Below are 140898 nucleotides of genomic sequence, written 5' to 3' on the forward strand. Positions count from 1 at the left end.
TCCTCTCTCATGCCACTGTAATTTCCTTTACTCCACTGAAATACCGACACATCTGATTTCGGCTTCTCTTTCTCAAATTTCACAGTGAACTCAATCATGTTGTGATCACTGCCCCCTAGGGGTTCCTTCAATTCCATCTCTCTAATCACCTCCGGTTCAATACGCAATACCCAATCCAGTACAGCTGATCCCCTAGTGGGCTCAACAACAAGCTAAAAAGCCATCTCATAGACATTCTAAAAATTCTCTCTCTTGAGATCCAGTGCCGGCCTGATTTTCCCAATCCACTCACATGTTAAAATCCCCTACAATTATCATAACACTGCCCTTCTGGCAAGCCTTTTCAATTTCCTGTTGTAATTTGTAGTCCACATCACTGCAGCTGTTTGGAGGCCTGTAGATAACTGCCATCAGGGTCCTTTTACCCCTGCAATCCCTTAGCTCATCCCATAAAGATTCTGTAGCTTCTGATCCTATGTCAATTCTTTCTAATGATTTAATATCATTTCTTACTATTAAAGCCACACCTACCTGCCTATCCTTCCAACACACCGTGTATCCTTGGACGTTCAGCTCCCAGAGACATGCATCCTTTAGCCATGTCTCAGTGATGGACACAATATAGACAATAGACAATAGACAATAGGTGCAGAAGTAGACCATTCGGCCCCTCGAGTCTGCACCGCCATTCTGAGATCATGGCTGATCATTCACTATCAATACCCAGTCCCTGCCTTGTCCCCATATCCCTTGATTCCCCTATCCATCAGATATCTATCTAGCTCCTTCTTGAAAGCATCCAGAGAATTGCCTCCACCGTCTTCCGAGGCAGTGCATTCCACACCTCCACAACTCTCTGGGAGAAGAAGCTCTTCCTCAACTCTGTTTTAAATAACTGACCTCTTATTCTCAATCTATGCCCTCTGGTACTGGACTCTCCCAACATCTGGAACATATTTCCTGCCTCAATCCTATCAAATCCTTTAATTATCTTAAACGTTTCAATCAGATCCCCTCTCAATCTCCTCAATTCCAGCGTGTACAAGCCCAATCTCTCCAATCTCTCTGCGTAAGACAGCCCTGCCATCCCAGGAATCAACCTAGTGAATCTACGCTGCACTTCCTCAATTGCCAGAATGTCCTTCCTTAAACCTGGAGACCAAAATTGTACACCATATTCCAGGTGTGGTCTCACCAGGGCCCTGTACAAATGCAAAAGGACATCCTTGCTCTTGTACTCAATTCCCCTTGTAACAAAGGCCAACATTCCATTTGCCCTCTTCACTGCCTGTTGCACTTGCTCATTCACCTTCATTGACTGGTGAACTAGGACTCCTAGGTCTCTTTGCATTTCTCTCTTACCTAACTCTACACCATTCAGACAATACTCTGCCCTCTTGTTCCTGCTTCCAAAGTGGATAACTTCACATTTATTCACATTGAATGACATCTGCCAAGTAGCTGCCCACTCACCCAGCCTATCTAAGTCTCCCTGTATTCTCCTAACGTCCTCTTCGCATGTCACACTGCCACCCAGTTTAGTATCGTCAGCAAACTTGCTGATATAGTTTTCAATGCCCTCATCTAAATCGTTGACATAAATCGTAAAGAGCTGTGGTCCCAATACAGAGCCCTGTGGTACCCCACTAGTCACCTCCAGCCAGTCCGAGAAACACCCATTCACTGCTACCCTTTGCTTTCTATCTGCCAACCAGTTTTCTATCCATGTTGAAACCCTGCCCCCGATGCCATGAGCTCTGATTTTACTCACCAATCTCCTATGTGGCACCTTATCAAATGCCTTCTGAAAATCTAGGTACATAACATCCACTGGCTTAGCCTCGTCTAACATCCTTGTTACACCCTCAAAAAACTCCAACAGATTAGTCAAGCATGATTTGCCCTTGGTAAATCTATGCTGGCTCTGCCTAATCCTATTTCTGCCATCAAGATGTGCCACTATTTCGTCCTTAATAATGGACTCAAGCATCTTCCCCACGACTGACGTTAGGCTAACAGGGCGATAGTTCTCCGTTTTCTCCTTCCCTCCCTTCTTGAAAAGTGGGATAACATTAGCCATTCTCCAATCTTCAGGAACTGATCCTGAATCTAAGGAACATTGGAAAATGATGACCACTGCATCCGTAATTTCCTGAGCCACCTCTTTTAGAACCCTCGGATGCAGACCATCTGGACCCGGGGATTTATTAGCCTTCAGTCCTACCAGTCTACTCATCACAGTTTCTTTCCCACTGTGGCCCCTTCCCCCTCTTTGAATCATTACTTCTCATTGGAATGAACTGCTTTTGCAACTTTTGTATTATCCCCAAGAATATCTGCCACTGCTGATCCACTGTCTTTCCTGCCAGGGCATCCGCCCATTTAACTTTGGCCAGCTCTTCCCTCATGTCTCCGTAGTCTCCTTTATTTAATTGCAACACTGACACCTCTGATCTGCCCTTATCCCTCTCAAATTGTCTACTGTACCTAACCCAGCTCCTTGAACTTCCATCGGGCTAATTGCACCCTGAATTTTGATGACCTTCTCAAGATCACCCAAACCTTCTACACATTTAACCCCATGCTCCTTCTGACCAACACTCTGGATCTGGATCCCTGCCCCCTGCACATCTAGTTTAAACCCCCCCGAGCAGCACTGGCAAACACTCCTGCAAGAATGTTAGTACCCCTCCGGTTCAGATGTAGACCGTCCCTTCGAAACAGATCCCAATGTCCCTGGAACAAAGACCAATTATCCAAAAACCTGAACCCTTCCTTCCTGCACCATGCTCTCAGCCTCGTATTAATGTGCATAATCATTCTATTCTTCGCCTCACTCGCACGTGGCACAGGTAGCAATCCCGAGATTGTCACCCTGGAGGTCCTGCCTTTCAGCTTCACTCCTAACTCCCTGAACTTTCTAAGCAGGACCCCCTCACTCACCTTACCTACATCGTTGGTCCCTACATGGACCACTACATCTGGGTTCATGCCCTCGTTCTCAAGAATAGCCTGCACCCGATCTGAGATGTCCCGGACCCTGGCACCAGGGAGGCAACATACCATCCGAGACTCCCGATCTGCCCCACAAAATCTCCTATCTGCCCTCCTAACTATAGAATCCCCTAAAACTATCGCTCTCTTCTCTTCCCTCCTCCCCTTTCTAGTTGAGGGTTCAACCTCTGTGCCAGAGGCAGGACCACTACAACTCATTCCTGGTAGGTCATCCCCATCAACAGTATCCAGTACGGCATACTTAATGTTAATGGGAATGGCCGCAGGGGTGCTCTGCTCTCTCTGCCTGCTCCCCCTGCCTCTCTGGACCGTCACCAATCTGCCTACTTCTTGGTTTTTTGGTGTGACTACCTCCTGATAACTCCTATCTATCTCTGCCTCTGCCTCCCGAATGATCCGTAGTTCATCCAGCTCCTGCTCCAACTCCCTAACTCGGGCTGATAGGAGCTGCAGCTGGACGCACCTCTTGCAGGTGTGGTCATCAGGGACAACTGTGTTGACCCTGACTTCCCACATACTGCATACGGAGCACACCACTGCTCTGACTGTCTCCCCCATACCTGAACTGGATTGATAGAATAAGTTTAAAAATCACCTAGTGACCTTACCTTCTTCCCCTCAGCAAGCAATCACACAGGCTTACCGGTCCCCTTACACCGAAGCCCACTTAGCCAAAGCCCAGGACTCTGCTTCCACGGACTCCGCTGCCCGCTCTGAAAAGAAGTCCTGCCTTTTAAAGTGCGCGCTCGACGCTGACGTCACTCGCGCCTGCGCAGTTCCCCCTCCTCCATAGGTATTGACCAGGTAGGCTTAAATCCTACCTACACGGTCGAATTCTCTGAGCTCCCAGCTGAATCACAAGCTGTAACTTGCTCCCGATTCAATATCATACCTGCTAATCTGTAACCATACAACAAGATCATCCACCTTATTCCTTATGCTGCGTGCATTTAAGTATAACTCCTCAAGTACAGTATTTGGCACTTTTTGCATTGATTGCACTGCAACTCATCCCAATGGCTGCAAATTTGCTCCATCTCCTGCCTGTCCTTCCTGACATCCTTACTGCTCACTACCTTAGATCTATTTCTGTTTTCCTTCTCCTCCGCTCTATCTTCCGGTTCCCATCCCCCTGCCAAATGCGTTTAACCCCCCCCCCCCCCAACAACTCTATTAAACCTTCCCGCCAGGATATTGGTCCCCCTAGGATTCAAGTGTAACCTGTCCTTTATGTACAGGTCACACCTGCCCCAAAAGAGGTCCCAATGATCCAGAAACTTGAATCCCTGTCACCTGCTCCAATCCCCCAGCCATGAATTTATCCTCCACCTCATTCCATTCCTACTCTCACTGTCGCTTGGCACAGGCATTAATCCCAAGATTACTGCCTTTGCAGTCCTTCTTCTCAACTGCCTTCCTAACTCCCTATATTCTCATTTCAGGACCTCTTCCCTTTTCCTACCTATGTCATTGGTACCTATATGTACCACAATCTGGCTCCTCACCCTCCCACTTCAGGATATCTTGGATGTGATCAGAAACATCCCGGACCCTGGCACCAGGGAGGCAAACTACCATCCAGGTCTCCTGATTGAGTCCACAGAATCGCCTATCTGACCCCCTAACTATCGAGTCCCTTATTACTACTGCCTTCCTCTTCCTTTCCCTACCCTTCTGAGCTACAGGGCTGGACTCTGTGCCGGAGGCACGGCCACTGTTGCTTCCCCCAGGTAGGCTGTCCCCCACCCCAACAGTACTTAAATAGGAGTACTTATTGTCAAGGGGTACAGCCACTGGGGTACTCTCTAGTACCTGACTCTTCCCCATCCCCCTCCTAACTGTGACCCACCTGTCTGCCTCCCGTGGTCCGGGTGTGACCACCTGCCTGTAACTCCTCTCTATCAACTCCTCACTCTCCCTGACCAGACAAATGTCATCGAGCTGCAGCTCCAGTTCCCTGACATGGTCCCTTAGGAGCTGCAGCTCAGCTCACCTCGCGCAGATGTGGATGTCTGGGAGGCTAGGATACTCCAGGGCCTCCCACATCCAACACCGAGAACATCAAGCTGCCCTCACACTCATACTTCCCCTTTCCTCAAATAACAGGAAAAACTGAAACCTGAACCTCCCTTGCCTCACCTGCCTCTGCTTAAGCCCGTTGAGCCAAAACCCTTAAGCCTTCACCCTGCTCCCTGCTCACTCCACTGCCTGCAAATGACGCTGCCCACTGTTTAAAGCTGTGTCCTTTTTAAATCTTCCCCACTTCACTTCCCAATGTCACACGCCTGCTCAATACCGCCTCTCTTAACTCTGATGAGAATACGAAAAAATCAAAATGCCTGCTGTCGCTCTCCCATTCTGATCCTCAGACTTCCTTCTCCAAAGGAACTTTGGAAAGTTTAGCAAAGGGGAAATAATATCATGTTTACAATTGATATGTAACTTAGTCAAATTAAATCAGCTAAAAGTTTTCCAGGAAATTAACAGCAATGAAACAGACCGAGCAGGAAACTGTCTAAGTTCTCAGACTACACCTTAGCTTTTGACAATGTAATCTAATGGTCACATCTGGACACGACGGAGTTCCAGTGGTTGCCGGTCACATGCATAAACTCTCACAATTCAGCTGTAGAGGGCAAATATTCAGAGACATTTGCAGTAACTAACACTGAAATTATAATGCAAGAACAAAAAATTATGAATAAAAATATAAAGAAACACAGGAGTAAAAATATAGTTATAAACAAGTAAATTTTGCCCCCCTATCCTCAGGCTTAGAATCCCCATGAAGCCGGCGGAGTCTCTAATCATGAACTGTCTGATCTGGGAAATCACCTAACAGGCAGTCACTGTGTGTAAGACCATACAATGCCTCCTCTCATTCAGTAAGCTCTGGGCTTCTGCAGGTGTCAGTGTATATTCACAGGTCCAAGATAGTCGGTGTCTGGAGGCCGACAGTTTCAGCATCAGCTACTACCCACCAGACTGATATCAATAAAATAATTGCTGTGATATGTCTAAAATCATGAAACAGCCAAAAACAATTGTGGAAGCATTCTTGTGTGTCAATTTGTTGTTTGCTAGTGCTGTTGGGGAGGATTTAAACTAATATGGCAGGAGGATGGGAACCAACACAGAAGAGGGAAGTGATACAGAGACCAAAGCTAGAGTTAGTGAAGAAAAAAGTAAGAGCAGACTGCATAAAAGTAAAAAGCAAAAACCGCATGGGCCACTAGATTCTCAAAGGACAATGAGTATAAGGGCACTTTATCTAAGTGCCCATAGTATTAGAAACAAGGCTAGCGCACTTGTGGCACAGATCAGTACCAAGGCAGATGATTTAGTGGCCATTACAGAAACCTAGTTGAAAGGTGGAGATGACTGGGAATTAAATATCTAAGGATATCTGGTAATACGGAAAGGTAGGCAGGAAGGCAAGGGAGGTGGGGTGGCGCTCTTAATTAAGGATGAGATCAGGGCGATTGTGAGAGACAATATAAGATCTACGGAGCAGAATGTTGAGTCCATCTGGGTAGAGATTAAGAATAGTAAAGGGAAAAAAACACTGGTGAGAGTTGTCTATAGGCCACCTAATAAACATATTGCAGTGGCAGAAGCAATTAACCAAGAAATAACTGAGGCTAGGAGGAACGGAACGGCAGTTGTCATGGGGGATTTTAACTTCCACATAGATTGGGTGAATCAGGTTGGTCAAGGAAGTCTTGAGGAGGACTTCATAGAATCATCCGTGATGGCTTTGCTGAGCATCATGTAAGTGAACCTACAAGGGAAAATGCTATATTAGACCTAGTCCTGTGCAATGAGACGGGTAAGATTAACAATCTTGTAGTCAGAGATCCTCTTGGAAAGAGTGATCATAGTACGATTGAATTTTGCATACAGATGTAAGGAAAAATATTCAGATCTAAAACTAGTGTATTATGCTTGAACAAGGGAGATTACACAGGATGAGGGAGGAGTTGGCTAATGTGGTTTGGGAGCACAGGCTATTTGGTAGGACAGTTGAGGAACAGTGGAATAATTTCAGAGAGATTTTTCACAGAGCTCTACAAAACTATATTCCAGTCAAAAGTAAGGACAGTAAGTGTGGGGAGAGCCAGCTTTGGATAACTAAGGAAATGTAAGACAGTATCAAATTACAAGCTCATGTGTACAAAGTCGCAAAGAGTAGTGGGAGACTGCAAGATAGGGAAAACTTTAAAGAGCAACAAACAACAACTAAACAGGAAATAAGGAAAGGGAAGATGGAGTATGAAAGTAAATTAGCATAAAATATAAAAACAGATAGCAAAATTTTTATAAATATATAAAGTGAAAGAGGGTGGCTAAAGTCAACGTAGTTCCCTTGAAAGACAAGAAAGGGAAATTGATATTGGGTGATAAGGAAGTGGCTGAGGTATTGAACGACTATTTTGTGTCGCTCTTCACAGTGGTGAACACGTCTAATATGCCAAAGAATGATGTTGTGGACAAAATAGGAAGTGAGGACCTCAATAAAATCACTGTCAATAAGGAGGTAGTGATGAGCAAGCTAGAGGAGCTGAAGTTAAATAAGTACCCTGGTCCTGATGGGATGCATCCCAGAGTGCTGAGGGAATTGGCGGACGTTATAGTAGAAGTGTTGATAATCAGTTACCAAAATTCTCTGGATTCTGGGCAGGTCCCAGCAGATTGGAAGACAGCAAATGTCACGCTACTTTTTAAAAAAGGTTTTAGACAAAAGACGGGCAACTATAGGCCAATTAGCTTAACAACCATAGTCAGGAAAATGCTTGAAGCTGTCACTAAGGAAGAAATAGCAAAACATTTAAAGAGGCGTGGTTCCATTAGACAGCTGCGGCATGGATTTAGAAAGGGCAGGTCCTGTTGGACAAACTTACTGGGGTTCTTTGTGGGCATAATGAGTGCAGTGGATAGAGGGGAGCAGGTGGATGTCATATATTTGGATTTCCAGAAGGCGTTTGAAAAGGTACCGCACAAAAGATTTATAAATAAGATATGGATGCATGTAGTTGGAGGAAGTGTACTGGCATGGATAATGAATCAGTTAACCGATAGAAGGCAGAGAGTTGGAATAAATGGGTGTTTCTCCGGATGGCAGTCAGTGGCGTGTGGGGTGCTGGGCCCACAGCTGTTTACCATTTACATTGATGACTTGGAAGATGGGACTGAGTGTAGTGTAGCAATATTTGCTGATGACACTAAACTGAGTGGAAAAGCAAATTGTACCGAGGATGTGGAGAGTCTGCAAAGGGATATTGATAGGTTAAGTGAGTTGGCCAAGGTCCGGCAGATGGAATACAACATTGGTAAATGCGAGATCATCCACTTTGAAAGGAATGATAGAAGAGCTGATAATTATGTAAATGGTGAAAGATTGCAGCATGCTGCTGAGCAAAGCGACTTGGGTATGCTTGTGGATGAATCACAAAAAGTTGGCTTGCAGGTACCACAGTTTATTAAGAAGGCAAACAGAATGTTGGCCTTCATTGCTAGAGGGACTGAATTCAAGAGCAGGGAGGTCATGCTGCAACTACACAGGGTACTGGTGCAGCCGCACCTGGAGTGCTGTGTGCAGTTCTGGTCTCCATACTTGAGGAAGGATATACTGGCTTTGGAGGCAGCGCAGAAGAGGTTCACCAGGTTGATTCCAGAGATGAAGGAGATAACCTATGAGGAAAGATTGAGTTGCCTGGGACAATACTCTCTGAAATTCAGAAAAATGAAAGTGGATCTTATAGAAACATACAAAATTTTGGAAGGGATAGATAAGATAGAAGTAGGAAAGTTGTTTCCATTGGTAGGTGAGACTAGAACTAGGGGACATTGCCTCAAGATTTAGGGGAGGAGATGTAGGATGGAGAAGCGGAGAAACTCTTTTTCCCAGAGTGTGGTGAATCTGTGGAATTCTCTGCCCAGGCAAGCAGTTGAGGCCTCCTCACTAAATATCTTTAAAATACAGTTAGATAGATTTTTACATAGTAGGGGAATTAAGGGTTATGGGGAAAAGGTACATAGATGGAGCTGTGTTTACGGACAGATCAGTTATGATCTTATTGAATGGCGGGGCATGCTCGATGGGCCAGATGGCCTACTCCTGCTCCTATTTCTTATGTTCTTATGTATATGAAGATTAACACTGTTGACCCAGCAAATAAGGCCATTATAATCAATTATTGACACTGGAAGAAATTGAACTGAACTTGCTGAAAGAGTAGAAATGAATATTGTATTCAAGTACTCAGATGCTACTGTGGTAGAGGACTCGGTCACAAACGGCTACAACAAAACTGCTGGGAAATGTGAGACATGTTTGTGGTAGCACAGAGGAGCCATTGAACCAGAGATGCAGCTTTATTCCTGACCGCTGGTGCTGTCTCCATGGAGTTTGCACATCCTCCCTCTCACTCTGTGGCTTCATCCAAGTGATCCAGTTTCACCCACATTCTCAAAATAGTAAGAAGGTTAATTAGCAACCGCAGATTGTCCCAAATATGGAGGTGAATCATAGATTCTGAGGAGGGGGTATGTGAATGAGGGAAAATTAATCAAAACTAATCATGGGATTGATGTAGGATTGTGTAATTGAGTGGTTAATGGTGGGCCAAAGGGCCCATTTCTGCCCTTTGTCAATGAGCTCTGTGACCCATGACCTAGATGGAAGAATGAAAGGAAATCCTACTGTACTTAAGAGTTGAGAGGGACTGAGAATTATGAAAACTACGGTAATTTCTGAGGATGGAGACACAGGCAAGTGATCTGATTCATTTACAGCCTCAAAATAATACCAGGCTAAAGGTATTATTCACCATTCCAAGCCCTGCATTTACCCCACTCAAAAATGGAGTGTCATTGGTAGAAAGGCCGGGAAGGGCCTACTCCTTGCTGTATTGCTGAATGTTCATATTCGGTATACACCATGAAAGACCAAACAGAAAATTCAGAGCATGAATGGAAGTTAAGACAAAGTAAATGGCACAAAGGATGCTAATATGAAGTAAATGGCATTGATGATATGATACACAGAGAAAACAAAGGAGATAGGAAATTGGAATACCGATATCATTATCGAAATTCTTAAAATTTTTCAACATTTCCAATTATTGTACGGTGCCAGGTTAAAGGATGAAATGAAATTTCTTTTGCTTAAATTGAACTTCACTGAAATAACTTACAAAAAAGGATCGAGTGCTTTCCTGAATTATATAACAAGTAAACTCTTCTCCGGCTTCCAGCCAGGTACAGGTATCGATTGTAACCAACGTTTTAATGACAAACTCTGCCACCTTCATCAGAGATGATGTCTCGGCACATCTAGTCAGGATGTATATATACATGTCCCCGTCATCCATCTCCCATGCATTTGCAATGGCTATAGGATTGACTTCGACAACACAAAACTACCGTGGCATGCCAATGGGTTTTGGTACTACCTGGTGAAGGAAGCCATTGAAATAAGGCTGAAGAATAAGAATTTTAACAAGGACGAAGGTCTTGATCTCAGTAAGAATGGAACTTGATTGTAAACAAAGTGGGACAGCTGGAACATGACTGGTTGAGGACTAACCAATCAGGAGGAACTGAAAATATATATAAAGAAGAACTGCTTTTATTTTAGGAAGTTAATGCAAATCTTCAGGAAATGAAAACAATATTGAGAGGGAAAGAGAAAAGTTTGCTCCTGAATGTAATGTCTAGAAGTAATGTCCATTTCCGGATTGGATTCCAAACTGGGGTATCATCAGACAACCAAGCTATACAGTGATTGGGGGTTCTGAAAGGCCTGGCACATTCTTTGAGATGAGTTTGCTTCCACACATGATTGTCATGTGTGCTTCACAATGAACGCTCCCTTCCAACAAAAAGCCAGGTAAAACTGATGCTAGCACTCTGAAGTATTTAATTCACTGAGAATATTCTATTTATTTGAGATGAAAGGTGCATTTTACTCTTTGCTTTTAATTAACTGTTAGATGCAACTTAAATTAAAATTTCAGGCACAGAAGTAGTTTAGGTAAACTACAGAAGAAAGCTGACCAATAATAACATTGACCAGAATAATATTATGTAATGACTATTACCTGTGAATTTGTTCATATGTATCTGTATGATTTAGCTAAAAGGAGCATAATGATGTTTAAAGAATTTGTATCATGACGTAAATTGATATCTACTCCAGTTAAACACTTACGGATTAACGATTGGTTCTTAATCCAATTCACACTGAGCTGTACATAACACAAAAAAACTGTATACAATGGTAAGATCCATGGCATTATTTAAAACAAAGTAATTATGATTACTTCATATAACTTAAATGCCAAGCCCAGGATTCTTTATAAAATATCTCCCTTTCAAAATAGACACGGCCTTGGGAAAAAAAACACTTCCAAAATGTATCATCTAATACTCTTTATTCTGCTTCACTTGCCATTCTCCAGCTAAATAAACATCCCATTTCTTTTGCTAACTTATTGATCCAGTCTGTCTTGGTGCTAAGCAACAGCAAGGCTTACTCCTTTTTCATAACAAAGCTGCATTTAACAAGGCTTGTGTTTTGAATTTTAACAGACCAGGCACTGGACTGAAGCAGGAAACTTGATTTCTCCCACCTAACGGGACTGTTGTGACTGAGAATGAAAAAAAATTCCACTTGAGGAGATTGAACTATTGAGGTAATGGTGGTTTTATTATCCTACTCATTTCCTGGCTTCTACAATAGCTAAGCCAAATGTACTCACAGTTGCCAGGCGGGGAGGGATGATGCTGCTTGAGGATAGTAAGATGCCAGAGCCAATATATTTTAGTCGCCAGAAGAACATAAAAATCAAGTGCAAGAATAGACCATCTGGCCCTTTATGAAGACCATTCTACCTCAGTACCATTTTCCCCCAATATTCCACATCCCAATCACTTTATTATCCTGAAATCAATTGCTCTCAGCTATAAATGATTCTGTGAATGAGCAGCCACAGTCACTGGTAGACAACTCCAAAATTCACCATCTGTGTGGACTCTTCTCAACCCTAAGTAGCCTATAATTTAACTGAGATTGTGACCCCTTGTTATAGATTCCATAGCAGAGAAAAGTTTCTCTTTGCATCCCCCACCCACACCGATTCAAACCCTGGTATCAGTGAGATCACCCCTCATTTCCCTAAACTCAGGTAAATAAGACCTAGAATTCTCAGTTTTTTTTATCATTTACAGCAAACCCACCAAATCTGGAACAAGTCCACTGAATCTTTGTTGCACTCCCTCCATGACAAGTATGTCAATTTTTAAATGAGGAGTCAAAATATTTTGGTACATGCTGATCAAGACACTACATATCCACAATAACTCATCTTTATACTTGTACGTACTCAAACCTATAAAAAATGGGTTAACATTTGTCTTCCTAAATGCATGCTGCACCAGCATCTTAACTTTCAGTGACCTTTTGACATCAGAATCTGCTTTTCAATTCCACATTATATTCTACCCGCCACATTATTGTCCTCCCACTCAGCTTGCCAACTTCCATTTGAATCATTTTGAAATTGTCCTCCCTGCAATTTTATTATCATCAACTAACTTCAAAATTTGACAATATAGTCATTCTTCCCTAAAACCCCCTTAAGGTTAACATTATGTTTATCATGTTTGCTGTTGTGTGCTGGGGCAGCAGGCTGAGGGTAGCAGACACCAACAGAATCAACAAACTCATTTGTAAGGCCAGTGATGTTGTGGGGATGGAACTGGACTCTTCGAAGGTGGTGTTTGAAAAGAGGATGCTGTCCAAGTCAATATAATCATTTACAATATGATAATCATCAATTTAAAATTTACTACAAAGTGTTTATTTTGTATTATAGAATAATTAAAATAGAGCTCCTAATGCAGTTCACAATGAAGACTACAGTTGTATAGTGCACAGAATTCAACTTATTTTCTCGGATGCAATTCATAAGTCCAGACAGTGCATTCAGTCTGTTGCTTTGGAAGTCTTTTGATGAGGTATCCAGTTATTCCCATTGTTAGAACTCCCTCACTCAACCCAAACACCTCAACACACTGAGAAGTTTTTCAAAACTCTCTGTTCTTTCCATCCCTACACTCTCCAAACTCAGCCACTCTTTGCCCCTCACCAAGCAACTTACCCCTTTTATATTCCATTACCTATTAAATCTTCCTTTACATCTTCTGGGAGTACATTTAAGATTCAGATATGTTGTTTAGTATAAATTTGTTTCAGGTAACATTGTATTATAACTGACTTTGTTATGATGCAAACTGTAACTGCAGAAAACAATAGGAAAGTTTTGCCAAAAGAGCCATGTTCTATTCTAGTTTGAAGTCCTGACCTGTTAGAATTCCTGTTGAACAACATAAGGATATCCGCAGGATATATCTCTATGCAATTACAAGAGTAGACAGAGTAAACAAATGGAAACCATGGATATGCAAAAAGTAAAACTGTGAATTCTGAGTCACTCTATTACAGAGGAATGTGGGGATCTACATGCTGAGCCATCAGGTCATGGGTGAGAAAAGGTGATCTTAAGCTGATCATTTTCAGTCATAATGATCCATAATCTACTGGACACAGTATATTACCTCCAATGGGATCCCACCAACAAGCACATCTTTCCCTCCCCCCCTTTCTGCTTTCTGCAGGGATCACTCTCTACATGAGTCCCTTGTCCATTCGTCTCCCCACCTGTTCCTACCAATCTCCCTCCAGGCACTTGTCCTTGTAAGTGGAACAAGTTCTACACCTGCCCTTACACTTCCTCCCTCACCACCATTCAGGGCCCCAGACAGTCCTTCCAGGTGAGGCGACACTTCACCTGTGAGTCGGCTGGTGTGGTATACAGTCTCCGGTGCTCCTGGTGTGGCATTCTATAAATTGGTGAGACCGGAAGCAGACTGGGAGACTGTTTCACTGAACACCTATGGTCTGTCTGTCAGAGAAAGCAGGATCTCCCAGTGACCACACATTTTAATTCCACGTCCCATTCCCATTCTGATATGTCTATCCATGGCCTCCTCTACTGTCAAGATGAAGCCACACTCAGGTTGGAGGAACAACACCTTATATTCTTTCTGCGTAGCCTCCAACCTGATGGCATGAGCATTGATTTCTCTAACTTCCATTAATGCCCCTCATCCCCTTCTTACCCCATCCTTTATCTATTTATTTATTTATTTACTGTTTTTTCCCTTTTTTCTCTCACTCTCTGTCCCTCTCACAATCACTCCTTGCCTGCTCAGCATCTCCCTCTGGTGCTCCCCTCCCCCTTTCCTTCTCCCTAGGCCTTCCGTCCCATGATCCTCTCCCTTCTCTGGCCTTGTATCCCTTTTGCCAACCTTTCCAGCTCTTAGCTTCATCCCTCCCCCTCCTGTCTTCTCCTATCATTTTGGATCTCCCCCTCCCACTTTCAAATCTCTTACTCTCTCTTCTTTCAGATAGTCCTGACGAAGGGTCTCGGCCCAAAACGTTGACTGTACTTCTTCGGTAGATGCTGCCTGGGCTGCTGCATTGCACCAGCATTTTGTGTGTGTTACTTGCTTATTGAGGTCAAAATCACCATTCAGATGAACAAAAGCGTAATTAGATGTGCTAAGCCAGGCTAGTACGGCTGGCTACAGACACATAGATAAAGGAGGGTGAGAGGGGTTTGGGCCAAACATAGACAAAATGGACCAGTTGTAGATGGGATTTTTGGTTAGCAGGGACTAGTTAGATTTGAGGACCAGTTTCCATGACTTTATAACTATAAAATGTTACTTAAGCAAAGAGGTAACAGCAATGTTGACTGAAGCGATCCTCCCAGTCTAAGAGATGAAATTACACACACAATTGGAATGCTTGATTAGTAGGAATTACGCTTTTGTTCATTTGAATGGTTTTTTTTTACTTCAATAAGCAAGTAACACACACAAAAGCATTCTGTCTGAGTCAATAGATAGAGAGCCAAATGTAGTTTGCATCAACCCCCCAGATTAAGATAACTGTGCTCTGCCTCTGAACTCAGTGATGAATCCAGTGTTGGAATGGAGCTGAAGTTTGGCAACAGCTGATATTCAACCTCCTCACTACAATGCACAGATGCAGAAATCAGGGACAGGGTGATCTAGGATGAAGGATTCACTGAAAACTCCCAGCAGAACTGCCAGAGTCAGAAGGTCTGATATTGGAGGGCATGCATTAAAGTAGAACCTTTCAAATGAAGTTAAATAACAGTGATTTCTCAATATATTCCAAGCATGCCCACTAGAGGGTGCTGTTGTATATTTTTCACAGCAGTGCGGGTGGGGGGGGGGGGGTGGTTCTGGTCATTTGTTGGGTTGGATTCCACTTAGTTCATAAAAACTTGTAGATCCCTCATGCTCCATGCTTCATTACTGGGGCTGTGAATTGGAACTATGTGGTACCAATGTGGTAAATAGTCCTCAAGCTGCAGATCTTGAAGAGCTACAGTATCTCCAAACCACAAAGGTGGCCTTTTCTCAGCTCATTACTGATTTTAAAAGTCTCTAGTGATAATAAAAACTCAAAATCATTAAAAAAGATGTAAATAAATGAACAAGTAATAAACATACTTTAAAATACCTTTAATCGTTAGAAAGAATTTAAAATAATAACATTAAATATTAAAGCCAGGGACTTGCTTATTGACGCAAACACGAGGAAATCTGCAGATGCTGGAAATTCAAGCAATATACACAAAATGCTAGTGGAACACAGCAGGCCAGGCAGCATCTATGGGAAGAAGTACAGTACATCTATAGGAAGAAGACGTTTTGGGCTGAGACCCTTCATCAGGTCTAACCGAAAGAAGAGATAGTAAGTGATTTGAAAGTGGGAGAGGGAGGGGGAGATCCGAAATGATAGGAGAAACAGGAGGGGGTGGGATGAAGCCAAGAGCTGGAAAGGCGATTGGCAAAAGGGATACAAGGCTGGAGAAGGGAGAGTATCATGGGACGGGAGGCCTAGGGAGAAAGAAAGGGGGAGGGGAGGAACAGAGGAAGACGGTGAGCAGGCAAGGAGTGATTGTGAGAGGGACAGAGAGAGAAAAAAAGAGAGGAAAATAAGGGCAAAAAATAATAAAGAAAGAAATAAATACATACATACATAAATAGATGAATAGATAGATAGATAGATAAATAAATAAATAAATCAGGGGTATGGTAAGAAGGGGAGGAGGGGCATTAATGGAAGTTAGAGAAATCAGTGTTCAGGACATCAGGTTGGAGGCTACCCAGCCGGTATATAAGATGTTGTTCCTCCAACCTGAGTGTGGCTTCATCTTGACAGTTGAGGAGGCCATGGATTGACATATCTGAATGGGAATGGGACATGGAATTAAAATGTGTGGCCACTGGAAGATCCCAATTTCTCTTGCGGACAGAGCATAGGAGTTCAGTGAAACGTCTCCCAGTCTGTGTTGGGTCTCACCAATATATAGAAGGCCGCACCCGGAGCACCGGACGGAGTATATCAACTCCAATGGGATCCCACCACCAGGCACATCTTTTCCTACCCCCCTTTCTGCTTTCTGCAGGGATCGCTCCCTACGCGACTCCCTTGTCCATTCGTCTCCCCATCCCTGCCCACTGATCTCCTTCCTGGCACTTGTCCTTGTAAGCAGAAGAAGTGCTACACCTGCCCTTACACTTCCTCCAAATAAGAAGGTGGGGGGTGGGAGGGGAAAGTTCAATCTGAAGGTGATGGCTGAGACTAAGTGAGGGGGAAGGTGGGCGGGTTGGAGGAGGAGGGGAATGAACTGCAGACAGAATGTCAGTAGATGAAGCTATTGACAGACATGTTTGTACGGGAATGGGAAGATCAACTGAAATGTACTGCAGAAAAAGTCTACATCAGTAACATTGCCCAACTCTTTATCTGTTGCATTAATGACTACATTGATGCTGCTTTCTACACTCATGCATCATCTTTGCCTCCAATTGCCACCCTGACCTCAAATTTACTTGGTTTCTCTCTGGTATCTTTCTCTCCTTTCTCAATCCCTCTGTCTTCATCTCCGGAGGGAGACTATCTACTGACATCCTTTACAACCTGCTGCCTGTCACAGCTATCTTGACACTGCCTCAGCCAAACCTGTCACTTGTAAAAATGCAGTTCCCTTCACTCAGTTCCTCTATGTCTACTGCATCTATTCTCAGGATGCGGTTTCCATTCTAGAACATCTGAGATGTCTTCTTTTTGAAAAACACAGGGTTCGCCTTCCACCATTATCAATGCTGCCATCACCTGCATTTCCTCCATTTCTTGCACAGCAGACTTCAACCCATCCTCTTTCCATCATAACGGAGATAGGGGTTATCTTCTTACCTACCACCCCACTAGCCTCCATATCCAGGGCATGATTTGCCATGACTTCTGTCCATCTCCAATGGGACTCTACCACTACGTACATCTTTTCCTCCAAGCTTGTTTTCTCCAGTCCCCCACTGAGAATGTGAAGAGGGGAAGGGGTACGTGTAGAAGGGGTGGGTGAAGGGCAAGTGTAGCAAAATATGTAGACAGGACCAGGGAGAGGATACGTCATTGGGTAAGTGTAGGAGGACAGTGAAGAGGTAGCTAAAATAAGATGCCAGACAGCATGTGGCAACCACAAAGATGAGGAACCTTGCGACCACAAGACAACGTGTTCAGAAAAGTATTTTGAGCTATATACATATTTTGAGTGTTTTGCTTGTGTCCATACCCATTGCAAGTATTACGCTTGGTCCATGCTTATTCCGAGCATTTTGCCCTATTGCCTGCCAGCTTGTGCTTCTTCCCCTCCCCCACCTTCTTACTTTGGTTTCTTTCCAGTCATGATTATGGACCTTGGCCTGAAACATCAACTCCATCAATTTTACAGAATACTCTGGAATAGAAAAAGTTACGACTAGTTGTGTAAACCATATTTGGATCTACATTACTGCTAAAAATGTTAATTTAGTCAAAGACTGAGTCATTCTCAAAATATCCCTGGTGTTTCTTTGATATTTTGCCACAAGACTGGATGTAAAGGAAGGCTCGGCTGAAGAAAATTAAGGCAAGTAAGAAGAACCTGGAAGTTCCTAGAATACAATTTTGTATAATAGATTGGACCCATCTATAAATTAGTGTGACTTTATTCAGAAATAATGTTGGAAATAAACTCCACTGCTGGTCTCCACTAGCTCTCGGCCAACTGGTTAGTTTAGTGATCTGTGCTGGCCCATATCCCTGGATAGTGGGCATTGTGAATATTGGTTCCTCAGGTATCTGTGGGTCACCCCTCGGTCCTGATCCCACAGGGAGCCGAGGAGGAGGTGTTTGCTGTCAAGAGACAAATTGGGTGGATAAATCCCCAGGGCCTGAAAGAGATTTCCTTTAGACCCTGGAGGAGTCAAGTGCAGAAGCTGTAGAGGAGATATTTAAATCATCATTAGCAACCATAAGACCATAAGATGTAGGAGCTGAATGAGGTCATTTGTCACATTGAGTGTCCTCCACCATTTCATTGTTGCTGATCCAATTTTCCTCTCAGCCCCAATTTCCTGCCTTCCCCACATAGTCCTTCATCTCCTAACCAATCCAAAATCTATCAACCTCTGCCTTATATTTCCATAAAGACTTGACCTCTACAGCTGCCTGTGGCAAAGAATTCCACAGATTCTCCACTGACTGGCTAAGGAATTTCCTCCTCAGCTCTGTTCTAAAAGAACACCCCTTTATTCTGAGGCTGTGTCCTCTGGTCTTAGACTCTTCCACCATCCTCTCCACATCCACTCCATCAAGATCTTTCACCATTTGATAGGTTTCAATGTCAGCCCTCGTTCTTCTAAATTCTGGCGAATAGAGGCCTAGAGCCAACAAATGCTCTTCCTCTGACAATCCATTCAATCCTGAATCTCCTTCAGGCCTCTCCAGTTTCAGCACATCCTTTATAAGATAAGGGGCTCAAACCTGATGACAATACTCCAAATGAGGCCTCACCAGTGCTTAAAAAATTTTCAACATTATGTCCTTGATTTTATATTCTAGGCCTATTGAAATTAATGCTAACATTCCATTTGCCCTCCTCACAGATTCAACCTACAAATGAACATTTAGGGCATCCTGCACAAGGACTCTCAAGCCCCTTGGCATCTCAGTTTTTGTATTTCTCTGCATTTAGAAACTAGGAAACCCTTTAATTTCTCTACCAATGTGTGGATGACCATGTAGTTTTAGACACTGTATTCCATTTGCCATTTCTTTGCTCATTCTCCTAATCTGTCTAAGTCCTTCTGTAGCCTCTAGTTCCTCAAAGATACCTGCCCCTCCAGCATTTCAGACTGACTGAAACTTTGCAACAAAGTCATCAATTCCATCATCCAAATCATTGACATATAATGTAAAATGAATTGGTGCAAACACAGACCCCTGTGGAACACTGCTAGTCACCGGCAGCCAGTCAGAAAAGGCTCCCTATATTCCCACTCTGTGCCTCCTGTCAATCAGCCACCACATTATCCATGCTAGAATCTTTCTTGTAATACCCGGGGCTCGTGACCTGTTATATAGTCTCATGTGTGGTATCCTGTCAAAGGCCTTCTGCAAATCCAAGTGCACTACATCAACTGATTCTCCTTTGTCTATCCTACTTTTCACATCTTCTTCATCGAATTCCAGCAGATTTGACAGGCAAGATTTCCCTTGTGGAAACCTTCCTGACTATGGCCTACTTTATCATGTGCCTCCAAGTATCTTTGAGAACTCTTCATTAATAATCGACTCCAACATCTTCTCAACCATTGAGATCAGGCTAACTGGCCTATAGTTTTATTTCTTCTGCCTGTCTCCCTTCTTGAAGAGTGGAATGATGTTTGTAATTTTCCGGTCTTCTGAAACCATTCCAGTGTCTATTGATTGTTGAAAGATCATTACTAAAGTCTCCACGATCTCTGCAGTGACCTGTTTCAGAACTTGGGGGTGTACACCATCTGGTGCAGGTGACTTATCTACCTTCAGACCTTCCAGTTTCCCAAGAACCTTCTCTCTAGTTATGGTAACTTCATACACTTCATGCTCCCCAACACTTGGAACTAGTGTCTAGCGACATATTACTAGTGTCTTCCACAGTGAAGATTGATACAAAATAATTATTCAGTTCATCTGCTATTGTGTTGTCCCCCATTTCTATCTCTCCAGCATTGTTTTCCTGCAGTCTAATATCCATTCTCACCTCTCTTTTACATTTTATGTATCTGAAGTAACTTTTGGTATTATCTTTAATATTACTAGCTAACTTACTTTTGTATTCCATCTTTACCTTCTTAATGATTTTTTTTTGTTGCTGTCTGTTGATTTTTAAAAACTTCCCAGTCCTCTAACTTTCCACTAATCTTTGGTCTATTATGTGCCCTTTCTTTGGTTTTTATGTTGGCTTTGACTTTTCTTATTAGCCATGATTATGTCATCTTTCCTTTAGAATACTTCTTTCTCTTTTAGATGCATATACCTTGTGACTTCCAAATTGTCTCCAGAAATTCTAGCCATTGCTGCTCTGCCATCACCCCTGCCAGTGTTCTTTTCCAATCAACTCTGGACAACTCATCTTTCATGAGCTCCATAATTCCCTTTAGTCTGCTGTAATACTGATACATGTGACAGTAACTGGAAAGATACCGGAGGATTGGAGGACAACTAATATACTTCTATTGTTTAAGAAAGGCTTTAATATATAAACCGTGAAATTATAGACCAATAATCCTGACATCAGTAGTGGGAGAGTTGTTGGAAGATATTCTAAGGGACTGGATGTATGAGTATTTGGATAGATATGGACTGACTAGAGAGAGTTAGCATGGCCTTCTGCATGGTAGATGGTGTTTAACCAACAACTCAGCAGCAGTGCTATTCCTGGCTCATCCCTTGTGCTCACATTTGGACCTCCAGTAACCCAACATCAGAAGGAGTATGCAGGACAATCAGTTGAATCAAATTGAGGGATGCTTCACTCCTGGGCAGGCACTCCTGGTGAGAGTCTACAGAGATGATCAAAAATGGGTACTTGGATAAATTAAGGACAGTACTGGACCATTCTGCTACACAGTGGAGATTGTCTCTGATGTCATCTGGAGATGGCACGTCAATCAATGGAGGAGAATAGAGTTAATTGTTTGAGAAAAAAGGGATCCTTTCTGTCAGAACCACTTCCTGCAGTCCCAGAGCCAACTCCTACAACCACCATGGAGGAGGTCCCAGAATCTTAGATTATTTTACAGCCACAAGTGAAATAATTTTTCACAGCCAAGCAGAGTGACAGCATTGTCAGGAAAGAAATTATTCAACAAGAGTAAGAAGTACTCCACAGCAATTAAATATTTAGCTCTAAATAAGATAATTGATAACTTACTATGCTGTAGATATTGATATTGCAGCTGTATTATATAGTATACTCATATTTATATAAGTTGAGATGTATTCTATATAGTGTTGGAGTTTTTAGCTAAGCAGGGAGGAGTGTTGTGTATTTAATATTTAAGTAATATTTGAGTATTATTATAAGTGTATTGTTTAATTAGGCATTCTTTGTTGTAGGATTGCTGCCTTGCAGTTGCAATGACTCAGATTCACTTCTGACCCTTGTTGCTGTTTGTGTGGAGTCTGCAGGTTCTCCCTGTGATTGTATGGTTTCCCTTTGGATGCTCCAGTTTCTTTCTATATCCCAAAGGCATGCAGGTTGGTAGGTTACATTCCCACTGTAAATTTTCCTCAGTGTGGGTAGGTAGTAGGAAAATCGGGAGAGGGCTAAAGATGTTCATGTGAAAGAGAATATGTTAGAATGAAATGTAAGAGGGAATAAGACTGTTGGCTTTGTTTTGATAGGAGCTGGCATAGTTTAGGTGAATGATATAATCTGGGAGAATTCACTAGTTGGTTTGTTCGAATGAGTTGCCAGTGGACAACTGGAAGAAAAGAGCATAACGGACGAAGGAATTCATGTAGTCAAGAATTATTAATTCAGATAGGCATGTTGGTAATAGCCTGTTTCTATGCTGTTCAAGTCTATCATTAAATGGTTGAAAAAATGAGTGGCAAATTAGCTTAAAATATGGGCAAATATTAGAGCAAAATTTAAGAAAATATTTAAAAGCACAGTATTTACAACAACTTGGATGAATTGATAACTAAATTAGAACAAAGAAGCTATGATCTAGTCATTATTGTGACTGGGCGGCGGTGTTAGCTGTGAGGAGGATGCTAAGAGGATGCAGGGTGACTTGGATAGGTTCGGTAAGTGGGCAAATTCATGGCAGATGCAATTTAATGTGGATAAATGTGAGGTTATCCACTTTGGTTGCAAGAACAGGAAAACAGATTATTATCTGAATGGTGGCCGATTAGGAAAAGGGGAGATGCAACCAGACCTGGGTGTCATTGTACACCAGTCATTGAAGGTGGGCATGCAGGTACAGCAGGCAGTGAAAAAGACAAATGGTATGTTGGCATTCATAGCAAAAGGATTTGAGTACAGGAGCAGGGAGGTTCTACTGCAGTTGTACAAGGCCTTGGTGAGACCACACCTAGAATATTGTGCACAGTTTTGGTCCCTAATCTGAGGAAAGACATTCTTGCCATAGAGCAAGTACAGAGAAGGTTCACCAGATTGATTCCTGGGATGGCAGGACTTTCATGTGAAGAAAGACTGGATCTACTAGGCTTATACTCACTGGAATTTAGAAGATTGAGGGGGGATCTTACTAAAACGTATAAAATTCTAAAGGGACTGAACAGGCTAGATGCAGGAAGATTGTTTCCGACGTTGGGGAAGTCCAGAACGAGGGATCACAGTTTAAGGATAAAGGGGAAGATTTTTTGGACCGAGATGAGGAAAAAGTTCTTCACACAGAGAGTGGTGAATCTGTGGAATTCTCTGCCACAGGAAACAGTTGAGGCCGGTTCATTGGCTATATTTAAGAGGAAGTTAGATATGGCCCTTGTGGCTAAAGGGATCAGGGTGGATGGAAATAAATCAGGTACAGGGTTCTGAGTTGGATGATCAGCCATGATCATACTGAATGGAAGTGCAGGCTTGAAGGGCCGAATGGCCTACTCCTGCACCTATTTTCTATGTTTCTATGAAAGGTGGTGACATAGTAACCAAAACTGGGAGCTGAATGTTCCAGAGCTTTTGGTACTTTGGATGGTTGGCAAAAATGATGAATTGCAATTAATTGTTGGAACCAGCAGAGTAGTGAGATGTGGCTGATCATCATTACAGAATTACATCAGCCTATGTGAATGAATCTAATAACAGCAAAGAGAAGAAAACATTGAAGTGAGTTATTTATGGGCACCAAACAATAGTTGCAATATTAGAGCCCACAAAATCAGGAAATCAGGAAGTATGAACTAGGGATAATGCAGTGTTTATTTTCAATTTAGTGCTGTGGGGAGAGTTGATGTCCTTTCTATCATCAATATCCATGGTTGTTCTGTATTTAATGGCTATCTGGAGAAGATAAATATCAGAGTTGTATTGTACATGTGTACTTTGACAATAAAATGAACCTTTGAACCTTTGAATTTATTCAACGTAAAGACAGGACAGTTTAAATTTTGGTAACATAGTGGGATGTTTGGGAATGGTTTTCCAGATTAATATGTTGAGAAACAACTAGGAAAATGCATTTTAGATCTAGTGTTGCATAATGAGAATTGATTAATAACAGACAGACAGACATACTTTATTGATCCCGAGGGAAATTGGGTTTTGTTACAGCCGTGCCAACCAAGAATAGTGTAGAAATATAGCAACATAACACCATAAATAATTAAATAATAATAAGTTAATCATGCCAAGTGGAAATAAGTCCAGGACCAGCCTATTGGTTCAGGGTGTCCGACACTCTGAGGGAGGAGCTGTAAAGTTTGATGGCCACAGGCAGGAATGACTTCCTATGACGCTCAGTGTTACATCTCAGTGGAATGAGTCTCTGGCTGAATGTACTCCTGAGCCTAACCAATATGTTATGGAGTGGATGGGAGTTATTGTCCAAGATGACATGCAACTTCAAACTAGAATAGAACATGGCTCTTTTGGCAAAACTTTCCCATTGTTCTCTGCAGTTACAGTTTGCATCATAACAAAGTCAGTTATAATACAATGTTACCTGAAACAAATTTATATTAAACAACATATCTGAATCTTAAAAGTACTCCCAGGAGATGTAAAGGAAGATTTAATAGGTAATGGAATATAAAAGGGGTAAGTTGCTTGGCGAGGGGCAAAGAGTGGCTGAGTTTGGAGAGTGTAGGGATGGAAAGAAAAGAGAGTTTTGAAAAGCACCTCAGTGTGTTGAGGTGTTTGGGTTGAGTGAGGGAGTTCTAACAATGAGAATAACTGGATACCTCATCAAAAGACATCCAAAGCAACAGACTGAATGCACTGTCGGGACTTATGAATGCATCCGAGAAAATAAGTTGAATTATGTGCACTATGTAGTTGTAGTCTTCATTGTGAAATGCATTAGGAGCTCCATTTTTATTATTTTATAATACAAAAAAACACTTTGCAGTAAATTGTTAAATTGATGATTATCATATCGTAAAAGAATCAAAGTCACATTCAGGATTTCATAGGATGTATTTTTCTGAAGCAATGATTTAACATAGAACAGTACAGCATAGGAACAGGCTTTTCAGCCCACAATGTAGTGCTGAACCAATTAAATGAGTAATCAAATAACTAACTAAATGAATCTCTTCTGACTACACAATGTCCATATCCTTCAATTTTCCTCACATTCACGTGCCAATCTACATCTCTCTTAAAAGTCTCTAATGCATCAGCCTCTACCACCACCCAGACAGCATATTCCAGACACCCATGGTGAAAAAAACTTGCCCCTCACAGCTCTTTTAAAATGACCCCCTCTCACCTTAAATACATGCCCTCTGAAATTCAACATTTCAGATGTTGGGAAAAGACATTGTCTGTCTAGTGTGTGTGTGTGTGTGTGTGTGTGTGTGTGTGTGTGTGTGTGTGTGTGTGTGTGTGTGTGTGTGTGTGTGTGTGTGTGTGTGTGTGTGTGTGTGTGTGTGTGTGTGTGTGTGTTGTGTGTGTGTGTGTGTGTGTGTGTGTGTGTGTGTGTGTGTGTGGACGCCCTTCGCCCTTAACTCCTGGTGGAGTCGTCGGGGTGCCGTCAGGACAAGCTTTTTTGCACCGATCTTTTTCGTGATTGCTCATTGTACAGCGTGTCTTGGGCATCTGAAACCTGGTGGAGCCCATCCCTCTCTAGGTTGTTTTTATGAGGTCGAGTTGCTAGCTCGACACTCAACCCAGGCACAGATAGAGAGCGTGCAAGGGAGCCAGCCGGATTCAAACTCTTGAACCCTCACCCCAAAGTCCAGTGCTGATGCCACTATGCCACTGCCTGTGCCTCTCATAATCTTATAAACCTTTATCAGGTCTCCCCCCCAGTCTCTGGCACTCTGGAGAAAACAGCCCTCGTTATAGCACATGCCCTTTAATCCAAGCAAGATCATGATATACCTCTTCTGCATTCTCTCCAAATCCTTGACATCTTTCCTATAATGGTGCGACTAGAACTATATGCAATTCTCCAGATGCTGCCTAACTAATATTTTATAACACCTCAGGGAAACTTCCTGCCTTTTGAACTCAGTGCTGTGACTAATAAAGGCAAGCATGCCATATGACTTCTTAACCTCCCTATCAAGCTGTGCAGCCATTTCCAGGGAGCTATGAACTTGAACCCAAAGATCCCTCTGTTCATCAACACTGCTAAGGGTCTTGTTCTTAACAGTGTACTGCCTGGTTATATTTCACCTACCAAGGAGCAACACTTCACATTTGGCTGGGCTAAACTCCATCTGCCATTTCTCTGCCCATATTTGCAACTGATCCATATCCCTCTGTATTCCTTTCCAAACTTCTGTCGACACCACCAGAAATCTTTGAATCATCTGCAGAATTACTATGTTAGATGTTTATAATTACAAATACAATTAAAGCTAAATCTTAAATTTATTATTTAAGTTTGATTCATAATTTTCCATTATAACACTATTATAGAGTAGCATTTTGCCTGAGCATATCCATGCATACAACTTAGATTATTAGGTAAGTTTAATATCATGTTTGTATTAATTGTTGAACCTCTAATTTCTATGAAAAATTCAATATATTGGCTAATCACAGAATAGTGACCATAATGACAATGTGAAAGATGAACTATGGGTCAGTGGAATGGAACTATATCATGCTACAGAGAGAACATATGTGCTGACCATACATATAACATGATTGGATTAGTTAAAGAGTGTCCAGATAGATTTTGACATTGATAAAGCAAATAAAAATACCTTAAGTGTACTTCTGGAATATGAAGTATAACAAAACGTGTGAAATACATTAAAGTATCAAAGATAAAGCCTTGAACTGCCTGCTTCTTTGCATCGGCATTTTGTACAGTGGTATAAGTAGTAGCCAAAAATGCTTGAAGTCAAAGGAGCGGATCTTCAATCAACAGCAATGCACATCAATAGGAAACCAAAGAGGGTTTGTCATCTGAGACTAGTAACAGCTCAGTTTTAAACTAACTGATGATTGTAACAGAAAATTAGTTTGAAATTACCTTGTGGTTTTGATTATTTAAAAGCAACATTCTTTTCGAAATTTGTTACAAACCCTTTGTAGAGTCCCTTATCAATTTATAAATCAAATTGCCACTATAAGAAACAGTGTACCACTCTTTTCACATAGGAAAGTGCAACGTCAAAGTAGTATTTGCATATTGCCCAATCTTTTATATTTCTGAAATAACAGCAGTTTCTCAGAACGCAAACCTTTCATAAAAGATGAAAGGTTATGGCAGATTAGAAAATTCATAATGTAGAGATGCAGGTTAAAATTACCTCAGATTATAAATTGATTAATATAAGGGGTCTCCAAATTATAATGTCTCAACATTGCTATATTTTAATGTGTAGAATTATGATTTTTTAAATTATTTTTAGATAGTTGTTTACAAAAATGCTTAAATGAAGTTATTACTTTCCTTGCAATTCATACCTGCGATTTTAATGAAAAATAAGCCAGAAATTAAAGAGAACAATACTGCAAAAGGAGCTGCCATAAAAGACCAGCCATAATTTACACCAAAATTCAAGTTGGTTATAATGGAAGTGCAATTAGCAATGTCTCCCGCAATCATCTGAGATACCGCTGAAATCCAAATGGAGTACATGATAATTGACACGGTGAAAGACACACCTAAGTACAAAGGTGATAAAATGAACTCAGTTAAAACATTTTTAGTAAAACTTATATAAAATAAAATGTACATTAACTTGATTTAATAAAATAAACTTATACAAAATAAAACAGGCTGCATCACTGTCTGCTATGAGAGGACTATTGCACAGGATTGGAAGAGGCTGCAGCAGATTGTAAGTTTAGTCGGCTCCATCTTAGGTACTAGTCTACAAAGTACCCCAGACATCTTCAAGGAGTGGTGACTCAGAAAGGCAGTGTCCATTATTAAGGAACTCCAGCACCCACGACATGCCCTTCTATCACCGTTACCATCAGGTAGGAGATACAGAAGCCTGAAGGCACACACTCAGCGATTCAGGAACAGCTTCTTCCCCTCTGCCATCCAATTCCTAAATGGACATTGAACCCTTGAACACTACCTCAATTTTTTAATATGTATTATTTCTGTTTGTTGCACCATTGTATTCTATTCAATATACATATTCTATCATTGATTTACTTATCATCTTTTTTATTTTATATTATGTGTGGCATTGAACTGCTGCTGCTAAGTTAACAAATTTCATGACACAAGCCAATGATAATAAACCTGATTCTGATTCTGATGTTTCACTGTTTTTTCAAAGACTGAAATTTTTTCTGATAAATTTTAAGCAGCTAACTTTAATCTAGTTGATGTCTCTAGTAAATATCACTCTCATTATTGAAATGTAAAATATATATTTAATATCTAGTATTTGCCACATTATACATTAAACATTGGGAAGTTATTAATCACTTATAGTTATATAGTTTTCCAGCAGTATGTAAATACACACAGTGAGGCAAAAATTAAGAATTTAGGATAAAGAATAATGAACCTGTTCAGGCAAACTGAGGTAGAAACATGTGCATGTTCTGTAATTTTTCAGGATCTAATTAAGCAGACCAAACTACACTCTGAACCATGAGTTTTTGAATCAGCCCAAGTACCATATCAATACTTACGAAAAAATCAAAACAACTGCCTAAGTTGGAATTCTAATATAAAACATGCTAGGTGAAATGTCAATTGTTTTTCTTGCCACAGATATGATCTGACCTGACCTGTTCAGTATTTCCAATATTTTCGACAGTTATCATCAATGTCTAAAAATAAATGGAAGCACCATAGAAGAAGGAGTTTGGCTTTTAGCCTGGTCTGCATGTACTATCTTTCACTGCAGTCATCCCTAATTAATGAATTAACACAACATCCATTGTGCTTTTCTCAATACCTTTTCTCGCTACTGCCATCGAGGGTGAGGTACAGGAGCCTGAAGACACACACTCATGGTTTCTAGTAACAGCTTCTTCCCATCCGCTATCAGATTTCTGAATGGACAATGAACCCATGAACACTACCTCATTATTTCCTCTTCTCTTTTTGTACTACTTCTGTAATTTTATTTTTTATATATACATATTTCTGTAATTTATATATTTTTATTATGTATAGCAATGTACTGTTGCTGTAAAACAACGTATTTCATGACAGTGATATGCTGGTTCAGATTCTGATACTTTGTAAGACCTTACAGAGTTTCCTGTTTACCAATCTCAAAGTTAAGTTAAGCAATGTCATGAGATCAACTTCCAGTTTACAGGTCACTCACTGTTGCTTCTAAAGTTACCCAACAGATAAAAGTAGGAGCAGTGGGTATTTGGAAGACATTTATTGAGCTGGTTGATTCCTCTTCCTTTTCTTAAAATGGAAGTGGGAATAATGGAGGCAGGAATACAATTTGCCAGCCCATCCTGCTAAAATCTATTAAGTTATGTGGTGGAAATTCTTTTGCTGTTCCTGTCAGAAGTCCGGGCACAAATGTAGACAGTCATTCGAAGGCAAGGAATCTGATTGAACAAACCACTCACTTCTCAAACCAATAGCTCTGCTGCCTGGATCCATGGGGAGGAGCCACGGAGTCACCAAGCCCTTAGGAATCATTCGGTACAGAGTAACACCGGATACACACTCGTCCAAGTTTCTACACAGTCCCAAAAGGTGAAAGAGCAAAGTGGCTGAGGGAAGGAGAAACAGGCTCATAATGGAAGTCAGATAGCAGAGCAACAAATTAGCTGGAAGAGAATGTCCTAAACCATTCTCCCTTTGACCTGACTTCTCACCTCCAGCCTATTTTAAAAGGCAGGACTTCTTTTCAGCGCGGGCAGCGTCGAGCGGGCAGCAGAGTCCGTGGAAGCAGAGTCCTGGGCTTTGGCTAAGTGGGCTTCGGCGTAAGGGGACTTCGGTAAGCCTGTGTGATTGCTCGCTGTGGGGAAGAAGGTAAGGTCGCTAGGTGCTTTTTAGACTTATTCTATTAATTCAGTTCAGGTATGGGGGAGACAGTCAGAGCAGTGGTGTGCTCCGTATGCAGTATGTGGGAGGTCAGGGTCAACACAGTTGTCCCTGATGACCACACTTGCAAAAGGTGCGTCCAGCTGCAGCTCCTATCACCGAGTTAGGGAGTTGGAACAGGAGCTGGATGAACTACGGATCATTCGGGAGGCAGAGGCAGAGATAGATAGGAGTTATCAGGAGTTAGTCACACCAAAAAACCAAGAAGTAGGCAGATGGGTGACGGTCCAGAGAGGCAGGGGGAGCAGGAAGAGAGAGCAGAGCACCCCTGCGGCCATTCCCATTAACAATAAGTATACCGTACTGGATACTGTTGATGGGGATGACCTACCAGGAATGAGTTGTAGTGGTCCTGCCTCTGGCACAGAGGTTGAACCTCAACTAGAAAGGGGAGGAGGGAAGAGAAGAGAGCGATAGTTTTAGGGGATTCTATAGTTAGGGGGGCAGATAGGAGATTTTGTGGGGCAGATCGGGAGTCTCGGATGGTATGTTGCCTCCCTGGTGCCAGGGTCCAGGCCATCTCAGATCGGGTGCAGGCTATTCTTGAGAACGAGGGCATGAACTCAGATGTAGTGGTCCATGTAGGGACCAACGATGTAGGTAAGGTGAGTGAGGGGGTCCTGCTTAGAGAGTTCAGGGAGTTAGGAGTGAAGCTGAAAGGCAGGACCTCCAGGGTGACAATCTCGAGATTACTACCTGTGCTACGTGCGAGTGAGGCGAAGAATAGAATGATTATGCACATTAATACGAGGCTGAGAGCATGGTGCAGGAAGGAAGGGTTCAGGTTTTTGGATAATTGGTCTTTGTTCCAGGGACATTGGGATCTGTTTCGAATGGACGGTCTGCATCTGAACCGGAGGGGTACTAACATTCTTGCAGGAGTGTTTGCCAGTGCTGCTCGGGGGGGTTTAAACTAGATGTGCAGGGGGCAGGGATCCAGATCCAGAGGATTGGTTAGAAGGAGCATGGGGTTAAATGTGTAGAAGGTTTGGGTGATCGTAAGAAGGTCATCAAAATTCAAGGTGCAATTAGCCCGATGGAAGTTCAAGGAGCTGGGTTAGGTACAGTAGACAGTGTTTTAAGCAAAGAGAGGAGGAATGGGCTAAGAATTCTATACTTGAATGCGCGTAGTGTCAGAAATAAGACAGATGAGCTTGAAGCTCAGATGAAAATGGGGAACTACGATATTGTTGGGATAACGGAGACATGGCTGCAAGGGGATCAGGCCTGGGAATTGAGTGTACCAGGGTATACGTGCTATCGTAGAGACATAAATATGGGAAGAGGGGGTGGGGTGGCCCTGTTGGTGAGGAATGAGATTCAGTCCTTAGCAAGAGGTGACTTGGGAACAGGGGAAGTAGAGTCTGTGTGGATTGAGCTGAGGAACAGTAAGGGTAAAAAGACCCTAATGGGTGTTGTGTACAGGCCCCCAAACAGTAGAGTGGATATTGGGTACAAGTTGATTAGGGAGTTAACATTGGCATGTGCTAAAGGTAATGCAGTTGTTATGGGAGATTTCAACATGCAGGTGAACTGGGAGAATCAGGTAGGTGCTGGACCCCAGGATAGGGAGTTTGTGGAATGTCTAAGGGATGTATTTTTGGAACAGCTTGTGCTTGAGCCAACCAGGAACTAGGCTATTTTGGACTTGGTGATGTGTAATGAACAGGAATTGATAAGCGATCTTGAAGTAAAGGAGCCATTAGGAAGTAGTGATCATAACATGATAAGTTTTTATCTACAATTTGAGAGGGATAAGGGCAGATCAGAGGTGTCAGTGTTGCAATTAAATAAAGGAGACTACGGAGCCATGAGGGAAGAGCTGGCCAAAGTTAAATGGGCGGATGCCCTGGCAGGAAAGACAGTGGATCAGCAGTGGCAGATATTCTTGGGCATAATACAAAAGATGCAAAAGCAGTTCATTCCAATGAGAAGGAAGGATTCAAAGAGGGGAAAGGGGCCACAGTGGTTGACAAAGGAAGTCAGAGATTGTATAGCATTAAAAAAAAAGAAGTATGACAGGGCTAAGATGAGTGGGAATACAGATGATTGGGAAAGTTTTAAGGAACAGCAGATCTTAACTAAAAAAGCAATACGGAGAGAAAAAAATAGGTATGAGCTCAGTCTAGCCAGGAATATAAAAGGGGATAGCAAAAGCTTTTTAAGCTATGTGAAGAGAAAGAAGATAGTTAAGAACAATGTTGGCCCCTTGAAGAATGAATTGGGAGAAATTGTTATGGGAAACAGGGAAATGGCAACAGAATTTAATGCGTACTTTAGATCTGTCTTCACCAGGGAGGACACAAGCAATCTCCTAGATGTATGGATGGGCCAGGGTCATAAGATATCAGAGGAATTGAGACAGATTGACATTAGGAAAGAAACTGTGATGAGTAGACTGGTAGGACTGAAGGCTAATAAATCCCCGGGTCCAGATGGTCTGCATCCGAGGGTTCTAAAAGAGGTGGCTCAGGAAATTGCGGATGCATTGGTAATCATTTTCCAATGTTCATTAGATTCAGGATCAGTTCCTGAAGATTGGAGAGTGGCTAATGTTGTCCCACTTTTCAAGAAGGGAGGGAAGGAGAAAACGGAGAACTATCGCCCTGTTAGCCTAACGTCAGTCGTGGGGAAGATGCTTGAGTCCATTATTAAGGACGAAATAGTGGCACATCTTGATGGCAGAAATAGGATTAGGCTGAGCCAGCATGGATTTACCAAGGGCAAATCATGCTTGACTAATCTGTTGGAGTTTTTTGAGGGTGTAACAAGGATGTTAAACGAGGCTAAGCCAGTGGATGTTGTGTACGTAGATTTTCAAAAGGCATTCGATAAGGTGCCACATAGGAGATTGGTGAGTAAAATCAGAGCTCATGGCATTGGGGGCAGGGTTTCAACATAGATAGAAAACTGGTTGGCAGATAGAAAGCAAAGGGTAGCAGTGAATGGGTGTTTCTCGGACTGGCTGGAGGTGACTAGTGGGGTACCACAGGGCTCTGTATTGGGACCACAGCTCTTTACGATTTATGTCAACGATTTAGATGAGGGCATTGAAAACTATATCAGCAAGTTTGCTGACGATACTAAACTGGGTGGCAGTGTGACATGCGAAGAGGACGTTAGGAGAATACAGGGAGACTTGGATAGGCTGGGTGAGTGGGCAGATACTTGGCAGATGTCATTCAATGTGAATAAATGTGAAGTTATCCACTTTGGATGCAGGAACAAGAGGGCAGAGTATTGTCTGAATGGTGTAGAGTTAGGTAAGGGAGAAATGCAAAGAGACCTAGGAGTCCTAGTTCACCAGTCAATGAAGGTGAATGAGCAAGTGCAACAGGCAGTGAAGAGGGCAAATGGAATGTTGGCCTTTGTTACAAGGGAAATTGAGTACAAGAGCAAGGATGTCCTTTTGCATTTGTACAGGGCCCTGGTGAGACCACACCTGGAATATTGTGTACAGTTTTGGTCTCCAGGTTTAAGGAAGGACATTCTGGCAATTGAGGAAGTGCAGCGTAGATTCACTAGGTTGATTCCTGGGATGGCAGGGCTGACTTATGCAGAGAGATTGGAGAGATTGGGCTTGTACATGCTGGAATTGAGGAGATTGAGAGGGGATCTGATTGAAACGTTTAAGATAATTAAAGGAATTGATAGGATTGAGGCAGGAAATATGCTCCAGATGTTGGGAGAGTCCAGTACCAGAGGGCATGGATTGAGAATAAGAGGTCAGTTATTTACAACAGAGTTGAGAAAGAGCTTCTTCTCCCAGAGAGTTGTGGAGGTGTGGAATGCACTGCCTCGGAAGACGGTGGAGGCCAATTCTCTGGATGCTTTCAAGGACCTAGATAGATAACTGATGGATAGGGGAATCAAGGGATATGGGGACAAGGCAGGGACTGGGTATTGATAGTGAATGATCAGCCATGATCTCAGAATGGCGGTGCAGACTCAAGGGGCCGAATGGTCTACTTCTGCACCTATTGTCTATTGGCTACTTCAAACAGCACAGCCGTTTGACTGCTCCCATGACAGCATTTAAAATACTGCTGACTAGCTGCAGATGTGCACTGCAGCAAATGAGGGAATATACTCATGCATTGTTTCCATCAACATACGTATAAAAGCTGGATCTTAAGTATAATGCCTAAGTGAAGAGTAACGTGTAAGTGAAGAGGGTGGCAGGATCACTGGTCGACCCATGAAGGGTTTCGGGAAAGGTTTCAATGCTGGAGGTACTTTGCCTCGGAATGGGAACTGACTCCAAATGTTAACAGAAGAAAAGATGCATTAAAGTGCAATATGTAATAAAAACACTATTAACTCCAATAAGAAAATATGAAAAATTGAATGAAATAAGTAATGCAAGAAGAAAGCAAAAAAACATAGTGAGGTTGTGTATACAGGTCACTGTCCATTCAGAAATCTGATGGCAGAGGGAAAGAATCTATTGCTGAAATGTTGAGTGTGTGTCTTTACATTCCTATACCTCCTCCTTGATGGTAGCAATGAGAAGAGGGCACCCTGTGTGATGGAGGTCCTTAATGCTGGATGCCACCTTTTTGAGGCATTGCCTATTGAAGATGCCTTCCATGCTGGGGAGGCTGGTGCCCATTATAGAGCTGGCCGAGTCTGCAACTTTCTGCAGCTTTTTCTATCCTGTGCTGTGGTCCTGCCATAACAAATGGTGATGCAACCAGTTAGAAAGCTTTCCACGATACATCTGTAGAAATTTGCAAGAGTCTTTGGTGACATACGTAGCAAATCTCCCCGAACTCCTAATGAAATATAGCCACTGTCGTGACTTCTTTGCAATTGAATCAAGGTGTTGGGACCAAGGTAGATTCTCAGAGACGTTGACTCCCACTGCTCACCCTTTCTACTTCTGATCCCACTATGAGGACTGTTGTGTGTTCCCTCAACTTCCCCTTCCTGAGGTCCATAATCAATTCCTTGGCCTTACTGACGCTGAGTGCAAGGTTTTTGTTGTGATCACCACTCAACCAGCTAGTCTATCTTGCTCCTGGATGCCTCCTCATCACCATTTTAAATTTTGACAATTGTGGTGTCATCAGCAAATTTATAGCTGGCATTTAAGCTGTACCTAGCCACACAATCATGGTTGTAGAGAGAGTAGAGCAGTAGGCTAAACATGTATCTTTGAGGTGTGTCGGTGTTGATTGTCAGCAAGGAGGAGATGTTATTTCTGATATGCACTGACTGTTGTGTCCTGATGAGGAAGTCAATGATCCAGTTGCAGAGGGCCCATGTCTTTGATCTTGTTAAATCAAGAACATGAAGTCATACTACATCAACCTGTAGATGATAAACATCCACAATTGACTTCACAAGACTAGTACCAGAGAAATCAGAATCAAATTTATTCATAAAATTGGACCTCGCCCATGCCTAATTACAAATGAATGCTGAGTAAGATAGTCAGCAGTAAATGGCCATCAATTGGCAAAATTTATTCAATGGAATCAATTTTCCAGTCAAGATTTTTCAAATCACTATCGACTGATCCCTGCAACAATGCTTGTGAACCAAGGTTGACAAGGTTGTTGTTGATTGCTACAAGCACAAAGAAATCTTTCTGATTTGAAGGATATGTTTTATGAAATTACATGAAATTATTATGACACCAAAGTGAGGGAAAAGCACATTTTTGTATCAGGAAACAAGGTGCCCTGGTTCCAAGTTGATGCCAGTGGCCCATACCAGAGAAGGAAAATACAGCACATGTCACCACTGGGTCAAAGCCTGTATTGAAGTCATTCATTAGGTCTGAGTAACATGTCCTTTCAGACCTTCTTATGGAACAAGAAGCAACAAAGAAAGTGCATAACACAAGAAGAATGGGGTAATTCCTCATTCCTTATGATTCAACGCAGGAGTTGACTTAGACTTGTCATTAAGTCATAGAGTCTTGGAGTAATAAACATGGTAACAAGCCCCTCAAACCAATTAGTCTATGTTGACTGAAATTCCTATCTAAGCCAGTCCCATATGCCATGCTTGGCCTGAATTCCCCTAATCCCTTCCTATTCCTGTGTCTGTTCAATATAATCTGTATAATAATGTTATTAAACTTAACCTCAACCTCTTTTGCTGGCAGCTGGTTCCATATATGTATCACTCTCTTAGTGACAGGTCCCTTTTAAATCTCACCCTTCTCACTTTAAACCTAAACACTCTCGTTTTCAATTCCCTATTCCTGTGAAAAATATTGTCTGCATTCACCTTATCTATGCCCCTCATGATTTTAGACACCTGTACAAGGTCACCCCTTAGTTTTCTCCGTTTCAAGGAATATTGCTGCAGCCTGCTTAACCCATTTCTATAAATCAGACCCTCGAGCTCTGGCAACATTCTCATAAATCTTTCAGCACTCTTACCCCATGCATTGAGTTATGATGAATGATGGGTTTAATAAAATGTAATTGTTACATTTTCAGTGAGTATGGGTTGATGCATTGTACACTATATATGTGAACTTGCATGTAGTCTCCAACATTGCAATGTGGAAATGCATAGAGAGTACTATATGCATAGACAAGCATAGTACTACAATATTCTATAACTATGTATGCAGACATACTGTAACGTTGTTGGTCAAGAAAGTCATGTAGTTTGCCTGCTATAGATGCTAATAGAATGGCATCGCCTGTAGCAGGAACTTTAGATCAAATGCACATAAAATTTAAATATTGTATCTTGCAAATAAACAGAAACCCTTTGAAGGATATACAGTAGGCTCTGGTTAATTGGGAGACATTGGGACCAATACAGTTTGGCCCCATTAAGTGCCTGCCCCGATTAGCCAAAGATTCATGGAAGTACTTAAAAGGAAAGTTATTATTTAACTGATTAACAAATTATGTATTTAAATGAAATACAGAACAAATCCGAACTCTACCGATGTTACTACAGTACAAGAAAAATCTGTTCCTACTTCTGAATGACGAAGGAATTCACCCAGTGTACCAGACATCCAGGAAGGGGTAGCACCTGTGATGAAGGGGCTTATTGTGTAATTCTGGAGGAGTTCACTAACCGTTGATCCCCACTCGACACTTAGCTCTCACATGTGGCTCCAAGTAGCTGTTTGCATGTGACAGCAACTTCAACAGGCAGCCTAACTCAGATGACGGTAGCTGGGGGACCTCATACCTCATTGAAATCGGGACATGCCAGTCCTAACGTGTGCAGTCGGCTCTAGCGGACTGGATGGATGAGGTAAACAGTGCGATCCAATGGCCAGGAAGGCAGTTCTGCAGTGCTTTGCACATGAAACATTTCGTAGTCTGACTTTCTGGGGAACTAATAGCACTACATTGAACTTCGGCATTGAATTTAAAATATTAGTAGACTGGAAAAAGCTGGGAAAGATTGTAGATCCATGAGAAACAGTTCTGGAATACCTAAGCTGGTGGAATGAGTAGCCCATGCCAGAATTTCAATACAGTAGATCCCAGTTACTTTGGCCATCGGCTAACCAGGGCAACCATTTATTTCAGACAACTCTTAAAGAACAAAAACAAATCGAGAAAATGGCTGGGATTGTCTTCATTTATTTGCCACTACGTCACTTAATTGGGATGGAGGCTGACACCGAACAGTTTCTAACTAACGTCAGTCATGAGTACTTGTGTAGCTGCTAGACACTGCACCGTGCTTAGAGTGAACAGTTTCTAAATAGTACTAGTTGCATGTGCTTGTGTTCAAAGTACAGTGATTTTTGACACTGATTGTTAGTGAGAAATGAGCAGCAAGACAGTTCAGAACTATTTTGCACATTGCGTTTCAAACATTCAGGCTTAGAGATGCCAGAAACGAACAAGAGTGAAAATGAAACAAGTTAAGCATTGCAAAGAATTTGAAGGTATCAACAATCATCTTGAATGTTACAATGGAAGTGAAGATTTGTTAGATGTAGTCATTGAAAGTCTTGTATGAAGGCAGTCTATCATCTGCACTAGGTGTCTGCACTGATTTTATTCATTTACAGTCAATTAGAAGGACATGATAGCATACACTGGAAGAATTCCTCCATTGATAACTACTAGGAACTTATACACAGTTATATGCTACTGTAGTCATATAGGTAGTATTCTAACTGTACTATATTTCACTTACATATGTAATTTGTTACACAGTTAAATGGTAGCTTGTCTTTTTAAACCTTTTTAAAATATTGGCTAATTAGAGTGTGATGGAATCTTAAGTTTTATTCATTATGGACTGCGCCCTTAAGAATCATGCCTGTAAGAGAGAAAGAGACATACAGCACAAGCAGCTTGCTGCAGAGAGAGGGGTAGGGGAGGAGCTACATGATGGACAACTGGTGTTCAGCACATCTGTATTTAAACAAGCGCAACTGTCTCTTTCGCGGTTCATGCTGACACATGAAGGCTAGTGGCGGAATTGCCGCTGAACTTTTTGTGCCCACAAGGGTGGGGCTGAGGATCAATTAAGAGGAAGTGATCCGTGACTATCGGTGCATGTAAGGGCGACCCTGTGGAGTCTACTGGTGTGTCCAACCCATGCTTGGGTTGGTAGATTATCACTTGAAGATGTTACTCTTAAGTTGGTCACGTTTGTCTAACTTGGAAGATTTGGAGGACATCGAGGAGGATCGATGACACCTGTTTACGAGGATTACAGATCTCCCTCTCACTGCAATCCCGTGGACTGAACTGAATTTCCTTACCACACCATCGTAAGACTGTATCACTTCCCACCTAAGCTTGAAGAAGTTTGGGGATTTATATATTTACACCTATATACGTATAACACCGTTAACTCTTGATTTACCTGGTTTAAGTTACTATATGACTTAGTTACTAATAAAATAGTGTTTTGTTAAGAGCAGAACCAGACTCCAGGTGTGTTCCTTTGCTGCTGATAATTTTACAGAGTTGCATGTACATAACATAAACTGGGTTGCTCGTCCCAGATACGAACAAATTGTTTGGAGCCATTTTAAAATTGTTGGGGGTTTGATTGATTAATGGTTGATCTGATTGGGGAAAATCCCTTTTGATTTGCTTGAGTGGGAAATCAGCAGCAATGGAGGTTGAGCCTGGTAGGTTTCTGGCAGAAGCAACCCCTGAAGCATTGGATTGTGCTATGAGTTGCTCAAAAGTTAAAGCTTAAGGTGAACACTAAAATGAGGAAGGCTCAGAAGCAGATATTAATAGCACAGCATTTTATAACCGAGGGACAGTTTAATGAGGATGTGTTGGAAATGTTTGCTGAAAGTAAACCTACTGAGGCTGAGCTTCAGCTTCAGGTAGAAAAATTGAAGATGGAGGCTGAGGATAGGCAAAGACAACATGAGTTGCAACTAAAACAGCTCGAGGTTGACGAAGCAGAAAGGAAGAGGCAGCACAATGCTAGAGAGGCAAAGGGGCAGAAGAAGCAGAAGGCTGAGGAGGCAGAAAAGCAGAGAGTTCGAGAGGGAGAGAATGCAGCAAAGAGGTCAAGTGCCAGACCCTGGTGATAGGTTTACTGTCAGTCGAGAAATCATGCTGGTACCTCCATTTGACCTAGCAGAAGTTGATAATACTTCCTGCATTTTGAAAAAGTGGCCCAGAATTAGCAGTGGCCAAGGGACCAGTGTGCTGTTTTGTTACAAAGTGCAATTAAAGGGGAGGCCCAATAAGTGTATTCTGCCCTGACACGAAGAGGCAACTGATTATAACACAGTGAAAGATGCAGTGCTGAAGATTTACGAGTTGATTCTGGAGGCGTACAGACAAAAGTTTAGAGATTTGAGGAAGCCTGGGAGCCAAACATATGTGGAGTTTGCCTGTGAGAATCTGGTGTACTTCAGTCGTTGGTGTACCTCAAAAGGGGCGAATGAGAATATTAACTTGAGAGAGTTGATTTTGATTGAAGAATTTAAAAACTGCATCCCCGCTGAAATAAGGATGTACTTAGATGAAAATGAGGCTGCGACCCTGTCAGAGTCTGCGAAGATAGCAGACCAGTTTGCCTTAACCCATAAGGTTAAGTTTTTCCCCAATAAGGTCTACATAAAGAGTAGCAAGGATAACCCACAGGCTAAACCAGAAAGTAAGCTGGGGACTAATGACAAAAGTAGGGATGTAGGGAAGCAGTTGAAGGGAAAATTTCCCAGTCCTACTTGTTACTTTTTTAAGAAGCTCAGTCATGTGGCGTCTAATTGTTTTGCTCTGAAAAAGGGGAAAGAAAAAGAAAAGGAGGCAACCCCAAATGCTTGTGTTCAGACAGTTGAGACACCACCAAGGAAGTGTGGTTTGAACGAATCAGGAGGGAGTCGTTCGGTTTGTCTCAGATGGGTTTGTGTCCATAAAGGAGGGGTCAACCCCAGTCCCAAGGAGGATCTGGCGAGATACTGGGGCTTTTCAGTCACTGATATTGGACAGTGTTTTGAAATTTGGTGCCAAGACAAAAACTGACCAAGTAAATATTGTTAAAGGTATTGGAAAGGGGACTGTGTCTGTACCTTTACATAAGGCGATTTTGAATTGTGGATTGTTATCAGGACCTGTTAAGATAGGGGTACAATCTGAATTACCGATGAAGAATGTGGACGTGCTGTTGGTAATGACCTTGCAGGTGGTGATGTTTATCCGGCAGTGCAGCTAACAAGCAAGCCTGCTGCTGACGATCCACACCTGGATACTGATATTTAACTGCATGCGCAGTAACCCGAAACATGACTAAAAGTCTGATAACGCAGGTAGTTCTGGGCAGGGGGATTTTGATGCCCATGATAGCCAAAATAGGGGTTCAGATCATGATGATTTATCAGAGACTTTTCTACTGACCATGTTTCAACAGGATTTGAGTCACAAGGCTCATGAGAAATGTTTATGTTTGTCCAGGAGATAATTTATAGCAGAACAAAACTGAGATCCTGAGATTGCAGCTTTAAAAGAAACAGCTCTCTCCGATGATGAGGTTCAGGGGGAGTCAGTAGGCTATTATCTTAAGGACAGGGTTGCATGTACATGACAAGGGATGCGCTTATTTCGGCCAGAATGTACTAGTCTCGATGTGTCCCAAGTCCACTGTACTCAAATATGAAGCAGTCATATTTTTCACAAAAGATTTAGAGCAAACAATATGAACCAATGTGAAAATATTTGAGAAAGTTTGAAGTGTAAATAAATGAGATATATAAGACTTTCAGTTACCAGCAATCAAGAATATTACTCCAGTTGTTTTATACATGTTGTAGTTCTCACAGCATGCAGAGTAGATGATGCAGAGGAATCCAATTGTTACAAATGTTACTCCCAAGAACATCAGTGCACTCCACAATTTACGGTACGCTAGAAAAACAAGCACATGGTGTTAATAGTCTAATAAAATTTAGTGCAGCAACTAGCAAATGAACAAACTGACTCATTGTAAGAAGTAAAATGTAGTGGTGAGCAAGATGTTACCTCATGATAGTACAGACTAATTATTTCCTTCAGGTACAGTCAAATACCATCAGCAAGAATACAAGACACATGGTGAATCAAAAATTGACTGCACTTCTTATCCTGAAGTATTGTGGAGATTCAGCATCAGTACTCAACAATTTAAACAAACATCAAACCAAAAAAATAAATTCTTCAGGGTTTCTTTATGAAGCATCCCTCTATGTGACAATGCCACCAAGTCAATGAGTTATCAGTAAGGTGGCATTGACATCAAAGTGTACACAACAGAAGAAATATCCAACAGTACATAAAGAATAAGCTGGTAACTTGTAATAAGCTGTTAACAGAATATTTTGATTTTTGCAGAAAGGGGAGGAAGAGGGATGGGGGTGGAAGGGATGAGGAAGGGAGAGGGAGGGAGAGATGAAGAATTTGATATTTAACTGTAGCAGTGGGGGAAAGGTCTAGGAATGGAAGGAAGGAAAGAAAACGGAGAGAGAAGGGGAGACAGGAGGGGAAGGTGGCGGGGAAGGGGAGGGGGAGTGGGAGATGGAGAGAGAGAGGAAAGAGAGAGGGGGCAGAGGCAGTAAGACATGTATTAGCCAATGTTTTATTTGTATTACTTAATTTGTAGCTTTTTTCAGGTTTTAGCAAATGCTTTTTACAAAACCTGTTTTTTATGCTGTTCTGCGAGGTTAAACCTGTTTTTTGCCATCCAGAGATGTCTGCCCAAACTCAGAGAACAATGGTACAAGAATCTGCTGGGCAAATGACTAAACCCTTAGCCTTCAGAGTGCGGTAAATAGTGAATGTGTATAGTCATCTTAATTTACATGTAAAGCTGTTTGATTTATGAATGTAGACACCTGAAATATTGCTCCATCTGATAACGCTGAGCTAGCCACAAATACCAGCTGTTATGTAAGAAAAATACTCCTTATTGCGTGTTATATAATAGTTTGCTTAATGAAAAGTACTTACAGATTGAGGATTCAAATTCTTTCGTGGTTCTCCCTTCAACGTTTGGAAATGGGGAATGAAAGGCGTGCACGCAGCATTTTAAAGGTGGTTGGTAAACTAAGTGGAGAAAGCAAGACATCAATTTCGGAATCACTTAAACAATAAGTCCACAATATCAATGGCATACCACATTAAAAGCGGGATTGGAAGTTGGCATAGCAGCTCATGGTTTCCGTACTATTTAATGGCTTCACGATTGGAAATGGACTGCTTAATTGGAAATAAACCTTTTCCTGGGAATTCTGTCCAAGTTCTGTCGCTGGTATGTGTTTACTGCCAGAATGTGTGGCAACACTTGCAGGTTGCCCCAGCATACCCTCGGGATGTTGGTTGTTAACACAAACAACACGTTTCATTGTGTACTTTGATGTACACATGACAAATAAACTTAGATCTGGAAATCTTGGGTCAATTATCACGTCAAACTCTTAAAAGCTCAATTAACAGTGTTGCTTGCACAGTCTGATGCCAATTCCATTGAAAGCACATATATTTAAATAACTACAACCAGATATTAAAAGCTATTAAAGAAGGCATGACACGGTAACATAGGAGTCAGTACATAGCATTACAGTGCCAGTGATTAGGGTTCAATTCTCATTGTTGTCTATAAAGAGTTTGTACTCTCTCCCTCTGCATTTCTTCTGGATGCTCTGGTTTTCTCCCACATTGCAAAGTTATACAGCTAATCGGTCACAGGGGTTCTAATAGGATGGTGCAGGTGCATTCGGCCGGAAAGGACTGTTACTGTGCTGTATCTCTAAATTAAATTGGGTTAAATTAAAGCCACCGCAAGTTTAACAGTGACATGATCTAAATTTGAAAATGGTGAAGTAACTGTTTATTTCTTTACTTCAATATTTCTTTGCGTTTTTTTTCATCTGGGTGCAAACTGGCAGTGTGAAATTGTCACATTGTTCAAGAAGAAGTTTTGATGCCAACACCTTTCCTACTTTTCCCCTGGTTCCTCACAGGTAATCTGTTGCACACTAGTTGTGGACTAAGATGGATTTTGAAGGAGAACTCCACTAATATGTACTTGAAATGAATAGATGGATAAAAGCTGACTGTTTAATTCATAAGCAGTGAAGATGTATCGAATAACTCTCTGTTCATGTGATATCACATGATGTCTGTTCATGAGACAGCCTCTTGCAGATGGGAATATATTCAACTCTTCTGATTTCTGGATTATTACTCAAATATATGTTTACTACAGAATCTGACTGATCAGGAGATTTAACGTGTGGGCTAGAAGATGGATACAGAAAAGAGACATTCCTTTGTATTCGACAGCAACACTTTTTAGGGACATTGTAGCACTGATAAGATTACCTACACCTGCACAAGAAATTTTAAAATAAAAGTATGAAGGCTTTTGTTCAGTTACATAGGATGCTCACTAGACCATATTTGAAGTGCTATGTATGCTAGAAGTGGATTCACTTGGTCTAGGACAAGGTCCTGTAAATTGCTGAGTGGAGGGAAGGGGAGACATTAGAAAGAGCCTGACCATAAACATACAAATATCTTTAGGACCAACCTTTTTTATGCCATGGACCAATACCATTAAGCAAGTGGCCCGTGAACCCAGGTTGGGAACCCCTGCATTAGATTCTGGGATGATGCCCAAGGACTGCATATCTCTTCAAGAACTCAGGTGCCATTGAGATTGAAGGCCATGGAATAAAACCCGTTGTGTCACCATCAATAGAAAATTAGTTACAAGGAAACAGAGCAGTAATGCAATTTTCTTCTCAGGATTGAAAGAAGTGTATAGTGCAGTTCCCCAGGGCCAACATTACTCTTAATATATATGTTTTATGATTTGTACATGGCTACACAGGATATAGTTTCCAAATCTGCAGATTACATAATCCTAGGAGTCCTATCATCACGGGCACAGACCTTCCCATCACTGAAAGCAACTGCATGAGGAGCTGCCTCAGCAAGGCTGCATCTATTAGCAATGATCCCCTCCATCTGAGCCAGGTCCTCACTTGCAGCTGCCACCAGGAATTACAGCAACCTGTAGCCAAGTGGCTAAGGCATCGGTCTAGTGATCTGAAGGTTGCTAGTTCAAGCCTCTGCTGAAGCAGTGTGTTGTGTCCTTGAGAAAGGCACTTAACCACACATTGCTCTGTGACGACACCGGTGACAAGCTGTATTGGCCTAGTGCCCTTCCCTTGGACAACATCGGTGGCGTGGAGAAGGGGAGACTTGCAGCGTGGGCAACTGCCTGTCTTCCATACAATCTTGCCCAGGCCTCAGTCAACATCGAAATTGATGGACAGCCGAAGAAGAAGAAAGACAGGATTAGGATCCGAGAACAGATTTGGAGGCAGATTCTTTTGAAAGAGAGCTAGCTGAAAGTACAGTAGGAAAAGATTTGCAGGGCTTGTTGAGAAAGTGTAGCTGAATTGCTCTTCTATAGTTGAATATCCACCCTGCTTAGTCATTTCTACAATAGTGTATTGTCTGAATAATAAAAGTCTAATGGTGACAGTCATGTGTGAATCCTGTTCCAGGAGTCATTACAGAGGCAGTATTACCAGTTGACTGGTGTTGAAAGTAACAACTGATGAGACTGCAATGGAAGAGTTCAGATGAGTCCAACAGGGAATTGATGCCAAGATCAGGGTAGAATACTATGGGTAGACCAGCTTTGGACTATTTTCCTGGATTTCCCAGTACGTCACTCACCATATACTGGAAGTTGAAATGAAGAAACAAAATGCTGCAGTTAGCACCTAATCCTGGAAGGTTAGAGCAGCATCATACTATCAGATCCCAATCAACTTAAAGAGATTCTACAAAACATAAATGTTCATCATCAGCACTATTACCATGGGCCAAAACCCTGTTGCTGTGCTGTACTGCCCAATGTTCAATATTTATATTCACTTACTGTAAATGAATTTTTTAAGTTGATACTTTTCCTCTTTGTCGCTAAATGAACATCTCCAGAAGAAACCCTCATGATGGTAATTTAACCTGTAATCCTTCTGTAACAGCACACAAAGTAAAGATAGCCATTTATTAGCAGAAAGATTTACAAATTTACTGAAGATTTTTACTTCAGTATTTTATTTCTGAGTGTCGTTAAACAAGTAGTTTTGCAGTTTGCTGATTTCCAGTTAAGGAAATATTAATCTGTGTATACAACACTGTCATCTATAAAGTGTACAACTGATGGCCAAATATGCAGCTGGATAGTATGATTGAGATACTTAGAGGGAGAACAGAGTAAAAACAATATAAACTCCAGATGCTAGAAATCAGAAATTAAAATAAACGTCGGGAAATACCTTGTAGATCTGACATGATCTGTGGAGAGCGAAACAAGCTAAATGTCTGAAGCAAATCCTGTGAGGTCAGTTTCTCTGTCCACTGATGCTAGCTGACCCACAGAGTGCTTCTAATAAGCTTTTCATATGTTGTTGCAGCAAGCGTTTATTGATTCAATGTTAATATGTATTCGAGGTAGCTACGGTGAAAGCACGTCACCACAGTTAGACATGTAGAAACACAGTAGCAGTTACAAAATGGAGACTAGTCACTCATTAAACTACAAAATGGAGAAATGACTAGGTATCCTGTGATGCAACCATAATTCTATTTCTATGGTCTCACAGACATAACTGGCCAGCTAAGCATACCTTATCAGTACTGAGGCAATCTGAGCTGGATACACTAGATCATAGAATGCTACAGCAATTTCTGACTCAAAGAGAGTGAACATGGCATCTGGTTCAAATAATGGGACAACCCAGAGCCTATCAACTGCCCATCAGGTAGTTGAATCACGGTGCTGCTTGACCTGCTGATTTCCTCCAGTACTTTGTGTGTGTTGCCTTGGATTGCCAGCACCTGCAGATCTGCCTCTGACACCTCAGGCTGGCTCCTATCATTCACATGTGGCAGCACCTTCAAACCAGTCGCTCCAGGCAGAAGGAGCTCACCAGCTGTGGTTGGCAGCTCATGTAGGAGAAGAAAAACTCTGATCTCAGAGTTCTGCTGTCAGTCATGAGGAAGGCTTCAGGAATAAACACAGAGGTAACATTTAGACCTGAAGTCCCGAAGGCATTACTATGCTGAATTCAACGCTGACTGGCAACTGCTGCGACACTGCTGGTGCCAGACTGTACTGGTCTCCGCTGTTCCTGTGGATTCATCAGCTGCATCGAGAAGGAAGCCTGCTACATGGGCAATAGCTTGCTCTCCATATTGTACTGCCCTGGCTTGTGTATCATGTAGGCAGCTGGGATGCAGCATCCATGACCGACCCTGACCAATGGAGGGCCTCTCCTCACTTGCGATAAAAATAATGAATCTTTGGCACTTGAAACAAAGCTAAGTAACCATGATTTTTCAACCATTCAATTTCCCTAACAGTAATTTATGAAACAGATGCACTCCTGGCAAATGCATTGTTAATTGAGATTATGTAAATCAAACAGACTGGCTGAGAGAGTTAGGAAAACCAAGGTTCTGAGAGTTCACATAACAGACAATCTTAGCTGGTCCCTCAACACCACCATATTGGTGAGGAAAACAAAGCAGTGCCTCCGTTTCCTGAGGAGATTGAGATGAGTGAAGCTTCCCCAGCACTGCCCTCCCCCCCATTACAACTAACTTTTACAAGAGCACCATCAAGAGTGTCCTATATCTGGTACAGAAAATGTAAGGAATCTGACCAGCAGTCCCTACAAAAGATTGCAAGGACTGCTGATGGGATCATCTGGGTCGGTCTTTCATCCATCAGAGATATTTATCAGGAGCACTGTGTACACAGGCCACTTAGCAGTGCGAATGTCTTTTCCATCTATGCAACAATCTCTTTGACCACCACACCCCTCCTCCCACCACAATTAGGTAGGACGTACCCGAGCATTAGGACAAGAACTGTTGGATGTGAAACAGTTTTTAATAATACTACTGAACTCCCTACCATTGCCAAGATCTCATCAGGCATGAAGAACCAATAACTTAATAATATTTACTTTTTAATCTTGTGTTGTAGATGCATCTTATTGTTGTTAATTTACTTGTGGCAAAATTACTTTATATGTTGTGTGTGTGAATTACATGTACTGTGTTGTGCACCTTGGTCTGGAGGAATATTGTTTTACTTTGCAGTAAACAGGTATACGGTGGAATGACAATAAACTGAACTTCATCTTGGAATACATTATGGGCATCTTGGTGCAGTGTATTCCTGTGAATGCACTGTACACTTTAGCCAGAGGGTGGTGAATCTGCAGTATTCATTGTCTGAGGAGGCCAAATCTTCCTATATAGTTAAAGTGGAGGTTGATAGGTTCTTGATTGCTAGGGGTGTGAAAAGTTATGGGGAAAAGGCAGGAGAATGGGTTTGAGAAGGATAATAAAACGGCGATGATCAAATAGAAGAGCAGACTCGATGGGCCAAATGGCCTAATTCTGATCCTCTGTCTTAAGGTCTTATGGAATGGAGAATAACATGTCATAGCTGCAGTATAACTTCAAACTCCACACCGTAGTCCTCCAGATGCAAGTCCAACAAGCTCTTCATCTCTTTATCAATCTTTTTATCGATTCAAAAAGAGCATATATACAACCAAGAGAAGAATTATCTCAAATACATATATCAACAACAATACATACAGAAGGTGAAATAAACATTAGCAAAATCATATATAGTATTAATCTGATATAGAATGTATAATCAGGAAAAAGATAATTAATTCTCCTCTTATCAATTCATAAAAAGAAAAAAAAGACTTTTTGAATTTTTTATATGAAAAAACCCGACTATTCTCCACAAACAAAAAGTCCATCCTGAGAGTAAAACCAAGAAAAGAAAGACTTTCTGATCAAATCAAAAACTTCAAAAAAAAAATAACTGGAAGAGAGGCAGTACAAAATCAATAAATCAAATCATATGAAAATATTGAATATAACTTAAACAGGACATGATGGAGGAAAGCCAATATAAACAGTAGGTGAATTAGGATCCTTCCATTTAAGTAAAATGGCTCTCCTAGCCAATAAAGTTGAAAAGGCTATCATCCGCTGAGTGGAAACAGGAATATATCCTGTTTCCGATGGAATAATCCCAAAAATTGCTGTAAGTAAATTTGGTTGTAGGTCCAGATCCAAGACTTTTGATAAAGTTTTAAAGACATCTTTCCAAAAATTGTCCACCTTTATGCAAGACCAAAACATGTGAGTTAAAGTGGCCACCTCAATATTACATCTATCGCAAACAGGATTGATACTGGGAAAAATATGGGCTAATTTATCCTCTTCATCAATTTGATCATTTAATGTTAATGATATGTTAATAATATTAGAATGTGCACATCCAAACCTCTATTGATCATCAGTGCTTCCAGTTTTTGTTAATATTCTGAAGCCTGGGTCACACTCTTAACTGCAAATGTGCTGCTTCCAAGGCCAAGTTTCTAGATCGTTAAACCTGACTTAGGAAAGCCAGAACAGAATTTGCATTCCTTTCCAATTATTGCACAATCAGTAAAATTAAATACCAATCTTTGATTATATTTGTTCATGGGTGTACATTTAATAATATAAATTCACAAGGATACTTTTTGGACCTCCACATTTAATAGTATTTCACCAGTTAAGTAATATAACTGTAATCCAAGATATTACTTCAGAGTACGATAGGATGGCTCACTGAAGTAATAACACCTTGCAGTTTCACACTAGATGTTCTCAACTTTATGATGTTCACAATGTAGTCAGATAGGAAACATGATTCTGTGGTTCCTCATCCCATCACCAAAAAGTCAACCATTGCATGCACACATACAAAATATGTTGATATTTTCTCTCTTCTTTGTGGAGTGAGGTTGCTTTCCTGCAGAAGAATTGGAGACAGTCTCTCCAGGTATGTTTACTCAGTCAGAGGAGCATGGTACAGATCATGGGCTCAGACGTCACAGAACCAGTGAATGGAATTCAATGGAATTCACAAGGATCCCAGGGTGCACTCATATACAATCTCACATCCATCTTCCACTTCTACCATAAACTGACCAAAAGGTAGAAAGAGGCACCTCTCACCTGCCCTTCTTCTAACCTGAACATGCTCTTTGGATCATTCCCAAGTCAGGAGCATAACATACACCTTTTGAGTGTGTTCCATCTCCTATCATATGAGTGATTAAATATGAGGATATAAATTGCTATCTTTTGCCCAGGGAAAAGAAATCAACAAACAAGAGTGAATAGTTTAAAGATGAGAGGGAAAGCACTTAAAAGGGATTTGAAGGGCAACTTCACACAGAAGGTGGTGTGTTTATGGAGTGAGCTCCGAGAGGAAGTAGATGACACAGATACAATAACATGTTCTTTCTTTCTCAATCTTTTTATTATTAATAATAATAAGGACAAAATACAAATGATATATTAATAAAAAAGAAATTACAAACAATACAAATTCCATTGCGATGAAAAAAGACATAAACAATAGTTACAATATAAATGGGTTTACCAAGACATAAACCATACAGTATATATATGAACATGGTAAGTCTAGATATTTCATAATATATGATATTAAAAAAACAGAAAAAAGAAAAAAAATATATATAATGCAAAATTAACTAATCTACTAATCTAATGACTAATAAAGAAGAAAAAAGATGCAAAAAAAAGAAAAAAAAGAAAAAAAAAGAAACATTGGGAGAAGAAAAAAAAGGGCTGTTTATAATATCTCACAAGAATAAATAATCATCAATGCCGTCACTTCCGGTCCTCTCAACATACATAAGCTAAAAGCTGGAAAGTCAAATGAACTTGGAACAGGGTCATATTACATCATATGAAAATATTGAATAAATGGTCTCCATAACTTTTCAAATTTAATAGAAGTATCAAAAACACCACTTCTAATTTTTTCTAAATTTAAACATAACATAGTTTGAGAGAACCAATTAAATACAGTGGGAGGGTTAATTTCCTTCCAATTCAACAATATAGATCTTCTAGCCATCAGAGTTAGAAATGCAATCATTCGACAGGCGGAAGAAGATAAATGCAGTGAGTCCATCATTGGTAAACCAAAAATTGCGGTAATAAGATGAGGTTGTAAATCAATATTCAAAACCGCAGAAATAATATCAAAAATATCTTTCCAATATTTTTTCAAAAACAAACATGACCAAAACAAATGAGCTAAAGACGCGATTTCAGATTGACATCTATCACAAATAGGATTTATATAAGAGTAAAAATGAGCTAATTTATCCTTGGACATATGGGCCCTATGTACGACCTTAAATTGTATTAATGAATGTTTGGCACATATCGATGATGTATTAACTAATTGAAGAATTCTATCCCAATTCTCACTAGGAATAATAAGGTCAAGCTCTCTTTCCCAATCCTTTTTGGTCTTATAAAGGGGCTCTGAACGTATCTGCATAATTATATTATAGTTTTGAAATAAGCCCTTTTTGAAAAGGGTCTAATTCAAACAAACTCTCCAAAATATCTGGAGGCACAAAATTTAGAAACGTAGGGAGTACAGTACTTAAAAAATGTCTAATCTGTAAATATCTAAAAAAATGAAATCTAGGCAAGTTATATTTGTTGGATAATTGCTCAAAAGACATAAAACAATTGTCCAAAAGTAAATCAGAAGATCTTAGCAATCCCTTAGTTTTCCAAGCCAAATAAGCTTGATCTATAATGGAAGGGTGGAAAAAGCAATTAAATACAATAGGACTATTTAGAACGAATTGAGTCAACCCGAACAATTTCCGAAATTGAAACCATATACGTAAAGTATGTTTAACTATCGGGTTGTCAATTCGTTTCGGCAATTTAGAGAGAGCAAAAGGGAAAGAAGTCCCTAAAATAGAACCCAGAGCATAACCTGATACAGATTTAATTTCTAAACTCACCCAATGAGGGCCAAAAGATCCACCCCAATCTTTCAACCAACATGACAAATATCTAATATTAACTGCCCAATAATAAAATCTGAAATTAGGTAATGCTAACCCGCCTTCCTTCTTTGTCTTCTGTAAATATATTTTACCTAACCTGGGATTTTTATTCTGCTATATATATGAGGACATTTTTGAATCAACGTTAGTAAAAAAAGATTTCAGAATAAAAATTGGTACTGCTTGAAAAATATATAAAAACTTAGGTAAAATAACCATCCTAATAGCATTAATCCTACTTATTAGAGATAAAGATAATGGTGACCACTTAGTAAACAAGGCTTTAATCTGATCAATTAAGGGTAAAAAATTAAACCTAAATAAATCTTTATGGTTTTTTGTGATTTTGATCCCTAAATAAATAAAAGAATCATTAACTAATTTAAAAGGTAAATTTCCATATATTGGGACCTGATAATTCAAAGGAAACAATTCACTTTTATTAAGATTTAACTTATACCCAGAAAACTCACTAAATTGAGCCAACAATGATAAAACTGCTGGAATAGATTTCTCAGGGTTAGAAATGAATAACAATAAATTATCTGCATACAATGATAACTTATGAATGTCTGACCCATGATTAATACCCAAAATATCCTGTGATTCTCTGATGGCAATTGCCAAAGGTTCTAAGGCAATGTTAAATAGTAATGGACTAAGAGGACATCCTTGTCTAGTGCCCCAAAATAGGCAAAAAAAGGGAGATCTTTGATTATTGGAAAACACTGAGGCTACTGGAGTGTGATAAATCAATTTAATCCAAGATATGAATGTCGGACTAAAATTAAACTTCTCCAACACATTAAATAAGTAAGGCCATTCAACTCTATCAAATGCTTTCTCCGCATCTAATAAAATCACGCATTCTGAAATGTCATGTGAGGGAGTATAAACAATATTCAGTAATCTCCTAATGTTGAAAAAAGAATAGCGATTTTTAATAAAACCGGTTTGACCTTCTGAAATAATTTTGGGTAATAACCTTCTCCAATCTAGATGCCAGTAACTTGGAAAAAATCTTGGAGTCTACATTCAATAAAGATATTGGTCTATAGGATGCACAGTCAGTAGGGTTATCTTTCTTCAATATTAGAGAAATGGAAGCTTTATAAAAAGATTGTGGCAAATACCCCAATCTAATTGCTTCCTCAAAAACCTTACATAACCAAGGGGAAAGAGTAGCGGAAAAACATTTTAAAAATTCTACTGTATAACCATCTGGACCCGGTGCTTTCCCAGAATTCATTGAAGAAATAGCCCCTTTAATTTCTACATCCTTAATAGGAGTATCCAATATTGAAAGATCATCAGATGATAATCTTGGGAAATTTAATTTCCCAAGAAAATCACACATTGTATTACGATCCTGAGGGAATTCAGATTGATACAGGGAGGTATAGAAGTCTTGAAATGCCTTATTTATGTCATCATGATTAATTGTCAAATTCCCATTCTGCTGACGAATCTTAGTGATTTGACATTTAACCAAAGCATTCTTCAATTGACTAGCTAACAGTTTACCAGATTTATCACTATGTATATAAAAATCAGATCTGGTTTTCATTAATTGATTTTCAATCGAGGATGTAAGTAATAAACTATGTTCCGTTTGAAGTTCAACCCTTTGTTTGTCAAGCTCCTTACTAGGAGTAATCGAATATTTCTTATCAATCTCTTTAATTTTATCGACCAATAAAACAGTTTCCTTCTTAATACATTTTCTCAAACCAACGGAGTAAGCGATAATCTGTCCACGTATATACGCTTTAAAAGTGTCTCAAAGTGTTCCGCAGGAGATATCATCTGTGGAATTAGTTGAAAAGAAGAAATTGATCTGCTCCTTCATAAATTTTATAAAGTCCGAGTCCTGCAATAAGGTAGAGTCAAATCGCCATTGTCTGGCATTAGAAACTGTATCCGTAAATTTCATAGAAAGTATTAATGGAGCATGGTCAGAGATAGCTATAATATCATAGTTACAACCGATTAGCGATGGAATAAAACAAGAGTCTACAAAAAAATAATCAATTCTCGAATAAGAGTGATAGACATGTGAGAAAAAAGAAAACTCTTTGTCGTTAGGATGCCGAAATCTCTAAACATCAAAAACCATTATCAGTCAAAAAAGAGTTAATACAAGTGGCCGACTTATTAGGTAAAGTCTGAATAGATAAAGATTTATCCATCAAAGGATTTAAACAACAATTAAAGTCACCACCCATTATTAACTTATATTCATTTAGACTGGGTAAAGAAGTAAATAAGGACTTAAAAAAGTCAGGACAGTCCATATTTGGAGCATAAACATTAACCAAAGCAACCTTTTTATTACAAAGTAAACCCATAATTAACAAAAATCTACCATTCGGATCCAAAAAGGTATCATGTTGAATAAATGGAATAGAGGAGTCAATAAAAATTGAAACTCCTTTTACTTTAGCGTTTGACTTTGCATAATACTGTTGTCCCCGCCAAAACCTAAAAAAACGAAATTTGTCCTCCTTCCTCACGAGTTTCTTGTACAAAAATGATATGAGCATTAAGTCTTTGGAATACTTTGAAAATCTTCTTTCATTTAATTGGATGATTTAAACCATTAGTATTCCAAGACACAAAATTAATGGTCTGAGCCATAATTCTAAAATCAACCCTTTGGTATATAAAGGGTTAACCAACTTGTAAACTCATGCACCCGGAAGAGGAACAAAAGTAAAGAGAAGACCCAGAAGTGACGACAACACAGACATATTTGAAGTTCAAAAACAGCCCAAATGAAAAAACTAACACAAACTGATGGAAAAAAAATAAAATTAGAAAACAGACCATCCCCCAGCCCCCCAAGAAAAAGAGAAAAAGCCAAAATATGGCTTGAAAAAGGAAAAAATTAGACTAATTCTACCCCTATGTCAGCGGAAGACCACTCCGTATATAAAGGATATACAAAAAAAACCACCCCAACTTTAAAAATTAAAATCGCTATACTAAAAACAATATTTCTAAATATAGTTAGTTGTAAAAAATAAGAATATAGTCACTAAAAACTTATAAATCGGGCTCTAGCCCAGACAAAACAAAAAATATTTAAGCTATGATAAGCGATGCATTGTAGGAAGAAGACGAAAGAAAAAAAAATAACGCCATCTTAAACAAAACCAAAAATCTTTTTCAAAAAACCACCATCTTAATCAAAAAGAATTCACCTTCAAAGGGTTAAAAATATACCTTTGAAGGAACAAAGTTAATAGACAAGAATATAGTATAATGGTTAAAGTGTATAAGACAAAGCAATTGATATGACGAAAACACACTTTAACTTAAGTATAAAGTATAGGATAAACCTACACCAATAACCAGAGGTTAATTCTGGTTTAAGAAATCGAGAACCATCTTACACGATCAGGATCGTTCATTTATTAGAAACTGGTGTCTGTAGCAGTAGGGAAGTTCTTCTCCAGATAACTTCTCGCTTCTGATGTTGAAAAGAAAACTTGACGAGGGACATTCAGAGGAGAGATTCGAAGCTTCGCAGGGTATAGGAGCGCAGGTTTCAGATTTTTCTCATAACATTCAGCCATCAACGGTTTGAAAAGAAGCCTTTTTTTCATAAAGATCAGGACTAAAGTCTTCAACCAAACGGAAGTAGTATTCTTGAAATTTAACCATTCCTGCCCGACGAGCTGCACGAATAAGTTGTTCTTTGTCGTGTACATAGTGAAACCAGACAATTACAACCGAAGGTTTATCTGTAGCACTCGGTGATCGACGCCGAATTCTATGTGCTCGATCCAATAAAGGAGGGTTATTTGGGAAAATGCTTCTTTTAATAGTGGAGCAAAATATTTTGAAGGGTCATCTTTTTCTATGCCATCTGGAAGACCAAGTATACGTAGGTTCTGTCTTCTGGACCAATTCTCAAAATCGTCACTCTTGGCTTTAAGTGCTTCCATCAGTTTAATGGTCGAAATTAAATCCTGTTGCAGTTTTTCAATAGTCAAATCTCGTTTCCAAGCATCTTCTTGCAGAGATGCGATAAGAGCTTGCTGCTGGTTAATTACTGAATCCGTCTTAACCATGTAATCTTGAAAAGCCTTTATATCTTGTTTAAAAAATTGTTGTAGTTCATCAAATTTTTTGTCCAAAACCTCCATAAACAATTCATAAGTTAATTGAGTGTGTTCTGGCGGAGCCTGCTTCTTTCCGTTAACCGTTCGGATTGCATCCAGGCTCTCGTCCTTTAGACCTGAGAGACATTTCTGTTTGCATATCTTCAAAAATTTACGACAAACTCTTAACAGTAAGTTCAAAAAAAATAACAAAGGAACTTTCGGTATAGGTAAAAATAAGCTGAATAAGGGTGATCAAAGGTTAAAAAAAAAGTAAAGGTTGTGGAGCGAATCCAAAACAGTACTCGCTCCATGAGCGTTTCCCGCTGACTCCCAATACAATAACATGTAAACGACATTTTAAAATATGGATCAAACAGACAAACTGGACTAACTCAGATGGACATCTTGGTTGGTATGAATGAGTTGGACAGAAGTGTCTGTTTTTGTGCTGTATTACTCTATAACCCCATGACAACAGAGCACCAGTTCATCTGAAAGTCAATCCATAAAGTGTTTCTGGATGGTGGATTTAAAATGGGATCTGTACTTAGTGAATTCTCAGCAACAAATGGTGCTGGGCTAGGGGAAAGAGTAACCTGTGTGCCATCTCATTGATTGGGACGAATGTTGTGAGCAATAGAATTGTCCTCATAAAGGGGAAAACTTAGATTGGGGGTGGGAGTGAGGAACTGAGGATATAGAAATAATCATTTTGAACCTATGTATCCTCTGGATAAAAGAATAATTGGAACTGAATCAGAATTTTTGAATTGAAGTAAACTCTGTCTTCAGCATCCAGCTAAGACAGACTGATTACCTGTTCTCCCCAGCTAGCAGAGAGACATTGAAAGTTTGCTAACATTGTACATTGCACCCTCGAGTAGAGAGGAGGGCTCATCGATAAGGACAGGAAGGAACATCCACTGTAATTAAGTCAAGGCCAAGCAAAGGGAATAACTGATAAGGATTAGACAGCACATCCATCTGTAATTAAGCCTTGATCTAGCAGACTCTCTTGTCTGTAACTAAGTTTTGCACCAACAGACTCGGTGGGCTTACCAGTTCAAATAACATCCTGCAACAGTAATGTATGGGGCTCACTATGTATAAACATACGGCCGTAACCTGAGGGAACAGGCCCACTTGTCGGATGGTGGCAGCACTTCCCTTTGACAACTGGGTCTCAAACTCCTGCAGGAGGGTGCACAATAAACTGTTGTAATTATAAAAAGCTAGTCTCCTAAGTTTTATTCAGATTCGACTTTAACGGGGAGGAACAAGTTATCAGGAACTGAAAGTACGGGACAAGTACAGAAACAAGTACAGAAGAAATGAAAACTAAGGTTTTGCTGAGAGTGCTTCTTGCAATACATTTCTTAATAATATAAATCACATCTCTGCAAATAATTTCTGGATTGTTGCTTGAATCATAAAGAAATCCTAATCTACAAAAAGATTAGCAACTTAAAGAGAATGTTTTGGGAGCAGTGATTTCTGTTTCTAGGGCAAACCAAACCAAACTGTAGAGTACACCGTTCAATTTTGGCAAACAGAAACTTGAATCCATATTTCATTTTGTACATTTTGCACAGAATCTAAGACACTAGACAAATTTTCTCAATTGACTCAATGTTATTGCAAACTGGTGTTAGGTAAAGCAGTGCTATTCCTCTAACTTCTTTCTGAATCTTTCTCCGAGGCACGGTAACATTTCTCCAACATACTTCGGTCAGTGTGGAGCTATTCTACAGGGCAAATGGCACTGCTCAACCAACATTGCTTCTATTCCAGAGCTAAACACATCTCATCCAATATAGAAATGCTGCTGTGTTTGTGCATTTTTGTAGGCCAAGCTCTAAGTCATCAATTTGTTTGCTCAGATGGCAAAATAGGTGTAATATTTAAATCAATGGAAAAAAGTCTCTCCTATTCTGTCAGACCCACCCAGGCAGACACCACCCTGCTGACAGGAGTCACCTGTCACTTGTTTACAACTCATCACTGCAGGCTTTTTAATCCCAGTTCATATCCACCGTCACTTGTTCACCTAGCAAACCAGCCAGCCTCAACCGGTTGCTCCTGGCTTTTAGTTACCCTGTCGGGTTAAATAACTGTTCCCTCTTATTTTGTGCCCCCCCCCCCCTTATGGCTTGTAAGATTATACTGTTAAATCATCTCCACTGCTCTACTTTTGGGTCAAGCCTCCCCTGCATTTCCTGACAGGATGGATTGACCCAGCAGAGTACATTCATCTAAAGGAAGTCATCCATCAACTGCAGTACATGATCTCAAAAAAGCACAAAACCATTAACCATCTGTTCCCCACTTTCAACGAACTCTCTGTCTCAATTCAGCAACACCTCACCAGTCAAGCTCTTCCTGTGGGACCCCGGATTATGGTGCCCGGATGCTTCAATGATCCCCAACCCAATGCCCTAACTTGCTGTCCCAATCCATGTTACAATTTGAGTTTCAGCCATCTCTGTATTCTCCGGACTGAGCCAAGATTGCCTTCATCATCTGTCTCCTGACTGGGCAAGCTCTGACTGACTGGGGCAATAAAACTACCATTTGCAATAAATATGAGGAACTCTCCACTCAGATGCGTCAGGTCTTCAACTATACCAGATGTGGAAGAGGGGCAGTAGATCGAACACTTCATCTTCATCAGGCCTCATGCTGATGGAATTCAGGATCCTCGCAGTGGAGAATGGCCAGAATGCAAAAGTAAATTGAACACTTCATCTTCATCAGGCCTCATGCTGATGGAATTCAGGATCCTCGCAGTGGAGAATAGCCACAATGCAAAAGCGCTACTAGCTCACTGCTGTTACGGCCTCTCAAAGTGCTTGAAAGACAAGCTGTTCAGCCAGGAAATACCCACCATCTTCAAAAGCATCAATACTCTGCCCCTCTGAATTGACAAGCATCTCACAGAACAACCCTGTCGATCATCAGCCAGAACCCCATTCCTAGAACCCTATCAGGCGGCAGGACCCTCATCATCAACACAACCACAGCCAGAGAGAGTTCCTTCAACACCACCCCTCTCCCCAAGAGCATGAGCTCTTCTAATGTGGCCATGGTGACCATGACAGTGATGGAACAGTTCTCCCAGGTGGCCCGCTTCATTACCCTTCCCAAATTGTATCAGCCACTGAGACAAGGATCTGGTTCTCCTGCATGAAGTTCACTTCCATGGTTTCCCTCAGGACATTATGTCGGACCCTGGCTCACAATTCATCGCCCATTTCTGGCAAGCCTTCTGCTCCCTGCTCTGCAGCTCAGTGAGTTTGTCCTCTGGCCATCATCCACAGACCAATGGTCAATCAGATAGAGCCAATCAACAAGTGGTGAAGTTTGGATGGTATTTCTCCAGCTCTAACCCTTCCACGTGAAAGAAAAATCTGCCCTAGGCCGAACTGTCCCCCAATCTACACACCTCCTCTGCCACAGGTGTGTCACCCTTTGAAGTGCTTCATGGCTACCAACTCCTGTTGAACTCCATAGAGGAGCCAAAAGTGCAGGTTCCATCCATCAGGGCCCTGGTTCACCGATGCCAGAATGCTTGAAAGAGGATAAGGGGCATCATCCAAGCCGCCAATGGTGCCTACTGCCACTAGGCCAGCTGCCAGTGGCATCCCACCAGACTACTCTGGCCTGAGGACCTTGTCTGCTATCCATCCAAGATCTGCCCCAGCACATCAACTGCTGCAAGCTCTCGCCCCGGTTCACCGGTCCCTTTAAAATTACCCATTTCATCAATTGAGTCACTTGCTGTCTCCACTAGCACCATCCCTTAGGATCAAACCTACCTTCCGTATGTCCTGCCTCAGTCCCATTTTCCACAGATCATTCAATCCAGCTGAGTCTGCACCTCCAGAGCCAATGATGCTGAAAGGTGGTCCCATGCACATGATCCACGTCACCAAGGATGGGGTGTGCAGTACCTGGTGAACTGAGAAGGATATGGCCTGAAAGAGAGATCTTGAATGCTGTCCAGTTTAATCTTGCATCCATCGCTCATTGAGGTGTTCCACCAGACCATTTGGATCATCCTGGCCATCAGATGTGGCCTTAGGGGCAGGATGGTCCTGTCAGACCTACACAGGCATGCACCTCCCAGTCTCCACCCAGATGGTAAAAGTTACCTGCCACTTATTTTTATGAGGCATTTATTTCATTGATTCCTAAAAAAGGAAAAGACCCACTGGAATGTGTATCCTGTAGACCTATTTCTTTATTGAATGTAGATTTTTAAATTCTCTCTAATATTCTAGAGGATATTTTGCCTAATATTATTTCAAATGATCAAACAGGATTAATTAAAATTAGGTATTCACGTTTTAATATTTGAAGGTTGTTAAATATCATTTATTCCCCCTCAGTCAAAGAATCTGAATGTATTGTATCAATAGACAATAGACAATAGGTGCAGAAGTAGACCATTCGGCCCCTCGAGTCTGCACCGCCATTCTGAGATCATGGCTGATCATTCACTATCAATACCCAGTCCCTGCCTTGTCCCCATATCCCTTGATTCCCCTATCCATCAGATATCTATCTAGCTCCTTTTTGAAAGCATCCAGAGAATTCGCCTCCACCGTCTTCCGAGGCAGTGCATTCCACACCTCCACAACTCTCTGGGAGAAGAAGCTCTTCCTCAACTCTGTTTTAAATAACTGACCTCTTATTCTCAATCCATGCCCACTGGTACTGGACTCTCCCAACATCTGGAACATATTTGCTGCCTCAATCCTATCAAATCCTTTAATTACCTTAAACGTTTCAATCAGATCCCCTCTCAATCTCCTCAATTCCAGCGTGTACAAGCCCAATCTCTCCAATCTCTCTGCGTAAGACAGCCCTGCCATCCCAGGAATCAACCTAGTGAATCTACGCTGCACTTCCTCAATTGCCAGAATGTCCTTCCTTAAACCTGGAGACCAAAACTGTACACAATATTCCAGGTGTGGTCTCACCAGGGCCCTGTACAAATGCAAAAGGACATCCTTGCTCTTGTACTCAATTCCCCTTGTAACAAAGGCCAACATTCCATTTGCCCTCTTCACTGCCTGTTGCACTTGCTCATTCACCTTCATTTATTGGTGAACTAGAACTCAGAGGTCTCTGCATTTCTCCCTTACCTAACTCTACACCATTCAGACAATACTCTGCCCTCTTGTTCCTGCATCCAAAGTGGATAACTTCACATTTATTCACATTGAATGACATCTGCCAAGTATCTGCCCACTCACCCAGCCTATCCAAGTCTCCCTGTATTCTCCTAACGTCCTCTTCGCATGTCACACTGCCACCCAGTTTAGTATCGTCAGCAAACTTGCTGATATAGTTTTCAATGCCCTCATCTAAATCGTTGACATAAATCGTAAAGAGCTGTGGTCCCAATACAGAGCCCTGTGGTACCCCACTAGTCACCTCCAGCCAGTCCGAGAAACACCCATTCACTGCTACCCTTTGCTTTCTATCTGCCAACCAGTTTTCTAACTATGTTGAAACCCTGCCCCCAATGCCATGAGCTCTGATTTTACTCACCAATCTCCTATGTGGTACCTTATCGAATGCCTGAAAATCTAGGTACACAACATCCACTGGCTTACCCTCGTCTAACATCCTTGTTACACCCTCAAAAAACTCCAACAGATTAGTCAAGCATGATTTGCCCTTGGTAAATCCATGCTGGCTCGGCCTAATCCTATTACTGCCATCAAGATGTGCCACTATTTCGTCCTTAATAATGGACTCAAGCATCTTCCCCACGACTGACGGTAGGCTAACAGGGCGATAGTTCTCCATTTTCTCCTTCCCTCCCTTCTTGAAAAGTGGAATATCATTAGCCACTCTCTAATCTTCAAGAACTGATCCTGAATCTAAGGAACATTGGAAAATGACTACCAATGCATCCGCAATTTCCTGAGTCACCTCTTTTAGAACCCTCGGATGCAGACCATCTGGACCCGGGGATTTATCAGCCTTCAGTCCTACCAGTCTACTCATCACAGATTCTTTCCTAATGTCAATCTGTCTCAATTCCTCTGATATCTTATGATCCTGGCCCATCCATACATCTAGGAGATTGCTTGTGTCCTCCCTGGTGAAGACAGATCTTTCTTTCTTTTTCAATCTTTTTATTGAGTTTCATATAAATATAAAAAAACATAACATAATAATGAATAGGTTATGAATACAATAGACTTGAAATTACATTAATAATAAGATAATAATATCGTATTAAACATCAACAAAAAAAGTACATTAATCAATCAAGTCTATATAATTATATATGAAAAAAACCCAAAAAATAATCATCAAAAGAAAAAGAAAAAAAAAATTGAAAATATATAAAAGAGAATATATATGGAAAAAAAACACTAAACTAAACTAACATGGGCAATAATAACAGTTTGTAAGTATATGATAGTGTCAAAGAACTCCGGAACTCCATACCTGAACAAGAATAAGCAGAGAGAGGGTCTGGAAAAGGCCAAATTAATTCATATGAAAATGTCGAATGAACGGTCCCCAAGTTTCTTCAAATTTAATTGATGAGTCAAAAATAGTGCTTCTAATTTTTTCCAAACTCAGATAAGAAATAGTTTGAAAAAGCCACTGAGACGTGGTAGGAGGATTTACTTCTTTCCAATTTTGTAATATAGACCTTCTGGCCATTAATGTTACAAAAGCAATCATTCGTCTAATTGAAGGAGAAAACTGATTACCATCCTCATTTGGTATACCAAAAATTGCAGTAATAAAATGAGGTTGTAACTCGATGTTCCAAATTGAGGAAATGGTAACAAATATGTCCTTCCAATTGTTATGTAAAGTGGGACACGACCAAAACATGTGGGTCAATGAAGCCACTTCTGAATGACATCTGTCACATTGAGGGTTAATATGAGAATAAAATCGAGCAAGTTTATCTTTAGACATATAAGCTCTATGTACAATTTTAAATTGTATTAAAGCATGTTTAGCACATATAGAAGAAGAATTAACCATTTGTAAAAATTTTTCCCATTTATCTGTTGATATATTGTATTGAAGTTCTTTTTCCCATTGTTGTTTAATTCTATCAGATATCTCTGGTTGTATCTTCATAATCATATTATAAATAAAAGCTACTAATCCCTTCTGACAAGGATTTAAGGTAAAAATCAAATCTGAGAAATCCGTTGAAGTTGAATTGGGAAAAGATGGTAAAACTTTATTTAAAAAATTTCTGATTTGTAAATATCTGAAAAAATTAGATTTAGGTAATTTAAATTTATTGGAAAGTTGGTCAAAAGACATCAAAGTACCTTCAAAAAAAAGATCACGAAAACATTTTATACCTTTCCTTTTCCATATGCTAATAGCTTGATCTGTCAAGGAAGGTTTGAAAAAAAAATTAAATAATATAGGGCTATCAAGAACAAAGTTTTTCAGAATAAAAAATTTACGAAATTGAAACCAAATTTGTAATGTATGTTTGACAACAGGATTAGATATCTGTTTATTGAATTTAACTAAATCAGCAGGAAGAAAAGAACCAAGAACAGAGAATAGAGAATATCCCTTTACCTCATTACATTCCAAATTTACCCACTGTGGACACAATGATGAGTCCAAATCTAATTTCCAATACGTTAGGTTACGAATATTATTCGCCCAATAGTAAAATCTAAAATTAGGTAAAGCTAAACCACCATCTTTTTTAGATTTTTGTAATTGCTTTTTACTTAACCTGGGGTTTTTATTTTGCCACACAAATGAGGAAATTTTTGAGTCAATGTTGTCAAAAAAAGATTTAGGAATAAAAATTGGTAAGGCTTGAAATAAATATAAAAATTTCGGTAAAATCATCATTTTAATAGCATTAATCCGACCAACTAATGATAGGAATAAGGGAGACCATCTTGTAGTAAGGTATTGAATTTGATGAAGCATAGGTGAAAAATTCAGTCTAAATAAATCTTTATATTTCTTGGTAATTTTTATACCTAAATAGATAAAATTATCAGTAACAACTTTAAATGGAATCCTGTCATTCAATAAAGTTTGCGCGTTTAAGGGGAATAATTCACTCTTATGCAAGTTTAATTTATAACCAGAAAAACTACCAAATTGAGCCAACAAGGATAAAATAGCGGGAATAGACCTATCAGGATCAGAAATATATAACAGCAAGTCATCAGCATAAAGTGATAATTTGTATAACTTCTCATTACTGGTAATACCAAAAATATTAGGAGATTCACGAATAGCAATGGCTAAAGGTTCTAATGCAATATTAAATAATAAAGGACTTAAAGGACAACCTTGTCTTGTACCACGAGATAATTGAAAAAAAGAGGATTTATAATTATTTGTAAGAACAGAAGCAACAGGTTTATAATATATTAATTTAATCCATGATATAAAATTAGGACTAAAATTAAAATTTCTCAATGCATTAAATAAGTATGTCCATTCAACTCTATCAAAGGCATTTTCAGCATCTAATGAGATAACACATTCTGGGACTGTGGGTGATGAAGTATAAATTATATTAATCAATTTTCTAACATTAAAAAAAGAATACCGATTCTTAATGAAACCAGTTTGATCTTCTGAAATAATCTGTGATAGTATCTTTTCTAATCTAATGGCTAAAATTTTTGTAAGAATCTTAGAATCTACATTTAATAATGATATAGGGCGATAAGATGTACATAAAGTAGGATCTTTATCTTTTTTAAGAATTAGAGAGATACTAGCTTCATAAAAAGATTGAGGTAATCTCTTCTTAGCAAATGCATCATTAAAGATTTCACATAACCAAGGGGAAAGCAAAGAAGAAAAAGTTTTAAAAAATTCTACAATATAACCGTCAGGGCCAGGAGCTTTCCCTGAAATCATTGATGAGATAGCCTCACCTATTTCGGCCATAGAGATAGGAGCATCAAACAAGCTACGATCTTCACCTATCAGTTTAGGAATATTCAAATTGTTAAAAAAAAATTATCCATCATGGACAGGTCACCATCAAATTCTGATTGATATAAAGATTTATAAAAATCTTGAAAAGTGTTATTGATTTCTTTATGATCAGTAGTTAAATTACCGTCTTGTTTACGAATTTTAATAATTTGTCGCTTAGTCGAAATAGCTTTTAATTGATTAGCTAACAGTTTACCAGTTTGATCACTGTGAATATAGAATTGAGCCCTAGTCCTAATTAATTGATTTTCAATTGAAGAAGATAATAATAAGCTATGTTCCATTTGAAGCTCAACTCTCTTCTTATAAAGTTCTATGGTAGGAGTCACGGAATAAATCTTATCAATTTCCTTAATTTTACCCACTAATAAAGCAATATCTAAATATCTTTGTTTCCTTTTACCAGCGGAATACGAGATAATTTGTCCACGGATAAAAGCCTTGAAAGAGTCCCAAAGTACTCCTCTGTCAATTTCTTCAGTATAGTTTGTTGAGAAAAACAAGTCAATTTGCTGTTTTATGTAGATGACAAATTCTGGGTCTTGAAGCAAAGTAGCGTTAAGTCTCCAAGATCTAGTATTATTGGAAAAGTCTGAAATCTTGATAGATAACTTCAAAGGTGCATGATCCGAAATAGTAATAGAATCATATTTACAATCAATAACATCCGTTAATAACCGATGATCAATAAGGAAATAATCAATTCTAGAATAACTATGATATACATGTGAAAAAAATGAAAATTCTTTATCTTTAGGGTTCAAAAACCGCCATATTTCTGTAATTCCCGAATCAACCATAAAAGAATTAATAAGTAAGGCTGATCTATTCGGAAGAGTTCGGATAGGTTTAGATCTATCCATCGAAGGATTCAAACAACAATTAAAATCTCCACCCATTATCAACATATATTCATTTAGATTAGGAAGGGAAGTAAATAAACGTTTAAAAAATTCAGGGCAGTCAAAGTTTGGAGCATAAATATTAACTAGAACCACGTTTCAATTAAAAAGTGAACCAGTTATCAACAAAAATCTGTCCTGTGGATCAGAAATAATTTCATGATGTGTAAACAAAATTGAGGGGTCTATAAAAATAGACACACCCCTAATTTTGGCGGTACAATTCGAATGAAATTGTTGACCCTTCCAGAACCTAAAAAAACATTGATTATCCTCCCTCCTAATATGGGTCTCCTGTGCAAAAATAATATTAGCATTCAATCTATGGAATACTTTAAATATTTTTTTATGTTTAATCGGATGATTTAAACCATTAGTATTCCAAGAGATAAAGTTAATAGATTTATCCATCGTACCAATATTAGTTGTGTATATCATAATAGGTTAAAAAGATTCATAACCCATAATTCAGGAAGAAGGAAAAATGATTCAGGAGCAACCGGAGAACATGACACCTCAACAATATTAATAATTTAAATTCGGCCCATAAACTAAAAGCAAAAATATAAAAAGCAAAAGCGTGAAAAAAGATCCCTACCCCCCTCCCCCAACCCCTCCAAAAAAAGCCAAGCGGCAGGCGCACGAACTAATACTAATATTACCCCCATTTTCAAGATGGCAACTTCATGAAAAGAAAGAAATGAGAAACTATATAACACCCAGATATAAATACAGGTTTGTAAAAAGAAAGAATATATATCAATCAAAATGAAAAAATAATATAAAAAAGCAAAAAATCATTAATACAAAAAGTATAAACATTAAAATTTAAAAGTGTAATATACCTTTAAAAAATTCCATATTCAAATACAAGAAAGATGACGTTTCAGAAGCAAAGACTTATGGGAAGAAGAAACGACATTTTGAAAAAGCCATCTTACAAAATATAACTGTAAATTCAGCCATCTGTTAAAAAAGTTTAATAAAAAAAAGTTATCAAAATATGATTTTAAAAAAAGATTTAATAGACACTACAATATATAAAAAAAGACTAAAAAATTCAAAACATTCGTCCCATTTCTAAGTACAGGCAAACAAATAAATGCTTATAGAAAGCAAAGTCTTATGGGAAGAAGAAACGACATCTTGAAAAAATTAAATCATTATTATAAAATATAAATGTGTATATCTAAAACAGAAAAAAGAATTTAAAAAATATTATAAAAATTAAAAGAGCATCTATAGAACAATGATGATAGTAAAAAAAAAAGAACCAGACCCGTAGATCAGGATAAGAAGTTATAACCCAGCTTCGTAGGTTAATTAAAATGAGATGGCATCCTCTCTCCGAAAAATCTTCAACATGACACATAGTTCAAGTTGCACTAGAAGATCTATATTCTTCAACAAATTTCTTCGCTTCTTCCGGAGTGTTGAAAAATTGCTGACTGTTGTCGTTCAGCGTAATTCTAAGCTTCGCTGGACACATTAAAGCTTGTTTAAGTCCAATCAAGTGAATCTCTGCCATCACTGGTTTAAAAGCGATTCTCGATCTCATTACATCGTATGAATAATCTTCAACAATTCGAAATGTGTTAGTGTTGTAAGAAATCATACCATTTTTACGAGCTAATCGAATCAAAAGCTCTTTCTCCCGAGGATAATGAAGGCGAACAATCACCGCTCGTGGTTTACCAGACAGAGCCGAAAATCTCGCAACTCTGTGAGCGCAGTCGATAACAGGTTTAGATTGCAAACCTTCAGCACTGAAAGTTTCCCATAATAATTTAGAAAAAAATTCAGTTAAATCACCGGACTCAACTTTTTCGGGAAACCCGATGATACACAAATTCTGTCTGCGAGATCGATTTTCAAGATCAGTGATTTTAAAATTATACTGATCCATAGTTTTAGCATTCGACTCTACCTTCTTCTCCAGCGCTTCAATTGTACGTACTTTTTCACAAATTGATTGTTCAAGAGTCGCGATCTTATCTTCATGCCGCTGAATGTCTGATGCCTGCGATTGAAGCTTAGTTTCAAGCGATCTATCAACTTCTTCAAGTTCAGATATTTTCCTGGTAAGCTTATTTTCCAAACTTGTCAGTCTACTTCCCATTTTACCATCTAATCTGCCTTCCAGACCCGCAAGTTTAGCATCCAGTTTAACGTCCAAAAGACTAGAAATTGCATCGATGGATAAAGGATCCTTAGACAATTTCTTGCTTGTAGCCATTTTAAGTTTGACAAGATTAGATCAAGTATTGTTTTAGGAAGAAAAAAAAGTTAATCTAAAGTATCAACCCATGTGATTAAATTCGAAAAGATTTGATTAAAGGGTGATTATAGTTGAAAAAATGAAGAGCGCCTAAAAGGCAGATGTTTACGTCGCCATCTTCGAAGACAGATCTAAAGTACGCCTTAAATTCTGTTGCCATTTCCCTGTTTCCCATAACAATTTCTCCCAATTCATTCTTCAAGGGGCCAACATTGTTCTTAACTATCTTCTTTCTCTTCACATAGCTAATAAAGCTTTTGCTATCCCCTTTTATATTCCTGGCTAGACTGAGCTCATACCTGATTTTTTCTCTGCGTATTGCTTTTTTAGTTAAGATCTGCTGTTCCTTAAAACTTTCCCAATCATCTGTATTCCCACTCATCTTAGCCCTGTCATACTTCTTTTTCTTTAATGCTATATAATCTCTGACTTCCTTTGTCAACCACTGTAGCCACTTCCCCCTCTTTGAATCCTTCCTTCTCATTGGAATGAACTGCTTTTGCAACTTTTGTATTATCTGCCACTGCTGATCCACTGTCTTTCCTGCCAGGGCATCCGCCCATTTAACTTTGGCCAGCTCTTCCCTCATGGCTCCGTAGTCTCCTTTATTTAATTGCAACACTGACACCTCTGATCTGCCCTTATCCCTCTCAAATTGTAGATAAAAACTTATCATGTTATGATCACTACTTCCTAATGGCTCCTTTACTTCAAGATCACTTATCAATTCCTGTTCATTACACATCACCAAGTCCAAAATAGCCTAGTTCCTGGTTGGCTCAAGCACAAGCTGTTCCAAAAATACATCCCTTAGACACTCCACAAACTCCCTATCCTGGGGTCCAGCACCTACCTGATTCTTCCAGTTCACCTGCATGTTGAAATCTCCCATAACAACTGCATTACCTTTAGCACATGCCAATGTTAACTCCCTAATCAACTTGTACCCAATATCCACGCTACTGTTTGGGGGCCTGTACACAACATCCATTAGGGTCTTTTTATCCTTACTGTTCCTCAGCTCAATCCACACAGACTCTACTTCCCCTGTTCCCAAGTCACCTCTTGCTAAGGACTGAATCTCATTCCTCACCAACAGGGCCACCTCACCCCCTCTTCCCATATTTCGGTCTCTACGATAGCACGTATACCCTGGTCCACTCAATTCCCAGGCCTGATCCCCTTGCAGCCATGTCTCCGTTATCCCAACAATATCGTAGTTCCCCATTTTCATCTGAGCTTCAAGCTCATCTGTCTTATTTCTGACACTACGCACATTCAAGTATAGAATTCTTAGCCCATTCCTCCTCTCTTTGCTTAAACACTGTCTACTGTACCTAACCCAGCTCGTTGAACTTCCATCGGGCTAATTGCACCCTGAATTTTGATGACCTTCTCAAGATCACCCAAACCTTCTACACATTTAACCCCATGCTCCTTCTGACCAACCCTCTGGATCTGGATCCTTGCCCCCGCACATCTAGTTTAAACCCCCCCGAGCAGCACTGGCAAACACTCCTACAAGAATGTTAGTACCCCTCCGGTTCAGATGTAGACCGTCCCTTCAAAACAGATCCCAATGTCCCTGGGACAAAGACCAATTATCCAAAAACCTGAACCCTTCCTTCCTGCACCATGCTCTCAGCCTCGTATTAATGTGCTTAATCATTCTATTCTTCGCCTCACTCGCACGTGGCACAGGTAGCAATCCCGAGATTGTCACCCTGGAGGTCCTGCCTTTCAGCTTCACTCCTAACTCCCTGAACTCTCTAAGCAGGACCCCCTCACTCAGCTTACCTACATCGTTGGTCCCTACATGGACCACTACATCTGGGTTCATGCCCTCATTCTCAAGAATAGCCTGCACCCGATCTGAGATGTCCCGGACCCTGGCACCAGGGAGGCAACATACCATCCGAGACTCCCGATCTGTCCCACAAAATCTCCTATCTGCCCCCCTAACTATAGAATCCCCTAAAACTATCGCTCTCTTCTCTTCCCTCCTCCCCTTTCTAGTTGAGGGTTCAACCTCTGTGCCAGAGGCAGGACCACTACATCTCATCCCTGGTAGGTCATCCCCATCAACAGTATCCAGTACGGTATACTTATTGTTAATGGGAATGGCCGCAGGGGTGCTCTGCTCTCTCTGCCTGCTCCCCCTGCCTCTCTGGACCGTCACCCATCTGCCTACTTCTTGGTTTTTTGGTGTGACTACCTCCTGATAACTCCTATCTATCTCTGCCTGCACCTCCCGAATGATCCGTAGTTCATCCAGCTCCTGCTCCAACTCCCTAACTCGGTCTGATAGGAGCTGCAGCTGGACGCACCTCTTGCAGGTGTGGTCATCAGGGACAACTGTGTTGACCCTGACTTCCCACATACTGCATACGGAGCACACCACTGTTCTGACTGTCTCCCACATACCTGAACTGAATTAATAGAATAACTCTAAAAAGCAGCGAGCGACCTTACCTTCTTCCCCTCAGCGAGCAATCACACAGGCTTACCGAAGTCCCCTTACGCCGAAGCCCACTTAGCCAAAGCCCAGGACTCTGCTTCCACAGACTCCGCTGCACGCTCTGAAAAGAAGTCCTGCCTTTTAAAGTGCGCGCTCGACGCTGACGTCACTCGCGCCTGCGCAGTTCCCCCTCCTCCACAGGTATTGACCAGGTAGGCTTAAATCCTATCTACACGGTCGAATTCTCTGAGCTCCCAGCTGAATCACAAGCTGTTACTTGCTCCCGATTCAAAATTGCTGGATGCAGAGAAAGCCTTTGATAGGTTGGAGTGGCCTTATTTATTTTCGGTTTTGAAGAGGTTTAATTTTGGCCCGGGATTTATTTCCCCAAATTCCAACAGTATGTGGACTTTGCAATGAGGGGGGAGAACGCATATGACCTGGTTTACACAAACATCCCCGATGCGTACCAGGCAGAGCCCCACCCCCACCTCGGATACTCAGACCCCATCTCTGTTATGCTAATCCCAGTATACAGACCGCTCGTCAGGCGCTCCAGACCAGTTCAGAAGCAGGTGAAAACCTGGCCAAGACTGCCTTGAGCACACTGACTGGCTCATGATCAGGGAGTTCTGCAACCGATAGCAACTCTACCAACTTAGAGGAGTACACAGCATCAGTGACCAGCTGCATCAGAAAGTGCATTGATGATGAAACTCTGTCACTATACTTGTCAACCAGAAGCCATGGATGACCGCAGAGGTGCGTGCGCTGCTGAGGTCCCGTAACTCCACCTTCAGAGCAGACAACAAGGCAGCTTGAACAACATCAAGGGCCAAACTGTCCTGAGCCATCAGAGGGGCAAAGCGTACACACGCCCAGCGAATCCCACAGCTACCTCCAGGACAGCAGCGACACACAGCGCATGTGGAAGGGCATCCAGGACATCACCAATTGCAAGACAACATCCCCTGACTGTGCAGGTGATGCCTCCCTCCCAAATGCACTGAATAACTTCTACGCCCGGTTTGAGGTGGAAAATTGACAGATGGAATAAATGCTATAAAGATGGTTATTTTACTGAAATTTTTATACTGAAATGTTCCAAAAACATTTTTTGATAAGATAGATTCTATGATTCTGTCTTACGTTTGGAATAACAAAAGCTCTAGAGTGAATAAATTTTCATTGCAAAATTCAAAAAAAGATGGAGGACTGGTCTTACCAAACTTTAGATTTTATTATTGGGCAATTAATATTCATTATATTACTTTTTGGATTTATAATATAGATAACCAGGATCACCCTCCATGGTTACATTTGGAGGAAAATTTGGTAACGGGGTTTTCTTTAGCTTCTTTATTTAGAGCTCCCTTTCCTATTTTGTTCTCCAGAATAGGTAGACAAGCTCTCAACCCTATTGTTAAACATACTTCAAAAATCTGGTTTCAGTTTCGTAGATTTTTTGAATTGAATAATTTTCTACTCTAGTAATATTTATTCTAATTATTTTTAAACCATCAACTCTGGATAAGGCTTTTTTAACATGGAAAACTAAGGGAATAAAAACTTTTTTAGATTTGTTCTTGCAGGATTGTTTAATGTCTTTTTCCCAGTTAATGGATAAATATGACATCTCTAATACACATTTTTTTAGATACTTACAGGTTACTTGGGAAATAGAACTTCAAAATTCACTTTCAGATGATCAATGGAGTAAAATTTATTATCTAGTTAATAATTCATCTATTATTGCAGCGATTCCTTAATTCAGTTTAAGAGAGTACACAGGGCCCATATGTCCAAAGATAAATTGGTGCATATTTTTCCTAATATAAGCCCTATTTGTGACAGATGTAACACAGAAGTAGCTACTCTAACTCATATGTTTTGGTCATGTGTAAGCTTAAATAATTTTTGGAGGGATGTGTTTAGAATACTATCTAAAGTTTTAGATGTGGATGTTCAACCCAATTCACTGACTGCAATTTTTGGGATTATTCCAGAGGAAGTAGGTAGAGTATCAGCTTCCGTTCAACATGTGACAGCCTTTTCAACTTTACTGGCTAGGACTGCTATCTTGTTCTACTGGAAAGATTCTAATCTGCCTACTGTTTTTTATTGGCTCTCCTCCATTATGTCATGACTAAGCTTGGAGAAAATTAGAAGCCAGATGTTTGATACATCTTTTAATTTTGAGCTCGTCTGGTGACCCTTTGTTCAATATTTTCATATAATTTAACTTATTTTAATTATTTATTTTTCTTTATTCTCTTTAGGGAAAATCCTTATCCGTGAAGGTTCGGAGGTGACGGGAAAGATGATTTTTCTCTTTCTTTTTCTTCTATTTTTATCCTCAAGTGGACTGCCCAATCTTTCTTTTCTTTTTTTCTTTTATTTATTCCAATTTACAAATGTTGTAGTTTAGTGGGTTTTTTCCTTTTATTAAATAAAATTTTCTATTTTTTTTTACAATTTGTTAAGAGGAGTTGTGTTTTCTTGATTATATTGTATATATAACAGCCTAACATTATACCTATCTGATTTTGATTATATATATACTTTGCTCTACTGCTGTTTATACGTCTTTTGTATTATCTGTTTGCTAAACTTCTCCTCTGATTTGTATTTTTTATTGGAAAATCAATAAAAAGATTGAAAAATGAAATGAAATGAAACCATATAGTATTTACAACAAAATAATGAAATTCAACATTGCCTTAAGTACAACATCACAGCCTGTGGCTCTCTGAGGAAAAATATGTTTGAATATCAGGTCATTAAATCAGACACAAAACCAAGACATAGACGGGACAGCAGTGCTCTCCCATGTACTGCCTACTATTGCCTACACAGCCCAAAGAAATTATGACGTATCTGCAATGTTCACTCCGCAAGAACCTCCAGAACCTCCGCTTGTTCACTGACAAGATAAGCAAAGCAATCTTGGTGTCTTAATCGAACAGTTAATTCCACTAAATGATCCTAAAGACAGGCAACACAAACAAAATGCTGGAGGAACACAGCAGGCCAGGAAGCATCTGTGGAAAAGAGTACAGTCAACATCTTAGCCTGAAACATCCACTGTCACTATGTCTAAGGAGATGAATATGTAAATTTGTAAACCACATTTCATTTATTTGGCTATTTTACTCACCAACGCAAGAGGAGTGAGACCACCAAAGCAATTCCAAAAGAAACCCTTACGTCTCTTACATTTCCGACGTGGTGTAGGTACATTTCTAGGCAACACTGCTTCCTTTCCACTTGATTTGGGGCTGCCATTGAAAGTTTCCTGAAACAGAGCTAAGTTTAATTAAGCATTGCAACACCATCAGTCACTTTCACATTCCTTAAGTGCCCTCCCAATTCCACTTTGAAAGCCCAAACTGATGTTGTAACCAAAACTTTAAAAATTATGGTTATTTTGGTTAAAATGTTACATTCCAAGAAGTATCCCAATCTTGGATATGGAGCACATCCAGTATCAAAATAAGTTTTATTGTCTTTGAATCTACAAAATTACTCATGCTGTTAGTTTATTCGAAAACATTTCCATCCCAACTTTATTAGTAATTTAATTTTGTTAGGTCCACTAGTAAAATAGCTTATGATTCTATGATTTACTTCTTTGACAACTACAAAGTGTATATAGGATACAGACTTCTATGAAGGTTGGATGGTGAATACATGTTTAACTGTTTAGTAAAGGAAAGTTTTAAAAAGCAGGATTTTGGTCAGCAAATGAAACTAAATCATGGAGAATTACTTGCAGTAGTTTTGTTAACAGTGTTGTTCACTGAAGGGAGCAGTGTCAATTCATTTGTAACTTGTCTACGAACACAAAAAGAGGCAAGACATAAATGTTCAGAAAAAACTAAAAATGCAAACCCTACCGTGGAAACGGTTGACACTGTGCCAGATCTCAGGTCAGTTGTGTTGTCAACAGATTCGGTCGGAGGCTTAGGTGAACCTCGCAACATACCAAATTCCTGAATTTCATAACAGGAATGTGTACAAGACAAGATCACACTCATTAAATGCACAGAGACAAAGCGACATAATGAAACATTAAATAGTGAGACCATGGATTTAGGGTGAAGTTTGGATTTCAAACTATGAACTGCCTTATGTAACCACCTCAACCAAAGGTGTAGTCATTGACATTCAAGTGGGCCTGTCTACGCCCGCCTTTTTCATTCGCCACATGAAATAGCCCATGTTTCAAATATAACAGAACACTACCATCCAATTATTTTCCGTGACATTGTAGACAGCTTTTGAGCTGTATCCTGCATGAGTTGTGGGAGCTCACTGAATTTTATCAACCACCACCCCATCCTCAAGTTCACTTGACGCATGTCTGATATCTTTCTCCGCTTTCTGGATCTCTCTGTCACTCAAGAGATGGACTATTTACTACAAACCCACTGACTCCCACAGCTACCTTGATTCCACCTGCTTTCTAACTGCTCCCATTCACTCCCAGATAATCTGGTTTACCGCTAGTCCTCTTGGATACCCCACTTTTACCCTATTAGATACACACCCTCTTGCCAACCTTCTTTGCATCTAAACAAGCTTCTTTTTTCTCCTCCCCAGTTCTGACAAAGGGTCTTTCACCTTTGTCAACTCTTCGTGCCCTGTCCAATCTTGAATCTAGAAACATCTGCCTTGCATATACGCAATGACTTGGCCTTCACAGCTGCCTGTGGCAATGCATTGCACTGATACACCGTCCTCTGGCTAAAGAAATCCCTCCTCATCTCCATTCTAAATGGATGTCCCTCTATTCTGAGGCTCTGTCCTCTAGTCCTAGACTGCCCCACACCATAGATAAATTGCTTTCCACAATAGAGCTCTTTCAAAATTTGAAAGGTTTCAGTGAGATTCTACATCATTCTTCAGCTTGTTTTGCCAGCTCTGACCCTTCCACATGAAAGAAAATCTACCCTGGGCCGAACTGTCCCCCAATCTACACACCTCCTCTGCCACAGGTGTGTCACCCTTTGAAGTGCTTCATGGCTACCAACTCCTGTTGAACTCCATAGAGGAGCCAAAATTGCAGGTTCCATCCATCAGGGCCCTGGTTCACCGATGCCAGAATGCTTGAAAGAGGACATGGGGCACCATCCTAGCTGCCAATGGCGCCTACTACCAAAAGACCAACTACCAGTGGCATCCCACCAGACTACTCTGGCCTGAGGACCTTGTCTGCTATCCATCCAAAATCTGCCCCTGCACACCAACTGCCACAAGCTCTTACCCTGGTTCACCAGTCATTTTAAAATTACTCATTTCATCAACTGAGTCACTTGCTGTCTCCACTAGCACCATCGCTTAGGATCACACCTATCTCCCATGTGTCCTGCCTTAGGCCCATTTTCCACTGATCTCAATCCAGCTAACCCTGCACCTCCAAAGCCAATGATGCTGAAAGGTGGTCCCATGTACATGATTCACATCACCAAGGATGGGGTGTGCAGTACCTGGTGAACTAAGAAGGATATGGCCTGAAAGAGAGATCTTGAATGCTGTCCAGTTTAATCTTGCATCCATCGCTCATTGAGGTGTTCCACCAGACCATTTGGCTCATCCTGGCCATCAGATGTGGCCTTAGGGGCAGGATGGTCCTGTCAGACCTACACAGGCATGCACCTCCCAGTCTCCACCCAGCTAGTAGAAGTCACATTTTCAATATGACCTGCAGTCTATTTAAACCCAGCTCTCCCAGTACTGGGAGCTCACTAAATTTTATCAACCACCACCCCATCTTCAAATTCACCTTGCCCCACATCTGATATCTTTATCCACTTTCTGGATCTCTCTGTCACTCAAACGATGGACTATCTGCTGGCATTTACTACAAACCCACTGACTCACACAGCTACCTTGACTCCACCTGCTCTATAACTGCTCCCATTCACTCCCAGATAATCTAGTTTACCGCTAATCCTCTTGGTTGCCCCTCTTTTACCCTATTAGATACACACCCTCTTGCCAACCTTCCTTGTATCTAAACAAGCTTCATTTGTCTCCTTCCCAGTTTGGACAAAATGTCTGAAACACTAATTCTGTATCCCTTCCTATATACATGGCCTGGCCTACTGAATATTTTCAGTGTTTTCTGTTTTTTTATCTCCTCCTTTCCTACTCTATGCAGATGCTGAACATAAGACCATAAGATATAGGAGCAAAATTAGGCCATTTGGTCCATCGAGTCTGCTCTGTCATTTCATCACAGCTGATCCATTTCCTCAGCCTCAGTCTCCTCCTCTCTCCCTGTAACTCTTCATGCCCTGTCCAATCAAGAATCTATAAACATCCGCCTTAAATATAGGCAATGACTTGGCCTTCACAGCTGCCTGTGGCAATGCCTTCCACAGATACACCATCCTCTGGCTAAAGAAATTCCTCCTCATCTCCATTCTAAATTCTGAGGCTCTGTCCTCTAGTCCTAGACTCTCCCACACCATAAATAAATTCCTTTCCACATCCACACAATAGAGCTCTTTCAAAATTTGAAAGGTTTCAGTGAGATCCCACATCATTCTTCTGAATTCTAGGGAGTACAGGCCCAGAGCCATCAAACACTCCTCATGAGATAAGCCTTTCAATCCTGGAATTATTTTCATGAACATCCTTTGAAACCTCTCCAATGTTAGCATATCCTTTCTTAGATAAGGCACCCAAAAATGCTCACAATAATCCAAGTGAGACTTCACCAGTGGCATATAAATCCTCAACATGACATCCTTTTTTAATATTCTAGTCCTCTCAAAATGAATGCTAACATTGCATTTTTCTTCCTCACTACCAACTCAACCTGCAAATCAACCTTCAAGGAATCCTGCATGAGAACTCCCAAGTCCCTTTGCACCTCAGATTTTTTAATTTTCTCTCCATTTAGAAAATAATCTATCACAAATAGGACTTATATGAGAGTAAAAATGAGCTAATTTATCCTTGGACATATGGGCCCTATGTACAACCTTAAATTGTATTAGTGAATGTTTGGCACATAACGATGATGTATTAACTAATTGAAGAATTCTATCCCAATTCTCACTAGAAATACTAAAACTAAGCTCTCTTTCCCAATCCTGTTTAGTCTTATAAAGGGGCTCTGAACGTATCTTCATAATTATATTATAAAGTTTTGAAATAAGCCCTTTTTGAAAAGGGTCTAATTCAAATAAACTCTCCAAAGTATCTGAAGGCACAAAATTTGGAAACGTAGAGAGTACAGAACTTAAAAAATGTCTAATCTGTAAATATCTAAAAAAATGAAATCTCGGCAAGTTATATCTGTTGGATAATTGTTCAAAAGACATGAAACAATTATCTAAAAATAAATCAGAAAATCTTAGTAATCCCTTAGTTTTCCAAGCTGAATAAGCTTGATCTATAATGGAAGGGTGAAAAAAACAATTAGATACAATAGGACTATTTAAAACGAATTGAGTCAACCCAAAAAATCTCCGAAATTGAAACCATATACGCAATGTATGTTTAACTATCGGGTTGTCAATTCGTTTCGGCAATTTAGAAAGAGCAAAAGGGAGAGAAGTCCCTAAAATAGAACCCAAAGCATAAGCTGATACCAATTTAGTTTCTAACTCACCCAACAAGGGCCAAAAGATCCACCCCCATCTTTCAACCAGCATAACAAATATCTAATATTAGCTGCCCAATAGTAAAATCTGAAATTAGGTAATGCTAACCCGCCTTCCTTTTTTGTCTTCTGTAAATATGTTTTACCTAACCTGGGATTTTTATACTGCCATATATATGAAGAAATTTTAGAGTCAACATTAGTAAAAAAAAGATTTCGGGATAAAAATTGGTATCGCTTGAAAAATATATAAAAACTTAGGTAAAATAACCATCTTAATAGCATTAATCCTGCCTATTAGAGATAGAGACAAAGGTGACCACCTAGTAAACAAACCTTTAATCTGATCAATTAAGGGTAAAAAATTAAATCCAAACAAATCTTTATGGTTCTTTGTGATTTTGATCCCTAAATAAGTAAAAGAGTCATTAACTAATTTAAAGGGTAAATTTCCATAAATTGGGACCCGTTTATTTAATGGAAACAATTCACTTTTATTAAGATTTAACTTATACCCAGAAAACTCACTAAATTGAGCCAATAATGATAAAACTGCTGGAATGGATTTCTCCGGGTTAGAAATGAATAGTAATAAATCATCTGCATACAAAGATAACTTATGAATATCTGTCCCACGATTAATACCCAAAATATCCTGTGATTGTCTGATGGCAATTGCCAAAGGTTCTAAGGCAATGTTAAATAGAAATGGACTAAGAGGACATCCCTGTCTAGTGTCCCGAAATAGGCGAAAAAAGGGAGATCTTTGATTATTGGTAACCACTGAGGCTACTGGAGTATGATAAATCAATTTAATCCATGATATAAATATCAGACTAAAATTAAACTTCTCCAACACATTAAATAAGTAAGGCCATTCAACTCTGTCAAATGCTTTCTCCGCATCTAATGAAATCACGCATTCTGAAGTATCATGTGAGGGAGTATAAACAATATTCAACAATCTCCTAATGTTAAAAAAAGAATAACGATTTTTAATAAAGCCAGTTTGATCATCTGAAATAATTTTGGGTAATACCTTCTCCAATCTAGATGCCAGTAACTTAGAAAAAATCTTGGAGTCTACATTCAATAAAGATATAGGTCTATAAGAAGCACAATTAGTAGGGTCTATTTGTGATAGATGTCATTCTGAAATTGCGTCTTTAACTCACATGTTTTGGTCGTGTTCATTTTTGGAGAAATATTGGAAAGATATTTTTGATATTATATCTGCGGTTTTGAATATTGATTTACAACCTCATCCTATTACCGTAATTTTTGGTTTACCAATGTTAGATTCACAGCATTTATCTTCTTCAGCCCGTCGAATGATTGCATTTCTAACTTTGATGGCTAGAAGATCTATATTGTTGAATTGGAAAGAAATTGATCCTCCCACTGTATTTAATTGGTTCTCTCAAACTATGTTATGTTTAAATTTAGAAAAAATTAGAAGTGGTACTTTTGAGACTTCTATTAAATTTGAAAAGTTATGGAGACCATTTATTCAACATTTTCATATGATGTAATATGACCCTTTGCCAAGTACATTTGATTTCCCAGCTTTTAGCTTATGTATTTTGAGAGGACCGGAAGTGACGGCATTGATGAATACTTATTTTTGTGAGATATTATAAACAGCCCACTTTTTTTTTCCTTCTCTTTTGTTTGTTTTTTTTTCTTTTATATTACTTATTAGCTATAGTTATTAGATTAGATTAGTTAGTTCTGCATTATATAAATTTTTTTTTGTTTTTTTTCTTTTTTCTGTTTTTTTTATATTATACATTATGAAATATTTAGATTTACTATGTCCATACATATATCTTATGGCTTATGTCTTGGTAAACTCATTTATATTGTAACTATTATGTATGTTTTTTTTTCATATGTAATGGAATGTGTATGTTGGTAATTTCTTTATCAATATATCATCTGTATTCTGTCCATATTATTAATATTAATAAAAAGATTTAGAAAGAAAAAGAAAATAATCTATGCTTTATTTCTTCTACCAAAGTTCATGACTACTTCCATACGCTGTATTCCATCTGCCATTTCTTTGTCCATTATCCTAATCTAAGTCCTTCTGCAACCTCTCCATTTCCTCAACATTACCTGCCCCTCCATCCATCTTTGAATCATTCACAAACGTAGTCATAAAGCCATCAATTAGATCATCCCAAATCGTTGACATATGAAGTGAAAAAAATGCAGTCTCAACACAGACCCCCTTGGAACAGCACTAGTCAACAGCAGCCAACCTGAAAAGATTCCCTTCATTCCCACTCTTTGCCTCCTGCCAATCAGCCATTGCTCCATCCATGCTAGAATCGTGCCTGTAATACCAAGGGCTCTTAACTTGTTAAGCAGACTCCTATGTTGCACCTTGTCAAAGGCCCTCTGAAAGTACAACTACACAACATCCATTGATCCTCTGTCTATCTTGCTTGTTAGTTCTTCAAAGAATTCCAACAGGTTTGTCAGGCAAGATTTTCCCTTAAGGAAATCATGCTGACTATGGCTTATTTTATTATGTGCCTTGAAGTACCCAGAAACTATGTCTCTCACAACTGACTCCAACATCTTCCCAACCATTGACGTCAGACTAATTGACCTATAATTTCCTTTCTGCTATCTCTCTCCTTTCTAGAAGAATGAAGTGACATTTTCAATTTTCCAGTCCTCTTGAACCATGCCAGGATCTATTGATTCTTCATATATCATTACTAATGCCTCCACAATCTCTTCAGCCACTTCTTTCAGAACCCTGGGATGCACACCATCTGGTCTAGGTGATTTATCTTATTTCAGAACTTTCGGTGTCCCAAGCACCTTTCCCTAGTAATGGCAACTTCACTCACTTGTGCCCCCGACACTCACAAACTTCTGGAATACTACAAATGTCTTCCTCGATGAAGACAGGTGCAAAATACTTATTCAGTTCATCCGCCATTTCCTTGTTCCCTCATTACTACCTCTCCAGCATTGTTTTCTAGAAATCTAATATCTATTCTCACCTCTCTTTTACTCTTTATATGTTATTAGCTGGCTTACATTTGTATTCCATATTTCCCTCCTTATGACTTCTTTAGTTGCCTTCTGTTGGTTTCCAAAGAATTTCCAGTCCACTAACTTCCCACCAATTTTTGCTCTATTACATGCCCTCTCATTGGCTTTTATGTTGGTTTTTACTTCCCTTGTAAGCCACGGTGGCCTCATCCTGCCTTTAGAACACGTCTTCTTCCTTGGGATGTATCTATCCTGTGCCTTCGAAATTGCTCCCAGAAATTCCAGCAATTTCTGTTCTACCATTTTCCCTGCTCATATCCCCTGACAGCCAACTTCGGCTAGCTCCTCTTTCATGCCTCTGTAATTTCCTTTACTCCACCGTAATACTGATACATAAAACTATAAGACTATAATGTACAGGAGCAGAATTAAGCCATTAAATCTGCTCCACCATTTCATCACGGTTGGTTCATTTTCCTCTCAGTCCCAATCTCCTGCCTTCTCCTCATAACCCTCATGCACTGACCAATCAAGAGCCTATCAACCTCTGCCTTAAACATACCAGCACCAACTTGATTTTCCCAGTTTATCTGAATATTGAAATCCCCCATGACTCTCATAACAGTGCCCTTTTGACATGCATTTTCGAGCTCCCATTGTAATTTACACCTCACATTTATGCTGTTCAGATGTCTACATATAATTCCCATCAGGGTCTTTTTACCCTTGCAGTTTCTTAGCACTTACCTACAATGATTCTACAACTTCCAATCCAATGTCACCTCTCTCTAAAGATTTGATTTCATTTTTAACCAACAGAGCCACCCCACTCCCTCTGCCTACCTGCCTTTCCTTTGTGTATCCTTGAATGTTAAGCTCCCAACCACAATTCAGTGATGCCGACAACATCATTTATGCCAATCTCTATCTATGCTACAAGTTCATCTACCTTATTCCATATAATGCATGCATTGAAATATAACTTGCAGTCCTGTATACATCACCCTTTTTAATTTGTACCCCTTTTACATTACAACTCATCCAGTCTTTGCCCTGTCACTAGCCTGTCCTCGCTAGCAGTCTCACTAGACACTGCCTCACTCTGTAAACCATAAGACCATAAGACATAGGAGCAGAATTTGGCCCCCTTGCCCATCATGGCTGAACCATTTTTTAATATCTCCTCCTCAACCCAGGTTCCCGACCTTCTTGCCATAATTTTTCAAGCTGTGTCCAATCAAGAACCTATCAATTTCTAACCTAAATACATCCAACGATCTGGCCTCCAGAGCTGCATATAGGAACAAATTCCACAAATTTCCCACCTTTTGGCTAAAGAAATTTTTCTGCATCTCTGCTTTGAAAGAGTGCCCCCTCTCTCCTAAGGCTGAGCCCTCTTGTCCTAGACTCTTCCACCATGGGAACAGCTTTTTCACATCTACTCTGCCTAGGCCTTTCAACATTCAAAAGGTTTCAATGAGATCACCCCTCATCCTTCTGAATTCTGAACGTCTCTTACTTCACACTCTACAACATCAGGCATACTGCTAGTGTCTTCCACAGTGAAGGATGGTGCAAAATACTCAGTTCATCAGCCATCTGCTTGCCCCCATTATTATCTCTCCCACCTCATTTTCTAGCTGTCCTATGTCCACTCCCATCTCTTTTATTTTAACATACTTGTAAAAACTTTTACTATTCCCTTTGATATTATTTGCTAGCTTGCTTTCTTATTTCATCTCCTCCATTCTAATGATTTATTTAGTTGCTCTCTGAAGGTTTTTGAAAACTTTCCAATCCTCCCACTAATCCTTACTTTGTTGTATTCCTTTTCTTTTTCGTTTACAAATGCTTTGACTTCCCTTGTCAGCCACAGTTGTACCACTCCACCATTTGAGTATTTCTTCAACTTTGGAATACACATATCCTGCACCTTCCTTACTTCTCCCAGAAACACACGTGATTGCTACTCTGCGTCAGCCATACTAGCAGCTCCTTCCAATTTACTTTGGTCAACTCCTCTCTCATACCATTGTAACTTCCCTTAATCCACTGAAATACTGCTACAGCAGAGTTCACATTTTCCATTTCACATTTCAGGTTGAACACAATCATATCGTGATCATTGGCTCCTAAGGGTTATTTTACCTTAAGCTCTTTTACCTTTACCTAATCACCTGTGGTTCATTACATAACACCCAATCCAGTATAGCTGATCCCTTAGTAGGCTCAACAACAAACCACTCTAAGAAGGTATCTCTTAGGCATTCAACAAACTCACTCCCTTTAGATCCATTACCCTGTAAAACTGCCATCAACATCCTTTTACCCTTGCAGTTTCTTAACGCAACCCACAAGGATTCAACATCTTCCGACCCTATGTCTCATCTTTCTACTGATTTTATGCCATTTTTTACTAGTAGAACCACACCATCCCCTCTACCTACCTTCCTATCCCTCTGGTATAATGTGTAACCTTGGACATTCAGCTCCCAAATACAGCCCTCCTTCAGCCACACTTCAGTGATGGCCACAACGTCATACCTGGCAATCTGTAATATTGCAACATGATCATCCGCCTTTTTTCTTATACTTTGCTCATTTAGATACAGCACCTGGAATACTATATTTGCTATCCTTCCTGATTTTGAATCCCTAATGATTTGATACTCAGCCTTTTGGCTGCAACTGAGTCCCACCACTAGCCTTTCCTTCCTGACAATCTGACTGCATGCTATCTTTACTTTTTTACCATCCATACTATCCTGAATCCCTTCACTCCCGTTTAAACCTTCCCCAACAGCTTGAAAAAACTTGCCCATGAGAATATTGGCCCCCCTTGGGTTCAGGTGCAACTAACTGCCCCATCCTCAGCACTATCACTCTGGTTCCCACCCCCATGCCAAATTAGTTTAAACCCTCCTGATCTGCTCTAGCAAACTTGCCCACAAGGATAATGGTCTCCCCGATGTTCATTGTAACCCATCCCTTTTGTATAGTTTCTACCTTCCCCAGAAGAAATCCCAGTGCTCCAGAATCTGAATACCTACCCCCTGCACTAGTTCCTCAGCCACACATTTGTCTGCCAATTGCTCCTATTCTTACCCTTGCTGGCACATAGCGCAGGCAGAAATCCAGAGATTACTAACCTGCTAGCTTTCTACCTAGCTCCCTAAAATCTCTCTTCAGGACCTGCTCACTTTTCCTATCTATATATTTGGTGCCGATATGTATCAAGACATCTGGCTGCTCACTCTCCCCCTTTAGAATGCCTTGGCCATGACCCTAGACAACCCCGACACAGACACCTGGGAGGCAACATACCATCTGGGTGTCTCTATCGTGTCCACAGAATTTCAGCTCTATGCCTCCAAACATGGAACCTCCTATAACTACTGCAGTCCTCTTCACCTCTCTTCATTCTGAGCCACAGCATCACACTCAATGCTGGAAACACAGTCTTTGCGATTCCCACCCCACCCCCCAGGAATTTCATACCCCTCATTAGTATTCAAAATGGTATACTTATTATCGATGGAAATGCTCACAAGTGAACTCTGTACTGGCTGCCCATTTCCCTTTCTCCTCCTGAGAGTCACCTCATAGATACACCAAATAGATGAGGAATGAAGAATAAAGAAGAAACTAATAGATGAGGAATGAAGAATGAAGAAGAAACTTACCAGATAGTTACCTCGCCCATGCCAGATCTCAGCCAAGCCTGATCAGTCAAAGCCAATGCTTCCCCTCTCTAACAATGACCCACTCACACAATGGCCACTCTGCTTTCCCCTGCCTTATTTTCATTCACCCTTGATGAAGAATCCTATTCACTGATTAGGTGCAATTCAAACTCTGAAAACTGCCATGAAGCACTGCTTTTTTAATCTTTAATTGCGGACATCTGTGAAGTCACCTCTTTGCTGATTGGGCGCAATTCAAACTCCAAAAACTACTGCAAAGCCCTGCTCATTTAATCTTTAATCATGACCTCTATGAAGTTGCCTCTTCTTGCACTCTCATTCACTGACTGGGCACAGTTCAAACTCTAGCACAGTTATCAACTGATCATCTCCAGTCCAAAGCCACTGATCCCACATTCTCCCACTGCTCACGAGCCCTTAACAACACATCCACTTCTGCAGCCAAAGGCTTCCCTAGTGCAAGTATGCACGGTTTTTTCTAAAGTGCATGATTATCTAGCACTTATGCTGTATTGTGCCAACATCTGAACATTCACTGGACCATTTACAGTAAGTACTAGTTGAAGAACTAGCAATATCTCTCTATACCAGAATAGAGCAAATGTTGGGTGGATGATATTTCTATGCTCTGATTCTACATGGCTATGGAGGGCATGAGTTTGGACTTTACTATGATAAATATTGAAATTGTAGTGCCATCAAATCCTCATTTCACCCTCAGATTGACATCGAATAACTGACATTATTTTAAGTTTATTAATATGATATCATGTAGAATCTACAGCAGTCTCCACCGCCACCAGAGCTTTGATTTTTAGTTTAAACAGAGATCATACTTATACAGCAAGACAAACAACTTCACATATCTTTGTTTAGTATCCCACAGTCAGTACATGATCAATCATTCAAGGTAAGTCAATTATCTCTCATTGCAACTCTAACAGTTCTTTCTGTTCCGTTATCAAGGCTCATAATATATCTCTGAGCACAAGTCTAGCAGTCCTCTCTGTTCCCAGATTCCAACATTTTCAGTTTCTCTTGGTGCAATTGTCACTTCTCGACTTTCAGCTCCCCCTAGCAACTGTAGGGAACAGAATTGCATTTAAACAACAATTTTTAACAATCTCTAATGCTCTCAAAGTACATTCCATTGAAAGCAGCAGATGCACAGAAAAAGTACGCCTACTCTTTTTTATATATGCAATGACTTCACCCCCCCCCGCCCCCCACGGGCATCTGTGGCAATGATTCCACGGATTCAACATCCTCTGGGTAAAGAAATACTTAATCTCTGTTCAGCCCAAAATGTCAACTGTACTATTTTCCATAGATGCTACCTAGCCTGCTGAGTTCTTCCAGCATTTTGTGTGTGTTGTTCCTTCCTCTCTGCCCACCATTCTCCTTTAGCATCTTCTCCCTTCCTTCCTAGTCCTGATCATGGTAGAACTGGTTAAAACTGGTGTATGACTGGATACTTGACCACTCTGGAGCAGCTGGACTTAAGACTTAAGAGTCAGGAATAACCTTGTATGATAAGTGCAGTGACAAGAATTCAAATGAACAAGATACTAAGCCCCTGGAACCAGGAGGGAGGATGCATCCGGGAAGACTGCTAGACTCGTGCTCAGAGATAAATCATGAGCCCTGATAAAGAAGAACACTGTTAGATTTGTGTTGAGAGATAATTGACATGTCTTTTAAACAATTGATCATGTGCAGATATGGGATGCTAAACAAAGTTACGTGAAGTTGTTTGTTTTGCTCTATAAATACAAACTCTATATAACCAAATAATCAGAGTTCTGGTGGCAGTGGAGACTGCTGCAGACTCTCCATGATGTCATGTTAATAAACTCTTAAAATGAAACTCAAAGTCGCTCTGGTGTTCTTAGCATCTCCATGACACTGATGAAGCATCTTAGTGCAAAATATCAACAGCTTATTATCTCCATATATGCTGCTGGGCCTGCTGAGTTCCTTCAACATTTTGTGTGTGTTGCTCTGGATTCCAGCATCTGGAGAATCTGTGTTTATAAATCCTGATCCATAGAATCATCTCCAAAATCTTCCCTATGCTGATCTAAGACTCACAGCAGAAGTTTCCAGATTTATCCTTACCGCCCCTTTTGTTCATGGACACAACATCAGCTATCCTCAATTTGCCTGGAACCACAACCCGGCTAACAAAGACATAAAAACTTTGTCAGAGCCACAGCAATCTCCACCCACACCCCCCATTTCCCTTTACCTTTTATCATCTTGGGCTAAATCCCATCAGGCTCTGGGGATTATCCACCATTATGCGCTCTAATAATTCTCGCATTTCATCCTTCCTGATAAATAGCATCTCCAGAATATTACTGCACCCAACCTCCTAACTCGTCAATCTCAGCATCTTTCTTCTTGGTGAACACTGATGAGAAGAATTCATTGACTACCTCCATACACAGGATACTTATTTGCTCCTCAAGAGAACTTATTACTTCCTGAGCTTCCTGAATTAAGAAAATTCTCCTTAATCATACCTGACACAATCATTCCATGCCTCTGCCCACCCAATTTATTAATTAGGTTCTTCTTTATATCCCCTTTAATCTTCAAGTGACAGGTTCAAAACCAAAGTTGACATAGGCTCGCCTTTCTCTTATGCCTCACTATCTTCAATATCCTTCGTTCACCGGGGTTCTCAATACCTCTTACTATTACCGGGACAAGGAGACTCCGAGTTCTTTCTCTGTGCCTTTCAAATGCCTCTTACTGATCAGATGTTGTTTTCTCTCTGCCGATTGTAACGCCGCAGCCCCACCTCCCCATTAAGTGAACTCACTCAAGGTGAAACGTTTATGTTTGTCCTTGCAACTTGACGGAATAGAGTTTAGAGAAGGTGGTTAAGGGGAACTCAGAAATCAAACCCCAATCCAACTTTTAAACCCCCTGTGAGATTCATCCAGCGGCCAATTTTGAGGGGCCAGGAGGAGTTGTGTAGAGACGCGCTACACCCACATACACACACACACTTCTGGCTCAGAGATTTAAACCTTTTAAAACTTTTAAAGCAGCAAGATTAAATAACCTGTTGAAAGATTCAGCACAAACCACACCATACCCGATGGACCGCAGGGATACTCGCCCAGTGATAAAGTGGCAGACCGTCTCCTTGCCCCAAACCGCCCCACGTCCCCTGATTTTACCGCACGAACCGGTGGGCTTTCATCTTCCAGCGTGTCGTTCACGGTCCGACAGGTTATAGCGTGAAGCCAGTAGTTGGTGCACGAAGTTACGAAGTAGAAGATCAACGCGGCTGCAGCGAAGAATCGAGCACAATACAAAAGCCGTCTGTACTGTTCCATGCTGCTGGGTCCCGAGCTCTGTGTGTGTGTGTAGAGAGAGAGAAACCGAATTCCCCAAAGCCCTCCTCTTCACATCCTCAAGTCTGATGCCTTAGAAATTCTCGGAAACCGATTTCCGTGAAGGCTGTTTTGTGAATAGCGACACTGAAGCGTCAGACGCAGCAGAATGTGAATACAATTTCTATCTTAAAGAGCAGATTGGATATGATATGTTTACACTCCGCTTTCTCTAGAGCTTTCGAACCTCTCCTGCAGCTGCAATTTGCTTACGTCCAACCCACACGTTATTGGCCATGGAAAAGCAGACACCACGCACAAAATACTGCATGAACTCACTCAAAGTGAAACTTTTATGCTTGTCCTTGAAACTTGACGGAATAGAGTTTAGAGAAGGTGGTTAAGCAAAGCTCAGAAATCAAACCCCAATACAAAGCAGCAAGATTAAATAACCTGTTGAAAGATTCAGCACAAACTTCACAGTTCGTTCTTACTTACTTAGTTCAAACTTCAAACTTAGTTCCTGAGAAGACCTTGAGAGGCAGGATTTATGAACATTTGGAGAGGTATAGTATGATTAGGAGTGGTCAGCATGGCTTCGTCAAGGGCAGGTCGTGCCTGAGGAGCCTGACTGAATTTTTTGAGGATGTGACTAAACACATTGATGAAGAAAGAGCAGTAGATGCAATGTATATGGATTGCAGCAAGGCATTTGATAAGGTACCCCATGCAAGGCTTATTGAGAAAGTAAGAAAGCATGGGATCCAAGGAGACATTGCTTTGTCGATTCAGAACTGGCTTTCCTCCAACTTGCGTGTTGTCTCATTGCAGCAGTAGAGGAAGCCATGGACTGACATGTCAGAATGGGAATGGGAAGTTGAAGTAAAATAGATGGCCACTGGGAGATCCCAATTTTTCTGGCAGTATTTGGTGAAGTGATCTCCCAGACTATGTCAGGTCCCACTGATATACAGGAGTCCACACCAGGAGCACTGAATACATTAGATGAACCCCAACAGACACACAAGTGAAGTGTTACCTCACCTGGAATGAGTATTTGGGGCCCTGAATGGTATCGAGGGAGGAGGTGTAGGGGCAGACGTAGCACCTTTCCACTTGCAACCGCACCAACTATAGGATTCCTCCCGTTCTCACCCACCACCCCACCAACCTCCGCAACCAGCACATAATTCCCTGTAATTTCCACCACCATCTCCAATGGGATCCCACCTCCCAACCACAACTTTCCCTCCTTCCCCCCCAACTTTCTGCTTTCTGCAAGGATCACACCCTATGTGACTCCCTTGTCCATTTATTCCCACCCCCTACTGATCTCCCTCCTGGGATTTGTCCTTGCAAGTGGAACAAGTGCTACACCTGCCACTACATCTCCCCCCTCACTACCATTCAGCACCACAAGCAGTCCTTCCTGGTGAGGCGACACTTCGCCTGTGAGTCTGTTGGGATCCAGTGCCCTCCTGTATAGAGGTGAGACCTGACACAGATTGCGAGACCGCTTCACTGGGCATGCTGAGGTCACACTCATGTTGGAGGAACACCTTGTATTCCATTTGGGTAGCCTCCAAACTGATGGCATAAACATCAATTTCTCAAACATCTCGTAATACTCACCCCCTTCACCATTTCCTTTCTCACCTTATCTCCTTACCTGCCCAAAACTTCCTTCTGGTACTCTTACCCTTCCCATTTTCCATGGCCATCTGCTCTTCTCCTATCATTTATCTTTCATCAATCAACTTCAACACTTCCCCTCTGGTTTCACCTATCACCTACAACCTTGTATTTTTTCCTCCCCTCCTTCCACCTTCTTACTCCAACTTCTCATCTTTTCTCTCCAGTCCTGAAGAAGAGTTTCAGCCCAAAGCATCAACTTTTTCCTCTTTTCCATAGATGCTGCTTGTCCTGCTGATTTTTTCCAGCATCTTGTGTGTGTGTTGCTTCGAATTCTAGCATCTGCAGAATTTTTTCTTGTCAGCGCTGACAGCAGACACTGTCAGCTCTTGCTGCTGACAACAGGGAGGGGGTTCACTCTCCTCTCTGAGCGGCTACGTTGAAAATATGTACAGCGCACAATGGTTTTATTGAGGGGCTGGTGAGTGGTTGCAATGGGATTGGTCAGGAAGACAGTGGTGAAAAGGGAAGGGGTGGGAAAGGGAAGGTGAAGAATGGAAGGGGAGAGACAGTTTGGAGATGGAACAGGAGACCAGGTGATAGGATATAATGGAGGAAGGATGATTTCTGAAGCATGTTGGCAGAGGTGTGGAAAGGATATAGCAAGAGCGGAGATGTGAGACTCCATGGTGGAGAGGATGTAAACTGAGAATTGAAGTACGGTTTGGCAGGAGGGGAAAAGTTAATAGGAGGCAGTAGGTAAGAGAATGAGGGTTTGAGACCAAACCCTCAGGAAGAGAGAATGATACTAGAACAGTACAGCATAGAGTGTGCCTATACCAAATTAATTAAACCAATGGCTTCTAATTTATCTAACTCCTCTTTCACACAACCTTACCATATACTTCCATCTTTCCATATTTGTATTCTCATCAAACATTTTCTTGAACACTCCTATGCTATCTGCTTCTACCACAAACCCAGGCAGCAATCCGGGGCCCCCACCAAACTCTGTGTAAAAAAGAACACCTTGACTCACACTTCTCCATTGTACTCCTTCCTCCACCTTAAAGCCTGCAATCACTAGCCTTTTAAATGCTGGAAAAATGTACTGTATAGTTTTATCTCATAGTTTTATCCATCTCAGATCTGGCCACTCTAGAAAAAACAGCCTCAGCTCTTCATAGCACCTGAATTCCAAACTTCGCTCCTAATAGACCTCCTCCATACCCTTTCAAAAGCCTCATCATCCATTCTCTAATGAGAACTGAATGCAATACTTTAAACGTGGCTGAACCAGAGCTTTCTAAAGCTATCAGAATCAGACTTTAATTGTCAAGTACCTGTACACATACAAGGAATTTACTTCCGGCAGATGTTGTCTCTCTGCTCATAACAATAATAATGATAAATATAAATGAAAATATAGATTATACATACAAGTAGTGCAATCCAAGTAATAGTTAGCCGACAGTTAACCGGCAGTTAACTGTTCAGCAAAGTGACCGCAGTAGGGAAAAAACTTCTCCAGTGCAAGGCAAGCATGTCATGCACAATCTTTACCACTCTATCAATCTGTGCAGCCATTTTTATATATACAAACGTATAATGAACAACAGAGGCTCCAGTACAGATCACCACTGTTCATCTAAAATAAAACTGGTCTACCATTTTCCTTATAGGCAAGCCAGTTTTCAAATGCTATAGGGCCATTCATTCAAATCAATAATTATATTCACAATTCACAAAAGGTGTACGTAAACCACATGCTTGTCAGAATCAGAATCAGGTTTATTATCACCGGCATGTGATGTGAAATTGTTAACTTAGCAGTGGCAGTTCAATGCAATACATAACCTAGCACAGAGAGAGAGAGAGAAAAAAAAAAAATAAAATAAAACATAATAATAAATAAACAAGTAAATCAATTACATATATTGAATAGATTTTTTAAAATGTGCAAAAACAGAAATACTGCATATTAAGGTTTTCAAAGCTTGCAGAGAGATTTAGGCCAGTTAGAAGAGTGGGCTGAAAGATGGCAGATGGAGTTTAAAGCTGATGAGTGTGAGGTGCTACATTTTGGTAGGACTAATCAAAATAGGACATACATGGTAGATGTTAGGGCATTGAGGAATGCAGTAGAATGGAGTGATCTGGGAATAATGGTGCATAGTTCCCTGAAGGTGGAATCTCATGTAGATAGGGTGGTGAAGAAAGCTTTTGGTCTGCTCGCCTTTATAAATCAGAGCATTGAGTATAGGAGTTGAGATGTAATGTTAAAATTGTACAACTTTGGAGCATTGTGTACAGTTCTGGTCACCAAATTACAGGAAAGATGTCAACAAAATAGAGAGAGTACAGAGGAGATTTACTAGAATGTTACCTGGGTTCAGCACCTAAGTTACAGAGAAAAGTTGAACAAGTTAGGTCTTTATTCTTTGGAGCATAGAAGGTTGATGGGGGACTTGATAGAGGTATTTAAAATTATGAGGGGGATAGATAGAGTTGACGTGGATAGGCTTATTCCATTGAGAGTAAGGGAGATTCAAACAAGAGGACATGAATTGGCAGTTAAGGGGCAAAAGTTTAGGGGTAACACGAGGGGGAATTTCTTTACTCAGAGAGTGGTAGCTGTGTGGAACGAGCTTCCAGTAGAAGTGGTAGAGGCAGGTTCAATTTTGTAATTTAAAAAAATTGGATAGGTATATGGATAGGAAAGGAATGGAGGGTTATGGGCTGAGTGCAGGTAGGTGGGACTAGGTGAGAGTAAGCGTTTGGCACAGACTAGAAAGGCCGAGATGGCCTGTTTCCATGGTGTAATTGTTATATAGTTATAAAAAGTGAGGTAGTATCCAAAGCTTCAATGCCCATTTAGGAATCAGGTGGCAGAGGGGAAGAAGCTGTTCTGAACATATAATGTAAATGATAACTTATTGTTGTTATCTCTTCAGGCATCTTGTGAGTTCTTCTAATAACTAAATACTCAATTTGTACCTGAGAACAAAATCATTAACATTCTTGTGCCCTAACAATAAAAAGAAAACTACTACCATTATCTGTCATAAATTAACATCTTTTGGCTTTCAGGATGTTGTGCAGGACCTGCAGAGTTGTTGCCAAGCTGAACTGACTGGGGTCTGCCAGATATGAAATCGAGGATGAAATTGCACAAAGAGTTATTGAAGTCATGGCATTTTTGGATTTGGCTTGTCCATATAAGACAAAGTGTAGTGATTATTAGGAGTTATTCCAGCTGGAAGCCTGTGACTAGTGGTATTCTGTGGGATCTATACTGAACTTGTGTTGTTTATGGTGTGCGTATTACACAGGCACGCACACATATATCTATGATCTGGATGAAAACATAGAGGGTGGATTGGAAAATACTGTATTGTACTTGTCAACATGGAGCGGATAGTGATCTTGTTAATCTGGTGATAAATATCATTCACGTAAGTCACAAAATTTGTCTTCTTTTCACGGACAGCAGTGTAGTGCAATACATCAAATTACTGCAGTACTGTGCAAAAGTCTGAGGCACACTAATTACATATATGTGCTTAAAACTTTTGTACAGTACTGTTCAAAAAGATCAAAGTTCAAAGCAAATTTATCATCAAAGTCCATCTACAGGGATAAAAGAAATACAACAGAATTTTATGAAAGTCTAAAAGTACACCAAGACTGGCAAACACCTATGTGTAAAAGAAGATAAACAATTGAAAGAAAAATAATACGGAGATCAGGAGATGTAAAGAGTCTTTGAAAGTGAGTCTGTAGGTTGTAGATCATAGAATCAGTTCAGAGTAGTGGTGAATGTAGTTATCTACACATTCAGGAGCATGAAGGTAGCAGGGTAATAACTGATTCTGGACCTGGTCATGCAGCACCAAGGCTTCTATATCTCCTGTTCAATAGTTGTAATCACAGTGAGACCAGGGTGGGGATCGCTGATGAATAATACTTTCTTGTAGCAGCACTCTATGTAAACATAATCAGTGGTGGAGAGCCTTTTACCTGTAATGGACTGGGCTACTTCCACCACGTTCTGTAGTAGTTTCTATTCCTAAGTATTGGTGTTTCCATACCAAGCCATAATGAAACCAGCTATTCTTCACTGCATGTTAGTTGAAGTTTATCATTGTTTTTAGTGGCATACATACCAAATGCACAAACTTCTAAGATATTAGAGGCACTGTTGTGTCTTCTTCATGACATCACTTATTGAATGTGCTGGTCCGATGACAGATCCGTGGATAAATTTGTGCCGAGAAATTTAAAGCTACTCACTCTCACCAATCCCATTCCTCTTATGAGGATCATCTCATGGACCTCTATCTTCTTCCAATAGTCAGCTCTTTGTTTTGCTGATATTGAATATGAATCCATGTAGGGCACCTGGGCAACACAGATCCAGGTCATTTCACTTTGGCCAGATGCTTCCTGTGGATCTAACCTGCTGAAGGATGCTCGCACATTGGCCTCAGACACTGAGGTAACTGGCACACAGTAGTGCAACCCAGAATGACAGAATGCAGAATAATGTGTCATGGTTACAGAGTAAGTGGGGTGTAGGAGGGCAAACAAAATGCGTGGACCATGATTTGGTAGAGTAATGGATCAAGAGTTCATCTTTAGCTAATGAGAGGTCAATTCAGGAGCCTAGTAACAGTGGGATAGAAGTTGTCCTTGAGTCTGGTGGGAAATGTTCTCTCACTTTTGTGTCTTCTACCTGATGGGAGTGGAGAGAAGAGAAAATGACCAGGGTAGGAGGGATCCATAAGTTCATTCTTTATTTATTCCACCAGATACACTTTTGCATGTGGAGTGAGATCTTGAATGAATCCCAGATGTTTTTAATCATCTTATCTATAAGGTTCTCATTTTTATCAACTAACTCCTCTCTCATTTACCCTTCAGGCCTCCACTGGAGTTTCCTTACTCATGGTATGAGATTGCTTGTCAGGGTTTATTTGAGCAGCCAATTGCTTACCCAGCTCCCTCCTGAGCCCTAACATGCATTTTATGATTGATACCAGTTAAACAATCACAAGAATTCATGACAGCCAGAACATTCTGTTCTGATGTTAACCTCCACCTCTCTTAACCCCTTGAACTAGACCAGTTAGATTCTTGATCCGTGATGAGCCTTGCAGTCCTGAGTAGGTCTAATTTAGCATGAATGCACAGGTTCTCATAGAAACAAGCATGTGAATATCCAGTGGGATGGATTTGCTATCTACTCACTCTTGCATGCATCTTTTGCTCTTTGGGATGTTGGTTTACAACAATTTCTGAAGAGTTGAGTTAAACACCCTGGTTTAATTACATGTTATCCTTGGTTGGCCTCTGTTTTATTTAAATGTATTGCCAAGGGGCCACATTTCCAACTTGCAAACCGTTCATTTTATGAGCAGTTCTCAGGAACGGAACCCCATTATAAACTTGGGAGGGCATGTACACGATACACAAATAGCAACTTGTCCTTATTTCCCCCAGTGACCAATGAAGCCATGGAATCCTGTTGTCTAGACCAAACTGTTAAACTGAGTAGACAGTGAACATATTGGAGAGAACATTTAGCAGTTCAGTCTCAAAGTTAAGGCAATTTATTTACATATTATTATGTAGGGAAACAATTCAGAGAAATTTCCACCGTTACAACTACAGTAATTGTGTTTTTGACAGCTACTGACCCCTGTTCTTACCAGAAAAAGCTCCTCAATTGCAGCTTTGATTTTGACATGAGTCTCCTTGACTCCATTCCATGGCAAAATACGGAATCCATCCTCACCATCACCCTGATTGGGAATGCCAGAAGAACCATATAACAATGACATACAAAAAGTTCTTAGGTCAGACTGTATCTCTGCCAAAGATGGTGGAGGGAAAGTTACCACTTACAGAGTTATCAGTCTGGACTTATCACTGTTTAATAGGCGTTAAAGAAACATCTTTGGAAGCTGAGTTTATCTGCACAATCGCTTTCATCACACTCAAATTCCAAAATTGTCTCAATACGTGTTGTTATGTTTTGGCTTTGTGTTTTTCCCCAAATGAAGAACGCGATTGTTACAGTGTTAAGTTTTGTCAAATTATATTTAACTTCCCAACTCAAGACTTTCATTCTGATATACAGCAAGCCTCCAGAATGCACCTTCTCTTTTTAAAGTTGTGATCAAGCCTTGACAGTTTCTTTAGATTTCAGGTAAGTTTCTCATTGTATATTTTAGAACATAGAACAGTACAGAACAAAGATTTGACCCATGTTCAACACACCTCAACACAGTTCAGCACACCTCAGAAACCAGTGTCCCATCTATGGACTCTGTGTACACATCTCACTGTCTTGATAAAGCAGCCAACATAATCAACAATCCCACCCACCCCAAACATTCTCTCTTCCCCCACTTCCCATAGGGCAAATACAAAAGCAATAAAGCACATTCCAGCAGCCTCAAGTACAGCTTCTATCTTGCTGATTAAAACTATTGAATGGTTCCGAATCTTGACCTCACAATCTAACTTGTTATGATCTTGCACCTTATTATTCACCAACATTGCACTTACTCTGATAATATTGTATTATGTATTCTGTTATCATTTGACCATGTAATACATTAATACATTGTTTGTAATGAATTGATCTGTATGAGCCATATGCAAGCCAAGTTTTTCCACTGTACTTTAGCTTATGTGACAATAATAAATGGATTTAACAAATTTGCTTTAAGGACCTACCTAAACAAATCCCTTTTGTCTATACAATGTCCATATCCCTCCATTCTCTGCACTTTCCTGTGTCTACTTAAAAGCTATTTAAATATCTCTATTGCACTTGTCTCCACTACCAGCCCCAGCAGCACATTTCAGGCACCAACCAATGTTGATCTGCACATGGCCTTTGAACTTACCACCTCTCATTTTAAATACATGCTCTCCAGTAATAAACATTTTGAACCTGGGAAAGAAATTCAAACTATTTATGCCTCTCATAATTTTATAAACTTCCATAAGATCTCCCCTAAATCTCTGCCTCACCAGAGTGAATGAACAAAGTTTGACCAACCTCTGCTTACAGCACATGTCCTCTAATGCAGGCAGCATCCTGATAAGCCTGCACTCTCTCGAAAGCCTCCATGTCTCTCCTGCAAGCAGAATTGAATGTCACACTCCAGATGTGGCCTACGCAGTGTTTTATAAAGCTGCAATATAATTTCTTGACCCAAGAATTTAGAGCTTCAGCTAATAAAGGCAAATATGTCATATGCCTTTTTTACTACACTATCAACTTGTGCAGCCACCTATGGAGATCTGTGGACTTTGACCCTAAAATCCTTCTGCATATCAGCATCATTAAAGGTACTGCCAGTAACTGTGCACTGTCTCTTTGCATTTGATCTTCCAAGTTGGAGCACTTCATACTTTGCCAGTTTAAACTAAATTTGCCATTTGCATCTGACATGTACTGCAGCTTTGGCAATCTTCTATGCAATCCACAATACAGCCAGTATTTGTGCTGTCGGCAAGTATACTCTCCCACCTAACCACATCTTTATCCAAGTTAGTTATACATTTCACACCACCACCAATCTTCATATAATTTGCAAACTTACTAACCCACCCATCTACATTTTCATCCAGGTCATTTATACACATCTCAAACAGCACAGGTCCCAGTATAGATCCCAGTGGAACACACTAATCACAAACTGCCAGTCAGAATAAGTTGTATGGACAACTACCCTCTGTCTTCTAAAGGCAAGCCAGTCCTGAATCCAAACAGCCAAGGCATCTGTTCGATGAGACTACCTTAAGGGACCATGGTGTCCAGTGTTAAATCGGAACCTCAGAAGGAAAAGTGCAGACAAAAGTCCAGACAACAACAGCTCCCCCCTTATCAGGAGGTTTTATAGTGAGGTTGAGATTGGTGCGGAGGGAGCAGAGCAGAGCGTTCGGAAGGAGTTAGGTTGGAATTGCAACAGGGTGTTGTGAAGTCGAGACGGTTGATGTCCCGTCGGCAAGGTCCCTTTGTTCCACCGAACTGCTCAGTGCTCTACCATTCACTGTATAAGACCTATCCTGGCTGATCCTATGGAAATGCAACACCTCACACTTGTCTACATTAAATTCCATCTGCCGTTTTTCAGTCCTTTTTTTTCAGGTGGTCCAGATCCCATTCACTGCAAGCCATGATATTCTTTCTCTTTGTCCACTACACCTTCAATCTTAGTGTCATCTTCAAATTTGCTGATCCAGTTAACCACATTATTATCCCGATCATTGATATAAATGACAAACAACAATGGACCTAGCACCAATCCCTGTGATATTCCAATAGTCACAGGCCCCCAGACAACCATCTACTGCCACTCTCTGACTTCTCTCACAAAGCCAATGTCTAATTCAACTTACAACCTCATCCTGAATGCCAAATGACTGAACCTTCTTGACAAACCTCCCATGCAAATCCTTGTCAAATGATCTACCACACACAAAGAATTATATACTTAAAGCTTCTGGATCTCTTGCTCTACCTCTTGTAATTTAATTGACATAGTGTAATTATCTTTCAAAAGGATGAAAATAACAGAGTCCATTGTGCTCTATTTCAGAGTTGATAGGGGTTACCTTGTCATTGTTGGGGAAAAGGATGACCCTTAGATGACTGTGAAATAATCATAAAGATCATTGTGGAATATTATTTGAGATATATATTTATTAAGTGGTAACTCAATGCCAATAATAAAGGTAAATGGGCACAGAAGTGATGAATATTCACTTCCTGGATCAAGGGGACTCTTCTTTTTCTTTAACCAAGCACCGCTTTCTAAACACAGTAGCGGACACTTCGAGAAATTGAAGTGTTGATTTTGAGTAAATTAAACTTCCAAACCAATATTCTTTGTTTAGCTTCGTAAACTTGAGCCAGTCTTCAGTTCTTAACGTAAATTGCAAGCAATAATCAGTTTGAAATTGGAAGGACAGCTTTGCAAACAGATGCAGCATTTATAAAAATGGATTCTGGCCATAGTACCTGCACTCACTTCTCAAGAGTTGCAGAATAAGACAGTGGGTTATTTATTTGGGCCTGTCTCAAACAAGACAAACTGGCTAAGTTATTCAATTCAAGGAAGCTTGCAGACCAGATAGAAAATATTATTTGGAATATCAAATAGCTGATCTGTTAATAGTTGGAAGGTTTGTCTGCTTAAAGAGTCAGCTTTGCAGCATTAGTTCTTGGGAATCCGGGAGCTGTGTCTACAGGAAGATCCTAGACCTCTTGCATAAAACAGTATCTGAAAAAATTATCATAAACATGTGAACATTCTGCCAAGTGGCAGGAAAACAGTTTCAATGTAGGCAGCAGTTCAGACAATCAGAAATGGCGAAAGAATTTCAAGAATTTCAAGAATGACAGGTGACTAGAATCCCTCCCTTTGCCTTTGATTACTGCAGCGGACGATTGATCATCTGCATATTGCTGTGTTTTTTTTAGTTTATAGAACTTGTATTTGTGTTTTGGAAACCCTCTGTGTTTTAGAAATTGTTTGTGAGTTTGAAATGTTCTTTAAGATAAAAATCCTCTGTAATTTTTAATTGTGTTTTAGAGTATTTTCTGGATGTAAATATGTAGTTTAAAATAAATGAATGGTGTTTAAGCTACTTTGTTAGCTAGAAGTATCTCCTCAATGCACATAAAATGCTGGAGGAACTCAGCAGGCCAGGCAGCATCTATGGAAAAGAGTAAACAGTTAATGTTTCGATACAAGACCCTTCACCAGAACTGGAGAAAAAAGATGAGAAGTCAGAATAAGAAGGTGGGGGAGAAGAGGAAGAAACACAAGATTGGATGAAACCAGGAGGTGAGGATGGCTGAAGTAAAAAGCTGGGAAGAAGACTGGTGAAAGAGATAAAGGGCTGGAGAAGGGGGACTCAGATGGGAGCGGACAGAAGGCCATGTTAGAAAGGGAAAGGGGAGGAACACCAGAGGATGATAATGGGCAGGTAAGGAGGTAAAGTGAGAAATGGAAATGGAAACAGGGAATGGTAAAGGGGATAGGGCATTACCAGAAGTTCAATAAATCAATGTTCATGCCTTCAGGTTGGAGACTACCCAGACTGAATATAAGGTGTTGTTCCTTCAAACTGAGTATGATCTCATCTCCTCCTTGGTAAGGTGAAGGGCAACCTCTGCTCAAGTAGTGGCTATTGGCAGCTAAACTCATCATGGATGATAAACAGGGAAGTGACCTAGTTTATGAAGAGTAGGTAGTTGCACTATAACCTCCTTTTAGTGAGTGCACACGTAGATATCTATATCAGATAAGGCAATGTTTTTGAGTTTAGGACCTCAACAAACCCAATATCATCATGTTATATCAAAAGTATTATTTTAGAAAGAATTATTACTTAGCAGTAGTCCAACTCAGAGAGCTCTAAACAAATGTTAGGGAATCCACCCAGTACTATAAAATGGCTGACATCCTGGTTCCAAGAGGTGCACAGGCAAATGTAGGTCAGTGTTATGAATATCTTAATAACATAGCAGAAATATGGGATGATCCTTGAAGAGAACCACAATGTTGTCCTGCTTTGGAGGCTTGAGTGCCTCAATGACCCAGAGAGCTATGCTGACTGGAAACAGGGCTTCATGCTTTGGCTCTTGGAAGGGTCATGCCAGACAGGTCGAAGAGTGTAGGCCAGACTAAGATTGGTTCACTCATCCTCCAGGTTTTGAGGGTTCAACCCTGCCTAGTCAAACGAAACTGTTATGGAAACAGCATTGAAGAATCCTCCTACATCTGTGTGTGACGGTATTCCTGACTCTCCATCTGGAACTTGCATGGTTGACAGTAGTGAAAACCGAGTGGAAGATATTAGCAGTATGAAGGAGGCTCTGAATACTGCCAAGGCCAATACCAAAATTGCTTTCTGTTCAAGGAGACAGAGACTGAGGACCTTCATTGCTGCCCTGAACATTAGTGGTGTAACAGACAATAAGAATGGGATAATACCTTGACTGCTTCTCGACTTGAACATGATGAATATTTTATTCTTCAAGTCAGATACTGGAATGATGAAGGGACAGAACATAGAGTAGGATGCCGATTAGACAGACCAATCCCCCCTGTACAATCTACTGGACTCAGACCATCACAGTTTGTAACAGATCCCAACAAACAGCAACAACTTTTACCTGGAGACTTTTTGGCCACTTTTTACCAAGCACCTGTGTAGGGACCACATGGTAATATGTTAGAATATGGTGACCTGACCTGTATCTTAATCTTGATGCATGGGGACATTGTGTGTCCCTTCTAGGCACACATGAGGTAGCACTCACACTACTAAACTCCAAAATTACTAATGAAGCCTGGAGAACACATGATTGGGAACATGCACTAAAATTACTAGAAAAATCGACTCTAGCTAGTAAAAGAAGAATACCGCGACCTGTTCCTGTACAGGGAGCTGCTGTAGCTTCCTCAGTACAAACTTCCTATTAAGTATTTGGACCTTTGACTATTTAGAGTTTGCAGGCAATATGTGCCATTCCTCTAGCTGATGCTGAAGGAATTCTGAAGTGGCTACTTTAGAATGCTGGAAAGTTAGTGGCCTTCTAGGCCAGACAGACTCCCCAACATATTCAGCAATTCTTATGAATTCTATTTCTCATACCACCTCCACACCAGTGTGGAAATTCATATCAGACATATGTGTGGGTTTATAAACAAATAAATGGTGGAGACATCAGAGTTCAAAGTGTGAAGTATGTTTATTACCAAAGTATGTATACTATATACAACTTTGAGATTCGTCTTCTAACAGGCAAAGAAATACAAAAGAACCCATTAAAAAGAAGACTGTCAAACACCCAATTTACAGAAAAAAAACAAATTGTGCAAACAATAGAAGTAAGCAAATAACATTCAGAACTGAACTTCATGAAAGTGAGTCCACAGCCACGAAGCCAGTTATCATTGTAGTAGATCCAGCAGCCCACTAGTTGCTGGCCACAGCCTCAGGTCAGCACAAAGATGAGTAAATCTTGTAGAAAGCAAGCTGAACAAACACCGGACCCGACACCTTGAACTTTTTAATTGGCTCCAACACTTAGTACTGTATTCAAATCTCAAAATTCAAAGTTCAAAGTGAATTTATTACTAATGTACATAAATGTCACCATATACAACCCCAAGATTCATTTCCATGCAAGGACACAGTAAATTTGAGAGACAGAACAGCATCAAAGAAAGACCACACTCAACAGGACAGACAACAACCAATGTGCAAAACACAACAAACTGTTAATACAAAAGAAAAGAATAAATAAAGAAACAAACAAACAAGCAAACAAGCAACTGAATAAATACATACATAAGTGAGTGAAATTACCCTGATGGTTGAAGGTAACAATTGCTCCTGAACCTGGTGGTGTGGGTCCTGAACCTCCTGTTTCTTCTTCCTGATAGCAGTAGTGAGAAGGGAGCGTGGCCTGGATGGTAGGGTCCTTGATGACAGATGCTGCTTTTCTGTGACAGCACTCCATGTAGATGTGCTCAATGGTGGCTAGGGCTTGATGGACTGAATAAAATAGTCAAAAGCCAGGGTTTGTTAACAGTTGATAAGATCAGAGAACAAATAGCAATGGCAGACTGGGACCTAGTTCACTTTATATGTTATCCCTTTATCCTAGTGAAACCCTTTCCACCATGAGTGGGATTGTCTTTATTTAACTCCAACATCATGAACAATTTGCTGGATTGCTTCTTTTTGCCACATAATGGCAATGAGATGCTGGCACAGAGGTCCCCCTTTTCCCTCTAAAGGGAATGTAGAGTTGGAAACAAAGCCATCAAGCCAACCTCATTCCTCAGCTCGATCATATTCACAGCATTCTCCTACACCTTGCCCCTCAGCATGGAAGACATAATCAACAAACCAAGTAAGTTTCCTGGAGACCACCTGCCTTCACCCATAGCATAGATGGCTATACACCAGGCACAGGCTATGGCTTTTAGCTCCACCTCCTTTCTTTGAGATAAAAAGTCTTACACTAAGCTACTCCTTCCAAGACAGAAGGAACATTTAGAGATATTATGGGGAGCAGTATGAAACTGAGCACACACCACTAGGCCTGCTTCATCCTACACTCTCTGAATAGAAAATGGCACAGGGCCCATCCCAAATGTCCACTCCCTCCCCTGCAGTTCAGGGTGAATAAAATGTGAAGAAGCAGAAGACCAATATTAATGTAACAGGAATTGTACAGAATTCCAGCAGCAATTCTATTCAAATGCTCCATCTGACAAATAGAACAGACAAACCCAGTCTTGCCTTTCCATATGTCAAAGCTCACATTTTTGGCAAAATTCAACACTGTGTTTTGTTACAGGTGCAGATATTTCAACATTAAATGCTGATATTATTTAAGGTCATCAACTAGGGGAGCGACTTAGAAAATTAAAATTGTAAGCATACAGGGTATAAGGTAGAGTACACAATTTATAATGTTCTTGTACAGGTATTCAGGATTAAACAAAGAATAGAAATAGCCATAAAGTCTTTACACCACCTTTCCCCAGCTTGTACTAGCAGCAACACCAAATGTTTCCTATTGGTTTCATACAATTAAACCAACAACAGTTGCAACTGCACCAGATGAAAGAGACATACATATTCAGAAAGAGCTAGATTGCAGTCAGGGTAAAATGACCAGAGTGAAATTCAAAAATATTTTATACAAATATTATGATAACCTGCTGCAACATCCTAACCACTGAGGAATGGTGGATATTGAACCAACCAAATAAGGATTAAATCCTTTCCCAAATCACAAACAGTTGCATATTCCCAACAATAGAGGAAAGCCAAATCTGCAGGAAACTGTGAACTCCCTTTATATACAAGGGGTTTTGATAAAAGAATATTCTCAATCTAATTTGCTCACATTCGGCATAGCAAAGCCCGATGGACGATGGCAACTCATCATCAACTACATTGGCCTGAATAAACACACAGCACCTAATTCAGCCCTGCAACAGGCAGTATAACAAATGCTGGAAGAATTAACTCTTAAAAAGTATAAATCTTACATTGCTTTGCCCAATGGCTTTTAGTCACACCCAATTCTTGAAAGCTTGAGAGAGAGAGAGGCTATGTAATAAACATTTAAAAATCTCAACTCTGTTGCTGAGAAGTAAATTTCCTAGGCATGCCAATTATTAAATCAGAGACAGGGTTTAAATTCTGAATTTAGACAATAAGTCACTCATGTAGGATATCTAAAGACCCTAAAAGACTTACAATCAATCCTAGGCCTATAGAATTATGTTTGAATTTTCATACCTTTATATGCTCATTTAGCAAATCCATTATATGAAAGATATACACCAAAAAGTGAAAAATCTTCACTTTTACCCCTGAAAATTCAGAGGCACTAGAGGAATTGATGAATGCAATTCAGCAAGAAATAGACCTCCTGCAGGTTACCTAACAAGAACTTCTGCAAATTCGTATTTCTCCAAAAAACCGCTGTGGCCATCTACTATAATGAGGGAGAAGGAACACAAGCCCTCATACACTATGCCTCATATAGTTTCACCTCAGCAGAACAGAAATTTACTGCCTCACAACAATGTGTTATTATGGTATACCACACAATTATTGCAGCACTGCCAGGGCACAAAGCATTCATTATACCAACAGAGCTTGCGGCTTTGAAAAATGACAGAAAATTACCAGCAGATGAAGAGAGAGCTAGCAAACTAGATATAGGAAGTGGCAAATACTTTTACAAGATGACACCTTAGAGTGGGAATACAAACCTGAGAGCTATGACGTCCATGTCTTACCTTTCATGGATGATGCAGAACTATCTTCTCCAAATTCCAATGTAGCACAGTATTCTCTAGAACACTATTCCCAAATATGGTACTTACAGTATATGGGTCTACAGTGAAGCTCCTGAAAGATGGATCCATTCAATTGCAGGCAAGAGCAGGGATTATAAGAGGATTTTTTTTTTTAAAACAGGACACTGAATTGGAACCACAAGTTTCCTTACAGCTCAATCTGCAGAAGCTAAATCCCTAAAATTATGTCTAAAGCAAGTAAATACAACAGAACCAGTCTTGATATGTACTAACACTAATTATGATAGGAATGCAATAAATTTAACAATAGCCAGTATGATGTTTTAAAAATTCTCCTAGATACTACTAAACCCAATCCCAAAGACTTTCCAACATGGTACAAATACGAAGTTAATGGTTTAGATATGATGTCCTAAAAAACTAGGAAGCAAATACTTCCTAATCATTAGCAAGGAACATTGATTCAAGAAGCCTACCAAGGAATCAGACACAATAATGATGTTAGACAAGCCACTCATGTGAAAGTAGCTATTTTATACTGGTGACCTTACATCATGAGGGATTGTAAGAAACTTGTTCCAAATTGTAAGAATGTCTGACCTATAATAAAGGAGTAGTCACAAGATGATCTTCTATAAGACAAACAAAACAAACTACATCAATGCAGGTTTGGCACATTGATTATACCGGCCTGTTTCTGGCATCCCATTCTGACTTTACCAGAAATCCAATAGGAATATTCTTCTGATAGCTGATCTTTGTATGGTTCGCCCTCTCAGCTTCTTGCAGTGAAGCTGCAAGACTCCATTTTCCCATTTGCTGGTAACCCTGCTTGCAAACATGCTGACTGAGGGTCTTCCTTTATTATTAAAGGCTTTTCGGCTGTGTGTGACAAACAGCTGTACAGGTAGAGTACAGCACTCCATTCTACCCACAATCCAGTAGCAAGGTGAATCAGGAAAGAAAGCAAGGCCTGGTAAATCTGATCAACACTAGAGGCCAAAAGTGGGCTACACTTGTCCCTGAAGTGCAAATTTCCATAAACAATATGCCAATTGTAAAAATAGGAGTACACAAGAATGTTATTCCTTTTTTTTAATGCACAGTGTCTACCTACTGTAACATCCTAACCACTGGAGGGATGGATGATATTGAACCAGCCAAATAAGGATTAAATCCTTTCCCACATCACAAACAGTTGCATATTCCCGACCATAGAGGAAAGCCAAATCTGCAGGAAACAGCAGACTCCCTTTTATATAAGGAGTATATAAAATAGTAGCCTGGATGTAGGGTGAAAGTTGAATCAAGAGCTAAAATTAGCATGTCGCAAAGGTAATGTTACTGTTGTAATGGGGGATTTCAACATGCAGGTAGACTGGGAAAATGAGGTTGGTACTGGACCCTAAGAAAGGGAGGTTGTGGAGTGCCTCAGAGATGGATTCTTAGAGCAGCTTGTACTGGATCCTACCAGGGAGAAGACAACTCTGGATCTAGTGTTGTGTAATGAACCAGATTTGATAAGGGAACTTAAGGTAAAGAAGCCATTAGGAAGTAGTGACCATAATATGATAAGTTTTCATCTACAATTTGAGAGGGAGAAGAGAAAATCGGAAGTGTCAGTACTACTGTTGAACAAAGGGGACTATGGAGCCATGAGGGAGGAACTAGCCAAAGTTGACTGGAAGGATACCCTAGCAGGGGTGACAATGGAACAACAATGGCAGGTATTTCTGGGAATAATACAGAAGGTGCAGGATCAGTTCATTCCAATGAAGAAGAAAGATTATAAGGGGTGTAGGGAGTGACCGTGGCTAACAAGGGAAGTCAAGGACAGTATAAAAATAAAAGTATAACATAGCAAAGATGAGTGGTAAGCCAGAGGATTGGGAAACTTTTAAAGAGCAACAGAAGATAACTAAAAAGGCAATACAGGGAGAAAAGATGAGGTACGAAGGTAAGCTAGACAAGAATATAAAGGAGGATAGTAAAAGCATCTTTAGGTATGTGAAGAGGAAAAAATTAGTTAAGATCAAAGTTGGGTCCCTGAAGGCAGAAACAGGTAAATTTATTATGGGGAACAGGGAAATGGCAGACGAGTTGAACAGGTACTTTGGATCTGTCTTCACTAGGGAAGACACAGACAATCTCCCAGATATAATAGTAGCCAGAGGACCTAGGGTAACAGAAGAACTGAAGGAAATTTACATTAGGCAGAAAATGGTGTTCGGTAGACAGATGGGACTGAAGGCTGATAAGTCCTCAGGGCCTGATGGTCTGCATCCCAGGGTACTTAAGGAGGTGGCTCTAGAAATCATGGATGCATTGGTAATCATTATCCAATGTTCTATAGATTCAGGATCAGTTCCTGAGGATTGGAAGGTAGCTAATGTTATCCCTCCCACTTTTTAAGAAAGGAGGGAGAGAGAAAACAGGGAATTATAGACCAGTTAGCCTAACATCAGTGGTGGGGAAGATGCAAGAGTCAATTATAAAAGATGAAATAGCAGCACATTTGGATAGCAGTAACAGGATCAGTCGAAGTCAGCATGAATTTATGAAGGGGAAATCATGCTTGACTAAGCTTTTGAAATTTTTTGAGGATGTAACTATGAAAATGGACAAGGGAGAGCCAGTGGATGTCGTGTACCTGGACTTTCAGAAAGCCTTTGATAAGGTCCCACATAGGAGATTAGTGGGCAAAATTAGAGCACATGGTATTGTGGGTAGGGTACTAACATGGATAGAAAATTGGTTGGCAGACAGGAAACAAAGAGTACGGATTAACGGGTCCTTTTCAGAATGGCAGGCAGTGACTAGTGGGGTATCGCAAGGCTCGGTGCTGGGACCGCAGCTATTTACAATATACATTAATGATTTAGATGAAGGGATTAAAAGTAACATTAGCAAATTTCCAGATGACACAAAGCTAGGTGGCAGTGTGAAATATGAGGAGGATGTTAGGAGAATACAGGGTGACTTGGACAAGTTGGGTGAGTGGGCAAATGCATGGCAGATGCAGTTTAACGTGGATAAATGTGAGGTTATCCACTTTGGTGGCAAGAACAGGAGGGCAGGTTACTATCTGAATGGTGTCAAGTTAGGGAAAGGGGAAGTAGAATGAGATCTAGGTATCCTTGCTCATCAGTCACTGAAAGTAAGCATGCAGGTACAGCAAGCAGAGAAGAAAGGTAACGGCATGTTGGCCTTCATAACAAGGGGAGTTGAGTATAGGAGCAAAGAGGTCCTTCTGCAGTTATACAGGGCCCTGGTGAGAACACACCTGGAGTATTGTGTTCAATTTTGGTCTCCAAATTTGAGGAAGGACATTTTTACTATTGAGGGAGTGCAGCGTAGGTTCATGAGGTTGATTTCCGGGATGGCGGGACTGTCAGATGTTGAAAGATTGGAGCGACTGGGCTTGTATACACTGGAATTTAGAAGGATGAAAGGGGATCTGATTGAAACATATAAGACTATTAAGGGATTGGACATGCTAGAGGCAGGAAACATGTTCCCGAAGTTGGGGGAGTGCAGAACCAGAGGCCATAGTTTAAGAATAAGGGGTAGGACATTTAGAACAGAGTTCAGGAAAAACTTTTTCACCCAGGGAGTTGTGGATCTATGGAATGCTCTGCCTCAGAAGGCAGTGGAGGCCAATTCTCTGGATGTTTTCAAGAAAGATTTAGATAGAGCTCTTAAAGATAGCGGAGTCAAGGGATATGGGGAGAAGGCAGGAATGGGGTACTGATTGTGGATGATCAGCCATGATCACATTGAATGGTGGTGCTAGCTCGAAGGGCCAAATGGCCTACTCCTGCACCTATTGTCTATTTCCTATTGAGTAGTGAAGAGTTACTAGGTGGATTGCAATTATTATAAATTGGGTTTCAGTTTGTTTCTGCAATGTTTCAAAGGAAAATTCCCCAGCCATTGCAATGAATACTTCTTAGTGCTCCTTCTGTTGAGCATTGAAGCTTGCAAAGACAGATGTTTGGTGACTTCTGCTCTTGTGTAGCATTTCCACTCCTAAAACCCTCTTAACTCTGTTACCTAACCAGCACTACAATGGATTATCTTTCATATGACTGCTTCGCTCTCTCTTACCTCATACTCGCCTTTTACCTATTCCTTTGGTTCACCTTCAACACAGCAAGAATGAAGAGCAGGGACTGCCGGAATCATGTTATCCTTGCTCCTGTCCTTCTCCTAGTCCTTGTCACTAACGATGCGCACAAGTCTGCGTGTTTCTCGCCTCAAATTGAGGGGAGTCGGGATGTGTCCGTCTAATATGGGAAGATAAGTCAACAAATTTTTTCACTCACCTATTTGGATATTATATATTTGCTTTTTAACAAAGGTAACTTTTTATATAATATTGTTCTTAAGACATTAAATAATTTACTTCGTAAGTATGTTGTTCACTGTTAATGATTGTACTTTCATGGTTTACACCTTTGATATTCAAACCAACCTGTCTTATTATATCCTGTGTGTTATGTTATGCAATGTTAAAAGCTGTACCAGAAAGAAGGTGAAAATCTCTGGGCAATGCTATACTGCTGATAACATTTTAACCTATTCTGTTATGACTTCTTTGGAAACAGTGATCTAATCCTAGAGCCTTCAAGGTCTACAAAGAATTATTGTTACAAGGTAGAGCTATTAGAATGTGTTTTACTTACTATTTGGGTATAAATATATATTACATTTGTGGTGCTCCTAAAATGCAAGAAGCAGGATCACCAATACTGGAATTTGTTTTAGATTTAATGTTACCAGAACAATCTGTATCATCAGGTGAAAAAATTCCCAGAGCCTGACAGAACAGACTTGGTATCCTTTGCTCAATTAAACTTCTCTGGAAAAACGCAAAAGTTGGGAAGATGTGTCACTTCTTCTCAATCAGGTCCAACCAAACCTTAACAAAGCAAAGGGAGGAAATCTGGACAGTTATACCCAGAGTCCAGGATCACCAAAATGGGAAGAAACGTATACATACCTTATGCTTAGTATCAGAATGACATGTTACAACAAACCAATTGGTGTTCACTCGCATGGGGGGAATATAACAATCCCGCTGTTCTGAGGTCTTTTTTCTGGAAGCACAGAATCAAATGTACAGAAAAAATCCTCAACAGAATTGCACTCTTCCATACCTCTATAAGTGTTTCACATTCTATGTTATTATTTAATTGTGAAATTATGTAACTAATTAATATAATTTTTTATAACTAAAATGTGAGATTACTAAACCGTAGGCAAAAGAAGACAGCAATACACAATTGGTAACTTATTTACTAGACTTGTTTTCGGAGAACTTCATTACTATTGTGCAACACATCAAAAGCAATACAAACACCCCATGAAGGAAATAATCTAACTTCACTTCAGTGAAAAACATTAGCAGCTCACCTGATGAACTAACAGCAACAATGACAGTGATCAACTTGCATCAAAGAAATGGCAAGAGATGTTTGTGAAGAAGAAAATCTTAAAGATGGACTTTAAGTATGGACATTTGTTCTTTGTTCAACGTTCATGAGAAAATGATAATTGTAACAATACTTTGAGGCTTTAGAAATGTGTACAATGGAGATTAAGGAAGTGAATACTCTAGCAAGAGAATTATACAGAAACACCTATATTGGGAAGTATCCAGTCAATTTTTTTTAACATTAAATTGACGAGAGCTTTTCTAGCAATGGTAACTTACTGGAATGGTTGGTGGAGTGATAGTTTGCTCCCAAGACGAGTATTGGCTGGAGTTCACTCTCAAAACGGGTCTATAGAGAGGAGCTGAGTTAGAAATCTTCACGTAGAATAGTGGGGGGGGGGGGGGAGTGGGGGTGTGACAGTTTTTCATTTCCTGGGCCAGGGAGCATCTTTTCACATGTTCATCTTTCTAAACACAGTAGCTTGTCGTAAATGGGAGCAAGTCATCAGTTTTTACTGTAAGTTGCAAATAATAATTAAGTCTGAAATTGAAAGGCCAATTTTACAAACAAAAACTATCTAGAGAACACAGGATGTTGGTTCACAGACAAAGGGTTATTTGATTGCGGTTGTTTCAAACCAGATAAACTGGTCAAGTTACACAATAAATAGGAATGTGTTTTTTGAAGAGTTGGTAGTTATAGTATAACCTTCCTATTGTGAATCAACTCAAAGCTGTATCAGGGTTAATGTATTCGTTGGTGTTCAAAGTTTGCTGAACTTCAAACTAGTCAGCTAGTCAAACATCGTCACACAGAGAGACAAAGAATACATAATTGTATATCAGTCCAGTAAATCACAGTGCATTGCTGTTCTTTAAAATTACTTTTTAGGAAATGGAAGAAACTGAAACAAAAAAACTTTGAAGATAATTAATTGACATCAGCAAAGTCTTCATGTTCTTGTCCAAGAAGGTTTAAAAAGAAAGACTAGAGCTTTACATAGCCTCTGAACTCATTGAAAAGTGGTGACTATTTTAGAGATTTGTCCCTAAAATTATGTACATAAAACTGATCTTACAAACTTTGGAAAGGAAGGAAATAAGTTCTTATCTTTGAGACTGTCTTGTAGATGTTGTACTTCCTTTTGCCCGAAAAAAATATGATTCCTTCTTTGCTGAAAAATCTCCTAAGTGAAGATATGGGAGGAGTCAATCCAAAGCCCAGCTCAGACTTGCAGTACTTGCATTAAACTGTGCTTAATGTCTGAATGCATACCGAAACACACTAATGGGATCATTTTAATTTAGATTGCATCAAATGAAAACTGCTTGTTAATTATGAAAAAATTAAAGCACTTTCTACGAACTTAGTTGATTTTAAACAGCCTCTGCAAGCTTGAATTTTGAACTCTGCGTACTGGCTAAAGGAAAGTGTGCCTTTGGCTGCAATAATTTGTTAATCATTAGTTTAAAATTTCTTTGAAGAGTGCGTACTGTATATGAACTTTAAAGTTAAATATCAAGAGAAAGACGTCATGTCTCTTTATAAAGTTTAGAATCATTAATCAAAATCTGTTATTAGGTGCTCAAACATTTGCCTGCTTTTAAGGAATATTTGATGTCACAATATCATAAAACTTGTTAACAATGGTTCAAGAATGACAACAATTTCAGTGTTCTGGGTATTGATGCTTCCAATGCAATGGAGAAGAAATAAGAGAGAAAGGAGAGTTGCACTATTGATTAGACAGATCAGCAAAAATTATTTAGAGAGGATATTTTGGTGGTGGTGGGGTGCACAGAATGTTCAAGCAAGGCCATAGGAAAAGAATTTAGAAATGAAATTGTAGTTGTCACATTGATAGATTTATACTAGAGGCTCTGCAAAGGTAATGTGGAATTACAGACAAACATACACAGGGAAATTGCAGATATGAGTAAGAATAATAGGGATGTGATAGTTGGCACTTTTAACATCCCTAATACTAAGCAGGACTGCTACAGAGCTGAGGGATTAGATAGGACCAGATTTGTTAAGTGTGTCCAGAAAGGTTTTCTGAAGAGGTGCATTGATTGCCCTTATAACGATGGGATCACACTCAACCTCCTCTTGGGAAAAGCGGCTGGCAAGAACACATTGGGACCAATTACAATAATTCTATTAATTTCAAGACAGTCATGGAAGTACATAGAAATAGTTCAATGTTTCAATGGTTCCATTTAATATTAATAATTCAATATACACTAATTCAACCTGAAATTCTTACTCTTCACAGACATCCACAAAACAGAAGAAAAACCACAAAGAATGAAAGACAAACACAAACAGCAGCAAAGCATCAACCTCCCCCCCCCCCACCACCAATAGGAGGATAGGGTCTGTATATTACTGAGTGAAGCACAAGGCAGGCAAGGTGAAAGAACCTTGTTTGAAGAGGGATCCTGAGAGTGAATGAAGCAGGCATATATCAGGTATATGTAGTTGGGATCAAATGAGTCCCTTGAGGAGTATTAAAGATGCAAGAGTACACTTATGAGCAATATCAAGACATCAAAATGAAACTCTGAGATGTTTGTAGTGGATAAGATAATGGAAAATCCTAAAATATTTTAGAGGTACAGTATGAGTGAAAAAGTAGGGAGTAAGTAGATTCCCAAGAATCTATGTGCAGAACAAGAAGAAATGGGCATGGCCTTAATACTTCTCTTTTCTATTTTAGAGAAAGAATGCAGTTAGTGAATTCAAGCTTAGAAATAGTGTTACTCTAAAGCATATCAGCGTTACAAATGAGAAGGTTTGAGATATCCTGGAACATAGGACAGTATAGCTCATGAACAGGTCCTTCAGCCTGCAATATTGTGCCGAACCAAATAAATTAATAATCAAATGACCAGCTAAGCTAACATCTTACGCCTCCACAACGTCCATATCCCTCCATTTTCTTCACATTCAAAATCAGAGTCAGATTTATTATCACTGGCATGTGTCAGGAAATTTGTTAACTTAGCAGCAGAGAAAGAAAGAAAGGAAGGAAAGAAGGAAGGAAAGAAAGAAAGAATAAACTGCAGTAAGTATATGTATGTATATGAAATATATTTAAAATAGTGCAAAAACAGAAATAATACATACTTAAAAAAAGTGAGTTAATGTTCATGGGTTCAATGTCCATTTAGAAACTGCATTGCAGTGGGGAAGAAGCTGTTCCTGAATCGTTGAGTATGTGCGTTCAGGCTTCTGTACCTCTTTCCTGATGGTAACAATGAGAAGAGGGCATGCCCTGGGTGCTGGGGGTCCTTAATAATGGACAACACCTTTCTGAGGCATTGCTCCTTGAAGCACTATGGAGGCTAGTACCCAAGATGGAGCTGACTAATTTTACAACTTCGTATACATGAGTAAAAATCTTTACGTTACATCTCCATCTAAATATGCAATGTGCAATTTATAGTAATTTATAATAAACAGTATGTACACATAGGACAGTCAATATAACATAGAAATACAGCTGTGTCAGCATGATTTAAGCAGTCTGATGGCCTGGTGGAAGAGGCTGTCCTGGAGCCTGTTGGTCCTGGACTTTATGCTGTGGTACCGTTTCCCGGATGGTAGCAGCTGGAACAGTTTGTGGTTGAGGTGACTCGGGTCCCCAATGATCCTTCAAGCCCTTTTCACACACCTCTCTTTGTAAATGTTCTGAATAGTAGGAAGTTCACATCTACAGATGCACTGGGCTGTCCGCACCACTCTCTGCAGAGTACTGCGATTGAGGGAAGTACAGCTCCCATACCAGCCAGTCAGGATGCTCTCAGTCGTGCGCCTATAGAAAGTTCTTAAGATTTGGGGGCCCATACCAAACTTCTTCAACCGTCTGAGGTGAAAGAGGCCACAATCATCTTACTGACTACTGACACTGAGTGCAAGGTTGTTGCTACAACACTGCTCAACTAGCTGGTATATCTCGGTTCTCTATGCCCTCTCATCTCCATTTGATAATCTACCAACAAAGGTTGTATCATCAGCAAATTTATAGATGGCATTTGAGCTATACGCAGCCACTCAGTCACGGGTATAGAGAGAGCTGAGCAGTGGGATAAGCACACACCCCTGAGATGCACCAAAGTCGATCGTCAGCAAGGAGGAGACATTACCACTAATTGACACAGATTGAGGCTTCCGGTTAGGAAGTCAAGGATCCAATTGCACAGAGAAGTACAGAGGCCCAGGTTCTGTAACACATCAATCAGGATTTTGGGAATAATAGTGTTAAATGCTGAGCTATAGTCGATGAACAGCATCCTGACATTAGTGTTTGCACTGCTGAGGTGATCTAAAGCCCTGTGAAGAACCACTGAGACTGTTCCTGCCCTTAGACCTATTGTGGCAATAGGCAAATTGCAGTGGGTCCAGGTCCTTGTTGAGGCAAGAGTTGATTCTAGCCATAACGAACCTCTCAAAGCATTTTATCACTGTAGATATGAGTGCAACTGGGTTATAGTCATTAAGGGAGCTCACACAACTCTTCTTAGGCACTGGTATAATTGTTGCCTTTTTGAAGCAGGTGGGAAGTTCTGACCATAGCAGTGAGAGGTTGAAAATGCCCCTGAATACCTCAGTAAGTTGGTTACCACAGGTTTTCCGAGCCTTACCAGATACAGGTTTCCCCCGCTATTCGAAGGTAGAGCGTTCCTATGAAATGGTTCATAAACCGGAACGTCGTAAAGTGAAGAAGCAATTACCATTTATTTATATGGGAATAATTTGTAAGCGTTCGCAGACCCAAAAAATAACCTACCAATAACATATGAAACCTAAAATAACAGTAACATATAGTAAAAGCAGGAATGATCTAATAAATACAGCCTATATAATGTAGGAATACTTTTCTGCAATTATTGCAGCACTGTCCACCGCAGCGAAAATTTCATGCAAGCGCTCCCGGCAAAAGCACAAGGCTCAAGAGATCTCAGAAGAAACACATGCCGCATGCTCCCAGCAAAAACACACGGCACAAGAGATCCCTGAAGAAACACATGCCGCAAGCGCTCCCGGCAGAAGCACTCTTTCCAGTCACCTTTAAGCTATGAAGCTACCAAATAACACATAAAAATGCACAGCCTACATAAAGTAGAAATAATGTACGCCCAGTGTAGTTTCACTTACAGTGACAGTGAGGACACTGATGATGGTGTGTTAGGCTGAGTCGTTGGAGGTTGGGGTGGTGGGAGGTAGAGGAGACTGGGGTGTCACCTCATTGTCATCAGTTTCCATCAGGGCAGGCAGGTCACCTTCTATGTTTGCCTGCCTCGATGTCGAAGGTCGAGTTTCATCGTCTGCTGTGGCTGATGTGGAAGGCTTGCAAAACGACAGTATGCTTGACTGCTTAGCCTTGCACATTTTTTCTATCATACAGTTCTTTGTAAGCACTCAAACCATCCTGCAAACCTGCCCTAAACCTACGTACCCTTACAAAATTAAAGTCATACTTTTCTCCAATCATTGCAGCATTGTCAATCACAATGAAAATCTCACACAATTGCTTCCCATTCAGTTCCTGGATATCTTCACTTTCGGGCCATTTGCTACTGTGTTCCATTTCAATTGTTATCCTTTCCTCTTCATCAGCTCTTTATCTCTCAGTTCTTGGTCATAGGGTGCCAAAACCTCTTCAACATCATATTTGTCAACTTCCACAAACCCTTAGCCAATCTCACTATGTCCTTACTTCATTCACCATGATCGAATGCTTAATTATGTCTAGTTTTACACTAAGTGTAACACCCTTATGCACTCTTTTAGGCTTTTCCGATACCTTAGAACTCATCTTGCTAATAGAAGCACAAAATAAATCAACATAAAGCACAGATGCTCACAGGCACATGTTTAAGCAATGCCAGCTAGAATGTAGTTCCAGGGGAGGAGCTCGGCTGCTCAGCTCAAACTGCATGTTATCATAACAGTGAAAACACCTTCTGTTAGCGAAAACAGTTAACTAAAGTAGGCCTTTCATAACAGCGAGGTGTCATAAAGCAAACATTCGAAAAACGGAGGACACCTGTACTCCATTGGGGCTTGAGAGGGTACCCCCTCCTTAAAAATAGCCTAACATCGACCTCTGAGGCAGAGATCTGAGTTACCAGGTGCAGTAGAGAACTTCACATCTGTAGTTATATTCTTACTTTCAAAGAAGGCATTGAGCTCATCTAATAGTGAAGCATCGCTGCCATTCATGCTATTGGGTTTCACTTTGTAGGAAATAATGTCTTGCAAATCCTGCCAGAGTTGATGTGCATCCAATTTCACCTTCAACCGCATTCAGAATTGTCACTTTGCACTTGAAGAAGCCCTCCACACATCATACCCGGCATTCTTAAACAGACCTGAGTCACCAGACTGAAATGCCATAGATCCAGCCCTCAGAAGACGATGTACATCTTAGTTCATTTACAGCTTTTGGTTTGGGAATGTACAGAAAATTTTCATAGGCACACACTCATCCACACAGGTTTTAACAATGTCTGTAACAACTGCAGCATACTGCAGCAGATTCAAAGATGCATCCCTGAATATAGTCCAGTCCACCAATTCAAAGCAGTCCTGTAATTGTTCCTGTGCTTCTCTTGTCCATACCTTCTTGGACCTCATTACTAATGCTTCAGTCTTCTGTCTCTGCCTTTACTCAGTGAGTAAAAGTACAGCCAGATGACTAGACTATCTGAAGACAGGGTGTGGAACAGGACAGTAGGCATTCTTGATGGAGGTGTAACAGTAATCCACTGTGTTGTTTCCTATGGTACTACAAGTGCTTTGTTGATGGTATGTATTTAGTGCCAGTACTATCACCACAGGGCGCACACATCAGTCACTCATTGCTCTCTGTGTATTCACATTTGGCATTCACATTTCATGTTAAACTCCATCTGCCATCTCTCTATCCATATCTGAAACTGATCAAAATCTCACTGTATTCCTTGCCAGACACTACCAATCCTCATATCATCTGCAAACTTACTAACCCACCCATCTATATTTTCATCCAGGTCATTTATATACATCGCAAACAGCAGAAGTCCCAGTACAGATCCCTGGGGACCCCCAGCTAAAATAAGTTCCTTCAACCATTAACATCTGTCTTCTATGGTAAAACCAGTTCTGAATCCAAGCAGCCAATTCACCATGCATCTTAATCTTCTGGATGAGCCTCCCATTAGGGACCTTGTCAATTGCCTTACGAAAACCATGAGGACAACATCTAGAGCTCTGACTTCATCAATCATCTGTATCAACTCATCAAAAACTCAATCAAGTTAGTAAGACACAACATGCCCAATACAAGGCCACGCTGACTCTCCCTGATTAGGTCAAGGCTTTCCAAATGCTTATAAATGCTATCGCTAAGAATTCTCTCCAGTTTCTTCTCTACCCGTGATATGCAAATCCTAGAACCACAAAGGTGGATAAATCCCCAGAGTCTGTCTAGGTATACACTAGGATGTTGTGAGATGCATAAGCAAAGCTTGCTAGGGCCCTGGAGGAGATTTTTGTCAGAGACATTGAGGAACTGAATAATTGGATAGCTAAAAATAGGATGATGCCGAATTTTTATTTTAAAAGGGCTTTTTTATCCTGGATCCCATGTAAACTCACATGCTGGACCAATCTATCATGCTGGACCTCATCAAAGACCTTGCAAAAGTTCATGAAGATGCCTACCAACCTTCACCAAAGCAACTAAAGGCTGGTGAGCTTTACATCAGTGGTAGGATAGTTACTGGAAGAGATTCTAAGAGGTAGGCTTTATTTCTTTCTGGAAAGTCATAAACCATTCAGGAATAGACAGCATTGAATTATGTGAAAATCATGCCTTACAAATTTGGTTCAGATTTCTGAAGTGACAACTGATGAGAGAAGGGTGGTAAACATCTTCATGGATGTCATTGATGAGATCCAGCATGGTAGATTAGTCCAACACATGAGATTACATAGGATCCAGAATGAGCAAGCCAACTTAATATAAAATTAGGTTGGTTGTAGAAGGCAGGGGCAGGTACCGGTTAGACAACATTCTGCAGGGAATGTTGCTGGGTCCTGTTCTTTGTCATATATTTTAATGATTTGCAGGAGGTAGTGGACACTGACAAAGGATTTAAGGTAACAACAGAATACTAATCAACTGGGAAAGTGGGTAAAGGAATGGCAAATTGAATTTAACTCAAACGGGGTGAAATGATGCATTCTGGGAAGTTACATCAGGCTAGGACATACAGTGAATAGCAGGGCCTTGGGGATTGTGGTTAAAAAGAGAGACCTGGGGCTAAGAATACATTGTTCCCTGGAAGTAACAACAAAGTTAAGCAAGGTTGAGAAGGCAATATATGGCTTGCTTGCCTTCAACAGTAAAAACATCATGGGAAGCGGAATTAAAATGGGTGGCCACTGGGAGATCCCGCTTGTTCGGCGAAGCGGTCTCACCAATATAAAAGAAGCCACACCGGGAGCACCAAACACAGTATATGATCCCTATAGACTCACAGGTAAAGTGTCGCCTCACCTGGAATGACTATTTGGGGCCCTGAATGGTAGTGAGGGAGGAGGTTTAGGGGCAGGTGAAGCACTTGTTTTGCTTGCAAGGATGAATGCCAGGAGGGAGATCAATGAGGAGGGACGAATGGACAAGGGAGTCACCTAGGGAGTGATCCCTTCAGCAAGCAGAAATTGGGGGGGAAGAAAGATATGTTTGGTGGGGGGATCGAGTTGGGGGTGGTGAAAGTTTCAGAGAATTATGTGCTGGATGCACAGGCTGGTGGGGTGGTAGGTGAGGACAACAGGAACCCTATCTCTGGTAGCATGGTGGGAGGATGGGGTAAGAGCAGACATGTGTGAAATGGAAGAGATGTGGTTTGAGGGCAGCGTTGATGGTGGATGAAGGGAAGCCCCTTTCTTTGAAAAAGGAGGCTATCTCCATCACCTCCTGGATCCCACCAACCCCCCCCCCCCCCCAATTTCTGCTTGTCAAAGGGATTGCTCCCTATGGAATTCCCTTGTCCATTCGTCCCTCCCCACTGCTCTCCCTCCTAACACATCCTTGCAAGCTGAAGAAGAGCTTCACCTGCTCCTTCACCTCCTCCCTCACTACCATTCAGGGCTTCAAATAATCCTTCCAGGTGAGAAGCCGTTTCACCTTTGACTCTTTTGGGATCATATACTGTCTTCGGTGCTCCCGGTGTGGCCTCTTGTATATCAGTGCAACCCAACGTAGATTGGGAGACTTGTTCGCTGAACATCTACGCTCTGTCTGCCAGAACAAGCAGGATCTCCCAGTGGCCACCCATTTTAATTCCACTTCCCATTCCCATTCCAATATATCTATCCAAGGCCCCATCCAATGTCAGGATAAGGCCACACTTAGGTTAAGGAACACCTTATATTCTGTTTGGGTAGCCTCCAACCTGATGGCATAAATATCGATTTTCTCAACTTTCCAGTAATATTCAGCCCTCCTCTCACCATTTTATATCCCTTTATGCCACTCTCATGTTATCTCCTTGCCCGCCCTTCGCCTCCCTCTGGTCCTCCTCCCCCACCCCCAATTCTTCTTTCTTCCATGGCCTTCTGTTTCTTTCTCCAATCAACATCCTAGCTCTTTGCTTCATCCCTCCCCCTGGTGTTTCTCCTTTCCCTACCCCCACCTTTCAAACCTACTCCTCAGCTTTTTATCTCCAGTCTGCAAAAAGGTTTTGGCCCGAAACTTCAACTCCACTTTCTTCCACAGACGCTGCCTGGCCTGTTGAGTTCCTCCAGCATTTTTTGTGTGTTGCTCGGATTTCCAGCACCTGCAGATTTTCTCTTGTTTGTGACAGAACATTGAATATTCGGCACTGTACAGGCCTTTAGGCCATGACATTGTGCTGACCTTTTAACCTACTCTAAGATTAATCTAAACCTTCTCTTCCACAAGGCCCTCCATATTGCTATCACCCATGTGCCTTTCTAGGAGTTTCTGAAATGTCCTTAATGTATCTGCCTCCACACAGCCACCACTCTCTGTGTAAAATATTTACCTCTGACATCACCCTTATATTTCCCTCCAATCACCCTAAACTTATGCCACGTCTCAGTCCAGCCCTGTGCATCCTGTCAAAGTCCTGTTGCGTTCTACGACAATTTTCTACACTATCTGGAACTCAACCAGCCTTCATGTCATCTACAAGCATACTGACCTACCCTTCCACTTCCTCATCCAAGTCATTGATAAAAATCGGAAAGCAGGGGTCCCTGAACAAGATCCCTATAGAACAGCACTGGTTACTGATTTACCATGCAGCTTTCATATCTGAAAAGTGTCAGCAACCCAAAACGCTATCACGCTTAGCATGGAAGGAAGGTGACTGGAGCAGGCACAAATTCTGCCAGCTTTTTTAAATTCTCGACTGCATTCAACTCAAGAGTCCCCACTAGTCACTACACCACAGCTGCAGAAATCCACAAATTTTTGAATAATGGTTTGCTTCTGCCGTTATTCACCTGTCCTTTGGAGTGCTGGAGATCTCTAAAAGCTCCCTGTGAATATTTTAGCGACAGAGAGAGAATATTGTTACCAGACACCAGGCTGACATCCTGATGAAGGGTCTCGGCCCGAAACATCGACAGTGCTTCTCCTATAGATGCTGCCTGGTCTGCTGTGTTCCAACAGCATTTTGTGTGTGTTGCTTGAATTTCCAGCATCTGCAGATTTTGTGTCTGCTTCTGCACCACGTCTTTATTCCCATTTGAATTTCACGGTCACAAGAAGGGGTAATCTCATTATCCTACTGTGCATAACATACGCCAGTGCACATTAGCAAACTCACTGCCCTATCTAGCCTCCACCTTCTCCTTCTTCATTTTGCTGCAATCAATTCCATTGCCCCCTTGCTATCTGCAACTTACATGCTCCTCTTCTCATTATTTTCTACCCAAGGATACACCCTGCACCCCTGCCCCAGCATCTACAGTCAGCATCTCAATTTAGTTGAAGGGATATTGTCAGTCACTGAACCAACATGCCACCTATGTAGATATCAAAGCAATCAGCTATGATCCTGGGAATGCCTAGGTAGCCAATCAGACAAACTTTCAAATAAGCTTGAGCTGGATTCTTTTTATTACATTGTTTTTCAAACATTATGCCTGGTTTTACTTGTTAATCAGGTTACAACTGAGTCACTCCTGTAAGCTTCCAGAAATTCTAACTTAATTTACTTTCAAAATTCAGTTCCATTAAACAGAGAAGATTTGTTATGATACAACAAACCCCTCAAGTTCATGCACATGAGTTTTAAATATGAGATAAATTACAACAAAAACAAAGTAACATTACTTGAAACAATTTTCACAGAACTTTGGAGGTCCATCTCTGGCAGGGTTTCTTTTCTTCTGTTTTCTGCCAACTACAGATGTTTTTGAAATGCATACTATCTCTCACTCTCACCCCATCCCCTGCCCCTCCATCTCTCTCTCTCTCTCTCTCAAAAACACACACACACATACACACACACACACACACACAGACTCCTTTCATACATTGACACTGTCTTTTCTCTTTGATATAGCAGCCTTCTAAGTTAGCTCATCCCGTCACTCAATGCTCCAATTTTGTTCTTTATTTTGACTGCGGGGCATTCACATAACTGGTGGTGTACTTTGCCAGGAATGACCTTGTTCTAAAAATAAAGCCATGAATTTCCTTATTATTCTGGGAACTACTTGGAGATGTAATTATGATCCATTACATCTAATGTTGAACTTCGGCATTTGAAACTTATATCAATATATTCTGCTTCAGTCTTCCTCTATTTAATCATCATGCTTTGCTTCTTGACTCCAACAGCACCTACTGTAGTTACAATGCATTTTATTTAATCTGCTGAACAGATATGGTGGTTATATACTTAGTTAATACTTGCTATTGCTGTCTTATTGATATATTGGAATGTTTCCCAATGCCAATAATGATTACAACAATATGAGGATGCTAGAAGCCATCTACTGGTGAGGTGGCACCAGAATGGAGAAAGAACATTGATATTTAAGGTCAAAGACTCTGAATTCATAAAGTGAAAAAAACAGGTCTGTTAAGTTATAGAGAGAGACAGGGATAGAGAAAACGGGGGAATGTCTGTTATAGGATGCAGATTAATGTTACCAAAGTAGGAAGTACTTTAAGCATTAATAGCTGAAGATAGAAAAGAAAGAATAACTCAATTGAACAATTAAGGAGGGAGAAAGAAGATTGAGTGGTTATCTGAAATTGTCAAATTTAAAATTAAGCCCCAAGTGCTTCAAAATACCCAGAAGAAAGATAAAAGTGCTCTTTTTCAAGCTTATGTTGTCATCAATTAAACAATGCAGGAAGCCAAAGTGCAAGAAACTAGAAATGGCTAAAGAATTAAAGTGACCTGTGACAGGAAGGTCTGGATCTCCATTGCTATTGATAAAAAAATGGAGATATTCTGTAATTATGTCATATGATCTACATCAACTTTTAACATAAGTTTGGATAAGTACATATAGTAAAGGTATGAAGGACTATAGTCCAAGTAGGGGTTGATGTGACAATACAGAACAACATTCGAGAACAGACGAGATACGCTGAAGGGCTAATTTCTGTGCTATAGTGCTGTTGGCTCTATGACTCTATAGCAACCCAGACCTGAATTGATAAAGTGCCAAGTAAAGTTCATGCTATGGCAATTGCCATTTCCAATAGAAAAGTGTCCAACTTATTATTCTTGATACCTAATGGCAATACAATCATGAGATCATTCAATATCGACATAGACTGGGTCATCATTGACCACAACTTTCACTTGTTTTGGTGTGCACTGTTTACAAAATGCATGATTTTCACCACCTGAAGAGGATAAATGTAGCATGTATCTAGGAACACCACCACATGTTCTGGTATCACAAATCAACTCCTGCCTGAAAAGTGACCTGGACCCACTCCAGTATGTTTACCATCACAACAGGCCAGCAGCAGATGTCATTTCACTGTCTCTTCACTCAACCCTGGAACATCTGGACGGTAAAGGTGTATACATCAGGATACTCTTCATTGACTACACCTTGGCATTCAATAGTATCATCCCCTCAATACTAGTCAATAAGCTTCAAGTCCTAAGCTTTAATACATCTTTGTGCAAACGGATTCTCAATCTCCTCACTTGCAGACCCTGGTCAGTTCAGATTGTCAACACATCTCCACCACAATTTCATTCAGCTCAGGTGGACCATAAGACTGTGTGCTTAACCCCCTGTTCTACTCACTTTATACTTAGGACTGTGAGGCTAAGCATAATTCCAATGCCATATTTAAGTTTGCCGACAACACCACTGTCATTGGTTTAATCAAGGATAGTGATGGATCATCATATCAGAATCAGAAATCAAAATCAGGTTTAATATCACTGGCATATGTCATGAAATTTGTTAAATTTGCAATGCAATGCATAATAGAGAGAAAAAGAAAACTGAAATACAGTAAGTGTATATGTGAGTGTGTGTGTGTGTATATATATATATATTATATTAAATAAGTAGTGAAAAATAGGAAATAAAAAAAGTGAGATAGTGTTCATGGATTCAATGTCCATTCAGAAATTGGATGGCAGAGGGGAAGAAGCTGCTCCTGAATCATTCGATCATGTACTCGTGGGAAGAGCACGGAAACTCCTTACAGACGGCACTGGATTTGAACTCCGAAGTCTGGAATTCCCCAAGTTGTAATAGTGTCCCGCTAACTGCTAGGTGACCATTGCACTCTTAATCTGGAGCAAACAATGTAAGCTATGGAAATAGGGGAAATTGAGTGTCCTATGGACTCAGACCCCAAGATCCCTCTGATCCTCCACACTGCCAAGACTCTCACCATTAGTATTATATTCTGCCATCATATTTGACCTACCAAAATGAACCACCTCACACTTATCTGGGTTGAACTCTATCTGCCACATCTCAGCCCAGTTTTGCATCCAATTCATGTCCTGTTGTAAACTCTGACAGCCCTCCACACTATCCACAACACCCACAACCTTTCGGTAATCAGCAAATTTACTAACCCATCTCTCCACTTCCTCATCCAGGTCACTTAAAAAAATCACCAAGAGAAGGGATCCCAAAACAGATCACTGAGGCACACCGGTGGTCACCAACCTCCATGCAGAATATGACCCATCTGCAACCACTCTGCATTCTGTTGGCAACCCAATTCTGGATCCACAGAGCAAAGTCCCTTAGATCCCATGGCCTCCTTACTTTCTTAACAAGCCTTGCACGGGGAACCTTATTATATGCTTTACTGAAATCCATATACACTACATCTACTACTCTACGTTCATCAATGTATTTAGTGACATCCTCAAAAAATTCAATCAGGGTTGTAAGGCATGACGTGCTTTGACAAACCATGCTGACCATTCCTAGTCATATTATACCTTTCCAAATGTTCATAAATCCTGCCTCTCAGGATCTTTTCCATCAACTTACCAAACACTGAAGTAAGACTCACTGGTCTACAATTTCCAGGGCTATCTCTATTGTACTTCCTTTCTTGAATAAGGGAACAACCTCTGCAACCCTCAGATTTTCCAGAAACTCTCCCATCCCCATTGATGATGCAAAGATCATTGCCAGATGCTCAGAAATCTCCTCCCTCACCTCCTACTGTAGCCTGGAGTATATCTCGTCCAATCCCGGGAACTTATCCAACTTCGTGCTTTCCAAAAGCTCCTACACATCTTCTTTCTTAATATCTATTTGCACAAGCTTTTCAATCCATTGTAGGTCATACCTACAATCACCAAGATCCAATTCTGCATTGAATAGTGAAGCAAAGTATTCATCAAGTATCTCTGTTATTTCCTCTGGTTCCACACACATTTGTCCACTGTCACACTTTGATCCTATCTCTCACATCTTATCCTCTAGCTCTTCACATACTTGTAGAATGCCTTGGGGTTTTCCTTAATCCTGTTTGCCAAGGCCTTCTCATGGCCCCTTCTGGCTTTCCTAATTTCATTCTTAAACTCCGTCCTGCTAGCCTTATAGTCTTCTAGCTCTCGATTATTACCTAGCTTTCTGAACCTTTCATAAGCTTTTCTTTTCTTCTTGACTAGATTTTCAACAGCCTCTGTACACCACTGTTCCTGTACCCTACCATCCTTTCGCTGTCTCATTGGAACATACCTATGCTGAATGCCACGCAAATATCCCAATTGTTTACCACATTTCTTCCGGATGTTTCCCTGAGAATATCTGTTTCCAATTTATATTTCCAAGTTCCTGCCTGATAGCCTCATATTTCCCCTTACTCCAATTAAATGTTTCCCTAACATGTCTGTTCCTATCCCTCTCCAATGCCATGGTAAAGTTGACAGAATTGTGATCACTATCTCCAAAATGCTCTCCCACTGAGAGATCTGACACCAGACCAGGTTCATTTCCCAATACCAGACCAAGTAAAGCCTCTCCTCTTGTAAGCTTATCTATATATTGTGTCAGGAAATCTTCCTGAACACACCTAACAAACTCCAGCTCATCTAAACCCCTTGCTCTATGGAGAGGCCAAACAATATTGAGGAAATAAAGATCTCCCACTATGACAATCCTGTTATTATTACACCTTTCCAGAATCTATCTCCCTATCTGCTCCTCAATGTCCCCGTTACTTTTGGGTGGTCTGTAAAAATCATCCTGTAGAGTTATTGACCACTTCCTGTTTCTAACGTCCACCCTCAGAAGACAATCCCTCCATGACTTCCTCCTTTTCTGCAGCCGTGACACTACCTCTGATCAGCACTGCCACGTGCCCTCCTCTTTTGCCTCCCTCTCTGCCTTTTCTGAAACACCTAAAGCCTGGCACTCTAAGCAGACATTCCTGCTCCTGAGCCATCCAAGTCTCTGTAATAGCCACAACATCATAGCTCCAAGTACTGATCCATGCTCAAAGCTCATCCACTTTGTTCATGATGCTTCTTGCATTAAAATAGACACATCTCAAACCATCAGTCTGAGCGCATCCCTTCTTTATCACATGCCTATCCTCACTTTCACACTGCCTCCAAGCTTTCTCTATTTGTGATCCAACCGCCCCTTCAGTTCAGTTCAGTTCCCAACCCTCAGCAATTCTAGTTTAAACTCTCCGCAATAGCCTTAGCAAACCTCCCTGCCAAGATATTGGTCCCCCTTGGATTCCAGTGCAACCTGTCCTTTTTTACATGTCACGCCTGCCCCAAAAATGTTCCCAATGATCCAGAAATCTGAATCCCTGCCCCCTGCTCCAATCCCTCAGCCACGCATTTATCCTCCATCTCCCTCTTTTCCTATACTCACTGTTACATGGCACAGGCAGTAATGCTGAGATGACTACCTTTGAGGTCCTACTTCTCAACTTCCTTCTAACTCCCTGTAGTCTGTTTTCAGGACCTTCTCCCTTTTCCTACCTATGTCATTGGTACCAATATGTACCACAACCTCTGCTGTTCTCCTTTCCACCAAGATATCGTGGATGCGATCAGAAACATCCTAGACCCTGGCACTTGGGAGGCAACTTACCATCTATGCTTCTTCCCTGCATCCACAGAATCATCTGTCTGACCCCCTAACTATAGAGCTGCCTATTACTGCTACTTTCTTCCTTTCCCTACCCTTCTGAGCCACAGGACCAGACTGTGCTTTCCCTGGGTAGGCCGTTCCCCCCCAACAGTACTCAAGCAGGAGTACTTATTGTTAAATGGGACAGCCACAGGGGTACTCTCTAGTATCTGACTCTTTCCCTTCCCTCTCCTGACTGTAACCCACTTATCAGTCTCCTGAGGCCCCGGTGTGATAGTTTGCCTATAGCTCCTCTCTATCACCTCCTCACTTACCCTGACCAGATGAAGTTCTTTGAGCTGCATCTCCAGTTCCCTAACTGAGTCTCTAAGGAGCTACAGCTCGACACACCTGGGGCAGCAGTAGCCATCCGGGAGGCTGGAAGTCTCCCGGGCATCCCATATCTGATACCCTGTACAGAATACAGTCTCACCGACATACTTTCTGTTTCTTTTCTACCCAAGTAATGTACCTTGCCTTGACCTGCTATCACCAAAGCCCTCCAAATCTGACTCCTTCTACTCACACACCTTCTTTATAAATCTGACTTCTTTTAAAATTCTTCCCGCTAGTCTATAGAAGTTTGTGTATTATTTTAGAGACATGCCGAATTTACACAAACTTCTAGAAAGTAGACACTGCTGTGCCTTCTTTGTGTTGACTCTTATGTGCTGGTCCCAGAATGCATCATTTGATATAATTTAAGGTTATTGACCGTCTCTTTCCAATGAGGACTGGCTCACTGACTTCTACTTTCTTCGTCCTGTAGTCAATAGCTCTTTGGTAGTGTAAAAGGAGAGCAAAGATACTAAGGTAGTGTTCGTTGCTTAACTCATTGTCTATTCAGAAAATAATATTGGGCTATCGTGATAGTCATTGAGGCAGGTTACCAGATTCTTCTTGGGTCCTGGTATAACAGAAGGCAGTTTGAAGCAGATGGGTACCTCAGATTGCCAAAGCATGAGGCTGAAGGTGTCAGTAAACATTCTGTACAGTTGATTAGCACAGATCTGTAGTACTCAGCCAGGCATGCTGTCAATATTAAATAACGAAGATCAAAGCCTGAAGATCAACTGGAAGTCCAGATCAAAGCCTAAAGGTCAATCAGATGCCTAGATTGAAGTCTGAATATCAATCAGAGGTCTGGATCAAAGACTGCAGGGCAATCGGATTTCTAAATTGCAGCCTGAAGGTTGATAGGAGGTCTTGATCGAAGCTTGAAGTTCAAATGGAGATCTAGATAAAAGCCCTAGGGTCAAGTGGAGGTCTGGATCGAAGCCTGAAGGTCAATCAGAAGTCCAAATTGAAGACTAAAGGTCAAACACAGGTCAAAATCAGCTTGAAGATCATCAGTGGTCTGGATTAATCAATCAGAGGTCCAAATCAAAACCTTAAGGTTGAATGGAGTCCAGGTCAAAGGGGTCTGGATCAAAACCAGAAGGTCGAATGGAGGCCCAGATGTCAAGGCCCAATGGCTGGAGCCTGACAAATATCTGCAAGTCCACTGGGGAAGTCATGGCTCAGAGTCTGAAAATCCATGAATCCACTGGAGGCCAAAGAAGGTGACATATCTTGGGTTTCAAACTCTGTCTATGCATGTGGGAGGAATGGGGCTTTTTTCCCCACTATTGTTGCTTTCTTGCTTAGTATATTCTGTTCTGTTGTGTTCTGTGTTGTTCTGCAAAGAACTGCGAGCATGCTATTTGGCACCGGAGTATGTGGTGACACTTGTCAGAGGCTCCCAGAATAGCCTCGCGTGTTTTGCTTGTTATTGCAAATGACACATTTCAATATACAGTGTGTTTTAATGTACTTGTGATAAATATATCTAAATCTGAATCTGAATTCCTGCCAAATGGTCAAACCTGAATGCACAGTGACCTCCAACATCATGAGTTCATATTATGATACCAACTTCATAACACTTTCTTGACCGTCTTCAAGAAACATTATACCTCAACTGGTTCTCTTCCATTCATTCAAGGTGCTATTTCTTCAAAGCTCTAATAAATTCATCAAATGTTCATTTTCGCTGTAGTGTTCTTGAACAGTGTGTTGAAACTCTGACTAAATACCAAGTTAAACTGGAGCCAATGAATACAGAGTCGCAGTAATATTGACCGTTTGCTGTTCACTCTTCCACATTAATATCGTATGGTGAAAACTGTTGATAAATAATCCAAAACATACAGTGTCTGCTTCCTTCTTGACAACCACATTTGCATCATAAATATTTGTAAAAATAAAACTATAACAAACTGTATTACATTAAAGTCTCATTAAAGTACAACATACAGGCAGAATCCACTTAAGCCATCAACAGTTTTCGGTTGACTCCAACACAATTTTTTCAGCAATGCTTTCAATGGCACAGAAAATAAACCTCAGCAACCATCATTTCGTTTAACAGAATCAGTGTTAATATTTTTATTTCAACATATCAACTGTCATATGAATTTACAGTGTTGCTTCTATGATGTTTCTTTGTGGATAGAAATGGAGCTTTTCACGTTGGTCCTTCACATGCAGGTCCCAACTTCCTGTTTCTCCGAACAGGAACTTACCTATAAGATGTGGCGAAACCAGGGGTGACATCATCACATGCCATCACATATCATAGACAGTGAATTTTACCTTTGTTTAAACTGTAACATAGTTATCAACCTTTAACTTTAACTAGAAATAGTTACAAACAAATCTTTTAAAGCAGAAATTTAATAGTTAAATAAATGCCGTAAGGTCAACACACACCCCGTCAACACACACAAAGTGACCTTTGTAAGGTCACTATGAACATGGTACAGACCTTTAATCTCCAGATCAGTCTTTAGGTAGAAGTAGAACTACTTCTGCAAATGGTCTCGGTCTGGAATAGGACATGACAAGAGTTTGACATTGTTTAGGTCAATTAATGTCTTAGAAAACAAACATAGTACTGAAATTTTGTTAGCATCTGCAGAAGTTAAAAAAAAATAACTTTTTGCGCTCAACAAATTAAATCCTAAAAACTGCAGCTTACTGTACTTGGTTAGAATCAAGCCAAAACAAATTGTCAATTTGTCAGCAATATCCCAATTCCACTTATCTCTGATACAACAGATGTGGCTGGGTTCATTTCTAATGTTTTGACATCACCCTTTTTACACTTATCTCTGAAAACATAAATGCACCCGTTGCAGCTGGCAATCTTCCACAGGGAGGGCACAGGACTCCAAACTTCTGGGAAGCGCAGTCTGGTGAAGCTGTCAAGCAGTGGATTGTAACATACCAGAGAATCTTTCTCAGCTACTGTAAATATCAGGTCCTTGTGAATAGCAGTATGCATACGGCCTGCAAAGGGGAGGTGATATGACTTTAACTGGCATGTCCTGGAGCTCGGAGGTAAGTTCCCAGAGGAAGGCTCTTTCCTGGATCGCATCCAGCACCAGTAGAACCAGGGGATCGAAAACACTGTTGACAGTGGGGGGAACTCCACGACGGGTGAATAGTTTGTTTGTGGCTGGCACAGAGAACATGAATGGGTCAGTCGTGATCTTCCAAAGGAGACCCAAACTCCTTTGTGTGGCTGTAGCTTCTCCACCTAGATCTAGGTCCTTGATTGCTGGAGCACAGTCATCAGGCGGGTAGGCCTCCATGACAGCCTGCTCTTTGTTGTTTGGCAAGCGCTGCTGTGGTCCTCTGAACAGTAGTGGTGTGACCCAATTGTTTGCTTCGGCTCTAAAGCCCTTGGTGTTCATTATTTTTAAGAAGGTGTTGTCTTCCACTGATGGAGCAGGTTTATTGTTGTGCTCAGTTTGGGCGAAGACTGACTGTCTCAGTGTCTTCTCAGTTACTCGACTATGCTTGTGCCTTTGCTGTGCTTCTTTGATACACGTACCGCTTGTGGAGGGCTGAAAAATTGAATGGCAGCCACTCTCTTGCATGTTAGTCTTGAGCGTGTTAACTGTTAGTTTGTGTACGTTGCCAGGGCACACCTCTCCTATCACCACCCAGCCCAAATCCAGACGTTAGGCGAAGGGGGCGTCGTGTGGTCCATTGACTTGCTACCTGACTTTGTGCATCCTAAGAACATCTCTTCTGAGTAGCAGGAGTATTTCTGCTTCTGGATCCAGTTCTGGGATGTGCTCAGCAATGTGGTGGAGATGCGGCTGGTGTCGCACTGCACTTGGCGTCAGAATCTCAGATCGGTTATCCAAGATCTCGTTGCACTCCAAGAGTGGAGGGAGACAGATGATGACTTTACCATCGAATGACTCGAGCTGGAACCCTTCTGCCTTCCTGCCAGATGTTTCTGCGATGTCAGAGCAAGTTCTGAGGTAGTATGGGAATGGATTACTCTCTACGTTGAACAACTCGAAGAACTCTGGTCTGACTAGTGAGCAGTTGCTCTGGTCATCCAGAATTACATAGGCTTTGATGGCCTTGTCTTTGGCTCCCTTAGGGTATACCTTAGTGAGGCAGATCTTTGAGCATGAACAGCTTGACTGACCTGAACCGCGAACTTCTGCGCAGCTCGAGCTGACAATAGTTGTTATCGGGTGATGCTCTCCCTCCCCGCCGTCTTCTTGTGAGAGTGAAGGAGCCTTGGCAGTCTGTGGTGACGGGCTAGGATGCATGGCCCCATCGTGATTAGTGCTATTGTATTCTGAGCATTTTATGGGGAACGTACACTCTTTAGCAAGGTGGGAGGTAAAGGAACAGCACTTAAAACATACTCATTTTTTCCTTGAGAAGGGCCTTCCTTTTGTCAAAGGGTTTGTTTCTAAACATTCTGTATTTTTTGAGGGGATGGGGTTTTTTGTGCAATGAACAATTCTTGCTAGTAAGAATCATTGTTGGTTGTGGAAAGTTTGGTTTTATGCACTGAGATGGGTTTATTGATGTCAAAATTGTTCAAAGTGGATTTGACTGGCTTGGTGTGAGTTGTGGTGCTCCCTTGATTCACGAAGCTAAGGTCGTTTCGCTTCTTCACCTCCTTGCACACAAACCTACTAAAATACTTAGAGGGAATCTACCTTGTACTCTGAGCCAATAGAAACCCACCTTTCCTGTAGCCCAAATGGAAGTTTGTCCACAATTGGTCCAATTACATGTGAAGTATCTAGGTACAACAGGCCAGTTAAATAGCCATCTTCTTTAGCACCTTCAATCTCCATGAATAATTCTCTGAGTTTTCGTAGTTTAGTGTGGTCCTTGGCTGACACCCTAGGAAAATTGTCCAGCCGTTGAAATTGCATCTTTTCAATAATTTCAGGGGCCGCATAGCACTCCCGAATTCTCTCCCATGCTTTGCGTAAGGCTAGCTTCGGGTCATTGATGTACACTGAGTGTATGTGTTTCACCTGTTCACTTGATTTCTTGCCCAGCCATTTAGTCATAAGGTCCAACTCTTGGGTTGCTGTGAGCTGGATTCCGCTGGCTGCACTGGTGAATGAGGAGTACCATGCATGGTAATTTTCAGGCTTATCGTCAAACTTCTATAGTCCTGAATTGACAGGGTCTCATCATGCTAGATACTGTTCCAAGGGTTCTGCTGCAGGTGGCGTGTTAGCTGGGGTAATATGCTGGGGGGCATCTGACTGAGCAAGTACGTTCATGATGGGATTTAATGTTCTGACTTCAGCCTTTGTCTCTGTTCTCGCCGGATCTGGTAAGTTTGGTGTTGGAAAGTATTTATAGTAGCCCTTTCATACTTGAGTTTGTTGCAAGGTTGCAATTGTGAGTTGCCTTCCCTAGGTGGATGCGATGCAACAAAGCTTCCCTGTGATTTCAGATGAGATAGGACACCAACAGGCAAGTATGGAGAGGGAGAACGAATCTACAGGTCAATTTGAGATTGGACATGTTCGCTGCTCCTATTTGCCCTTTCTGATGTAGATTTTACTGTTTCATCTAGAACATGTATTTCTTCAGCATTTTCAAATATTTCTGCTTCCACCACAGCTGCAGCAGCTTCTCATTGTAGCGTTAGCACTTCTAATTCTGCATCTATCCTTGCCTTTTCTTGTGCGTCTCTTGTGGTACTTTCCGCTTCTCTGGCAGCCTTTTCCATCTGGTTTTCTGCTTCTCTGGTAGCCTTTTCCATTTTCAGTTTTGCTTCTTGCTTAGCATATGACGCTCTCACTTTGGCGGCTTCTGCTTTAGCTCTTGCAAAGGCAGCCAGACTTGTTGATGTCCTACTGCTCTTGGCGCTGCATGCAAACAACTTGATGCTTGATCGCGAAGACATCGTACCACTTGTCGAAACATCTAATGATTCCGCCTTTTCGCTGTAGTGTTTTCATGCAGTGTGTTGACTCTCTGACTAAACACCAAGTTAAACCGGAGCCAATGAAGACAGAGTCACAGCAAGATTAACTGTTTACTGTTCACTCTTCCACATTAACATCATATGGTGAAAACTGTTGATAAGATAATACAGAACATATACAGTGTCTGTTTCCTTCTTGACACTACATTTGCATAATTATTTGTAAAAATAAAACTGTAACAAACTGTATTACATTAAAGTCTCTTTAAAGTACAACATACAGGCAGAATCTGCTTAAGCCGTAATTAGTTTTAAGTAGACTCCAACACAATCTTTCCAGCAATGCTTTCAATGCCATGAGAAAATAAACCTCAGCAACCGTCATTTCTTTTAACAGAATCAGTGTTAATATTTTTACTTCAACATATCAACTGTCATGGGGGACGTCACGTGATGACGTAGGATCGAGACGCTGGAATCCAGCCCTCCCGTAAAAATGTTAATAAATCAATGTCTAAGTGAAGAAAAGTTAATTAATACTTTTTTAAGGTTACTTATAAACTATTCCGGATTGTTTTAAGCTATGCCTCATAAACAGAGGACGAAGAAAACTGCTACCGCGAAGACCGCTCAAGTTGGAACAGAATCAAGGCCTACTTCTACCGAAGAACCGCGGACTCAGGTACAACACACCACTGGTGAAACAGAAAAGGAGACTGCGGCAGCATCGGCCATTTCTAAAGGGAAAGATCAACGAGAACTGCGCAAGCGTAAAGGAACGAGCATGCGCAAAAGAGAACAACCAGAACTACAAATCCCAGCAACGACTGAAACCGACAGTGAAAGTGAGTCTGAGAGAGAGACGGACTCTCTGGAAAAATCAGATGAAGATGGAGAAGACGAAAGTTCCTCTGAAAGTACAAAAAAGACTTTGAGGCAAATAATGCATAAATTAAATGCATTAAAAGTAATTAAAAGTAACCAAAAAGTAATGACACAAAAAATAACAAATATGGAGGCTATGTTTGATAAAATGACAAAGAAACAGGAAAAAATGGAAAAGAAAATTATAGATTTGGACGTCAGAATGGAAGAAATGGAGGGAAGAATGAAGAGGATGGAAGATGATAATGACGCCTGGACATCAGAAAGAAAACAACTCGTGGGAAAAATTGATAAACTTGAAAATTTTAGTAGACGCAACAATATTAAAATTGTTGGACTTAAAGAAGGTACCGAAGGAGAAGACCCAATAAATTTTTTTCAAAAATGGATTCCTGAAAAATTGGAAATGGGAGAAGAAGCTTTAATTGAGATTGAAAGGGTGCACAGAGCTTTAAGACCAAGATCTCAAGATGATCAAAATCCGCGATCAATTTTGATAAGATGTTTAAGATACCAGGATAAAGAAAAGATTTTGAGGGCGGCTGCCCAGGGTGCTAAAAGAAGAAAAGGTCCGTTGATGATAGCTGAGAAACCAGTTCTTTTTTATCCTGATATAAGTTATAACCTTTTGAAGAGAAAGAAAGAATTTAACCCAGCTAAAAAGGTTTTGTGGGAAAAAGGTTATAAGTTTTCAATGCATCACCCATCAACACTGATAATTTTTTTGGAGGAAGGAAAAAGATTTTTTTCTGACTATCAAGATGCGGAGGTGTTTGCACAAAGACTTCCATCTATTCGTTGATTAAAAGCGGAGATTTCTAAATGTAATGGTTAAAGACGAAGACAGAGAAAGTAAATGGAACTGATGGACATTTAAGGACGATATAAGGGAGAAAAGTAATATTTTAGAAATATTAATTGAGAATGGTATGTTTTTTTTTATATATATATATTTTTCATGTTGCGGGGGGGCTGGGGAGCTTTGAATCGGTTACTACGGGATTCACGTGTGTAATCATGGCGATTGCCATGACCCGTACAATAGAGGGGGGTAATGTTGTGTTTCTTTTTTTTCACAACATTAGTAGGGGGGTATTTTGTTTTTTTCTTTATTTTCTATTTTTCTTCTATTCTTTTGCCTGGATGATTGGTGGGGACACACATAGCAACATGGAGACTTCTAAAAAGATTTCCCAGGATATAATGAGAGTTGAAAGATTAGGTATTATTATAGATTGGAGTAACATAAATAAAAATAATGACTAATTTATTGAATTTTTTAAGTTTTAATGTTAATGGGCTTAATGGACCAATAAAAAGAAAAAGAATTTTAACATACATTAAAAAAATGAAAATAGATATAGCTTTCTTACAAGAAACTCATTTAACGGATATAGAACATCAGAAATTAAAAAGAGACTGGGTTGGAAATGTTATTGCAGCTTCATTTAACTCAAAGGCAAGAGGAGTTGCAATTTTGGTTAATAAAAATTTACCAATTAAAATACAAAATGTATTAATTGATTCGGCAGGAAGATATTTAATTATACATTGTCAAATTTTTTCAGAACTATGGACTCTTATGAATATTTATGCACCAAATGAAAATGATGTAAAATTTATACAGGAGGTTTTTTTGAAATTGGCTAATGCACATGATAAAATATTAATAGGTGGAGATTTTAATTTTTGTTTAGATCCAGTTTTAGATAGATCAACAAAGGCTATTACAAAATCAAAAGTAGCAAAATTAACTCTATCATTGATGAAAGATCTAAATTTGATTGATATATGGAGAAGAATCAATCCAAAAGAAAGGGATTATTCATTTTATTCAAATAGACATAAAACATATTCAAGGATAGATTTTTTCCTGTTATCAACAAATATTCAAGATAGAGTGAAAAACATGGAATATAAAGCAAGAATATTGTCTGATCACTCTCCTTTAATAATGACAATGATAATGACAGATAAAGAGGAATCAATTTATAGATGGAGATTTAATTCAATTTTACTAAAACGTCAAGATTTTTGTGATTTTATGAAAAAACAGATTCAGTTCTTTTTAGATACAAATTTACATTCAGTTGATGATAAATTTATATTGTGGGAAGCAATGAAAGCATATTTGAGAGGTCAGATAATAAGTTATACTTCTAAAATTAAGAAGGAATATATGATAGAAATAGATCAATTGGAAAAGGAGATTATAAAATTAGAAAAAGAATCTCAAAGAAATATGACAGAAGAAAAACGAAGACAACTTATTAATAAGAAGTTAAAATATAATACACTCCAGACATATCGAACAGAAAAAGCAATTATGAGAACTAAACAGAGATATTATGAATTAGGTGAAAGATCACATAAAGTTCTTGCATGGCAGTTAAAAACAGATCAGATTTCTAAAACAATAAATGCAATTCGGACAAAAGTGAATGAAATTACTTATAAACCTCTAGAAATTAATGAGGCTTTTAAGAATTTTTATTCTGAGTTGTATAAATCAGAATCAAAGAATGACGATGTTAAGATAGAAGAATTTTTATCACAAATAACTCTTCCAAAATTAAATACAGAAGAACAGAAGGGATTAGGTATGTCTTTTACATTGAAAGAAGTTGAAGAAGCTTTGGGATCACTTCAAAGTAATAAATCTCCAGGAGAAGATGGTTTTCCACCTGAATTTTATAAAAAGTTTAAAGATTTATTAATTCCTCCTTTTATGGAGTTAATATATCAGGCGGAAAGAACGCATAAACTTCCAGAATCTTTTTCAACAGCTATTTTAATAGTATTGCCAAAAAAAGACAGAGACCTTTTAAAACCAGCATCATATAGACCTATTTCTTTATTAAACACTGATTATAAAATAATAGCAAAAATCTTATCTAATAGATTATCTAAATGCTTACCAAAATTAGTGCATATGGATCAAACAGGATTTATCAAAAATAGACAATCGGCAGATAATGTAACTCGGTTATTTAGTATAATCCATTTAGCACAAAAGAGGGAGGAAATGAGTGTGGCGGTTGCTTTAGATGCAGAGAAAGCATTTGATAGATTGGAATGGGATTTTTTATTTAAGGTATTGGAAAAATATGGATTAGGAACATCATTTATAAAATGGATTAAAACCTTAAATACTAATCCCAAAGCTAAAGTAGTGACAAATGGTCAAATTTCAACATCATTTCAGTTAACAAGATCAACTCGGCAAGGTTGCCCACTATCACCTGCTTTGTTTGTGTTGGCAATAGAACCACTAGCTGAATTAATTAGAATGGACCCAGATATTAAGGGTTTCAGAGTTAATCAGGAAGAATACAAGATTAACTTATTTGCTGATGATGTTCTAATTTATTTAACAGATCCATTACATTCACTACGCAAATTATCTTATAGACTAGAAGAATATGGGAAAATATCGGGTTATAAAATAAATTGGGATAAAAGTGAAATTTTGCCTCTTACTAAAGGAGATTATAATCAATGTCGATTAATAACTCAATTTAGATGGCCAGCAAATGGTATAAAATATTTAGGTATAAGAGTTGATAATGATATAAAAAACTTATACAAATTAAATTACTTACCACTTTTGAAAAAAATTCAGGAAGATCTTGAAAAATGGATGGCATTACCAATAACATTAGTAGGTAGAGTAAATACTATAAAAATGAATATATTCCCTAGATTACAATATTTATTTCAATCATTACCAATACAATTACCCCAGAAGTTTTTTCAAGAGTTAAATAAATATCTGAGGAAATTCCTCTGGAAAGGTAAGATGTCCAGAATATCGTTGGAAAAATTGACATGGAAATTTGATCTAGGAGGATTACAACTTCCAAATTTTAAGAATTATTATAAAGCAAATCAACTTAGATTTATTGCATCTTTTTTCGAGAAAGATAAACCGGCATGGATTAGAATAGAATTAGATAAAATAGGAGAAAATGTACCAGAAGATTTTATATACAAATGGGAATCTAAATGGATACGGGAAAAGAAAGAATCTCCTATATTAAAACATTTGATTGATTTATGGAATAAGATAAATGTTGATGATGAGATAAAAAAATCTTTATTAGCAAAGAGATCTTTAATTCAAAATAGACTTATTCCTTTTACAATGGACAATCAACTTTTATATAATTGGATTCAAAATGGGATTAGATATATAGGGAATTGTTTTGAAGGAGGTATATTAATGTCATTTGAACAATTAAAGAATAAATATAAAATATCAAACAACACTTTATTTTGTTACTTTCAATTAAGGGCTTATTTAAGAGAAAAATTAGGTCAAACAATGTTATTGCCGAAATCTAATGAAATAGAAATTTTAATTCAAAAAGGAAATATCAAAAAATTTGTATCTTGCATGTATAATTTGATTCAAAGACAGGTAATTAAGCAAGGAGTCCATAAGTCAAGACAAAAATGGGAAAGTGATTTGAATATTAAAATTGAAGAAACAAATTGGTCAAGACTATGTCTTGACAGTATGACAAATACAATAAATGTTCGGTTAAGATTAGTGCAGTATAATTTTCTACATCAATTATATATTACACCACAAAAAATAAAAAAATTTAATCTAAATTTATCGGATCAGTGTTTCCGATGTAACCAGGAAACTGGTACTTTTTTACATTCGACATGGTCTTGCTCTAAAATTCAACCATTTTGGACAAATTTAAGACTTTTACTGGAACAAATTACAGGAACACAATTTCCTCATAATCCAATATTATTTTTACTAGGTGATATTGAAGGGATAAAACCGAAACTCAAACTAAATAAGTATCAGAAAGAATTTATAAAAATTGCACTGGCAGTAGCCAAAAAAGCTATTGCAGTTACTTGGAAATCGGATACACATTTAAGTATAGATTCTTGGAAGAAAGAAATCTATGGTTGTATTCCATTAGAAAAAATTACTTATAATTTAAGAGATAAATATGAAACATTTTTGAAAATTTGGAGCCCTTATTTACAAAAGACAGGATTAAATATATAGATGCTTTTAAGATGAAACAATTGGTTATTAGGGGAAATAAATAAATATACATATTAAAATTATTACGAACTCCATGGAGCATGTGGAGATCTTCCAACCACCAGGCATTCTTTCTTTCTTTCTTTCTTTCTTTTTTTTTCTATGGGGCAGTTAGGGGGGAGGGGTTAAGGGGAGGGGGTATGGGTTATATACATTGTTTTTTCATACTTTGTAATCATTTAAAAATGCAATAAAAAATTATAAAAAAAAACATATCAACTGTCATATGAACTTAGTTGCTTCTATGATGTTTCTTTGTGGGTAGAAATGGAGCTTTTCATGTTGGTCCTGCACGTGCAGGCCCCAACTTCCTGTTTCACCGAACCGGAACTTACCCATAAGGCGCAGCGAAACCGGGGGTGATGTCATCACATGACGTGATATATCATAGACAGTGAATTTTACCTTTGTTAAACTGTAACGTAGTTATCAACCTTTTAACTTTAACTAGAAATAGTTACAAACAAATGATTGCAGGTGGAAATTTAATAAAGTAAAATAAATGCCTTAAGGGCAACACAGCATGGTGTGGGTGGTGAGGATCTCTGATGCTGGATACTGCTTTCCTACAGCAGCTCTTCATGTACATGTGCTCAATGGTTGCTCCAGTAGGCAAACTGTAGTGGATCCAAGTCTCCTCTTAGGCAGGAGCTAATATGTTTCATCACTAACCTCTCAAAACACTTTGTCACTGTGGATGTAATGGTAGCTGGCTGACAGTCATCGAGGCAGGTCACCATGATCTTCTTGGTAACTGGGATAATTGAAGCCTGCTTGAAGCAGATGGGTACCACATTACTGCTGAACTGTCAACATAACGAAGGCATGACAGTGCCCCAATTTTCTTAGAAGTTTGCAAAGATTTTGTATGTCATCTAAAACTTGGGTGAACTTCATGGGTGAAGGATAGTAAGGGATAACATTGGTCCTCTTGAAGATCAGAGTGGTCAGCTATGTAAGGAATCAAAAGAAATGGGGGATATCTTAAAATGGGGTTTTTGTGTCTGTATTTACTAAGGAAACTGGCATGAAGTCAATGGAAATGAGGCAAACAAGTAGTGAGGTCATGGAACCTATACAGATTGAAGAGGAGGAGGTGCTTGCTATCTTGAGGCAAATCAGAGTAGATGAATCCCCAGGACCTGACAGGGTATTCCCTTGGACCTTGAAGGAGACTAGTGTTGAAATTGCAGGGGCCCTGGCAGATATATTTAAAATGTTGGTATCTAAGGGTGAGGTGCCGGAGGATTGGAGGATAGTTCATGTTGTTCCATTGTTTAAAAAAGACTCAAAAAGTAAGCCGGGAAATTATAGGCTGGTAAGTTTGATTCTGTAGGGGAGTTTCAAGATGGTGACGTAAACATTTGCCTTTTAGGCGCTCTTCATTTTTTCAACTATAATCACCCTTTAATCAAATCTTTTCAAATTTAATCATATGAGTTGATACTTTCGATTAACTTTTTTTTTCCTAAAACTATATTTGATCTAATTTTGTCAAACTTAAAATGGCTACAAGCAAGAAATCGTCTAAGGAGCCTTTATCCATCGACGCAATTTCTAATCTTCTGGATGCTAAACTTGCAAGTTTGGAAAGCAAGCTGGAAAGTAAAATGGAAAGTAAAGCAACAAGTTTGGAAAGTAAATTGGCAAGTTTGGAAAACAAGCTTACCACGAAAATATCTGAACTTGAAGGAGTTGTTAGATCGCTTGATAATAAGCTTCAATCGCAGGCATCGGATATTCAGCGGTATGAAGATAAGTTCACGACTCTTGAAAAATTAATTTGTGAAAAAGTACGTACAATTGAAGCGCTGGAAAAGAAGATACAATCGACTGTTAAAACAGTAGATCAGTATAAGTTTAAAATTACTGATCTCGAAAACCGATCTCGCAGACAGAACTTGCGAATCATCGGGTTTCCCGAAAAAGTTGAGTCCGGTGATTTAACTGAATTTTTCTCTAAATTACTGTGGGAAATTTTCGGTGGTGAAGGTTTGCAATCTAAACCTGTTATCGACCACGCTCACAGAGTTGCGAGATTTTCGGCTGTGTCTGGTAAACCACGAGCGGTGATTGTTCGCCTTCATTATCCTCGGGAGAAAGAGCTTTTAATTCGATTAGCTCGTAAAAAAGGTATGATTTCTTACAACACCAACACATTTCGAATTGTTGAAGATTATTCGTTCGAAGTAATGAGGGCGAGAATCGCCTTTAAACCAGTGATGGCAGAGATTCATTCGATTGGACTTAAACAAGCTTTAAGATATCCAGCGAATCTTAGAATTACACTGAACGACAACAGTCAGCAATTTTTTAACACTCTGGAAGAAGCGAAGAAATTTGTTGAAGAATATCGATCTTCTAGTGCAACTTGAATTATGTGTTATGTTGAAGATTTTTTCGGAGAGAGGATGCCATTTCATTTTAAGTTTTAGCCTATGAAGCTGGGTTATAACTTCTTATCCTGATCTACGGGTCTGGTTCTTTTTTTTTACTATCATCATTGTTTATAGATGCTCTTTTTAATTTTTATAATATCTTTTTTTTATTCTTTTTTCTGTTTTGGATATATACGTTTATATTTTGTAATAATGATTTACTTTTTTTTCAAGATGTCAT

The 140898-nt window shown here is 40.1% G+C and overlaps 1 protein-coding gene across 6 annotated transcripts; it reads right to left on the reverse strand.

Annotated features, from left to right (window-relative positions):
* Nucleotides 1–25035: 25035 nt before the first annotated feature.
* Nucleotides 25036–109814, reverse strand: LOC132391342 (transmembrane protein 182-like). Of its 6 annotated transcripts, XM_059964401.1 has the most exons (11): nucleotides 109720–109814; nucleotides 109006–109102; nucleotides 108111–108289; nucleotides 73578–73642; nucleotides 72966–73114; nucleotides 59004–59138; nucleotides 45028–45124; nucleotides 42081–42176; nucleotides 40866–41003; nucleotides 29202–29348; nucleotides 25036–27305 (listed from the first exon to the last, which is right to left on the reverse strand). In XM_059964401.1, the coding sequence occupies exons 3-11, from the start codon at nucleotides 108113–108115 to the stop codon at nucleotides 27070–27072; spliced, it is 1068 nt and encodes a 355-aa protein (XP_059820384.1). In that variant the 5' UTR covers nucleotides 108116–108289; nucleotides 109006–109102; nucleotides 109720–109814; the 3' UTR covers nucleotides 25036–27069. The 6 variants fall into 6 exon arrangements, with proteins under 6 accessions (XP_059820384.1, XP_059820379.1, XP_059820380.1 ...); XM_059964396.1 differs by lacking the exons at nucleotides 73578–73642; nucleotides 108111–108289; nucleotides 109006–109102; nucleotides 109720–109814 and adding exons at nucleotides 73705–73800; nucleotides 87334–87901 and having other exon boundaries at nucleotides 72966–73103; XM_059964397.1 differs by lacking the exons at nucleotides 73578–73642; nucleotides 108111–108289; nucleotides 109006–109102; nucleotides 109720–109814 and adding exons at nucleotides 73705–73800; nucleotides 87343–87873 and having other exon boundaries at nucleotides 72966–73103.
* Between the last annotated feature and the right edge of the window lie 31084 nt (nucleotides 109815–140898).

Source organism: Hypanus sabinus, chromosome 3 (assembly GCF_030144855.1).
Source record: "Hypanus sabinus isolate sHypSab1 chromosome 3, sHypSab1.hap1, whole genome shotgun sequence".
In the NCBI taxonomy this organism is placed as follows: domain Eukaryota; kingdom Metazoa; phylum Chordata; class Chondrichthyes; order Myliobatiformes; family Dasyatidae; genus Hypanus; species Hypanus sabinus.

Excerpts from the sequence above, each read along its gene's own strand:
- LOC132391342 (XM_059964396.1), bottom strand. The coding sequence starts at position 87,492 with ATGGAACAGTACAGACGGCTTTTGTATTGTGCTCGATTCTTCGCTGCA. Across the intron at positions 41,004-42,080 it reads AGAATTTGAATCCTCAATCT|CGTACCGTAAATTGTGGAGT; the intron begins GTAAGTACTTTT and ends TTGTTTTTCTAG. Across the intron at positions 27,306-29,201 it reads CAGAGCTATTGGTTTGAGAA|GTGTGTCTTTCACCGTGTCA; the intron begins GTGAGTGGTTTG and ends CTTTGTACTTAG.